Raw genomic sequence first — 120,945 nt, forward strand, 5'->3', positions numbered from 1 at the left:
ATTATTGAGGCTGGAGGGCCAAGTGGGACATCACCTGTCCATCAGGTAAAGAAAGGATCAAAGATGGAAATGTGCTAGAAGTTGTATTTAATTTTACTTTTTTCTGAATAAATTTATTTATATATGTTACATCAAAAGAGTAAATTATTTTATTAAAAATTTCATTTATTTTTACGTCAACTTAGAATGCATGTGATGTGTCACATATAATTAACTAATTTTTGCTAATCACGTAACTTTTAACAATACAAATGATAAGATTTTTAACAAAAAAAAATGTTTACTCTAATTTAATGTACATAGATTAATTGACTCATGTTTTGAATAAAAAAAAAACTATCTAGCGCCTAATACATGGATTAATTTATAATTCACATGGTTTCACTTTGTGGATTCGCTCACTTAGGCAAAGCAACACAGAGCAAAGAGGATTATTATCCTATCTCATATTAATGGAGTTTAAGTCTACAATGTTTTTATTTGGACTGTAATTTCTTTAAAAGACTTTATAGAGGAGGCAGCTTTCAGTTTCAGAGCACAGACCATGTGAGGAACAGCCAATGCTATGTTGGGTACAGTCCTGCCTGCTTCAAGGACTCAGGCAAAAATGTCTGTTTCAGAGCACAGCTGTTGTCCCTCTCAGTTTTTACCCTGCTCCCTATATGCACATTATTCAATTCCATTAAGGGAAAAAAATGAAATTTACTTTGCTCCCTTTGATCCAATTATAACCAAATTGATACCTTCACACTTCCTTGTTGCTAAACAAAATTTACAACTTTAAAAATATCACCTTTGGCAAGTTTCAGCCAGCTGGTAAATCTATGATGGCAATTGAGACAGCTTTATTTGTGTATGTTTCATTACAGGGGATTGGCTAGTCAGCAACTGCTGCAACAATAGAGGCTTCCATTTAATACAACTGAAAGGAGATCAAGTAAATGGTAATTAACGACATAAATTGGAAGATAGTACATCTATTGATAACAGAAGCACAAAGTGTCAGAGAAAAGGCATTACGGATCTCACCTTATATTGATATCAATTAGTTCTGATTGTCTAGATGATAGAAACCAAGGTCAAACAAATGAAGTCCCAGTCATGAAATCAAATTATGTACATAGCATACAACATATGTGATCACAAATAATTGCTTGGCATTGAACCCATTAAAATGGTATTTTCATTGTCCTTGTGCTCCATCTCTTCTTGCTTTGTCTTTGAAAATAGTCTAGATAAGAAACCCCCAGGCAACAACTCTGAGCTTGACCTCTTCCCTAACAAGTCCAATGCTCCATTTGCCCCAAAACTCAAACCACCGATTAGACTATTTGAACGTCTCATAGCCTCGTCTGCTCTAAGTACTGCCCCACAAGGACAGTTTGCAATCGCTTTAAAGCAATGCTTATGGAAAACTGATCCACAGGATATACACTTTTCAATCTCACCTTCCTGTTAAATATTTATTACTGTCAGATCGTAGCAACGAAAAAGGACCAACGATACACAATTTTCACCTTTCTCAAGCAATATATACATGTATAGCAAAATATGCTTATACATGTATAGCAAAATATGCTTACATTTTTTCTTTGCAAGAATTACCAGCGAGCTCGTATATAATAAGTAATGCTCGTTATCAAAATTTAAGGCATTATTAACAACCAAAAGAAACTATAAAGAGCATCATGTAGTAGGTGCTCATGAAATGATCAATGCCAAGGGTTATAAGAAAAAGGTTGAAGGAAAAATTCATCTAGGAGCAACTGATTAGCTAGACAGTAAACAGCAATAACCAATGACATGTATACTGACCTGAAAAGGAAATATGAGAGATGATGGGTCAATACAAGAGTGGCGAGCGCTACAGGGGACTCCCACATCACAACATATGAGGCATTGCTCTATGATATGCTCCTGGATTTTCTTTGATACAGTTTCCACCATAACAGGAAGAGCTGACATGAAATTGACACATTTACTTCAAAGTCAAATCAACATGGGAGGAGAAAGCTGAAAGAATGAAAGGGAATACTGGAAAAAGAATTAAATTCAAAACCTATGTTGCAATGTAACAATAAAATAAAACCGAATGCAAATATATTTAAAAAAAGGAACAAAAGATCCAAAGTGGAAGTCTTATCTTATTTCCCAGGTAATACAGAAAACATATTATCTAATGACCTTGCACTCATTCTCAGATAGACAGACATGGATTACTTTGAAAACCTTAACAATCAAAAATTTCGAATTTGTGTCATTTGTAGTCTGTGCATGTTTGATGGATTTGCAGGTCACAGTCTCCCGAAGAGTGGCATTCTGCCTGCCTTTCTAAAAAGGAGAGATTATTGGATGTATTAATTTTTTAGATGATCGTGACTTTTTCATGATTAGATTGTTAAAAAGTCCAGCCTAGCAAGGTTTTAAGCTTTATAAATTATTTCCAATAAGCACCAACTGGCTAACCCAACTACCATCACAATCATATGTCAGAGAGAGAGAGAGAGAGAGAAAGAACATTAATTTTAAAGGAAAATTAATAAAATGCTCATAAACAGCTCTGGCAGCAGTTTGCTTATCTTCCATTCTGAACCCAAGATTTATAATGCAAAATAACGACATAAGCAACAAAGCCCTTAGAAAACAACTTAACCACTAATATATTTAAAGCTGAAAATGTGATAAAGGATCTGCCACTAAATTCAAATGCCTGTGATCAGAAGCTAACCTGCAAAAGCTCCTTTGGAAAGATCAATGAGATCTCTAAGTGCAAAAAATCATTGCTTTCAAGAAGATATCTTCGAGACCCAAGTCCTTTGTTTATTGACATACGAAATGGACAGTGAACATACGGAAGCATCTTTCCTATTTTTTTCCTGATGCCCATAACATGGTTCAGAGCTGGAACCTTTGAAAATAGGAAAGGATTTACAGCACTGACACAAAGCATGGGCTGCAAAAGGGAAAAAGGCATTTAAAAAACATGGCTTAACCTTTAAGTAAACATCTGTGAGATTCAAATGTTACTTGAAGAAATTTTCATTAAGTGCATACATAAATCTTAATATATATATAAACATGCACTGTACAACAGATTTCTATTGGAATATAATGAACATCTAAGTTGCTCATTTGGTGATCCTTATCTTTAAATCTTGTGAAAGTATTAAGAGGGAGTAAGTCAATTGTTTCTGTAAGGAGGAGTAAAGTCATATACCAGAATACCACTAATTTCCATACTGTAAGGGCATACATAAAAAAATACCAAGTCCGGGTTACCTTTAACATACAATTCACCTATACCTCTATTCTAACATGTTCCAAGTCATTACCTGGTCATGTATAGAATCCAGATATGATTTAGCCAATTGAGAAACTGGATATCGAATAAAATCCCAATGATGCAACACTCTTGCTGGTAAGACTGCCATCTCATTTGTGTGACAGGAAGAACAAAACAACTGGCCAGTGTATTCACAAAGTCTAGGCTTTCCCCATCCAAAAGATTGGACAAAATCTCGCAGTAGAGTCATTCCTTCATCAAAATGTTTGTGGCATCCAGCACAAGTGTAATGTTGAGTTTCTAACAGCTGTTTCATTGATTTTGGTGCTCGAATTTCAACAATAAGCGATATAGTCTTCCCTAAAGGAGAAATATTTTCTGTGCCTTGCCCTCTTGAAAAATATGTACTCTGAGACAAATGGGTATTTGATGGAGGGATGCCACGAAATGCATCTTGAGGCGACAAAAACCAAATCAATGCACTGGGAGGGTTAGAAGAGAACCTAGAACATATAATAGAACGTAGGCATTCTTGAATAAGAACACTTCTTTCAGCAATAACATTGGGAGACACATTCCCAAATAACTTTCTAGATTCTGTTTCTACGGATGACCAGGGAGGAGGAAGATTCCAACCTTGTTCAGAAAATATTGATTTCAAGCGACGATAGAGAGTACAGAAATCACGGTATCTGCGTTCGACCTCCCACTGGTCATCGCCACACCACACTCTTATCTTATACACAGTGTATTCCTTTACCCCAACCAACCTTTCACTAAGTGAGACATTTCCTTTCTTCTGCTTTGCGCCCACCACTTCAACACCATCTATTCTCAGTATACGTGCAGAGCGCAGGTAAGCATCGTCTGCATCTGAAGTAGAAGGATTTGACTCTCCATCTTGTAGAGGAAGCGGTAACCGTGGTTGGATAATCCTATTACCCTGAGAAAACATGGCTCCAGGAGAGTCAACAGACTCAAGCAAAATTTCTTCCATGTCATGGACTACCTCGTCATAAAATTCATTAAGCTCAACATTCTTCATCTGCAAGATGAAGTGGATGAACAAAGAAAAATATGAGCAGCTTAAAGTGTAATTTAAGTGAGCTGGAGCTCCAAAGGTTCGTAACTGCTTAAATACATAAAACAGTTGATCATCACAAGACACAAACTCAAAAGGGTGATGTATTGATTTTGAAAATAAACCATCACATACAGGACTCACACAATGGCTAGGGATTAAAACTATGGAAGAAAAGATGGAGACACAATGGCTAGGCTTTGGTTGGAAGAAAAGATGGAAGTTTTATTGATCTAATGGTTAAGCTACAAAGTAGGAAAGCGGTTATGGATCCTAATCATTGGATTAACTTCCCACCCTTCCTACCAAGCAAAGCCTTAAGGAACTTATTTGTAACTCCACCACACAAATGACAACTCTGTAGTAAGTCAGTACACTTAATAAAGGTGAATATAACACAAAATATTAGACAATGGAAAACTGTGGTATAAATGAGAGTTAGTTACTGCTGCAGCTCATCTTTGAACCTTTCAGCAGTTCCTCGCAAATTACTCCCCCAACCAAGTTCAGGCATCATCTTGTTTCTTGACCAAAGTATCCAGCCAACCAGTAGTTCAATAAGATACAGAAAAGCAACAAGCTTCTCCAGCCAGACCAAAATGATTTTAGGCTAAGTTAGTATTTGTTCAGTTCACTAGCAATGTATAAACGCATGCAGCCAACAGTTGAAATCCATATGCATATAATAAATCGTAAATAATCCAAACTGATAAGGATACTAGAGGCTAAAGAAGAAAATTTACAAGTGACTGACCTCAACCACTCCAGGATGTTCTTCAAATTCATCTGGTGGCATAGGAAGACTCTTGAATGTAGTGCTCACTTTACTTTCACTTGTAGATGCGGGTGAATCTGGTTTGCAATCGTTGTAAAGCTCTGCATTTGTTTTTTGAGGATAGTAGACTGGATGGACACAATCATCAAGGGCATCCAATTCTGCTTCATACTTATCGATTTCCAGTCTTTCAGATAATTTACTCTCATCAACGACAATGAATTCCCTGCCTTCAGAAGATTGATGCTGCCTTACCTTGTCAGAATCTACAACATTCAATCCTACCTCGACGGGAGCTTTTTCTACAGGGGGATCCGGGTCCATTGCAAAGACATCAGTAACAGAACAAGTTTCTAGATACCCCATGTCATCATCAGCATCATGAAGTTGATTTTTAGCAACAGCAATATCTTTCACATATTTCTCTCCCTCACAAATCCTTGAAGAACTGACTGCATTGACCGAATAACATTTTGCCTCTTCTACTGTATCTTCAGCCACAGGAATGTCTTTTACTTCTACAAATTCGGATTCACCTGAACTCGGAAAACCAATAGGCATTGCACCGAAAGTATTAAACTTCTCTTGCAATTCATCCGAACCTTGAAAACTTTTCCCTGCGACGGAGGCATCTAGCATGAAAGCTGCCAGATCACCCATGCCCGCTTCTAGCTCAAAATCATCCCAATCATTAGCACCAAACGCCACAGACGAATTAATCCCCAAAGGATTCTCGATCATATTCTTATTCTCATCATCTTCTTTCTTCCTGTAATAAGGATTATTGCTAAACTCGTCTTCATTCGTCCCATAGTTAGACATCGAATCTTCCCCTTCTGAATGCTCATATCTTGATGAATTCCCATCTTCCTCCTTTAAATCCATATCCAAACATGAAGAGCTACCTTCTTCAACACTTTTAACATTAAGAAAGCTCCTTCCTTCTTCGGTTCTGTCCTTCCGAAACTCAATTCTCCGATTAGGTGGAACTTTTAGGTTCCCGTCCAAACTGAAATTCTCAAAATCATCACCTAATGCAAAACCACTAAAACACTTCGCTGACCCGAACTCAGAGTCTCCCAAACAGTCATTGAATGTAGCTATTGAACTGGGCGTTCCGAGGGCGGAGTTGGCGCTGCAATAACGATCGAGTTGGGATTCTCCACAAGATGAGTAGTGCGGCGACGAAGCCGTGGAGGCGCCGTCCGATCTCGAATGGGATAAATCAAGAGGATCGGAAGAGGCGACTTGGGCGAGGTTGTTCTCGCGAGTCCCCTCTCCATTAATCATTTGATGAATGGAAGTGGAGAAATTTAATCAAACGAATCCACAGATAGATTAATAATCAGCTGAAAATGAAACTGATAGAAGGGTGTTAGGGTTTGATAGTATTCAATTTACACTATGTTCGGAGAAAAAATGAAGGAAAGAGAGAACGAAGTTTATGAAAGGAAATGATGTATCTGTAATTTTTTTGGATAATTAAAATTTATAAATGAAGTATTTTTTGTAATTTTTGGATGATTAGATTGTGTAAAGTAGAAAAAAATAATTGTTTATAATAAATTTTCAAAATAAAAAATTGTTTTTTATATTTTCTAAAAAAACTGTAACAATGGAGTATTTCAAGAAAAATAAGAATATTCAATTCATTTTCTTATTTTTGCTTAAAAATGGTTTTGTTTTTGGATGAATTGCACTTAAGGTTACTCAATTATTAATAAGTTTATATTTTAGTTACAAACTTCAAAAAGTTATAAAATAGTTACAGAATTATTCGAAAGTTTTTATTTAAATTAATGAACAATTAAAATCATAGTTGTATGACTTTCTTTATTTGCTTCGCTTACGCTAATTGAAAGTTCCTCATGAAACAACTTTTGGGCGTCGCAAATTTATTAATCAAAATTCAAATAATTTTTTTTTCCAATCTTTAACATCGACTGTATTTTAATTTAAGGTATGTTATTCTAGCAATTTATTGGTTGGAGCTCACTATCTAAATTTAAAGAAAAATCATAACAATTTAGTGACTTAAATAAAAATTTTCAAATAATTTAATTATTTAAATAATTTTTTAAATAATTTAATAATTATTTTATAATTTTTTAAAGTTGAATAACAAAAATGAAGATGTTTTATGAGATAAAAGTTCAGGGAAATTTGGTGATGGTCTCATTATTCTGAAACCAAAAATGTGCATGCTGATTGTAGATGCTGATGGGTTATTTCACCGCATTGAATATTTATATATGGTTTGGTTATTCAGCTATATTAAAAGTAAATAAATAATTACTATTATATAATTAGTAAGAGTTGTCATTAAAACATCAACACAGCCGGGGAAACTTGAAGAACCCCCTTTCCCCCCAAATTAAATCATCCCACTCATTGTAGCCAGCCAAGCAATAAAAAGACCACTCTGGACAAACCTTTTACTTTTTTTACGCCTCAATGTTACTTGCTAAGCCCAACTATGATTTTGATGAACCTGAGCTTCTACAATATCACAACCTCTAAGCACTCCATACATTTTGCAATATATCCAAATGGCCAACACTCAACCCTCCTTCAGACTTGGGTAGTTCCCATTGCTGAACCCTCCTTTCCTTTCCATAAGAAGGAATTGCAAAGCCGAATTACGGATGGAATCAACACAACCCTATACTAAAAGTTTTGTAGACCCAATTTTACACATTGCAGCAGTTGCAATCTATCAATTTGAGCTCACCGATTTGACATTATAAGTACTAAATTGATATCATCTTCCCGTTACAAAGTTAACGGTGGTTAACGAAAATAGACCAAAAAAGACAAGTTCGATTAGTTTGATGGCCAATTTGTAATATTCTATACTTGGGTGACCAAAAATGAAAGATAAGCATAGTTGAGTTACTTGCTGTGTAGTTTTACCCTTTGTTATTTATGCCAATTTCAAAAATACTTAACAAAGCTCGGCTACTCTTCTTCTCGCCGCCAATAAAACCCTAAACCCTAACAAAACGAAGCTAACAGTATGATTCCTTCGGCAATGGCGAGTTCGACCGAAACAGCCCTGGAATCGCTACACCATATCAAGTCAACAGAGCCACCGGAATGGCTCGTGCCTAAACAGGAGCTCTCGCAAGCGGTTCGAGCGGCCTCGAAGCTTCTGTTTTCTAGCCTGAAACCGTATTGTCCAAAGTCTCCATTTGATCAGCTTCTGACCGAAGGGTTCGACGTGGAGCAGATATGGCAACAGATTGACCTCCAATCACAACCGCTACTGTCCTCCCTCCGCCGCGAGGTCAAGAAGTTTGAGAAACACCCGGAGGAGATTTCCAAGCTCAAGGATGGTGGTGTAGGAGGAGGAGAGAAGAAGAAGAAGGTTCTAGAACAAATCGAGACTGACAATGTTGTTAATGATGACGAAGACGATGATGATATGGATATGGACGAAGATGATGATGATGAGGAAGAGGAGGATGAAGAGGGGGAGGAAGAGGAGAAAGAGAGAGGAACGGAAGAAGAGAGTGAGAATGAAGGAGAAGAAAAGGGTGGCATAGAGGATAAATTTTTGAAAATCAAGGAATTGCAAGAGTATTTGGAGGAGGATGAAGCTAGGGAATTTGGCTTGAAGAAGAAGAAGACAAAGGCGGAATCTAAGAAGGAAGAAGAGGACACAGAAGAAGAAGGTGATGATGATGACGAAGAAGATGAAAATGAAGGAAGTGAGGATGACGATGATGAGGCAGAGGAGGAGGAAGATGAGGTAAAAGCAACTGTCCTTTCTCCATTTGGCTGTTGTTTGATATTTTTGTTTATTAGAATTTAATGCAGTTCATATTATGCAGCTCGGGCTATTTGATGGGAATGATGAAGAGGATGAAGATGACTTGGAAAATGCCAGGTTCTAATTTGTGAATTATATTTGCGTGTTTGTGTGTAATTTGACTGTTTGTTAACTTTACTTGTTCTCTTCTCCGTTCTTACTTATTATTGAAGTGAAAGTTTACAGCATCTAAGAACTAATCTAGTTATTTCTAAATTTTTCTAACAATAGGGATGCTTCACTCTTAATGCTTCACCATAAATGATTCTATTACAACCTATATAATGGTGTTGGTATTGCAGCATGAGAATATCTGTTGTAAGACAACACTGCTTAATTTATGACCTCTGCTATTATAGTTGACGGTGTTATTACTTGCAATTTCTTAGTTGCCCTTTAGTTTATGAGTATGTAATGTGTTTATTTTTTAAGTTATGCACCTCTCTTTATATTTGGGATTTCCTCATGGTAGGATGATGAACTCCATCTATCACCTCTCTTTTACCCTGATGGGATATGATTCTTCCTTAATAAAGTTTGGTTTTGGTTGCTTTCAAATTCTCTAGTGTTTCTTTTCCTTTGCAGTTATTGTATGCTAAGATCGTTTATATATTCTCACTAGCATCTTTCAAAATTTAGACCATCAGTAGACCTTTTATTTCTCCTTCTTAAACACTGTGCCCTTGTTATACTCAGATATGAAGATTTTTTCAGTAGAAAAAAGAACAAGAGTTCCAAGGAGAAAGCCAAATCTAGAGACATGTTGGAAGAAGATTCAGGATCAGATGATGAACAAGATGTGGATAAGGTAGTTGGAAACCTGGTTTTGTAGTCACTTGATGTCTCTAATTTGAAAATATATAATGGAATTTTATATATTGTATGGATAACTACAACTTGTCACAGCTGCTATGATGGTTTAAGAGAGAAATAGTTGAAGTGAAAATAGCTAGAGAGAAAAGCTGGTGAAAGGAAAAAGAAGTTACATAACAATAAGAATTTTTGCCCTCCATTATATATTTGCTGTTACTCTTTTTTTTTCCTTCCCTGTTTTGGATAATTTCACTAAATTGATGTTACTGGCTTGATTAGTCATGAAATCAAGCATATAATAGACATCTATAACTTCAATCAATAATATTGCATAGATTGGCTTTATGAGACTATGTTTCTGTTTTTCCCTCTTTTACAGAGAAAAGATGGCCCTTCTAAGCATGAAAAAGAACTTGACAAACTTAGATCTAAAATAGAGGAAATGGAGAAGGCCAACTTGGATCCAAAAGTTTGGACAATGCGTGGAGAGGTAAATTTTTCATATAAGCTGTCGTGGTATTATTTAGTACATGCCCTTTTGGACAAGAATAAGATTATTTATACAAAGATTTTTAATAACAGGTAACTGCAGCACAAAGGCAAAAGAATAGTGCATTAGAAGTTGATTTAGATTTTGAGCACAATGTCAGGCCTGCCCCTGTAATCACAGAGGAGGTTACTGCATCACTTGAAGATTTGATTAAGACTAGGATCAGTGAGGTAAGCTTCTTCCCCAACTGCTAGGATTTGAAACTTGTTCTTTACTAATTTCATCAACTTAATACAGATGTTTTCATCACAATGTTTCTTGTGAATTTTGAAATTTCTGTACTTTTCTCCAAAAACTGCAGCACTGCCTGCCTTTCTGTTTCCTTTATTTGTTCAACATTTATACTGCCTAGTTTGTTTAGTGCTTGAAGAGGTTCCAATTGGACTGGTTGAACTTGAAAACTTGGAAATAAGCAGCCTATTCAGTTATCAAGTCAAGATTGTAGATACTTGATTTTGATTCCTAATATATAATCTCTGAAAATAGATCAATATGTTGTTTTATAGGAAATTATGCTTCCATGTATATGTGAAGGTGATTTTAAATAGTTAGCGACAGTGTTTCTCTGAGGGTTGCTTTACTGAAAATTGCTTCATTGAAGCTCTTGTTAAAGAAATCTCCTTGATTGAACACCTCTCTTTTCTGAAAAGCTCTTTCATAAAAGAACTCTTTAGTAAAATCTTCATTAAGCTAAAAAAGTGAAAATTGCTCATTAGGGTATTTCTCTATTTGGTTATACCCAAGAGCTTGGCTTTGTGGATAAGATATGATGATAGTTAAGAGATCTCTTAACATTTCTATGAAGTGCTTCTCCTTTTCTTTTAGTTGAGTCCTACTCTATTATAGTACTCGTTGGTTATGGCTGACACATCGGTGTCATTGTGAAATGACATTGGGATTGACACTGATGTAATATGTGTTTAACACATGATAGGAAATGCGGACACAGCCTCGTGCCTAGCTAAGATAGCTGTGTCTGGAGAAGGGGGGGCATGATCCTGTGGCATTGGACAAACTAGAGCATTACTTTCTTTTAATTATGAGCCCAAATATTGATAAGTGAAGCTTTTTTAGTCTTATTGCTATCGAGATTGCGTGATAAATGTAGCATTACTTTCTTTTAATTATTAGCCCAAATTTTGATAGCTGTTCATATTTTTTAAAATTAGTAGTAAAAGATGAATTTGATAAATGAAGCATTTTTAGTCTTATTGCCATCGAGATTGTATTGTGCAGTCTTCGTTAGGTGTGACTTCCATGTAACCCTACATGTGATGCTTAGATTTTTCTTCTTGATTGTGTGATGCAGCCAAGGAACCTTATGTCTCAAGTGTTTTTCCCCTTTCTGTTTCCATATCTTTTTATCCTTTTTTTCCTTATTTTCTTTAAAAGTTCAATTAGTATTATAATCCTTAGTTTCCTAAGCAGTTCTGCATTAGTGTTAACAAAATTTAATATGATTTTATTCAGGGCCTGTTTGATGATGTTCAAAAGGCTCGAACTTCATCATCCAAAGCGCCAAGAGAAATCAAAGAGCTGGTAAGTTGTATTCGTCATTAATATGTTCTTTTGAAGGTTCTCATGGCTTTTCTCCTTTTTGATTAATGAAGGAAACTAATTATTTCAAGCTGTATGTTTGTATTATTGCAGGATGAGAGCAAGAGCAAGAAGGCTCTTGCTGAAGTTTATGAGGTTTGTATGCTACGTGATTTCATATTACCATTAAATGTTGTACTAGATTAAACATCCTCTCCAATCACCCTACTGCACTTGTGTATTTCTCATCCATGTACCAGCTTTTATAGATGCTCAGCTCAAGAATCATGAGTGACAATTCCAAGTTGGGATATTTTATTCTTTTTCTTCTTTTTAATTGCAAAAACTGTATACTCCTTTGCAGGAAGAATTTGTCCAGAAAACAGATCCAGCCTCTGCCCTGTTGACCTTTTCAGATGAACTAAAGAAAGAGGTAAATATTATGTGGATTTGTTTTTCTTTTGATACCCTAGTCCTACAGCATTCTAGTCAAGAATGCACCTTTATATTAGTTTTTGACATTCATACATCTATCATGTTTCATTTTTTTAATCTTCTTTTACCAGGCCAGTATGCTGTTCAAGAAACTTTGCTTGAAGTTGGATGCTCTTTCTCATTTTCATTTTACTCCAAAACCTGTATGCTTCTCATTTGGTTTCCCGATGACTAAATACAGTAAAAATCAGTTTGCTGTAGTGTTTATATGGTGTCTTGATTTCTGTAGGTTGTTGAGGACATGTCTATACAAACAAATGTCCCTGCCCTTGCCATGGAAGAGGTACAAACGTTTCCCAATTATTTTCTAAGAATCTTGGTCTTGTCATGGTTTGACAATTTCTGACATGCATGCGTTTTGATAATATTCCTTGGTCAGATTGCACCTATGGCTGTCTCAGATGCAGCTATGCTGGCTCCTGAGGAAGTTTTTTCTGGTAAAGGTGACATTAAAGAAGAAGCAGAACTGACAAAGGCAGAAAGAAAGAGGAGGAGGGCTAACAAGAAAAGGAAGTTTAAGGGTAAGGAAATTTAAATTTCTTGGAGAAGGAAAAATAATAAATGGAATTTAGGAATGTTTAGATTCCCATGCTTTGTAATTTAAAAAATCTATTGACAAATAATATAGGAAAGATGTTGGCGAGGAAGCCTTTCCTGCATATTATTTAATGCGCTACCTCACTAGCATATATTTTTTAATGAATAATCACTGCCATGCATTTATTTATTGAAAGTAAACCTGCGATGATTATGATGAGACTTAGATTTGGTAATGGAACAATGATTTGGTGCTAGCTTTCTAGCCATTGAGTTTTATTTGTTCATTTCATGCAAGTTTTATGGTTTATGATTTTGTCACCTTGATTACAGCTGAAGCAGCTAAAAGGATGGGTAAAAAGGCATGACAGATGACAACCGTAGGCAACAATGACGAAGGTTTGTATTGTATTCCTATTCTACCTGCTAGTTGGTGGTAGTTAAAAGTATCATGAGACTTTTATACTAGGAATCGGATTGCATTTTGCTCCCTCTAATAAGAAATGGGTGAACTAGTTCTTGTATATTAGATCAAAGAGCAAACTGATTTTATTTGTTAAAAATTGCATCCTTTTCTTCAATTAAAGTTGGTCCTTTTATGTTAGAATAAGGTACACGATGTAACGTATAGGGATTAATTTGTCTATTTTTTTAGTAAAGGGGGCAAAATGCAATATATTCTTCATATAGGGGCTTTCATGATACTTTTACTGCTGGTTAAGTAAATTGGTTAGTTTATTGTACGTGCAGGCAGGGAAGGATAGTTTGTGACCTAGTTTTGGTGAAGCGGGGGAAATGGCATATTCTAAAGAGGGAAAGACACAGCATGCATCTCTGTCTAGCTTTTGCAAGCTTAGAGCAAGCCAAACAATGAGACAGAGGTGGAATCAAATCTGGGAGTTTAGTTCCTAAGAATATAATTAATATTGGTTACAAGTTTTGGTACAGACAATAATAACATTTGCTATTGTATGAGCCAATTCAAGTGTTATTAATTGCTTTTTCACTACGTATTCGCTCACTCTGTACAAAAAGAAAAGATTGCAACGTGACGATATAAAGAGTTACTGTTAGAAAAGACTTGGAAACATTCAAATATGAAATATCATATCAATGTGGAACATGATTTCCAACTTCTTGATTTGGTTCATTGATATATTAATGATTGTCAAACGCATGGATAGGTTTAAAATATTAAAACTCAAATATGCTATTTTGATTTTATTCAATTTTTATAAGCTAAGATCAGTATTGATATTATATAATCTTATAATTATATAAATGTATATAATTAAATTAAAAATTGAATTAAAATTAAATTTTAATGTGTTTAATTACATAAAATTATAATTCATATATTTAATTACATATTGAAATAAAATTAATATATAGTTTTAATATTTACCCCTCTTACCTTAAATTCATAAATCAAATACTATTTTATTATATGTATATGTTATTAAAATTTAATAATGAACTTTCAATAAAATAATATGCGGATAGAAAGTGAGGAAAGGGCAGAAAGGCAAATCAAAATAGTGATGGAGCAATAATGCTTTTCTTGTTCATTGATGTACCGATAATGCTTGTATGCATTAATGAAAGTAACATCATAAAAACGTGGAGCGGTATGGTAAAACTGTCCACCTTAGTTTTAGGTGGCGAATAGATTCAGGTTTCTTCGGATCTATTTTAATTTTGCCGCGCTGTAAAAAAAACTAAAATTTACTGAACCCTCCACCAACCCCAAACCGAAGTCCCCTTCTCATTTCTAATTCTAATGCTCCATTTGTGGCAAAAAAAGTGTCTAATTTATGGTGCATATTTAATTATTAGCTTAATCCCCACTCATAATTTTCTCCCTATATATTTGCTCCATTGCCCATTTCAATTCCACTATATTTTTCTCAAATAATAAATAGTTAATCTTTGTGGTGGGTTTTGATTTGACTTAAAATTTTCTGGGTTCAAGAGCAATGGCGACAACAGTGTTTCTACAGCAGTCTTCTTTATTTTCTTTCTCTTCATTTACTCACAGCAGCCGCCCTTTAACTAAACTTTTCGATAGTAGTATAACAACAATTGTCCCTTTCTCTAACCGGCGTCGTTTCAGAGTTGTTTCTGACTCTGTTTCTGTATCTGCTCTGCCCACTGTTCGTGGAAACTCAAGTTCATCAGTTGGTTCAATTAAAGAGGTGAGAAGATTTTATGGTGCTCATTTTTGTTTGGGAAAATCAAATGTTGATATATATATTGGGTTTTCACCGTTTCAGTTGATTGAGAGTTTGATTAATCGAGTTGATTTAACGGAGTCCGAGGCTGAGTCGTCTCTTGAGTTTTTGTTAACCGAAGCTAATGAGGCTTTGATCAGTGCTTTTCTTGTTTTGTTGAGGGCTAAAGGCGAGACTTTTGAAGAAGTAAGTTCCTTTTTACCCCCTTTTTTTAAGTGAATTTTTTGGACAATTTTGTGTGATCAGTTAACTGTTCACATATTACTTGCCTGTGACATCTAAGGTTGTGGGATTGGCGAGGGCAATGTTAAAGCATGCTTGGAAGGTAGAAGGGTTAAATGATGCTGTTGACATCGTTGGAACGGGTGGTGATGGAGCGAACACCGTGAATATATCAACGGGTGCTTCAATATTGGCTGCTGCTTGTGGTGCAAAAGTTGCCAAGGTCACTGACAACTACTCAATTTAAATACATTTTCTCTCATTCTTTCTTTCTCCTTGTTGGATCTATTAATGCAACATTTATTGTCCTACTATCATTGTCATACTTATTGCTTTTGTCTGTGCTACAGCAAGGGAATAGATCAAGTTCCTCTGCCTGTGGAAGTGCTGATGTATTGGAAGCTTTGGGGATAAATCTTGATTTGGACCCTGAGGTTGGTGCCTTTATAACCATAGCATTATAGTTGCGTTAATGATATTGTCATACTAGGATTAGGTCCCGCAAGTTTTTTTAGCGTGCCTTTTTTTATCATTGGAGGCATACCTTGTTTTCTGTTTCTTTTGTCATTAGTTCAATGTAAAAGCATCTTGGTGAGAACTGTCAAAGCTCTTCCAGGGGGAGTACTAAGTTTTTCTATACAATGCTTGTCAGGTTATTGTGTAGAAAGTGTTTGATAAATTATTTAACTATTCTTGTTTCTTAATTAGTTTGAAATTTTTTTTTATAGGAATTCTACTCTTTAGGGTGTTGCAAACTTATACTTGGTTGCAGTAGTAACCGTTGCTCATAGTCAATTGATGGATAATCTGATAGAGAATTCTATTGGAATGCTCAATATCCCATAATGTTTCTTAAACTTGTACCTAATTACTGCTTCTACTTTTTTCCTTTTCAAAATTTTTAATAGAACAACCTGCATGTTTTAATATAATTGCAAAAAAGAGCCTATTCTGTATGACCTGTTAAGCTTTCAGTTTTAACGCTGTTTGTTCTTCTATGAAATGGAAATGTTTTTTTACAAATTAATGCTTACTTTCAATCTTTGCGTCCAATTAATGTACACTTTTTATGGCCTACTGTTGAGAATTTATGAAGATTCTTTGTTCCTATCGAGCAACACAACATACACATTAAAAACTTTTAAGGACTACCATCTACTATTACTTCTACCAGAATTCTGCGTGGGCGTCAATAGTTAATATCATGATTGGTTGGTTTTTATGTTGTCCATGCTGCAAATTTGTTTGGTTGGTTTTTACTTCTAGATGTAAGTGGAAAATAAAGGCATTAAGTAGCTGGCCCACTGAATTAAATGAATGTAACTGTACCAAATATCTTAAATATAACCCTTCACAGATGTTATTATGGCATTGAATTTTTCTTTTCTCATCTTTTTTGAAGGGAATAGTGAGCTGTGTGAATAAAGCAGGAATTGGTTTTATGATGGCACCAAAATATCACCCAGCAATGAAGATTGTGAGCGGTGTTAGAAAGAAGCTGAAAATTAAAACTGTGTTCAATGTACTGGGTCCTATGTTGAACCCTGCCAGAGTACCTTTTGCTGTTGTTGGTGTTTATCATGAAGATCTAGTAAGTGTTCTTAGCGCCTTATAGCATTCTTAAAAGTTCTCTCTTTTGCTCTCTCTCCTTGCAGCCTAAGAAAGTATAGATTTCTAGTGTATTGATTTTTTCTTTACCAAAAAAACCATTTTTATTTCCTTGTTGAATTAGTATCTATACTTCAAGTGACACAAACTCAGTGAAGAAAATTACATAGAAATCACATTCATATTATAATAAGAAATAAATTGGGGGGGGGGTATTTGGGTCTGTTTTTCTAATTTTAAGAAATAATTACTCACTTAGAAATCTGCTTTGTTACTTTTGTTTTTAATTTATTTTTGAATATATTAAGTTTTGGAAAAAAATTACAAAGTTTCTTGGATAGATTGGGTATAATAAATTATTGTTATTAACAGTTTCATTGATATTGTCCTTGGTTGTTTCCACTATGATCACTTTGATTCTGAATCTTCTACTTACGGTTAGAGTGATGCTATCAACCTGCAAGTGAGCCTAGTTTTCAAGAATTAGTTCCATTTGACCAAACTGAATCCATTTCCATTGCAAGCCTGCAAACTTGCATTCAGTTTCTATAAAACAGACTTTCTTTACTACACTTCCCTGACCTTTTAGCAATGGGCCTTTCCCTGCTTTTCCTGTCCCTGAATTGTGATACAATTGCTGGATTGGGAATTATTTCGTGGATAGATTAAAGGCTCAAGGAGTTAGCTGTGTCTCTGCTGGCTTAAACATCTTATTGGTTGAACCTTAGCTAAAATGTCTTTCCGTTGGAAAATCCTCAGTTCATGTCCTTATCGTTGCCTATTGTCCTTGGTTATGTTTAAAGGTTCTTTGGTAATATTAGAATATGTTATGAATTGTAATATTCTACTAAAATAATATACTGATAATGCTTGAGTTCATTTTAGGTTCTTAGATCAATGTAGTTTCCTGTCATGCAAACCCAACAAAATTATATCTTGATTTTGCAATTGGTACCATGTGATTTTCTCTGTCTGATCAATATTTGATTAAAGATACGTGTATAATTTAGGGTTCTGTCTCCAATGTTCCTCTTTTATTTTGAAAATGTACTCCAATATACGAACCTTTAGTTGCCACAGGTTTTGTGTTTCAACATCAATCTCTTTATTTTCAGGCTGAAGAAAGATATCCTGTACTATATATCGATTCTCTAATCTTTCAATAGCAAAACTTAACACTTGAGTAGTAGATATTGTAACCAAGATTGTGTCCATTAACCTTCCTGATAATAAAAGTAATTGCTGATATTACAAAGGAAAAATAGTAATACATGCATAGTTGCTTGAGCACATTAAAACTGGAGTGGTGCTATACATGTGATCTTCTGTTTTAACTATGTTGCACGAAGGAGTTAAAGACACATGTTAAAGTACTTGCAGTGTTATGTAATTTGATAGTTTGCTCCTTTGAATTCATCACTGAGATGAGTTGTGACTGTAGGTCTTCAAAATGGCCAAAGCACTACAACGGTTTGGCATGAAAAGAGCATTAGTTGTGCACTCAGAGGGTTTAGATGAAATGAGTCCCCTTGGTAAGCTTCATTTTATTACTCCTTTCACTCGGCTCAATCATCAGCTCATGTCGTCTTTGCTTGCTGTTCCTTATATCTAAATCATTACAATCTCACAACATATATCCATCCATACAGGGCCAGGGCGAGTCCTTGATGTCACTCCAGAAAAAATTGAGAAGTTCTCATTTGATCCATGTACGATCTTGTTTGTATTTCATGATGTTTTCATCCTTTATTGAGACCATAGATGTATTTTATTGAATGATACACAAGATTTTGAAACTGCTGTATTTATACACTGCTCAAGTTGTGCTAAGAAAATACAATGTTTGGACAGTGGAATTTGGCATTGCTCGTTGTACTCTAGATGACCTGCGAGGTGGTGGCAAGGACTACAATGCGGATGTTTTGAAGCGTACTCTTTCGGGGGAGAGTGGGCCCATTGCAGATGCACTTGTAAATAACTTCTTTTCCTTCTTTTGTCTATGTGCCTATTCGTGTACTTTTTTGCATGCCTATCATTATTTTTCTTTTACTGTAAAATAATGGCATTCCGTAAACGCTGAGACGATATTCTGATACAAAAGCAAAATCTTCATGTTTCAGATCCTTACTGCAGCAGCAGCTCTCCTAGTGAGTGGTCATGTGAAATCACTTTCTGAAGGGGTAGCATTGGCTCGTGAGACACAATTATCAGGAAAAGCTCTAAATACGCTTAATTCATGGATAGATATCTCCAATGTAAGTGAAACCACTTAACTTTCCTCCATAGTGCTTTACTTTTGGGGTTGTAACTACACCTCATCTTCTCTTCTTCTTCAATGCAGAAAGTGTATGGAAAAACTACAGAACAGTAAAAGCTTTGGAAACTTTGGGTCCACATTCATCACAAATCTCAGACTTTAAAAGTAACTTGATGGGATCACCATGTAACAGTGGAACATTTGAATATACCAGACTAAGAAATTTGGTTGCAAGGCTTTGGGCTTATATCCTGTTTTATTGCTTTGCTAGATTGTTCTCAAGTTTTCTTTTCATGAAATATACTTGAAACAATTTCTTTTCAAGTGTGGAATAATAATAAATTACCCAAATTAACAATCTGCAAGTACCAAATTGTTGCATATCATTATTGAAGCAGTTTTAAGTAGAAACATTATGTATTGAAAAGGGATATGAAGTCTAGTATGGTTCCACTGAAAAGAAATTGCTTTGTTATTTATAGCATGCAGAAAGGTTTGGTGTCAGGCATTGAGATCGACAGTAATGCCACCAGCATCTGACAGGAGGTTCAGAAGCTGACCTGCTTGATACTTGGCAATAACAGCTGCAACAAATAAAGGAGTAATATTAATCTTATAACCCAAAATAACAACAATTGCAATTTACTTTTTTCAGGATTATGAGTTAACTAGAAACCATGACATGAACCAACAAGCAAAGCAAGGCAAAGTTGAGCTTACAATCACAGCCACCAATGTGTGTTCCTGCAGTGAACACATTAGGTACTGTCGTTTGCCCAGTCCACTCTGCCAGAGCTGCTTGCATTTCACCACCATCACCTTCCAAAAAAAAATAGATTTTTACAACAACAGCAGTAGTTAAAAATATAATTGTTTTAGAGATAGTTGGCTTACTTTCTTGATCCAATTCAATGGCCTTGTAAGAAGCTTTTAACTGAGCAAACAGCTGCTTAACCCTATTACAATACCCACAATAGGTTTTACTGCAACAGAAGCAAAGTTATAGATTAGAAATCCCAAAATTTGAAGAAACTTAACCATATATAGCAGTATTCAATTCATGATTGAGGAAGTTTAAAGGAATCGGAACTTGGGTACCTGAAGACAACAACGGGGGTGGAGGAAACGATGTGCTTGACCTTGTCAAGTGCCATTTGGGTATCTTCCTGGCTTAACTTGTTGGAGCTTAGAAGGGAACCCATCGCTGTTTTATATTAGGATCAGCTTGGTGGGGTGTCTTAAACGGTGAGACTAGGTGTCCCAACTATCAAATGTGGAATTTGGTGGCAGCGATTGGAGTTTCCAGCTGGCCAGCTTTTGTCAGGCAAGACACAGAGTTGAGACGGTCGATGCAACAAACAAAACTCTCAACTTTCACTATTTATTTCATCATCACCACCATTATTATAGTTGACAAAAAAGCAGATGCGGTGGGCTTGGTTCCGATTAGAGGTATGTTGGGCCGGCCTCAATAACCTTCCACGCGGAGACTAATATTATATTACCAATTAAAAATCTTTTATCAATTGAACTTTTTTTTCTTTTCTTTTGGTTGTTTTAATTTTAAAAAAATTTAAATTTCACCATCAATTTTTTAAAAAGAGTTAGATTATTATTTTTATAAAAATATTAGTTAAAATATTAAAATTTTAAACATAACAGTTTACGTGTATTTCACATTTTTTATTAATTTTTATTATATATTTTTTAAAAAATTTAAAGTATTTGTTGACATGGTATATAATACAAATAATATCATATCACATGTAGTACATGTGGGTTGTCATGCGTATTGTTATGATAACATCTTTAAAAATTAATGTTTTAGCCAATATTTCTATTAAAAAGACAATTTGATTCTATTTTAGAATAATAATAATTAAATTAACTAAAAAAATCAAATTGATAAAAATGTAGATATTCATGAAGACTAAATTTATCATATGAGTGAGAAAAGGAAAACCAACAACGTCAATAAACTTAAAAAGACTAATCCTGCAATTTAGATAAAAATAAGGAGTATTCGTATATTTAACCGGACTATTTATACCTAAAAGAATTACTCAAATTAAAAAAAAACTAATTATAAAATTATAGCGGGATATTTAATGAAATTAAAATAAAAGATAAAGGTTTGCATACTTTTAAACCCAACTTGCTTCCATAGGATAAGTATAAAATTGATGTAATTATGTGGTTTTTCAATTATTAAATATATTCAAATTACTCGAAATTTGGAAATATCTAACACTTGATGCCCACGCAAATGGACTTGGTCCCCAAGAAACGCATATGTTTATTTGAGGAAGAATCGGTTTTGTTAATAAAAAAATTAATAGTGGAGAAATAAGAATATCTCAATGCATCACCATCCACTTCAAAGATACCTTTAGACGCCGTCTTCAAAGTACAGCTGTACGCAGACATCTTTGCCTAATTTATATGCTCCCTCCCCATATAAAATACCAAAATATCAAATATAAACCTCACTTAAACCCTACGAAGTTTTACTAATAATTAGTTGAAACAAAAAAGCTTACGTAGTACCAAGAAAAGATACCTTGTTTTATTGATCTTCAAGTCCTGAGGATGATGATGAGTCGTGGTTACAACAGGTTAGCCAGCTCCATGTTTACAATGGTCAGCCCTCGATTCTTTTCCACAGCAGCAACACGGGGGGTCCTCTCCAACGACATGGTGAAGGCTCCCGCCGTTGGACTTGGCGTGCGCTGCAGGAGCTCTATGGCGGCGATAGCTGGTGGTGACAAGGAGCAGGAGAAGAAACAAGCAGTAGGCGGCGGCGGCGGCTCCTCCAAGGATGACAAAGAGATCGTCAGTTATTGGGGCTTGGATCCAACTAAGGTGTCCAAAGAGGACGGCTCCCCATGGAAGTGGACCTGCTTTAGGGTACTATAAGTTTGTCTTTTTCGTGCAACAGTCTTTTTATATATAGTATATATAATTTTTTCTATGGGCCTTTTTTTCCAGCCATGGGATACGTACCAGGCAGACTTGTCAATAGATCTGAAGAAACATCACGCACCGGTGACTGTGCTTGACAAAATGGCTTATTGGACTGTCAAATCTCTTAGATGGCCTACAGATCTTTTCTTTCAAGTATATTTCTTGATATATATTGTTTTACGTACGTACGCATGAACATGATTACAATATTATATATGTTTTACGTACTGGTACAGCGGAGATATGGTTGCCGAGCAATGATGCTGGAGACAGTGGCAGCAGTGCCAGGGATGGTGGGAGGGATGCTATTACACTGCAAGTCATTAAGGAGATTTGAACACAGTGGAGGTTGGATCAAAGCACTGTTGGAAGAGGCTGAGAATGAACGTATGCACCTAATGACATTCATGGAGGTATCGGATCCTAGATGGTACGAACGTGCCCTTGTATTTGCTGTCCAAGGTGTATTCTTCAATGCTTACTTCTTGGGATATATTATATCACCTAAATTTGCCCATCGAGTGGTGGGATACCTTGAGGAAGAAGCAATCCACTCTTACACCGAGTTCCTCAAGGAGTTGGACAATGGTAACATTGAGAATGTGCCAGCTCCACCTATTGCTATTGATTACTGGCGCTTGCCCCCTAACTCCACTCTGCGAGATGTTGTTTTGGCTGTGAGGGCAGATGAGGCACATCACCGTGATGTTAACCATTTTGCATCGGTAATCAATTAACATCCTCACTAGCTCTAAATTTCACTCTTTTTTTCCCTCCATGCCTAGCTAGTTAATATATCGAAATAACAATTATTGTGGTGTATGTATGTATGTATGTATGTAGGATATACATTATCAGGGACGTCAGCTGAAGGAAGCTCCTGCTCCGCTCGGTTATCACTGAAAACTGCCTTGCCTGCAACTTCAATTCACACATGTATATACCTCTTCTTTTTTTTCTTGTAATCAATAATTATGGTTTATATACAGTCATATATGATATGAGTGCTGGTACCTTTATTAATTCAAGAGAGGTAAAATCAATAAGAAAACCATTTTGTAAATAAATAAGAAAAAGAGTTTGAAGTATAATCTTACGTTATACTTTTAGAAGTCTTTTGTTGGGATGCTTCTGTGGGGGTCTGATTTTTTTACCCTCTTCTGGTGTTGTTTTAAGAAGCTTCTTCTGTGTATGGTTTTTATTATTAATAACATCTTAATGGCTTAGGGAACGCGCCCCCCCCCCAAAAAAAAAAAATTGTAATAAAGTTAGGTTTTTGGTGTGTACAAATTGATTTGTAATTAGGACCTGAATAGAAAAAAAAAGAAATAAACTCTAAATGAAGCTAAAAATATTATTAATTCTCATATACTTTAAATTAAAATATATGAAAAAGCTTGAAGGAGCTAATATGGATTGACTCAATTAAAAGAACTCTCTTCCTATTATATATTTATGATCACTAACACAAACTTAGATAAATTTAAATTAAAATATATGAAAAAGCTTGAAGAAGCTAATATGGATTGGCCCAATTAAATGAACTCTCATCCTATTATGTATTTATGATCACTAACATTAAACTTAGATAAATTTGAGTTGCCTACCCGCGACCCTATTGGGCCCTACCAAATGGGTTCATGCAGGCCTTATAGTGGGAGCTCACAAGGAGAGTTCACGGTTATAATTCGTATATACCCCAAAAGTAATCATTTATATAAATATTCATTTGTTCCCTTCAATGAGACATATCGGAAAAAAATTCCCATTTAAGTTATCAAATAAACAGTAAAAGAGTTCGAAGAATGGGGTTGTCTCAGCTATAAAATATATATAAATATAAAAGGTCATGTGGTTACATTCTTGGGTTCGACGCAAAAATGGCTTCCAAGTCTTTGTACAACCCTTTTGATTTGGACTTTGACTTGTAATCTAAAGAGGAATCTAAAGAAGAGCTGCCACTCCTTTTTGTTCCCCACAACCCACTCCATTTGCTTTTGCTGCTTGAAGGATCTGTTGGAGCTTTGCTTCCATCTTTACTAAAGCTAGCCTTTGCCATTTCCCTTAGTTGTCTTGGCCATGCTCTCTCTGAACTGCTGCTGTTCCTATCACATGGTAAACCTGTTGTACTTGTATCCATGCATAATCCAAATACTGGGAATTTGCTCTCAAAGCTTTTCATCAGTTTCTGAGGGACGAAATATAGGAGAAACCCAACTGATGCTATTTTCAAACCTGTGAAGAACCTGTTCTCACTGGTGTCTAGTTGCTTTGTTTGTTCATACAAAGCATACCCTTCAGCACTCATTTGTGCTAAGAACCCAATCAGGAATAAAGTAAGCATGAAGATACCGATTGTTGTTGAAAGTTCCTTGTCCAACAGAACGAAACAAGTAGCAAACATGGCCACTTCGCATGAAAGAGAGATGATCTCAACTAACTGTACCTTTTTCTTTATGAAAGGCTTCTTCAGAACAAGGAAGAATAGCTGAAAAGAGGTAAGGCATAGCAAGATAATTATTGGAGTCTTAGATGAGGTGTTATTATTATTCAAGTAGGCACCTGCTAAAATTCCCAGTGTAGCTCTTCTTGCAGATTCTAACATGGTGTAGTATATTCTGAGTATTCCAAACAATTTCTGAATAAAAGGTGCTTCAGCATCTTCTGTTTCATCATCTGAAGCAATGATAGGACCACCTTGCCTGCTGAGATTGCTACCGGATATTTGTGAGACCATATATTTCGGAGGACCTCTTAAATCTTCGAATAGAGGGCCAAACATGGTTAGATAAACAGAGTTGGCTTCATTTTTCCAAGTCCACTGGCCTCTTTTCCCAGGACCAAGAGTCACTCGGATGAGTTCTTGATACCAGTGAAATTGCTGACCTTCTCGATGGACTTCCTTGTATTGAAGCAGCTTTCCAAATGTAATTCCAACCGACAGGAACAAGAATAATGACAGCAGTAGGAAAGCCACAACACCAAGTAACAAAATGCCAACTACAACTCCTGATGGTGTTCCTCCTTTAATCATAAAAGTTCACAAAATGAGCGACTAAGATAACCAATATGTAAATATGTCATGAATTCACTTTAGTTTTGATGCAAATCAGTACTGCTTCCTACAGGATTTGGTATTAGGAAACAAGGATGTATAGAAACAAGATTCAATGTAAAGGATAGCAAATATAAAGCTATGTAGCAGTGGAGGGGAAGTTTTTAATTAAGATACCTGCAACTAGAGCAGCAGCAGCGTGGCAGATACAAGGTAGTGCAACAATTACGAGAAATATCTCGAATCTAGGAAATATGAGTGCTCCATAACTCCCCTGCTTTTCGGAATCTCTCTTCTTGTATTTGAGAATGAAAAAGAGAAAAGCATGCAACAGTATCAAACTACCACCAATTACAGCTAACCAGAACATGCTTCTATCAAAGTTCCTCCACCTGCTCAGATGAGATAAACAGGATATATGATCAATATGTGATCAATCACAGATACAAGGCACGGATTGTTTAATTAAGCACATATATCCATAATCAGCAAAGTAGTTTTTGAGATGTTCTTTCAGCAAGATCCATTTAGAAAGTGAAGAATTTGTTCGATACACTACAGAAAAAATGCTAACCAACTTACCCATTTGAATGCAGTCCATCCGAAATATATTCTGCTTCTGGTATAATGCTTTGGCTCTGCTCAATTAAATGCACATCTGTTACTTGAAGGTGTTCTTGTAACCTATGATATTTTATAATGAGAAAAAACAGTGATTTCTGACCTCAAAAAATGATCTGTACTCTACTGGAGTAAGTGGTGAACCATATACTGCAGCTGCTATTTTGTTCAGTTGAAAACTACGGGAGATTATCCTATCATAAGTTCGGGAAAGGAAAGAATTTGAAGTTCCGGTGGGGCTTGAACCCATCATGACTGGCTGAACATGCCCAGTTTCCCATGGGAGACTAAAATAAGGAATGCTCCACTCTATACTCCTTGCAAATTCATAATATTCCACCGGCAATGTTACTGGTAACCACCTAGACAGTGCAAAAATCTGAATGTGGCATGCACTTCTCTGTAGAAAAGAAAAACATAAGAATAAAATTGTTGGTAACATTTTTTTACATATACTTTTGAACTTGCTAATTATGAGAGAGCATCAATATTCTACTCCACAATCCATACATGAAATTTTTTGTTGGTCTAGAACTCATGAAGCTTAATAAATTAATAAATGACTGATTAAAAACATGGGGAAATGTTTGTTGGCATGAAATCTTATGTATAGTTAAGGAAAATAGTAGGAAAAGTACCCATGTCTGTATGGTCCTTCTAGTATGGCACATAGAGTTATGCATCATGGTTTCATGGCGAGTTATGAGGCGTGGAGATGAATAAGAAAAAGCTGAGAAGTGTGAGGTATCTTACAAAGAGAATCCTTGTAGGGTTAGAAGACAAAGATGAAGATGGTCTTGAAAATGCCCCAACCGATTGAAGGCTTGCAGTTGACATGGTCAGAAGCCCCGCAGTGAAACAGGTGAGCAAAAATATGGCAGTTACAAATATGGACATCACAGAAGAAATTACGGGTATAGTATCTGCATAAAGTTTGTGTAACAGACATTAGATTAGAGAGACAAAAAATGGTCAGCAGCCACAACAACCTCACGAATGTAAAATTTTCAGACCGAATGAATTAGTAACAAGAAAAGATTAAGTGGAAAAAAATCCTTACAGTGCCTGACTCGAAGAACATTAGATGCCAAATTTTTATTTCCAGCAACATCCCCAGTTACATTCTCAGGGACACTGACAGAAACAACATCATCATCTGCTTGTATTGCTGCTGCATATATGCTTCTACTAATTTCATGGAAGCTGGAACGCGTTCAAAGCAAGGAAAATAAGTTAGTCCATTGCTGATAAATAATATATTTTCAATCTTATTTTCCTTCAATAACATGTAAGCTGAGAGCACAAGTACATATTTATTGAATTTAAGTTTCTTTCTAAGCTGTTCCTTATTTTCCTACATAAACCAGTGCATAAAGGTCTGTAATTTCTTGCCTCTGCAATCGACCTCCGGAGATGGATATCAATGATGAATTAAATCCAAAAACAGGCTTCATGAACTTTATCGAAATTGGTATGTTGTCTTCTCGTGTCCTCATACGACATGTTGTGCTTAATCTCACAGCAGTCCTCTGAGAATCTAGAGATTACATCTATATCCATATCAGTAGGCAGTTGTACATCTAATTAATAATATCATCCACAGTTAATGTTAATTAACTCCATGAAATATAGAAAAACTCTCCTTAATGAAGAGAAATGTGGAAACACTCAAAAGTAAAAGTTCATCCTCTATGAAATATGAAATCTCTTTATCATTTGCTTTAGAATTGTAACATGTACCATAAAGGAAAGTAACAGGTGCAACTGGAGAAACCGGAGTCCCTTGTCTGCTTATTGTAGAGTTTGCATCGAAGCTTATTGTTATTATAGCAATATTGGATATATTAGCAACCTGAACAGAAACAATGAAATTAAAAACAAAAAGGCAAAACATGAATCTACATTAATGAAGAGTCAAAAAGACAATTAGGTAAGTGAGGTAACTTTAGAACTGACTTACTAACCATAAAGCCGAATCTGCGATTCCCGTGGTTTTCTCCCGTAATAGGAAGAAGTGTACCCTTACTAATGCTCAGAGAACTTAGAATCTCTGTTGATGAATTGAGAATAGGAGCTGAGAAGTATAGGTAAACCTTAAGGTTATTATAATTATTAGTTGCCTGAATTGTTCTAGTTTCACTTCTTAGTTGAAGCAATTTCTCAGGAACATGAGCCCTCAGATCAACAAATACATTTCTTTGATCTGCGAAATATGACCAGCCATAAGCATGAAGTTGGAAGTTGGAAGTTAGAAGTTAGAAAATATAAACAATTTAGGAATAGTTTTGAAGGAAATTTAATATGAAATTTATAGACACTAAATGTGTAATAATAATAATAATCATAATAATAATAAAACAAGAGAAGAAAACTCACCATAATGCACATAGAAACTTGAATTTTGTGATCTAGCAAAAGGGTTCCCAGCAGCATCAGTGCAAAAATTCGTATCCATTACCAATACCAATCTTCCATACCGAGAAGCAGATGATATGCTCACAAGAAGCAAATACTTGAGGTTTGGCTCCACAACGGTGAGCGATGATGGTACAACTTGGCCAGCACCATAAACAAGCAACTGCCAGGAGATGTGTTAGTCTGTTAGATAAGAGGAAAAAAAACAACAACAAAATGAATGACCTTGTGAGCATACATTGCTGTTGATGAATTAGTAGATGGAAAACAAAGGGGGTTGTGCACTGAAAAACAACGATAACAAATGTACAAAGCACGAGAAGAAAAACAACAAAATTTAGAAATTTAAAAGGTTAAGGCCATCTACTTACGTTGCAATCATTTACAGATGAACATCTAAAACCTCCGCCACCAGAACAAGATTCAGTGAAAGAAATATTTACAGAAACATTTAGAGCATTTGTGAAAGGTGTTGATGAGGTTATATATGCAGTGGGAGGGACCGTGTCTGCAAAAAGTAAGGTCCAATTGAACTTAGTTAAGGACACTATAATTATTCAAGATTGGAATAACTGAACAATCTAAATATAAAAAAAACAAACAGAGATGATTTAAAATAAAATTTGAGGCTAACACATTTCATTTCTAGTCTGCTGAACCATGCTTTGAAGAGTTTCATGGTATGAGCAAAGTTGATTATATTACAGATTTATGGTAGATAAGAGAAAAGATTATTACAAATTATAAAGAATAAAGGAAGGTTTCTTAACCAACAGTCCAATTATAGCTAGTGCAGGCAGCTCCTTGAGAGCCATTAACGCAGACCCTAAATGAGTGGTTTCCATCTTGCAAGCCTGAGTACAATATCTTTCTACCTCCACAATCTGAAGCAGAACTGTCATCCAACTGCATGCATGGCATAATATGAAAGGAATTAGCTTTAGAAAAAGGGATTTCAGGGCCCCTTTACCACTAATCCAAAATAAAAAAAAGGCAATTCCTTTTATCTCATGCTCCATTGTAGCAGGCTACTCCTTGGATAAATAGAATACAATTACAAACTGCAAAAAAGTCATGAAGTGGAGTTAAGCAAAAGTAGAAATCATAAGAAGGCAACCTTGCAAGTGATGCTACAATCAGAGCAAGTGACATTGGCAGCTCCAAGAACTTGAAATACAAATTTGGCTGAGTTGAGGTGTGAAAATGGATGAGGAGCCTTTAAGAACTTTAAAGTGAACTGAGAATCATCACAGTTCCCTTTGAAACTCAAAACAGAAAATACCAAAGAAAGCAAAATCAGACATGACATGTTGAAGAAACCCATTGCAGAGGGGGACTCCAGAGTCTCCAGACTGAAGTCTCAAACACGTACAGTAGAGGTTAGATTTCATTAGAAAAAAAGAGGCATTGTGGTGGGGTCTGACTACAACGTTAAAACAAAGAAATGAATGCACTAATCATAGATAATAAGGGTGGGAAAAATGTGGTGGAGATACAAGGAAAAGAGAAGAAAGAGATTTTAGAAAGTGAGTGATTGTAGTGGTTAATAAATTTCCCAGATTAAGCACAATGCACATGAACCTGACACTCTAGGTCAGGTCGTGTTTCGTGAGATAAGAGAGATTCCCCTCCCCCCCCCCCCTCAAAGATTTGTTCTAAAGTAGGGCACACACCTCTACAGTAATTATTCACTGCTGTTTCCTTACTGTTACAAGTCTTGACGTCAGGAGGGGCCTAGTGAAAGATATTATAATTTTGTTGATGTATTTCTGGGTATGTAATAGACATTAAACTGTCATGAATATCCATGGTGAAATTCAGTAATGTATTTGCCATACAGCCTAATAATGGGGAGCTGACGTCGAAAAAAGGCTTTAACAGTGTGAATTAGTGTATTAAATTTTCAAGAAATTATATAGTAATAATCACTTGTAGAATTGAATTCAATGCTATATTGTTTTCCAGTTTGCATCCTTGAATTTATTTGTCAGTGTTGATAAGAATTTTGTACTCCACTTTGCCTCTTACATAGGGAACTTTGACTCAGTAGAAGCAATTTATTATTTTTCCTTCAATGGAAGTTGATCATTTGCCAATTCCTTTTCATAAAATACATTATTAATAATTAAATATATATACCAGGATACATGCAGCATATAATAACATTTGGGTTCATAATAGTTCAGCTAAGCGCAAAACGAGATTATTCTTTTGAAAATAGGCATATATCGCAGAAATCAAGATTTTAAAATAGGCAATTGCTTTTCGAAACTGATTCAGGGTACCATCACTTTCAGCAATGAATTTAAGAGAGGAAAAAAGGGGGGTTTAACGAACAACGAAGTGTAGGCGTCGTCTGGTCTGTTTTGGTGAGTCAGGCCCCACAATAGAGTAGGAAAAAGGGCAAGAAAACAAAAGTGAAATTGAGGGTATCCATCATGCAAAATTGACAAATGCAGCAGCAGTTTCAAATAAGATGAAGGGTTTATTTGAAGCTCAACCTCAAATACATTATCTCTTTTGGATTTGGCCTTTCCATTCTTCTCCCATCACTCTGTCACAAGTAGAACAGAGAGAATATGTATCACACATGCCAAAAAGATGAGAATAACTTTTACAATGAAGAAATGGGACTCGTATCAGATGGAAACAAAACAGGGCAAACCAGCAAGCTGGGTTCAACAATTGAAGTGTTAATAATAATAAAAACACCATAGGCTAGGTGTAACATTATTAATATCTTGAGAATGGGATAAAATACAATAACTAGCAGACAATATGATAGCTATCCAAGAGGACCAACACTTGAACAACTGGCAAACATACATGGCTTAGCCAACTATCCAATCAAATCATGTGCAAGAAGAGGCCTTAAGCCCTGATGCTCTCTAGTATAGGGCTGTATTGAAGTTTTCAACAGAAACCCAAAAGTACTTCAAGCTCAACCTACTACCACTAGGACAAAATCTCAGATCCTTTCAGCCCATATCTCTTGCGTATATCCCCTTTTTTTTTTTGACGGGACCCGGGGGGGGGGGATATTTCAAAAAATACTGAATGGAGTTATTGAATAATTCAGTATTTGATGGAGAAAAGTAGCAGCAGTACCTGACAATAGCTCAACTATATCAGCTGCAGCACAGGAATTGCTCATACCCAAAAGAAGAAAAAGGAACAAAGGGACAGTTTCAGGCCCACCACCAGCAGCTGCCACTTGCCCCTACTCTCACACGTGAATGCTTGCTGCTACCCTCTCAAATTGCAAACAACAACTAATTCCCTGATTCAAGTACAGAAAGTTAACTCTGCTACATACCTTATAACATCTTTAAGTGCTCTTTTTCTCGGAAAATTTATACTAATCACACTTGATGATCTCCTTAGTGAAATAAGTGATTGATAGGAGAGCATAGCATAGCTCTGGTTTTTAATGATTGATGTATGAGTCCCACTGGACACAAAAGTTCCATGTATAATTGCCATATATACTTTCCTGCCATCCTTAATTGGAAATAACAAAGATTGCATATGTATATACTGGCAATACATAACCAAAATAATAGGTTTGGTGTCAACTCAGATGTGGTCAAATGTAGCAAACCTCACTTTTTAGCATCCATAATTGCAACTTGGACCTTAGAATTCTGGAATACTATAGATCTCAACAACAGAATTTGAGCTTTTCAAATTCTCTTAATTTGATCCATTTTGAAAAGGGACAAATAAAGAAGAATATTGTGTATCACAAATATTATTAATTTCAGTTGGAATGAAGCCAGACTAGAGCACCAAATTAAATACACGTTGAAACGTTTTGATAAACATAAAAGTTGAGGATGAATAATATACAAAGTGCGAATCCCACCTTATACATTCATGGAAAACGGTCCATATAAATTGTCCATAATTGCGATTTGCATGTTCCCCGAAGGTTTCCAATGTCGTTTCCTTTGATTTATAAACCAGTTGTTTATCTGTTTCTGGTCCAGTCCTGTTGCTTCAGCTAGACCAACCTTGTCTGCTTCCTGTGTGATTGAATTTCTATCAATGATTTTTTTTTCTAATTGGATTTATTAAACACTAATCCATGAAATGAAATGAAGTTACAATGATTTACCGTTGGATATGGCCATTTATAGTGAAGATCCCACCAGTGAAGCAATATTTGCCTTGCATCTCTAGGTAGTTTGCCTTTCTTTTTGTGTTTTGAAAATTCATGCTTAAGTGTACTAATATAACCACTATATTTCTCCAAGAGTTTGTCTTTGAGTTGAGGGTCTCCATTTTTGTGATAATCATGGGGTACCATCTCACCTCCACTTAAGTCTTCTTCCGATGACCCTGTAGATCATCAAATCAGCACAAAGCTTACCCTCACAAGAGGCACCACTATATAACATGTTCTCATTTAAACAAAACATTCTAAGATACTACCAACAACAAAAGAAATAAACAGTCGTGCAGCTTAAATTCCCCTAGGAAACAAAACTAAACACATTCAAGCATTGTTATAAACCTTCCCCTAACTCGAACAAAATGTGAGCTAAGTTATCAAAAAAGGCTAAATGGCAAAAACCCAAAAAAGTGCAATCTCACAGCTCCCACACTAGGAGGCCCAAGTCCATCAAAAGCAAACCAAATAAATAAATAAATAAAAAGGTCCATTATTACTTTGTAGGTAAAAGACAAACCCAAATGAGGCTGAAGACAGAAACCACATGGAGGAGGGCAAGAATCCATGCCATGTCCTACTTTTTCATTTTCTAGATAAGAAAAACTGCAGAGGAGAGGGAAAATAAAAAGATGCAGGCTAAGTTAGGTCGTATCCAAGTCAGAGCTAAGACTGGAATTATTTTTACACAGCATCTGGGACAGTTAGGGTACAATAAAAAAGAAAAGAAAAGAGACAAGAGTCGGAGAGAGTGGTGCACCGTGCAGTGCAGTGCTGTAGTAACTAGTAACCCGCAAAGCACGCACTGCTTTTGGAGTTTTGGTATTTCAAACTTCAAAGCGTCTGTCAAACACTCTCTCAGTCATGGGTTTTCAGTTGAGAGAGAAAGTTCAACCCTATATTTAAGTTAAGTAGTGCTTTTATTAAGCAGCCAGCCAGCTTGACAATTCCCACATCATAGGGAAATGGGTAAACTTTTCTTCTTACGCCAGGAGATGCATGGCATGGGGCTACTATGTCGACGTTTTCCTCTGTGACCTAAGGAATTGGCTATTGCAATTTGCAGCAGTAACAGCGGGGGGATCATCTTCCACCTTTCGCCTCTTTTCAATTATTTACTTTGTTCTCCTCTAAAGCTTTAGTGGGTACCAGTAGTAGTTACAATCTCCCATCTTTCAGCTAAAAAGTTCAGTTTATAAAATGGGCATGCCATAAAAGAAAAAGAAAGGTTTAATATGCTGATGCAGGAGAGCAATGATCTAAAAGAAAAAACATTTCATACATGACTGTTCTCAGAAAAGAAAACAAATTGGTTGAGTGGATGAGTCAGAGAGAGATTCTTACGACCTCCAAACAATGACACGAGACATGACCTTATTTTCATTTCGTGCCTGACAGCTGAAATATATGAAGGCATGAAAAATTATCATACATATAAAACAAAGCTGTAGATAGCCCTGGTACTATTGTATACCACTCTTTAACTCATTTATAGCAATACTATTGCCTATTGGTACAATAACTCATGCTATGCCTTGCCAAGCAAAAGCAGCTACTCAGCTTTGGACAACAATCGTAAGAGTAGTTTATGACGTGCCTCAAAACTTATTTAAATAAAACAAGGGAACAAACCATTGCTTTCTTTTTTTATTATTATCCTCCTAAACTTATGCAAATAAACCATTGCTTTCACTAAAAAATCTCATGTACACTTGTTGCATAACAGACACAAATTTCCCTGCAACCCACGAAATCAATCAACCTATTTTATCTATGAAAATAAACAGTATAGTTGGTGTTACTGAGAAACACAAACGAGCTTAAATGGCATTTCTAGAACAAATATATATATACAGTCAGAGATGAAAAAAAAGGAAGTCGTCTTTCCTAACTTGCTGAAAAGGTTGCATAACATACAGCAAATAGGGTTATAAAAGAAACTACCGGAGGAGTGACAGTACTCAAAACCCCTATTAATCTCCTATACATTATGGTTGTGTAAGTGTGATAAGGAACCCCTGCTCAAAAAGTAGACAAGAATGCATAAAAGAACCTTAAGGAAAAAGGTTCAATTAATATTAAGAGAATTATGGTTTAAAAGCATAAGGCATGTTGAGATATGTCAATAATCATAAATGACCAAAATTGAGCGTATGCATAATGCATGTTGAGATTTGTACAAAACGATATAATACATCTACCAATTTGCAAAATAGGGAAATCCTTACACGTCATAATTTTGTAAATTATGTTGTTTTGGAAATATATATATGACTAATACTTAATCCCCTTTACCAAAAACATATTGAATGTTGTTAATACTCTACATATCGTAATTAAGGGTTATGTTACTTAAATTTAAATGTGAATATCAAATATGAGTATGTGATTAATATAATATTATCAATTATTTTTTCTAGTCATCAGGGAATCACATCGCATACCCATATGTGAAAAGGTGTTTCAAACATGGATATACTCCAAGAAAAACAAAAGTAGAAGGGTATTAAAAGGGTAACATTTGCACAGCTACAGCGTGGTATCTATCCACTAGAAAAGCATGTAGTGAAGGGATCCTAATGTCGCAAAAGAAAACCCAAAGAACCACTTAATCATGCAATTAGCAGGGAAGGTACATAAAGCCTGCCAATGAGCTTCAAGAGATTTAACCGATCATATGCTTCAACCAGAATGTGTTGTTTCAAAAATTGAACTTTATTAGGTTCACGCATGCCTGTTCCTAACATATATTTATTGCTAGTTCTCCCCATCATATCCTCGTACTCAAACCAAATCCATAAACTCCGAGCTGCACAACTAAAAGTAGCATGCAATAAAGTACCTTTCTCTTTAACTGATGCTAAAAATAGCTTCAGACAATACAATATGGGTGCCATTGTCGCCTTGACCACACAAAAAGTATTAGTAAACAAACACTTTGGAGACAAAGTCTATCTGTACCAAGTGCAAAAGACTGTCAACAGACTGTTTTTTAAATAACAAAAATAGCCTTAAAAGTAGTAAATCAGCATCAACTAGTTCAATTAAACGGAAATGAAGATTGGATCAATTCCCCCACAAAATAAAATACAATATTTTGGAAACCTAACACTTGGTACTTGATCTGTTGATATCTTGCGTTATCACAAGATTCTATTAGTCATCTATGATCTATCTGTATAGAATAGATGATGAGGATGCTCATAGAGAAAGGGCGGTTTCTTTTACGTCTGGTTTCATTTTATACCCCACAAAACTGCCTGAATCTATTCGTTTCAAGTACAAGGAAACATTTACCAGTTCCAGACCAATCTTTACAGTATTAGTGCAGCTCATGCACTGCACCATCAAACAAAACTGAGACATAATAATAGGACACTGCCATTACAATTATAAAGCAAAATGAAGCAAGTAATAGAACCTTATGCATGTGCCTACACAGCAAAAACAAATAATTGCTGAACTATCCCATAAAATAAAAAGGGGGACGGGGGTATTATTAGTGGTTTTATTTTAGGATGCTCCACGGCTCCACCAATACTGGAACTAAATAAGAAGAGGGAAATGTTTGTAATGGCTATTAATGTGTGATAATAATTTAAGAGTTGCATTCTCGGACAATATTTCATAATTACTTGAGGGTTGCATGTTTGTCCTAGTAAAAAAGATGCATTCCATGAGCCAACGGATGCCTCAGCTTATGCACTCTATATTTTGTTACCAAGAAAAACTTCAAAGTTGAATTTTTCACCTTTTGAATGCAGTTTAAAGCAAAATGCGGCTAGGTGTAACCATAAAATATAAAGAAGAAAACCCGTTTCCCTTCTCATACTAACTGATTATATTAAAAAATGAACAACCATTACCATACATATAGGACGATTAATCTTGTCTCTGTATTTGCTAGTAAGAGACTAATATCAAGGTTCCATAGAACTTAACATATGGAGGATTCTATATGCAACCTCTAAGTCTAAATACAATCACAACACCCTAACTAATAACATAAGCCCTTCATGTACACGAAAGTGGTTAACATCCTAATGGAACTTGTTATGATCATCTAGGAAAATTAGCAACTATCTTAATTAAACACATACGGTATGTCCCATAATCTATGGTAGCCTTCACGGTTTGAATTGGAGATAGACTTCGTTATTATTTTTTAACAATTAGGAGTGGAGAATGGAGTTACTTATATTAGATCCAAATATTCATGCCTACAACATAACATTCTTACTACTAAGTCAAGAGTTTGTTGACTAAACTACGCTATTATAAAACTCCATATATATATATATACGAGTAATTAGTTCCGAAGGTTAAATAATAGAAACAATATTGAACTTAGATATCAAATTAAAAAGAAATTTAAAACATTTCTTATTTATTTTTAAGCACTATTAGAAGCAAATCCGAGAAAAATGTGTTTCTAATTATCACTGGTAATGAACAGGCATATTTTGAAAATTAGAAACATTTATTTACTTGAACAAAATTAAAAGAAAAAAAAGTAGCCTTAGCTAAAGAAAAACAGCTCAATATTCCTTGAGTTCATTCAAGGCAGGCTGCTAAAATGCACTAGGTTTTTCTACTAACTTGCGCCTATATGACATCATGTAACTGGGAGGTCTCTTTACACATGGTAGAATAACAGGCACAACTTAGCAAGATGGATGCTTAAAATAAATAAAGAAAAAGAAATGAAGGAAGAGCACAAAAACCAACAAACTGGTATGGAAAAATCGAAAACTGAAACATAATGCAAAAGTGAATAAAATAAGAAAGAAACTGATCGTCATCATATATAATAATTAAGTTAATGCTACTTGAGAAAATAGTATAGTAGTTAATAATTACCATTGCAGAGATGAGAAAGCTGCATTTGAATACTGTTAAGAAACGTGGTGGCTTCATCAAATGGCTTTGACAGATCTGATTTGAACTTCACCAACATTTCGCAGTAAGTTTCCTTCAAAAAATTTCAAGTCACGGATTCAAACAAAGGCCTGAAAATAGATGGATGGTTTTTGAGAGTAAAGGAAGGAAAGGGAAGACCATGAAGTGATCAAGCTGGGGATCCGCATCCACGCTGCACGGAACTAAGTCTAAGCCTCTTTCATCGGCTCCGCCCATTTCATCTAAAATTGTCGCTATCGCCGGCGGTGTCCCCACCTACATCATGTGAAAATTAGTATAAGAAAAATTAATCTCTTGCTTGCAAACTGAACTATTGTGCAAGATGATTCAAGCTATAAAATGAAACTATAATCAACAAGTTCAAAAAAGAATAAGAGGAATAGAAATCCTAAAGACGGCGGGAAAGTTGATGCATGTTTAGAGCTAAGAAGTAGTGGTATTATTATATAATAAGAGAAAAAAATTTAGCAAGAAGAGGATCACATGCAAGTGTTAAAGCTCATATAATATAATTATTAAGAGTAAACTTATTAAACTGAAACCAAACCTGAATTCATAAGCTTAGCAGAATCTAAACTGCTAAAAGTAACTATAATTTTGTTGCAAACGAGGTAGATATATTAGGAGTTATAATTAGTTAGCCTTGTAAAATTCAAGGTAGATATACGAACGAGGGGTTTTCTTCCTCAGCATCCAAACAAATAGTATTATGTTGAATTAATTATCTACCTTGTGGCAATCTATATGGGCTTGAAGTAGTTTAGGGTAAAGAGGGTGAGAGGCAATTTTAGCCCTAATAGCAGTACTTGAAAGCCGGTCATCTTCAAAACCAGCTCTTGGAATCTCAGCAATCACTGAATCAGCATCGGATATCCCAGGTGACGACCCAGATAACCCAAACACGTGCTCCTCAAAGGCAGGTGGCTGAGTCGAGTAGTTTACAACAGGAAGATAACTGAGTACGTTCTCCGGTTGGGTTGTCTCCATGGGGTAAACAACCGATGAATGATAACCGTAGTGTTCTTCCATGGTTTTGTTGGATTAATTGCTTTTGTGAGGAAGACGATCGATGATGAAGAAACAAAAGGAAGAAATAGTAGAGATGTGGAAGTGGAAGTCTAAGGAACCGTTCGTTTTATGTAAGTGAAAGAGATGAAGAATCTGAGATAGTGCTACAGTGGCAAGCTTTTTTTTATTAAGGAAAAGGGAATAACATGAAACCAGCCAAAGGCAATATTAGACAAGAAAAGATGGGATAATTAAAGCAATATATAATTAATAAAGAGAGGGACATAATTATTCGAATTTCCTTCAGCATTTTATAAATTGATTTAAGAATTATTCATTATAATAGCCTAAAGACTAAATTAATATTTTTAATATCTTATAATAATAAAAGGATTATAATTGAAAATGCTTAACGTTAAAAATCAAACACAATAATATGGAAAATAAGAGTCCGTTATATTCTGTAATTAAATATGTTGTAATACGAAATTCTCTACTCCAATTATTTGAATATCTGTCGATTTTGATAAAAGATATGTTGTTTACTAATTATAATTATTTTAGTTCAGTTTAATATCAAAACACAATAAAATAGTATAATACAAAATGGGAACGCTGCAACGTCCAATCACAGTTCAGTTAGTGCAACATTAAACTACTTAACACCGTGGATCAAAATGTTGAATCCCACTTCACTGTCTGTTCCGTAAAAATATCATAAAAGAGAGATTATTTTTTAAAGTTGATCTATTTTTATTGTTAAAATCTTATATATAATTATTTTATTATTTTATCAATTACATTTTTCTAACAAGAAAAATAAATAAAATTTTAATTAAAATAATTAATTTATTCTTTCATTTAACTAAATTGATTTATACATTTTTTATTAAAAAAATTATAATTTAACTTTTAATATAAATATTTCAATGCATACTCTCATTCTATCCTAAATTACCTTTTGTTACCTAAAAGGAATATGAAGCATTGGTTTTTGAATCCCACTTGCTTACAGCAACATAATTTTTTAATTTATTTAAAAGATACAAAATTCATTTTAAATATTTATTTTAATTAAAGAATTAGAATTAGGAGGGGAGAAAATTTTTATTAAATACACTGATTGAGTTACTTTTAATACACTTGTCAAGGTGCATTCTTATATAAAAATAATTAATTTATGAGAATGCATTATCATGGGGTAAATCTATAAATCTATATATAAAAGGAGGGGCTTACATCATAAGTGTCCAAGTTATACTTTTTTATAAAAGAATGTTCCTCTATTTTTTAGATTATATAATAAATCCTAGTTTTATCTTTATATCATACTTTTATGATTTTACTTCTCTAAAAGAAATTTATAAATTACTATTAATCTCTTAAAAAAATAGAACTTCACCCCTTAAACTTTATATGAAACATAAATATTATATTAAAATTGACTATCATATAATATATTAAACATAATAATTTTTTTATGGATAAAAGTGATGACTTATATATCTTAGAAAAACTAATTTACATTAACAATAGAATCAGTCTATGGAATGGAGGTTTTATAAAATGTTATATTTAATGAACTTATTTCACCAATATATGCATTTACATGTTACTCCAAAGTAAGTCAATTTGTTTAGGCTTAGCATATAACAATCTTTTAATATATTATTATATATATGAAGGTTTATTTTCTGTAATTTTACATATCAACTTTTGATTTGATTAAAATTATTAACATAATTATTGATGTAGCATTATTTTGTGTTTATATATTGCATATAAAAATACTTATATTTTTCTAATATAAAAATAAATTAATGTATTTATTTATTTAAATGTATATAATAGAATCAAAATTAAAGTTTTATGTATAAATTTGAACCACAATCAAAGTTTCATATGTATAATTACACCAAATTAAAATTAATGTATTAAATTAAACATTAAATCAGAATTTATGTATTATTTTAAGGTGTACCCCTAAATTTTTAGGATATAATAAAATAAAAGCAAAAAATAAAACCATTTGATAACATTTTAGTTTCTTATTTTAATAATTTCCTTAAAAAAAGAAAACTACTACATTGTTAGGGTAAAATTAGAGGCGTGCATGGGCTGAGCCCAACTAAAAATTTAGGCCCATTTGCTAGGCCCAGACCCAGGCCCGATCCAAAAAATAAGCCTAAAATTTTGCCCAAGCCCGGCCCGAATAAAAATGTTAAAACTCGAGCCCGACCCGACCCGCCCATATTAATTTTTATATTATTTTTATATAATTTTAAAAAATATGTATACTTAAATAATACTAAAATAGATGCAATTTAACAAGCAAATGTCTCTAAAATAATAACAAAATTAGCAAATATCTTTAAAATAATAATAAAATTAACAATAAAATAAGTTTTATATAATATCCAAACAATAATAACAAAATAGTAGCAATATAATAGTAAAATATTAGCAAAATAGGGAGAAAATAATAAAAAAGTAATATTAAAAAAATAGATTTTTTTTTTCATGTAGTGAATTCGAGCCGGGCCGAGCCAGGGCAAAAAATGCCTTACCCAAGGCCCGACCTGTTTTTTAAACAGGCATTATTTTTTTACCCTAGCCCATTTTTCGGACCTATGTTTTTGCCGAAACTCTCCCACATTTCGGGCGGGCCTTCGGGCTAGACCGGGTGGCCCCGCCCATGCACACCTCTAGGAAAATATATCATTAATCACCTAATTATTATTTATTATTGTGTTTCTATTTTGGTAATAAAACTCTAAAAATTCCAATTTCATCACAAACATTTTAAATCATTTATGTTTTAATCACTCTCGTGAAATGGTTAACGAAAATGATAAATGTGACCTATAATAATGATAAATGTGATCAATCTCAATTCTAAATAATTCAGTAAATTTAATCATCCATATTTACAAATGTTATCCTCAACTGTATTTAATTAAATAATTTTCCCAACATCCTGATTCTATCATCTCTACCATGAAAAGTAACGGCATTAATGGAAGCCTGAATCAAGTCCAAAAAGGTTCCACTTCAAGGATAAGTGGTGGGTTGATGTTATTGCATCAACCCAACTTTTGTTATTTTCATTTGTAGGCATGATGTTTGGAGAATTGGATTTTGCGAATCAACAGAAACACAAATAAAATCCTTTTGCATTTTTTTTATTACCATACTAGATTTTAGGAATGAACATATAATAATATATAAATATTGAGGATCAAATATGTTATTATACCAGATAAAAAAAATCACATCGTCGTCTCTTAATTATATTTATATTTAAGGGAAACAATTGGGTGAGTAATGATATAGTTAATAGTTTTTTTTTATTTATTTCCGATGCGTATATAACTCCAATTCCAAAGGATAAAAAACCTTGGCCCAAGTTAAATAATCATAAAACTTCTGTGAAAAAAGAAAAAAAAAAGTAAAGGAAAAAAAAGGGTGTAAACCACCGCGCCACTAGCCGGCAGTAGTAGACTGAAACCGAGGCAAAAGCAAACACTGGAAGGCAAAGCAAAACCTTGTGAGAGAAGAGAGGTGATGGATGGTACGGAGATAGAGAGACCCACATTACGGCTCACCAACATACCCCAAACCGCCGTTGCCAAAGACCTCTTAGACTTCTTCGAGTCCAAGCTCGGCCCTGATTCCGTCTTCGCCATTGAAATCTCTACCGACCGCAACAACTGGAAGTCTCGTGGTTTCGGCAGAGTGCAGTTCGCTGCTCCCCAAGCTATGTCCGATGCCCTTCGTCTCTCCCGCCACGATCACCTCCTTTTCAAGTCCCATTCTCTTAAACTCTCTCGAACTTATGATGACATCATCCCCAGACCCATCAGGGCCGACCATAGGCTTGATGGTGGAGTCCTTCATGCGGGTTTTATGTCTAGTGATGATTGCTTGCGTGTCTTGGAGCGCTGGGAGGGTGTGAGAGGTTGGATCATGCCCGAGAGAAGGAGATTGGAATTTTGGGTATGGACCGATGGAGAGTGTTACAAGCTTGATTTTCTGTTTGATGATCTTTTTGAGACTGTTGGCTGCTGCTTCGATGGCTCTGCATGCAATGCTCTTCTCTTGAGGGTATGCTTTTTTCATCATCGCTACTAACCAATTACGTGTTTTCAGTCTATTACATGGTTGGCTATTTGCAATTTTGAGCAGTATTTCATGTTTACTGTCATTCTTTTAACGGGGATTTGTTATAAAGATTTCATAGCTAGAGAACTGAAACAACCGAGCTTATTCATGTTATGTGTACTTTCCAGTAAGCCTATGTTTGCAGTTTATTGAGCTTGTTAATATCATTTTGAACAAGAAAATTGCACTTATAGAAATATCATTAATGTTTCCACCATGGAGTTAATTGATTTCGTAATGCCATGGAAGAACTAGTATACAATTATTTTAGATGTAATATACTGCTGAGGTACATATGTTGAAAACTATTAATTGTGTTAATTGTGTGGAATGGTTTTTGGATAACTATTGTTTCCAGGTTAGGTATGCTCCAAGGACATATCGGAAAGTATCTGGGCCGAATGTGGCTTCCAAATTCAGTACGGATCGGTATCATATATGCAAGGAGAAGTTTGACTTCCTTTGGGTTCGAACAACAGATTTTTCAAGGATAAAATCGATTGGGCAATCGACTTCGTTTTATTGGGAATTTAATGCAGGATTTTCAATCTCGGATATGTCTACATATCTCCCGTGTTATAGAGAAGACATCCAATCTCCATCTTTAGAGGCCAGGGGAGAATTCTCATCTCCATCAGAAATTGTTCCGCTCGTAAAGTTCCCATCAGATTCCAAGTTAGCATATGAGATCCTTTTTCAGCTCAATGCCCTTGTTCATACTCAAAAAATTAGCATTGCTGCAGTGGACACTGATCTGATTGGTATCCTCAGTGTCTTGCCTGTCGAAACTGCTGTAATGATTCTGCAGAAGCTTCGCCTGCTGCAGTCCCCTTGCTATAATCCCGTTTCATTTGTGAAAGCAAAATTACCTACGGGAAAAAACTTCCGAATTCCTTTATCTGTTTCTGAAAGGTTAAAAAATCACAATGTCATGAGCTGTCATAGAGCCCTAATTACGCCTACAAAGATTTATTGCTTGGGTCCTGAGCTAGAAACAGCTAATTATGTGGTAAAGAACTTTGCAGAATATGCTTCAGATTTTATGAGAGTCACTTTTGTTGAAGAAGATTGGAGTAAGCTTTCTGCAAATGCCATTTCTACTGGTGTGCATCTGGGTGTTTTTTCTAGACCTTTCAAAACAAAAATATATGACAGGATATTGTCTATTCTTCAGAATGGAATTGTTATTGGAGATAAGAGATTTAAGTTTCTGGCATTTTCTGCTAGTCAGCTTCGATCGAATTCTGTCTGGATGTTTGCGTCCAATGATGAGGTTAAAGCAGAAGATATTAGAGAATGGATGGGATGCTTCAAGAAGATACGTAGCATATCTAAGTGTGCTTCAAGAATGGGTCAATTGTTTAGTTCCTCGATGCCGACTCTTGTGGTCCCTGTGCAGGATGTGGAGATTATTGATGATATTGAAGTTAAAACTGATGGCATTAATTATTGCTTCTCTGATGGTATAGGGAAAATTTCTCTGCCTTTTGCTAGACAAGTTGCTGAGAAGTGTGGATTGAATCACATTCCATCGGCATTTCAAATAAGATATGGTGGTTACAAAGGTGTCGTTGCTGTTGACCGTAACTCCTTTTGGAAGATGTCTCTGCGTGATAGCATGCTAAAGTTTGAATCTAAAGTCAGGATGCTTAATGTCACCAAATGGAGTGAGTCCATGCCTTGCTTTTTGAATCGAGAAATTGTTACTCTCTTCTCCACCTTGGGCATCAAGGATGAAGTTTTTGAGAGAATGCAAGAGGAACAACTGTGTCTGCTGGGCAAAATGCTAACAAATAGAGAAGCAGCTTTGGATACCTTACAAAGTTTAGGTGGAGTTAATTCCAAGAACATTCTGGTTGAAATGCTTCAGTTTGATGAGCCAAATGTCCAACCTTACCTCTCAATGATGCTTCAAGCACATTATGAGAATCTACTGTCTGATCTAAAAAGCAGGTGCCGTATATTTGTTCCAAAGGGCCGGATCTTAATTGGTTGTTTGGACGAAACTGGTACACTGAATTATGGTCAAGTTTATCTCTGCATAAAAATGAAAAAAGCAGAACTAGAATGTGCAGACCAAAGTTACTTTCGCAAGGTGGATGAGGAAACAGCTATAGTGATAGGAAAGGTGGTTGTCACAAAAAATCCTTGCCTTCATCCCGGGGATGTCAGAGTCCTTGAGGCTGTTTATGAACCCCAACTAGAAGAGAAGGGTTTGGTGGATTGCCTTGTTTTCCCCGAGAAAGGTGAAAGGTATTTTGGTTCACGGTTTAACTTAACTCTTGTTTTCGTATTCTTCATGGAAAACTCAATATACTCTGCTCCCCTATATGAAATAGTTGCTACCACGTGTTTGTTCCTATCATTTTCTGATCTTGAGGTCACTTACAAGATTTTGTGTTTGTCTTACTATTCCTGGAGAACAATGTGTCTGATGCCATTTATGGCAACAAGAGGTGGTTACTCTTGGTTATTTTTGGATCTTAAATAGATTGGTGTGGCTAACGCCTACAATTTGATCTTGTAGACCGCATCCAAATGAATGCTCGGGTGGTGATCTTGATGGGGACCAGTTTTTCATAAGCTGGGACAAAGATCTCATCCCATGTCAAACTGAGCCGCCAATGGACTACACTGGACGAAGACCTCGGATAATGGATCATGAGGTGACCTTGGAGGTAGTTTGAAACTGAGCTGGAATTTCTGATGTGATGAAACTTGGGAAGATTTGTATTTAGTTATTTTTTTTTCATCCTTATCCTTTGCTGAAATTTTTGCAGGAAATTCAGAAGTTTTTTGTTGACTACATGATCAACGATACTTTGGGTGCCATTTCTACTGCACATCTAGTGCATGCTGATCGTGAACCATACAAAGCGCGCAGTGAAAACTGTCTAGCATTGGCTACTCTTCACTCTATGGCTGTTGATTTTGCCAAGACAGGAGCGCCGGCTGAGATGCCTCGTGCTCTGAAACCAAGGGAGTTTCCGGACTTCATGCAAAGGGGAAACAAACCCATGTATACTTCCTCTGGTGTACTAGGAAAACTGTACCGTGCTACAATCAACTCCACAGTGCAAATAAGGTCAAAGTTTGTTTGGACAAAAGAGATGGCCGAGTTAGCTTATGATCATGACCTGGAAGTAAATGGCTTTGAGTCGCTGATATCAGTTGCGGAGACCCATAAAGAGATGTATGAAGAGAGAATGAGCTTGTTGATGAGTTATTATGATGTAGAGTACGAGGATGAGATTCTGACAGGTAACATGTACAATAAAGCACAGTTTTTGCTCCGAGACAACCGGAGATATGGAGAAATGAAGGAACGAATCGTGTTATCTGTCAAGGACCTACAGAGAGAAGCTAAAGAATGGTTTAAGAGTAGCTGCAGCAAGGCTGATGAGCATCAAAAACTTGCCTCAGCATGGTATTATGTGACATACCACCCGAATTACTTCGAGGAAAGGATGAATTCCTTGAGCTTTCCATGGATTGTTGGAGACATTTTACTGAGGATTAAATCTCGGAATAAGTTTCTGAATAGCCGAGAAATTCAGAGAAACCGACCGAAATTCGATAATGTCTACATTAAGTCCCCAAGAAGGCATACTTCAGGTGATGAATCATCCATGGAATGACCAAATTTAATAATATTCTCCTGTGAATGTAAACTGCTGTCTCGCTAATTTGAAATGATTTGAAAGGATTTGGGTAGGGAAAATCAAGGCATTTAAAATTTAAGAACTGCAATTTTATTTTTATTTTTATTTAATATATAATTAAAATAAATCTAAAAATTTAAAATAAAAAATTAATATGAAAAAATTATAATGAATGGTCCAAGATTGTGGTAATATTTTCATCTTGGCTTCTTGTTTTGATACTCTGGATGATAATTTTTTTGAGAAGATACAAGTTAACATTTAAATTAAAAAAATGTAGTATTGTATTCAGATATATTAAATTAAAAATGATAAATTAAGTAGGCATAGAAGAAGATTCATTTTGTATTTATTGTCACCACAAAGTAAAAGTTGTGTAGACGTTAGGCGGGATCATTTGGATATAATATTAAATCTCTGCGTCACGTCCGTCATGAATCTCCTTGAATGCTAGAAATGAAAACTGACAAATCAATATCCTAATATGTATTCTGTATTCTCTGGAATCAGCTCTTGCTTGGTATTGGGGCCTCAAAACCAAGGAAAATGCTTGAGTTGAGATGATAAATTGTCCAAAAACAACGACAAACAAAGAGAGCTACATATTTGAATACCAACAACAACCCCACCTCTACATCAACTAGAACCCGACCATAAAGAGCTGAGCCTAGATGCAAGCTTCGCACTCTTGTAGTCTTCTCTAAGCTGAATAAACCTGAATTTCAAGCCAAACCCAATGTCATAACACATAAAAGTCTCAAAGTAATTTGCAAAGATGAATATCAATAGCATGAGCTATACCTTTGTGCATCTTTCCGGATACTAGGTGTGCCCTCAAACAAACTGGACAGACTTTCAGGAGCAACGATAAAAACATTGGCCAAGCTGAGACAAAACAGTTACCAATGAAATACAGGTTTAAATGTCAAAAACAGTGGTCCAAACTTTTTTGAATTCAAAATTACTTACATTCCAAGGAGTTCAAATTTCTCATCAACAGAAGGAGCATTAAAACTACGCACAAATTCTCCATACTCTGTTATGTCACGCTTCAGTCTTAGTCCTCCACTGCAAATTAGTAGGTATATAAATGATTCAAAAGTCACATGCAAACGAAGCACACAAGAGGTCCTCACTGTTAAACAAAGTAGAAACATTAGAGCAAGGTCAAATACCTCGGATTAAAAGTAAACTTCTGCCAATGATTAAGTAGTCCTTTGTACAAGCGATTTCCCTGAAAGATATAGGATTCACAGTTTAACTTTTCAAAATGTAGTATATTCATTAGTAAAAACAGAAACAGGAAAAATGATAATAGACAAGAAAAAGAAACTTAATACCACATACCACAAAACAAAATTACAGAAAATAATCAAGGGAAATTTTACAAGTGCATGCATATCTTTGCCTATAGCATGCAAACTAATCTTGCTTGTACACAAAAATTCAGCACACTCTAAGTCATGAAATTATGCACAATATAATCAAGGGAATATTAAATGAAAGCATCATACCAGTTCAGTCAGGAATGCTTGTTTGTTAAGACCCTCTAGTGCAGTGAACGCAGCCTCCAGAACCCGAGAAAGATAAGCAACAACTCTAAACATGGAAAAGAAGACAAGAAAATGAAATAAACCAATTTGTTTTTCATAGCTGCAGAACTAAAGAAGATAGCTACTGTAAACTGGAAAAATGGAGTTTCAATTAACAAGCAGACAACAAAAAAGTAAAAGATAACCAAGCAAAAAATACTATAGGAAATGGAGTTTGATAATTCTAATGTTTCCAAATCGAACCCACAAAAGTTGACTAAAAGGACAAACCTTGTGCAGGCATTTGTAGGACGATGATCCGGAGCCATTCCATCATCAGGTGAGCGGTACTCCGTTGCCTTTTGCTCAGCTGATAATAATCGTTCAACCTACAAAGGATTTTCAACAAGATAATAGCTGATAATTAAGAAAACTGAAGAGAGCAAAATACTAGGAAAAATCTATAAGCTTGGTGAGAAATAAGAGTTAAAAAATAGGCACCATGTAGGGGGTGAAAAGAAGATTCAATGAAAACAAGTAGCTGACACATCAATCAGACACTGCTATGGAAGTCCCACCCTCCAAATATAAGGAAAACTTAAAAAAATTGAGCACACCCGACATTACCGAATCTGACAACCTCCCCAATAGAGTTGTCCAGAAAAATCTAAATGGAAGACTGGATGTTAGTAACTGACCTCAGCCATCACAGTTTCAATGCATTGCTGAAGCCCTTTATAAGCAGCACCCTCTGCACTAGACATTGCTGCAGCCATTTCTTCACAAGAAGCAGCATGAGCACCATCAACAGGCAATAAGAGCCGAGATATAGAATTTGCAAAGTACTACAAATAAAAGGTAAGATAGGTTCAAATATTCATAATACTATAATATTCTTTCATAGTTAACTTCAGAAACAACCAAGAAATGCAACATACTTGCTGAACTATGGCCACGCTACTGCCACAACGCTGTACAGCAACCATGAAAGATCTGAAACTGCTCTCACCAGCAGCTGCTGCAGCTTCTGCCTGCACATCAGGTCATTAATCTTATTTCCATTTTTTTGGTTTAAATTGAACTCAAAATTCATGAACAATGTCATAATCAGGTATTTACCGCAGAAGCAGCTGCAGCAGCCACCCTTCTACTAAGATTTGTACCTAGCACAAACCTTTCCCTCATGGCTGCAGCCTCAGTCAAGCTATCTCTAGCCCGTTCCAGTCCATCAGTAATATATTGGCTGACCTAAAAAATGAGTTAAATTAAGTACCTAGACAAAAATCCAGACAACCAACATGTTTAAAACCAACTTACTTGGTCAAGTAGGCAAGTGAACACTGCTTTTACATTGGCTGCAAGTGTTGCAGGCTGTCAAAGACATTGCAATTCAGTTAATAATTGATCTCATTTATGTCATAATATCTGGTTCTTTTGGTCTCCCACCCTTTTCTCTTTTTACCACACTAGCATTCTGTTGCATAATGCATGCTTAATTTTAATATATCCTATCATGTCACATTAGCTATATTTTATTTATCACAGTCATGGTGGCGGATAAGGCCTCTGAATTGCAAGATTTAAGAGTTTTTAAATCAACGCATTACATCAGCAAGCACATTAAGAAACCCACTGGAAGGTTAAGATTTAGACAAAACTTTAAGAACAACAACAATTAATAGTTAATACATAATAGAAACATTCGAAAGCATCTCTTTTTTTCCTTAAAACCCTTTTTTTTGGGTGCTAACTGCTAAGCCAATTCTTATATGCAGTGTCTCTCTTGAGCTGCAAATACTACACAATTAACAGAGCATACCTCTGATTGGTGGATAAATTATTACCTGAGACGAAAATAAAGTGCATCTGGTTAATGCTTCTTCATTCCACCGTACAAACTCTGTCACAACTGCAACAGATATTTGCTGATGCGAAGAAGCCACTGAAGTCCCTTTAGAGCGCCCTATAGTTCCAGTTGAATCAGAAACATTCTGGTTTTCAGCACGCAGTTCATCCAACTGCACCAGATCACAGATGTTACAAGCTGCAAGAATGAAGCAAATCAAGCACTTGAACTTTAGGGAACAAGCATGGCAAATTCACAAACCTTTGCTTGATACAGTTGTCCAAGAGATGCTTGTTCATGTTCAGGATATTCATCCACGTGAGATGAAAATAGAGACTCTGTGAGACCTGTAACAACAAGCAATTTCGTCATTACGGTGATAAAACATGAAAAAATTATGTAAGAGCAATTGACTTTCTACTAAAATCTTATTGTTAAATTAATACATGTCAATGGTCATAACTTTTGATAAGGTTAGTAAAACAATTATCTATTCAGATAAAAGAATTACATATGAAAGAATCAAATCCAAAACAACCTTTGTGAATTTGGACAACCTCACAAAATATCAAGAATATAATGTTACATCATATCGCTAGATTGAAACCCCATATTGTACATTTGATTAAATTTTCTAATTCATCCGACACAACCATCATCCATCACTTTAGTTTATTTTTTATTTAATCCCATCAACATTTCTAAATGACCATGTTCAACCATATAGTAGTTAACCAATAATTGTATTTGATTCCAATAGGTATTTAAAATTATAAAAGGAATATGTACTACAAGGAGATTTGCAAAGAAGCTACTGTCATATGGTTACCTTCAACATCCAAATCACCACATCCAACGGCTCGTAGCTCTCTAGCAAGTTCCTGGGTCTTCTCATATGCCACAGCTAGCATTCTCAAATACTGAAAGCCTCAAGTGGAATGTGTAAAGTTAAAGTTTGTTACTTTTAATTATGGATGCATTTTCTGTAGGTTTACTCACCAATAAAAGTCCGCCTTCCTCCATGGGAGGAGGATTCACAAGAGATGGCTTCAGTAATAATTTGTCTAAAAGAGCAGTAACTCTCTGCTCCAAAACTCGCTGCATATGCATAAGAAACCAAATATAACTAGAAAACAGGTAGATATAATGGGATTGCATATAAATTGATTAAATTCAATAAAAAGGGAACATGAAGGACTGATTCTTCAAGGAACCTGAACTAAAATTGACATAACATCATTAGGAGACGGGAATACTGCCATAATTGTTGCTGCTTCTTTGCGCACAGTATCTGCAAGATAAACAGCAAACACATGACATGTTTATTGGTGAACTAAAACTCTTGACTTAAGGATCGATCAATACACAACAACTCTCTCAACCTGTGATTTCTTTGTATAATGAAGAAAGCCCACGAGCGACATTGCTAGGACTAGCTTGAGAACCCTGGTCGCCAAGAACTAATCTGGTGTCTGAATTCATGATTTCTACATCAATGAACATTGGACGGGTTGCCACATAATGTTGCATGGCACTGCTGCCCCTGTTAAACTGCATTTATGGAAGAGAAATATTCAAAATTGGTTAACAAGATTCCTGCTCTAATAGAGGAAATTAATACTTGAATTCAATTTTATAGAGGATAAACAACTACATATACAATCAATTATTACCTGAGATAAAATTTTAGCACATTCAGACATGGTAGACAACTCCCTTCTCTGTGATGCAGCATCAAACCGAGATAACAATCTGTTCTCCAATTCTACAGAGAGTTCGGAGAAGATAAAGTCAGAGAGACCATTTATAACACGGAATTTTGTGGATTCCCCCCGGCCCCCCTTCACGATTTAATTCTAAAGCTTCTACAAATTCTCGAGATAACAAAATCAACTTACAAAATTTACATCATAATCCACTAAAACTCACTCATTTATCATTCTCATTTATTGAACAGGTTTCATGTTAGGCAAGTATAACAAAATAGTTAACATACCATTGCAGTACTCCTGAAGATTAGCAACAGCAACTTCCAATCCTCTGCTGGCAGTTGCACTTCCCACAACTGACGGTACAGCTCTGGCAATATCCTCCTCAGCAAATGATCCTAAAATTAACAAAATGACATGAAAGGTAAAAACTATTCATAAAGCATAAATAGATATTTAAGTTTTCCAGTTACGGAAATAAGTTCCTATAGTCAAATATGTTACATTTTGCCAGTTACAGTTTAGAATGGTCATATCAGATACATTGTATCACATTCAGTCAGTCAGTTTTCATGTACAGATTTGGTAACTCAAAGAGCTCAAGAATAATGCGCAGTAACTAAAGCTTTTGAAAAAGTGATGTCATCTTACGCAATTTCTGTGCAATTGAAGCAGCCTCAGCAACACGGCTGTCATCAGAAAATAGAGGTGAGAGTTCCATTAGATCGCCCGGACTGCTGTTAAACTCCATCAAGTACTGCAAGGTATTAAATTGTCAAAGCGTTAAAGCAACTTAAGCAACAGATAGCAGATAAAACACACTAACTCAAAGTACCTTTACAAGCTCTATGGTCTGACTAGCAGTTTCACGCTGAGCATCTGCACTCTGACAAGAAAGTACCAAATAATGCATTCAGGGAATGCCATAAAAAACTTCAATTTTTAGCAATAAGATCCATCACATGATGACAACCAACTAGGATCAGACAATACTGGTTAATGCAGCCAATACAAATAGAGCTTTGAAGGCTCTGGTTACCATAAAGAAAACTGTGAATAAGGTAAAATGAAGCATGCTTTTCATTGATTGAATTTAGAGTATTTATAGAGCAATATTCAGCAAACAAGAATTCAAAATAAGAGTTTAAAATGAATCAAAACACAATAAAAGATAATAATCTAATCACAAAATATCCTAACAAAGGAATTTAAAAAATTTTACTAAGTCATTTACTGTTAATTCTTACCTGCAAATGATCTCCTATTTTCGCAGCAGTCTGCCCAACACTTGAAATACGTGAATCCAGTCTCGCAAAGCTGTCGAACAATCCATCTACTCCTTTTTCCAGCTGGAGAAAAATAAGAAATAAAACTAATCAGTTTATAACCCAATGGTAACTCATATTTTTTGAAATTCACTTTCACCAAAAAACTTGAAATTTGAAAAATCCAAAACTTTTGAGCAGATTTTTGACATAATGGCATAGTTCCATGTTGTTGCTGTTCAAGTCAAGGCAGGGTGCTCCTTTTTTTTTCTTTTTTTTTTTTAAAAAGACCTTTTTATCTCAATATTCACTATTTTGTTTTCTTAAAGTCCTTACAAGCAAAAATCAGTGAAACTATAGGACTTCATCTTTCTTTTTTTAGTTTTATTATATAGAAATATCCAAAAGACAAATACTTTCTCTAAAGTAATGTTAGGCATGAAAGAAATAATTACTTCTTTCTTGTAATAACATTTCCACATGAATGCTTCAAAAGAAAAGGTGTGAAGGAATTCTGCTGACACACCTCAGTTAGTGTCTTCCGGTGCTTAGCATCTTGAGTAGAAACCTCTTTCTTGAGATTGTGGAGTCTTCCATCAACCTTCATCCCATATCAAGAAAATAAAAACATCAATATGAATCCTACAGCTTTTGCCAAACCCAACACCAACTATTATAGAATAGACCTGCTTTCGAAGATCAATCAACTCTTTACAAGAATCCTTGAACAGTGATAGCAAAGCATCTACTTCTGGAAATAGAGGGATAGAGTCTCCTTGTGCAAATTTTGCTGCATCGGAAGAGGCACGGGCATGTCCATTTGGTAGAGCCTCAGTCCCACCAAGGCCATGTCCACCTGCTGTATCTGCTTCTTCTTCTTGGAAAGATGGCAGGAGCTCGTTAACCAGGTTCCCAAATAATGCATCAAATGAAAAATCACCCTGCCAGTTGACATTCAACCATAAAGTTATCCAAAGGCATCCAATGAGAACACTAAAAGAGGCTCTGACAGTCTTCTTTTTGGCCAATCACAATCTTTAACTAATGGAAAGCTTAAATCGGTGGTTAGAATCATTACCTTAAAGTCATCAATGTCCAGGATGAGTGGAAGATTACTTACAGAAGAAGATTTTGACCTCTCTGGCATCTATTTGACACAGATTAAATCAAACAAAAGTAACATTAGACCATAATCAAAGTTCTTGATAGGCAGAAAAGAAAAACCCTAGCAACAGCTTAATTTTAAGATAAGAAACATTAAAAAAAAAATAACGCAAGGCAAACTAAATATCCCATTGTGTCCTAACTTGATCCAGTACATTAATTGCCTTAGAAATAAAAAATAAAACACTTCATTTGGTATATTTCTGTATGGCCCTCCATTTTCTCTGCTACCAAATAGAAACAAATGGGAACAAAAAACTTACCTTCAATACACAGCTTAGTTACAATTCAGTGAATGCTCATCTAACTGTGATCGACCAACTCATAAGGATTCAACTAGAATGCCAAGTGCTAAATTTCTTTTAGTGACAACCCAACAGAAGCATTGCAAAATTACATGAATTACCCATCCAATAGAGATAACTCGGATTTACCTTACTTTCCAAATGAATAACAACAAATCTAGGACCAAAACTAACATGTCTAACTATTTGAAAGAGACCCAATCCCATAAACCACCTAGACCTTTCAGTCATTTGTTGGGGAAACTAACATCATAATTCTTTAACCAGTTGTTACCTAATATACATTTCTTGAGATAAGAATAATTTGTCCTAAAACCTAGTCTTTTTTCATTCGTTCTACAACTTGTACACAATCAGTCCTAAACCTTTTCAGTGTTAAATCTAGCCCTTTCAGCAGCTCTTCAAACGGGAATACTAACCGGAAGCTTACATGGAATCTAAATGTCCAATGTAGATCTTGCGTGGCACCCACTGGTTGAGCAAGAATTTTACCAACCTTTCCTTCCCCATTTTCCCATGAACACCATCAAAATTCCTTATAATATAATAAGTTTTATCCTCTTAAGCTTCAAAGACGGGAAGACTAACCAAAATTGATATCAGCTAGTACTACACGTATATAAAAGACTACCTAGAACTTTATTAAAAAAGATATAACTTTAAAACATATTGCAATTTCATATGAAAAAGTCTTCAATAAATAAAAAGAAGTAAAATGGGATTTTAGCTAGAAGTCAGGCTCTAGGTGAGATTGCTTTCATCAAAATCTCAACATGCAAAAATATATAATCGTGCGGAGCTCATAAAAGAATATAGCTTAAAAGGCGATAAGTAAAGAAATTTGCTGAGATATCAAGAAATTTAGTTGATCTAACCTTGATCCACAAAAATTAAAAAGCTAAATCAGGAGTTGTATTTTAGAAAGAGAGCTGAGCTGGGGACGGAATGGGGAACCAGATTTCAGGGATGGATTGAAGGCACCCCAAAACCAGCGGTGATCTTTGGCGATGAGACTTGATCAATGGGCTTTCTTTTTCTTTTAATCAAATAATGGAAGAGGATTAGCTTTAAGCTTTAGCTACTCGGGTTGAAACGGCTTCCCGTCTTCGTTTTAGAAATTGACTTGACGGATTTAGCGAGAAATGTTTTTCTTTTTTCCTTTTCTTTACCCTTTTTGGATAGGAATAAAAGGTAAATAAATTGTGCACATAAAATTAAAATAATTTTGACGTTAGATGATAATAATAAAAATTCTTCTATGATATTCCAACAAAATTTTATCATCATGATTGCGGGAAAAAATAAAGATAAATTTTAAAATTATACAGAATTTTAATTTAATATATAATTGAAATTTTATTTTTGTATAATTTTATACATAAAATTTTAATTTACTCAATTTTTTATAAATTATTAACACAATTATTTATGTAGTATCATTTTATATCTATATATTGCATATAGAAATAATTGCACTTTTTCAATATAAAAATAAATTAAAGTATTTATTTATAATTGAATCAAAACTAAAATTGCATGCAAATATATAATTGTACCAAATTAAAATTCATCTATACAATTACACATTAAACTAAATTTTATATATAATTTTAAGATAAAATTGATTTTAAATTTAAACAAATATGATAAATTAATTGGATCAAGCTAATTACTGTTTAGATAATATTATTTAGATTAAAATGATTGTGATAAAAGTTAAAGATAATTACTGATTTTTTGAGTGATTAACTAGAATAAATACTGTTTGATGATAGGATAAAATCTGATTAGTCGCCTTCCCGATTTGGTAGATAAACGGACCGTGTCAAGCGAATTAGATTAGAAGGCATAGATTTATTTATTTGACGTGAGAGATATTGTTTTTTTTTTCGGCTTTAGCTTTTATTTCACAGAATTGCGTAACTCAAATTATTTAATATAAAATTTTAATTATTTTTTTCGAAAACCAAAATTAAATTTCGCTGCCCCCTGAGCAGCTGGTTCTTTGTCCCTATCCTTTGGGCCTTAAACAAATACATATTCAACATTACATATACATATGTACTAAACAATAATATCTTAGAATAAGACATGCATAGAGCATATTTAATTTATTCCCAAACTATATCAATCTGAGGGCATTTGCTTTCTTGGTATGATGCTTTTGTTCAACATTTATAGCTATAAAAAGAAATTGCATATCAAAATAAAAACAATATAATGGTTGCAACCAAGAAACTGAGTGTTCTAACTCGATTTCCAGGGATTATCCCCATAGTAGTATGCAGTGCCAACCATAAGAGCAACTGTAGCTCCCTGAACTACCACCCTAGCTCGCATCAGCATCTGACCCAACTGAGAATTTCCTTGTCTAAAACTGATCAACCCCGCAGTGAGCACTCCAGCGGTAATAAGTGCACCTGTATATGCCCAAATCTATTAGAGGCTACGAATTTCGACGACTATTTGTTTCCACTAGCATCACACAGCAAAGAAGATTGTATTGGTTTTACATAAACCCGGGTTCCAGTTGGAAATAACATCTTACTTGGACTCCAAACCTTGACAACATATTAAGATGCTAAACCCTGATATAATGTAAAATACCAAATATAATTCTAGTACTATGAAATATCACAATTAAGCCTGGTAAATGCAACAAGAGCACCAATCAAAAGTCTTAGTAAGCTAATCCCTCAATTAGTTAAGTACGGTTCAGCATTGATTAGATTATGCATTTAAGGTAGCTAACAACATCCTAACGTGCAGCAAATGCCTAAAGCACTACAAGCTATCGAGCTGAAGATGAAAACAAAACAAAGGAAAACAGCAAACAACCTAAACATTAAATGAAGTTCAAAATAGCAATAAATAAAACCGAATTGAACCAAGTTGTAAGCACTATATAAATCTCTTTGCTATTTAATAATCCATCCCAGTGTGAACTCTGCAAGATGATTAGGTAGCCAATAAATTAAATCAAATCCTTGGAAAAAGACATGGAGTTCATAGTATAGAACATGCAAGGAAGGTCATTGATTAGGTTTTGGACACAAGCTTCCAGGGTTCCCAACTCCTACACAGACACTCTTCATGTCTAGGTTTGATAAGAGTGACAGCATCTCACTAACTGATAGTCACACAAGCATCTTAGGATTCAATTCATCAATGGAACTGGTAATGGTATTCACAGTGAAGCATGATCCTTCTAATTGTCATATTATAAATGAAAAGTTGCCAATAACAATTATAATACTTTGGTAAAGACAAATTTGTAAAAATAAAGAAATGCAAAACAGGCAACAATAAAATACCAAAATACAGGATGCTCATTGCTTCATGTTGAACATACAAACTTGGCCAAAAAAACCAATGAAGAGAATTTTCAAAAAGTCCTCTAGAAAATTTAAAAAATAAAAAACTTTTATTTCAAATATTGATATACTATGGATATGCTCACAGGTACAATCTAGTTTCATTCAGTACTAGTTCTATTAACATGAAATAAAAAACAAAGGTGAGACAAAGCAGCTCACTAGTCCAAGAGGCTAGAAACATAAGACCAAGCAAATTCTCAAGCATCAACAGACAATAAAAAGGAGTAAAGCAATACACTCAAATTGATTACAAAGAGTTGGCATCCGATCATCCACGAAAGGTCCTATTACATACTTTGAGGTGTAACTCTAAGAAATTTACGTTAATTTACAGCTCCCATTTGGATAGTAACCACATGAAGCAATGCTTAGTTAAGCAAAAACTCAACATAATCGAGGAAGTGAAGTGTTTTTGCAGCCAAATAAAAGGGCAACTCCAAGAATATGCTACATACACATAACAAATCAAAGCACTTAGCTACACAATTTTCACACTTGAGATTTCATTTAAAGGAATAAAGCATTAGCAATGGGGTTGTTAATTAGGTAGCTTAAACTGGCTATCAGAAACATCAATTTATTAATGAAAGCTTAAAATTAGAAAAACTTTATCAGAAACATCCTTCCAACTATGGATCTGCAAGACAAACTGAAGCAAACAAAAGTTTAATTTCTATAAAATTCGAACCACAAATCTTTCATACAAAAAATAGATAAAAAGCAAGCATAAAATCGGAGAATTTGAAGAGGGGAAATGGAAAATTACCGACAGGGACAAGAGGGTTCCTGACACGCTTCTTCTCCTCCAACAATTCTTCGAAACTAGGTTCCCCCGAACTCATCTTCTACCTTTCTGTATATTCTTCTGCTGGGATCTTGCCGCAATAGCTTTCAGCTTCGGGAAAATTAACAAAATTTCTATGTAGAAATTGCTTAGTGAGCTCAAACAATGGGTTTTGAGGTCCAATGAACTTGACCCAACTGTAATGGAGTCAGGGCCTGTTCAATTTAATGGAGATTGGCCCATGGTTGTTGAGGCTTTGTGGATGGAGACCCAGAGATAGATTGCAGATTTTATTAATTTTTTTAATTGAATCGGTTGGACTGATAAATTGTTTATTTGATTATCAATTTAGTTTTAAAAATATTGATTTACTCTTTAAATTAACATATATGAATTAATTTATTAATGAAAAATAAACAATATAATTCAATTTTTAATAAAAAAAAACTTCCGTGGGAGGAAAGAGTAAAGGCGAAAGCATTAAAGCTTTTAAGCAAAATAAAAATAAAAAAGAAATTAAGATGATGAGTGCAACTTTAGCTAAACACTTGTTTAACTTTTGTGGGCAATCCTTGCTTTTGCTTTTATTATGTTTACTTAATCTTTACTTATACCTTCCACCACCACTTTATCAATGCTTTGCAATTATTGGACTTCACCCCTAAACTTTTGCTAATTTTGGGGAAGACCAACTAACCTAGATTCCCTGCTTTTTCATTTTCATAATTCCCATGTACCATTTTCTTTTGTTAAACAATCAACACATTATTTTATATTTTTATTTCACTTAAAATTAGATTTATCTAAAAATGAAGTTTCAATTCAATTATAAATATGATTTGAAAATTGAATGAGTCCAAATAGAGCGGTCCAATCGGAATATGACACTAAAAGAATTAAAATCTCCTTCTCTAATAATAATAATAATAAATGCGGTGTGGTCCTAAATATAAAACCCAAAGGGTCTTCTCACCCAGATAATATCATCTATATATTTAATGTAGTAGGTGTATCACTTCAATGGGATTTTAGTGGCACGCCAATTCTTAATTTTTCTTTTTGGAAATTATAAATTCGATTAAAATGTTAATGTTTTTCTTAAAATATATATGTATCAAGTCTATTCATTTCACTATCCATAATTATTTTTAAATATATATTTTGATTTAATTCAATTAATATAAATTATTTCATATTTATATATATTACATATATAAATAATTATATTTATCTAATATAAAAATAAATTAAATATTTAATTTTTAAATACGCATAGTTAAATTTTATAATTAAAATTTCAAGATATTTAATTACACATTAACGAAATTTGATCCTAATTAGATAATATTAAATAATAATTATCTCGTGAAGGTGAATTTTTAATTTTAATTATAAGCAAGGCACCTCAAAAACATCTTAGAAAACTAGTTTTTATCATTATGTGGGATATAACTATCGACCGATTCAATCTTTCATTTTAAAAAAATAATTATACATTTATTAATTATTAAATGTGTTTAATTTCATCATTTAAATAATATTCATCACGTCAAATTGTTGAAAAGCCTAGAGTTTTTTCTTTTCTCCTTAAACAACTTGCCAAAAAAGAAAAAAAAATTGATGGTGTCTGTGTCTTTATGTGTTGCTTTCCTCAAAATAGAACCCAATTTTCTTTTTTGAATTTCTTTGTGTGATAAAATTATATTAGGTGATGGAAATCACTTAATAATATTAATAACATAATGAAAATCACTAATCTATAATAAAAAGGGTAAATTGTACCCAATGTCACTAAACTATTAGTATGTCTATGGTTTAGTCACTCAATTTCACTTAAACGAAAACTTTCGAATAGTTTAATGACTATTTTGTAACCTCTGAAGTTAAGTGACTAAAATATAAATTTACTAATAATCTAATAACCTAGAGTGCAATTTACCCAATAGAAAATTAGAAACCAAAAAATACTTTGAGCTTATTATTATATTATCTTTTAAAAGCTCTTAACCCCTATATTACTCAACTTCAAAAATGAAAAGTGGAGAAGGAAGAAAGAAGTAAATTATGCATAATTCAAAGAAGAAATATTAACACTAAAACAAAATCTGGAGTTGTGCAATAAATTCACAATCTCCATTGTCAAGAAAGAAAGAAAAAAGTAGTAAGAGTAGTAATAGAATTGATAGAGAAGAAGTGAAATGAGTGAGAATCATGTGATCCACCCCACTCTTCTCTCTCACACTCTTTGTCTCTAAATCCAAAATCCAACTAAAAAAGATCATAAATTTATCCATCCATCAAAACTACCCAAGCTTTTTTCTTTTTCTTTTTTTTTTCTGTATTTGCTTTATTGTTTTGTGTTTCAATGGCTTCAAGCGCTTCAAGATTTATCAAATGTGTAACAGTTGGAGATGGAGCTGTTGGCAAGACTTGCATGCTTATTTGCTATACAAGTAACAAGTTCCCGACAGTATGTTCTTATTTTTTCCTCTTTTCTTATCTCTCTGGGTATATATCTTGTTTTTTAGATTTTTGCTGCTAAAGTTTCCATTTATTCTTTTTTTTTTCATGTAAAGACTCTAGCTTTATAGTTCTGAACATGCTTCTAGCTTACTTATTCATGATCATCAAAAGTATGTCCTTTTGGGGTTCTTACAACTTAGCTGAATTTTCTCATCTGGGTTTCACTTGTTCTTTTAGTGTTTGAATCTGGGGTTTTACTGTGCTTTGTTATCAGGATTACATACCAACAGTTTTTGATAACTTCAGTGCCAACGTTGTAGTTGAAGGCACAACTGTGAACTTAGGTCTTTGGGACACGGCTGGTATCAATTCTACTTTGACGTTTTATGCTTTAAGTTTTATGTTTGAAGCTCCAATTTACAGTCAGTATGGCATTGAATTTTCTCATCAAAGTTGTTTGTTTCTTTTTAAAGTGAAATTTGATAAACATTTTCTTAAAATTTAAACTTGTTTTCAAGTATTGATTGATAACATTTTTATAGGACAAGAGGATTACAACAGACTAAGGCCATTGAGCTACAGAGGTGCAGATGTCTTTGTCCTAGCTTTCTCATTAGTTAGTCGAGCAAGCTATGAGAACATACTAAAAAAGGTGAATTATCTTGGATATTCAACTTCTTTCAACATTTGTGATATCTTTTGTTAATATTCTGCAATTCTTTGATGACAGTGGATTCCTGAACTTCAGCATTATGCCCCAGGCGTCCCTGTGGTTCTGGTTGGCACCAAATTGGGTAATTCTGCAATTACATCACTAGCATTTTTAGTGAAACTAGATCTTAATTTAGTTTTTCACATTCTAGACTTTGTAGTAGAGTTGCATCACCAGATAGTTTAAAAAATACTTAAATGATATCTGCATGAAATTGGAGATTGGAGTAATATTTAGAATGGGGCTCATAGACTAATAGTTAGGGGATGTCTGGTGCAATTAACTCATGCAATAAATTAAGAGGTAGTGGAAGTGGCACTGATTGATGTGTGTAGTGCAAAAATTTTGTTTGGAAACTACTTGATGTACTAGAGATTTGGTCTAACTGAAGTCATGCATCTCGTAGAGATGGAAGAAAGGTAGGATATAGACTACTAAGACTTGAGAGAACAAATGAACAGAAAAATATTCCCTTGAGTGAAATTTGTTTTTCAAACCTTGGTAGGTGGAAATCCAATGCTATTTTATTATAATCATAGGCCTGAACTCTAGCTTGCTCGAATATCATGAGGTAGTTTTGTGTTGTTTTGATCTAAAAGTGGTCATGCTCATCGAAAAATTAAATGCAATGTTGAAGGCAAATAGAGTTTAGAGAATAGTTGTCAATTGCTTCTGCACAAGTCCTTGATTACTTCAATATCAAGTCCACAATTTAGTGACACTTCCAGTTAAATCTTAGTATCTTCTTTTCTCCATTGTTTTCACCTTATGTTGATGTTGCATATTTTAATTTCTACTGGACAGACTACTTCTCCAGCTAATTGACCAAATGGACTGTTTAGTGCTCTCGTATAGAAATAGAAATTGCGAGTTCTTGCATCTTCTGAACTGAAATTTTTTAACCTGAAACTTTTAATGCGCCCTTTTGAATTGGTATTTGAATGATCCATGTTTTTTATAAAGGAGCCTTTAAAAGTTAATTTAGTACTATAGGCAACATTGCAATTTTTACGTGATCATTTGCTAGATAATGTACTAATTTCTTTTTTTTTTAAATGGACAAATAGATCTTCGTGAGGATAAACATTATCTGGCTGATCATCCTGGCTTGCTGCCGGTTAGCACTGCACAGGTGTGATACCTCTTACCGGTAGAATTTGTAATATAGATGTTATTAGCGTTTTTGTACTTTAACCATCTTATGAAAAACAGGGTGAGGAGCTCTGCAAACAGATAGGTGCTGCTTATTACATTGAGTGCAGCTCAAAAACTCAGCAGGTATGAAAAAAGTTTGGTAACTACTCTTTATTAATGACCTAGGGAGACTTGAGTCTCTTAAGGAGGAGTTCTTGGTGGAAATTGGTTTATAGACATGAACTCTTCGATCTTGGTCACTTGTTAACTCTTTATCTGTTGACATGCATCACGTCATGTCACTAACATAAAGATCCTATCTCAAACTTGTCTTTGGAGCTTCCATACTTTAGGCTCAGATCCTGGTGTTATGCCAGTCTAAAAAAGATTGATGCGTTGTTTTACATGTAGCATGGAGCTTTTCAGTTATGATTTTGCTTGTGCAGAACGTGAAAGCAGTTTTTGATGCTGCAATCAAAGTTGTGATCAAGCCACCCCAAAAACAGAAGGAGAAGAAGAAAAAGCCAAGTCGAGGATGTCTAATGTCAGTATTCTCTCTTATTAAAGTTTTGGGTGCTTGTCATTATCTGATAGTCTTAACATATGAAATTTAAAGCTTTTGAATTAGTATGCATACTTGATACTGAGTAGCTTAGATATGACATGGCACATTTGGTCTTTGTGTTATCAACAAGCGAAACTAAGAATCCCCTAATAATTGAATCATTTCTGTGTTCTGCATTCTCATGCTTCGAAGCTCACTAAATTATTAGCTATTGAAGTGATTTGTTGTATTCAATTAAATCAAATGCAAGTAACAAAACTTTCAAACTTGAGTGTGAGACTTAACCAGTTGCATCTTGACATATCGTGTACGGATGTGTAAGAACTGTGCGATTACTGTGTATTTGTTTAATCCGGAAGCAACAATATCCAGGACATGATCTCCTTTCCATTCATTCAAATTGCAGAAATGTCTTCTGCGGGAGGAACTTTGTGCCTGCTAAATGAGACAGATTGGCTTCAGTCAAAAATCAAATGCTTGTGTTCCTCTTGCTACCTAGAGATTCTTTTTAGACAATCAGGATCAAGTCGGCTTGTTTATCATGCAACGCTTTTAGCATACAGATTTATTTTTAATCTTACGCTTTAATTCGGATGCTAATTTACTATAGTGATTTCTTGTATAGAGTTAAAGCTTAATGGACTTGTGGTTTTATGCATGAAAAAGAAAAACACAAGTGTGCTTTGACTTATGTCATCTTACAATTGAAGTTTTTATATTATATATTCATAAACATTCCCAATACGGAGGAAATGGATGATGAGAACAGTTTTTGCTGTAATTGAAGTCAGGGAATGATTATCGATATCGGAATTGCACGTCTTTACGTTCAAGAGAAGACCCAATTATTATTTTCTGGTGCGTAAATTTAATAACCAATTCGGCGTGCGTCATGATTTTGCTCGATGCTGTTAAGACTGACGTGGGTCAAGCACAAACAAGGACACTAATACTCGTACAGAACAGAACAGTTGCATTGTCTTCAGAATATTCTGTTTTCCAAATGGATATGGGACATGTAGAAATCGAAACATGGAAATTTGATGTGAATATGTCAATGGCTCACCGCAAGCTCCAGATTCCAGAAAGGGCTTGGCTTTGCCTACTACTGAAATCAACACCAAATATATGAACGCAATGGAAAAGGATGAATGATCAAATATTACTTGCCCACTCTAGTGTATGCACTCAGTCTTACTGCCTCCATTACATTCTAATAATATTTCATAGCAAGCAAAGCTGACACCAATTAAAACTGTAGCATATCAACTACAATTAGAGTTTATCAATTAAATAAAATATATGAATACATCATCAACCACAGCAACCAAGTCATGCCACATCAGAAAAAAGGCTTCAGTATCAAAATTCGGTGACCACTTTAATTGGAAAAGAAAATGAAAAAGAAAATTAAAAAGTGAAAGAAAAAAAAAAGTCAAGAAAGATATGCACTACAAAGCAGTATGGGCACCAATTTCTAATGTCTGGGCAACATATGGGCATGATTTCCAACAGTTATAATATCTACAAAGGGAAAATGATCTGTGTCCAGAACAAATTCAAGAAACAAAGCTTGAATACACCCCGAACAGATTCTTTTACGGTACAGTCGATACGCTGAAAAGGTGGGGGGTTGGAGACTATGAACAAACATCAAATGGCTCACTTACCACCCATCCTCTAAGCAAACACAGGACAGAAGACCTCTGGGGGTTAGCCAATGCCCATCCTTGAAGAACTGAAAAAGAATACATCAAATTGGTCAGTAAAAAATTCCCTAGTTCTAATATCAATTTTCTCCCTAGTAGGTATAGAAATAGTAAAATGGGGAGAAGAAAAATGGAGAATTTGTCAAAAGAAGCTGAGAAGAAACTAAATGACTCACAAGCTTTAATGGGCCACTAAACAGTGACATCTAAGGATGCTACTGCCATGAAGATTGCTTGTATCCATCCCATCCTCCCTCAGGTTCCTTCCTTTTCAAAACCCCACCTGGCACCTGATACATTCTTGCTTGTTCCTCTGCCAGGGCCTGAGAACTGGCAACAGACAGATGCCGAGATGCAAGAGGTGCTGTCTCATCTCTTCCTTCAATGTCTGGACCTCCAGGCCCTGCATTTAAATCTAGACCTTGCCTTCCCCACTTCCTTCCACTCTCAGCACTACTATTATAACTACTGTCCGGAAGGTTAACAACATAGGGCCTTGTGTAATGGGATGGAACAGTGCCAGCAGGTCCTAACAATTGTGAATGGACTGGGGGAAAACAAAACCTCCCACCAGAAGATGAATCAGCATAAGTTGTTGAACTGCCAGAAAAGCTGGTTGAAGGAAGAGGAAAAGTTGTTCCAAAGGGAAACACAGGATATTGGAAAGGAGTTGATGGAAAGGGCACTGCTGGTGAAGATGACAACACAGGTGCCCTATAGACATCAGGATTAAAAGGGGTGGCACCAGTAGGGGGACCCAACACCCTTTGTGTTCCACCAGTTGCAACAATTGGAAAAGGTTGTTCCCTATCAGGCAAAATTGATGGAATAGTAACAGCTGAGTATGTATTCCCTGTAGGAAACCATGACGAGAAATTTGCCATCTCAGCATTGTTTATCTGCAGGCTGGGAACTGGTGCTTGAGATAGCACGTTGCTGTTTCTATTATGATGGCTAAATAGTGATGGTTCAGCACTCGCCTCATCAACAGCAGGTCCATTGTTCAAATCAAAGTCCCTGCGGAAACTTGCCTCACCATTAAGAATACCAACTGATGATTTTATTGGATGCATAGGGGCATCTATTCTGCGACTATTTCCAGTTGAGTGATTACCCAAATCAGCAGGTTCATCAACTCTGTTCAAATCAAGATCAAGTCCACCAGAAGAGCGAAAGGGTGCCGAACCAACCAACCCACATTTGAAATCACGATTATTTGAAAGGTCTAGTGCAGAATCTGTGCCCTGGCTAGAACTTTGAAAAGCAAGATCCTCAAGGACTCTCTCATCAGGTACATTCAAATCAATATCCAATGGAGGACGACACTGTTTTCCGGTAGTGGCATCAGGAATGGAAGCATTATTTGTACCCAGAGGCATATCTAGACTTTTTCTGGGTTCAGCTGGCCGAAACGCACTTGTAGCAGCTGATCCCTTCCAACCGAGTGCCCCTTTAGTCCTCAGCAGGTCCTGTGGGGGAACAAAGGGGCCTTTAGCAGCAGCAGCAATAGTAATAGAAGCAGGAAGGCTGCTAGACACGGAAGAAACAGGGAAAGGCAATGAGCTAATTAATTGGACAGGAGCTGTCACATTATTTGATTCCACGAATTTCCCATCATCTGCATTGAAGTCCTCATTCAAGTCGAATTCTACTTTAGCATCTGTATCAGCAACACCTGTAGCAGGAGTATCTGTAGTGACCGATGTGCATTCTTCTGCTTCATCTGCTTCTACACCAGTCACTTTAGATGCCCTTGGCCTCTTAGTTTGTTCTGTTTCCGACAATGCCTTACAAGGAGATGGTCTACCATGTGCTTCATGACCCTCACTACATTCTAAGTTCTCCTGCACGTGCTCACCTTTCTGGGCAGTAACAACTGAACCAAAACATATTCAATTTAATTATCAGTTTAATAATGACAAAATAATAATAATAATAATAATAAAGGAACGCAAAACAAAAGCTTAAAATAATAAATAACAAGTGCTTCAAACTTAATAAGGACATCAATGATCAGAGAAGCATTACTTTCCAACTCAGGTTTTTGTTTCTCATTGTGACTGGCATAACTCGGTGCATAAGTCTCAACATCCTTCTCAGCCTTCACTTCATCAACATGTTCCAAAACTGTATCTCCGGAAGGACCAGGAGGCAGTGCTTCTTTATCTGTTCCTTTGATGGAATGCCCAAAAACATTTGCCTTCTGATGAGTCTGTGAACTTCTCTCTGAATCTTCAGTGACATTTTTCTTGTTATTATCCGCATCAACTTCAATAGAAGGTACAGATGATGAACCTTCAACCACTTCTTTCTCCACTTTTACACCTGGATCAATGACCTCTTCATTTACCGCAGAAGTGCTCCCCTTTTGTTTAGCATCCAAACAGCAATCATCGTCCACTTCATCAGACTTTTTATCCAAGCGCTCTTTGGAATCATCAATATCAGTAGTTTTCTCCACAGTGCATGCAGAAGGCAGATTGACTAAAGCAGCCATCACAATTTCCTTTAATTTACCATTTTCAGGACACGGATCTGCAATCTTCGGCAAAGATGAAGTTAAATGCTCATTCGGCTCTCCTCCTAATTTCTCTAGAGAGGAACCAGTCTTGCTTTCTGCATTTTTAGGCCATGAATTACCAGCAGCAACACCCTGCTTTAGATGCTCATCATCTGCACCCTCAACAGACTGATTCCGATTTTGAACAACCTCATCCCCTGAAGAAGGTTTTAATTTAGTTTCATTGCCTGTGGAAGAATGCTCAACAAGAGGGGTATTTCTTTGTGGAGAATCAATCGGTGAAGCCCCATCTGACTTAGAGAAGTCTCCAGTAGCCACACTAGCAAGCAAATTCATTCCAGCATCATCCCCAACTGGCAAGCACTCATTTGCTTCGGCATACTTAGCACAACTATCAATTAGAGCATTTATGGAACTAAAAGAAGCATCTTGCAGTTTCCCTGATTTAAGTTCATTTCCAGAAGATGAGGAAGCAGTTTTTGTAACTTCAGTTGTTTTCCTAGCATCTTCTCCAGTCCTACAGTTTTCCTCATCATGAACAGCTGCAGGTGAACCATCTCCCTCATCAGACCCAGTCAGCACATCTTTGAAGTCATTGCTCTGCCAAGATTCGGTATTCACATCAGTGGCAACATTTGCCCGATAACTCTCACTTTTCTCCTTCATGTTACGATCTAATTGCTCATGTTTCTCTGAAAGCACAGGAGAAGAAGCTCTGCTATTCATGACTGGATGATCTTCAAGAGATCCTCCACTGGCACTTTGTGCAGGACTTCTACCTCTATTTGGGATCTTAACAATGAACTTATGACTATTACCCTCAGCTGTAGGAGGATCAGTTAACTTTTCACATGTTAAACCAGACTGTGATACTTTTTCTGAAGCAGGATTTCTATGCAATGAAGAATTTTTGCTTGATCCAGCTTCCCTTTGAGCTCCTGATGGACCTGGGAAACCATTAATGGATTTCCGGTGCCGTGAAGAACTACCTGAGATCTTAGCCACTATTCCTGAACCAGCTGCAGAACTTCTTGCATCCTCCTTTCCAGAAACTCCCCCAGTCTTCCCATGATCACTAGAACAAGACTGACTATTGTTGTGGGACTGACTAGAACTGCTGCTTTTTTCATCCCGAGTGGTAGTTTGAGGGTCAGAGGTGCCAACAACAGCAGCATTTCGTGCCTGCCCATCTTTTAAGTTTGTACTGGCTGAGGCAGGTGATGTTGCTGCCTTCACAGGCCCTGGTGATGCAGAAGCAGACTTGGTCGTGATCTCTCCTTGAGCAAGCTTAACCGAACCAGTTTTAGAGGCAGAAAGTTGGGTTACTGAACTCTTCATGGCAACATCAGATGATCCAGAGTGCTTGCTTCCACTGTGAGAAACATCAGAGAGACGAGCTCTAGCAGACCACGGAACACCCTGATTTGAACCACACTTGGCATCCATCTCAGCCTCTACTCGTTTTTTCCATGTATCAACTAAACTCCTTGCTTTCTTCTGTATTTCTATATTCTTATGAGTACGCAAATGATTCACAGACTTGCCAATGTTACACATCTGCAGAGCTGTAAGATTTACAGGTAGCTTATCAAGAGCCCGGAGTAAGGTTAAAAGAAAATCATCAACTGATCTATCATCCTTGGAGCCGCTACCATCTCCAATCTTCCCTTTGTGGACTTCCTGGAGCCATTCATCAAAAACAGGCAACCCTCTGAGCTGAACAAAATGGCTAAGACAGTCAAACTTATCTGTAGCTGCTATGACACCAGCAAGCATTGACCGGCTCACCAAATCTATTTTCTTCTCATTTCTCTCAGACACCATGAGTTGAACCAATTTCTCAACTCCTGCATAATCTTCTAGTCCCCCCTTTTCAGTAATTTTAGCAATCTCAGATTTTAGATTAACTTCTGGTCTACCATGACCAGAATCCCCATCATCCATTTTACTAGTACGTTCCCTTTTGACAGGCTCAAAGCCTTGATCCCCACGCTCCCTCTTTTTCCCCTTACCCTGAGAAGGAAATGAGGAAGCACTGTTCTGTACGCTATCTGAACCAGGTTTTAACTGTGATGTTGACGTCGGACCATTTATTGGCTTTGGAGAACGGCCACCCTGCTGCACTGTTGCATGCATCTCTAAGCGCGTCTTATACAACAGCTGATCTACTTCTTCTTGTAGTTCCTGAAAATATAAGAAGAAAATATCAATAAAAAGGGTACAACATTAATAAGACATATGAAGGAGCAGCTAGAACTCACATTAATATAATCTTGATCGGTTAGCCACCATAAACACTTGTTTGTAATGTCATAAACTCGCCGGCACACAAATGAGCAAATCCCTGATGGAAGTTCAACGTCTTTAGGAAGGAATGCAACTTTACACGGATGGAGTAAAGATGCAGCAGGAATCTCATCCTTATGGAAGGAATAAAAGATTTCGTTTGGCGCAGCTTCCAACAGGAGGCCTTTGCCAAGCTTTACTTCAGCAGGTCGATAAAGCCAATTTACACACAACTTTAACTTGTTTTCTTTCCCAGCAGTTAGACAACGAATTATTCCAATGAAAGGTGGAGAATCTTCGGGCGGTTTGAAGAGAGCACAGTCACCAACACTGATCTTACGTCCATCCTATTGGTAGCAAAACAGGCTATGTCAGTAACTTAGTGAACATCCAACCGTGTATGTAATTTTTTATCAGAGAAAAAATAAAGCAATTTGTACTATGAAAAAAAATGCTTGATCAAAAACCCAGATTGTAACCCACTCAGTTGTTTCTAAAAGCCACCAACTCTTGGCTTCAAAGACTAAGCCACCCAAAGGAAGCAGTGCAGGTAATTTAACACAGACAGAAACAACTCCAAGAACAACCCTCTACTAGCAAATAGCAAGAAATTCAGCTATTCAGATCTGTTGTGATTCCAATAATCCAGTTTTATTAGATAAGGACTTTTTGAAAAGCATATGTATAGATAAAGATGCAAATAATAACACCATTTAGGGTATGATCAGTCAGTTTCTAAATAAATTCACAAAACAAACAAGTTTTTCTTCAGTAAATTTACAAAGCTTCTATAGATATTAAACCATAGTTTCACAATGTAAGAAATAAATCTACTAAAATTCAATTTAAGAGAAAATTGCAAATTAATTATCCCTAAGCCATCAAACTTCAACAATAGCAGGAAGGAATTATAGTAGTTCATATATATCTAAAGATATTTTACAGCAACAACCAAGGAGAAGTTGAATTAGCAAGTCATTCAACCACTCAGATCTAGTCTGAGTCCAGTAATCCAGCTTTATTAGACAAGAAAGACTTCTGAGATTCATATGTACAGAAAAGAGGCATATACACCATATAGAGCATGACTGGCCACTTTTAAACAAATTCATGAAACAAATACTTCTCTTCAGTAAATCTACATCAAATGGCAAAATACTTCTACAGATTTTAAACTTCTCAGTATCTATTATAATACAACTTAAGAGCAAATGATGAACCAGAAACTAATTCTTTATCAACAAATTTCATGATTCGACCTGTCCACACTTTGGAAACTTCCCAATATTCTGAACAACAATAACGCTGGTGATTTCTTCTCCTTAACACTCCTTGATGGTAGGGAAATTCCCATGATCAACATATATACATTGATCTATCTCGACCGAAATTTCTCTATCATTTCCCAACACTCCCCCTGTCCATAACTCCATCATATTGGGTGAAAGGAAAACATCCAAAGCATGCTAAGCGACTGCTACTAGAAGTCCACAATTATAAATTTCAGACAAGTCAATGGAAGGACCGTATCGTCTATAGAAAAACTTGTATATAAAAAGAAAAGGATGTTCTGGTATCATAATTTAGCACACAAAAGATATGTTAGAGAAAAACGTAAATTGGCCCCAAGGAAACAAACTCTTCTCAATCATTACCCAAATTACAATGTAGTACACCGCTTCCCACAACTGGAGCGCTGTATGAACAACGACAAAAATCAAGCCAAAAGTTCTTACACGAAAACCTCGGCCAAACAATCCAACCAAAAGATCAAAAGTTAAATGCCTTCCAACAGATCAATATTCCAGCTGATTCAAAACCAAGCCAAGAAAAATCCAAGAAAATTAGGAGTACTTCCACACAATCCGGCACCAATTAAGCCACCATACCAAAATCCCAAAAGCAAAAGTGAACCCCTCTCTTCATTTCCACCAAATCAATCCGACAAAACCTCTCTTATCAAATTGCAAGACGAAACAAAACAAGCAACTAAAAAGAAAAGAAAATTGAATAGAATCAAATCAAATAAAAGCAGAAGAAAAGGTATACCTTTGAAAAGAAATTAACGGTAGATGAAGAAGAAGAAGAAGAGAGAGAAGCACCACCATCACCACTCAGAACAGCCGTTGAACGTGTAGGGACTGTCCACATGTGCCGTGCCTTTTTCCTCTCCTCACCTCCTCCCCGCCCATGCATAGCCTTGCATTTTCCCCTTCGAGTACCATCAATTCCCCCTCCTTATTTCTATCTTCTTTTTCCCCTCTTCAATTTCCTCTCCTTTCTTTCAACAATTCCGAGCCCTAGATCCGCCCAAAACCCTACCTTTTACCATCTACAGAAAAATCCCCCCTAAACCAAACCCTAATTTCCCCAATCGCAAATCGGAAACCCTAATTCCCTTTGGATCGCGATTCCGCCTTTTACCCGACCTAATTCAATCTCAGATCCATCCACCGCGTCCGATTTTGTAAGCCGCCTTTCGATCTATTGAAGAACAAAAGAGATTATTGAAAATTAAAGAGAGAGAAAATCGAGAGAGATTAAAAAAAATTGTTTTTGATCGACTTTTAGAGAGAGAGAGAGAGAGAGAGAGAAGAAAAAAAAAGAGACAGACAGAGACAGAGACAGAGACAGAGACAGAGAGAGACGGCAAAAGGAAAGGTGTACTTGGGGTTACATGGTAGGGCAGAGCGGGCAATAGGTTGGGCAGTTCGGGCAAGTACTTAACGAGGGGCAAGATATAGTCACAGTGCTGTGACGGAAATGAAATGACGTGTGTGGGATTCCGGATACGGGACTGGACTTGTTCGATTTCGTTTCAGATCATTAACTTAAAAAGTGTTTGACTCATCAGTGTTTGTTTTGGCACCTTTGACTTTTTTTATTTTTTGGGAGGGGGTAATGAGGGCAAATGGGATTTTCAACGGCCGATAAAATTAAGGTTTTTGGGTTTTGATTTTTAGGGCGGGGGACGATAAAGCCACCCGTGTGGGGTATTGCGGGTGATGCTTCAAAGAGGGCAAACTCGTAATTTCTTACTTGAGGGAGAGTTAAGGTTGTCTCCCCTCCTGGATTCTTTCATCCAACATAAGAAAAATAAAAACAAGTTGATTTTTTTAAAAGAAGAATAAGAAGTGAATTTTTATTATTTTCTTTTATGGGTAAACAAAGCATAAACAATTCTCTATAGCCTTCAAAAAATCATGGAATTTTTGCATGATGATCACAGATATAAGTTGTTGAATATTTAAATCCAAATTAAATATCATCAATTTGAATCTAGAAACGGAAACAGGCCCCACTTAATACATTGTTTGGTTAGATGTATTAGCCTAATACGGGTCTATTACATTACTGATGTAATCCCAAAATTTATCGATTCCTAATCCCTTTCTTGAGCACAGTTTAGGTCCGGATTCAGTTTTGGTCCCTGTTTTACCCTCCGATTCACGCTTCTGTCTTACCCAAAATCCACTATCTTCTGATTCTTCCTTCTACCTTTCTTCTCCACTCTCCTCGCTGTCTTCTCATTCTCTTTTTTACCTCTCTTTGGCGTCACAACTGGACTTCGAACACCGATCAGAAAGCAGCCTCCATCTCACGTTTTTTGTTCCTCTCCATCGGTGAAACTGTGTTCTGTCCATTGGATCCGGTAAGGAAGATACAACCTTTATTATTATTATTTTTGTAGATTTGCTCTCTCTATCTATATTTTTTGTTGAGATTGGGTTAGTTTTTTAGATTGTTTTCTTCTTCTTCACCGTTTCTTATTCTCTCAAAATTCTCTTTTTTCTGCCCCAATTTCTGGCAAGCATAGTAACATAATTGGTGAGGGACTGAGGGCAAAACAAAGCAACGCACCTCAATCCTATAATACAACAATGCAGTGTGGGGAAAGAGGAAATGATTTCTGAGAGCTGGCTGCCATTTTGCATATCTAATTAGTGGGTAAGCTTTCTTTGGTTTTTTTTCAACAATGTCGAAAGGTTTTGTCCACGCAGAAAACCTGCGTATATTGTGGATTGGGTTCTGCATGTTATTAACTTTGACTTATAATTGCTCTTTGTTTGAAGTTGTGGAATTTTAATGGAGTAATAACTTTGGATTGTTTTCTAACCTTGCTGCTGTTGGCCAAACCTGCTTAAGTCCATTTATATTGTGTAAATTGCTCTCTGTTTGTTCTATGAAATTGTCTTGCTATTTGCAGAGATTGATTATCTATTTAATTTTACATTCTTTTATTGTTTTTTCTACTTCTTTTTGAATAATTTTATTTTCTATTTTTCGTGTTTGTTTTATTAGCATCTAACTCAGCCATCTGACCAGCTCTAAGGAAAACTTTGGTCTTACCTATCTGCCATGCAAGTTGTGTTAAACAAAGAGTAGTAAACTAATTACAAACCCACTGATAAATGAACATTGATTGTTGTGTATGAATGATCACACAAAATCTTTAATCATGGAGCATAAAAAATATGTTCTAATAACATACTGGCAAAGGTATTGTCCAATGCAGGACTTTCATTTGATTTTACGATAAAGCTGAGAGTAGATGATGTTCTAATATCTGATCTATGATTTGAATGTTGTTTTCATTCCTTCATGCTATTCGAGCAAGTATTGTTCTCAATTTGACGGCTTACTATCTTTAAATGCTTCTGACAGTATCATCAACTGATTAATCAAATTTCGCAAGATAACAACTGTATTTAGTTTCAGATTTTCTTACCTGAAAGCTTCAGTAGACCTTTCTCTCTAGGTTTGGCTATTTTTGTTTTGTTTGGGTTAATGGTGTAAACCATGATGGATGATATGACCTGTATATTTTCCTGTGTTATGGTGGAGATTATGTTTCTCAGACTAATGCCAAATATGCATTCTTGTTAAACTATCTCTTGGGAAAAAAATGATTTGTGTGATCCAATGCAGATAGAAGGGAATAATGCGAATGCCAATGATGCAATCATGCTCGACAAGGATGGTTATGTATCTGAAACCAATGCCACAAACATTGTAAGACTAGGATTTCCCCCCAATAGCTTAGATCTATATATGAATTGGGGGTTTGGGGAACATTAAGACTGAGTATGGTATCGATATGCATCAATAATCTTCATCTTTGTTCTTGGTTATTTTCCGTCGTTTTTACCAAAAATGGAAAACTGCAAAAATACCGTAGTTTGCCATTCATCTCGATAACTGATAACATTGACGGTGTGGAATGTTCAAATGCATTTAGTTGGTTATAGAAGGAAAAGCTTTTTTTCTAATGCATATGCTTTGAAAGTTGAAAATCTCTAACTGAAACATTCTTATGTTTTACGTTGTAGTTCTTGGTCAAGAAAGGCCGTGTTTTAACCCCTCATGCTGATTATTGTCTTCCTGGGATTACTCGAGCAACTGTAAGTTTCTTAAACATTCATTTCAGCTGTAATTTATATTTAGGCTCGTAAATATCAGAACTTCCTGGTCTCAAGCAGACAATTTTGTCATGAGAATTTCAACTATTTCATTTGTACTTTTATATTGTATCATTGGCACTGATATGCCTTTCATGCCGTTTGGATTGTAGATTATGGAGCTTGTTGTAAAGGAAAAATTTGAGCTAGTGGAACGAAGAATTAGCTTATCTGAGTTCCATGCAGCAGATGAGGTATCCTGTTGTTTTTCTATCGAAAGCATTTATATGGAATACTTCTGAGATTCTAAAGTAACTGCATATAATTGATGAAGTTCCTTTGAACCATATGAAAAGGCCTTATTTGCTTCTATCCTATGTTATATTTTAAAGTTCATTGTCACGAGACAAGTGTTAATTATGGTAGCTAGCCCAGTAACCTTCATATATATATATTTCTGAGTTAGTAACCTTCATATCAAATAGAAGATGTTTGGGTTGTTTCTATTAATCATATTGTTCAACTCAGGAACATGGCCACAATAAAAACAGGAACATGGCCTTAATAAAAACAGGAACATGGCCTTCATTTGTCCAACCAGCCTGAAGCTAAAAGAAAAAGGGTGTTTGATTTGTTGGTTTTTAGTGGCATGACAGAACATGGCCTTAATAGTGTTGAAAATGTGGAAATTTGAGTCAACATATTGCTGTGCCGCCCCCACTTAAGCAATAAGATTTTATTGCTGCTGTAGTAGTTTGTATTGATGATCTTTTTCTAGTTTCATGTTGTCCCTGAATTGTTCTCAAGTCATAGTAGCGTTGTCAATATATGCATTATTCTGAACACATCATTGAAATGTAAAACCATTACTTGTGTAATAGTTACATAAGTCATATATTATTATTCTGAACAGTCACTGTTGTTCCAGTAAATTGATGTTCTATGTGGAATTTTGCAGGTATTGGACTGTTAGTTACCGATTTGCTCCAGACATAAATCGTTGGCTAGGTGAAGTTGTAGTTGCAATTCAAGAGGTTTGGTAACTTATCCAACCTTCTAAACTAAAGAAAAATTGTAAGACTTCAAAATCAAATACAAAGAAACACAGTAAAACACATACATGCTGATTTTTTGCATATGGTTGTGGATGTGTTTGGTCTGTTGTAAATCATGCTTCCTGACCTTCATATTATCATGAATGCATACGTTAGATTGCTAATGTTCACATGCAAGTTATTTTACCCTTATTATCATGTATGAATCGGTTGTCCAAAAAATGAACTTGCGTCTGAGTGGTGATGTACGAGAATATATGTTCTGTTTTTTTTTTGGTTTACTCCATAGTAATGTTTAGAGAGTTATATTTTGCAAGTAGTGATGTAGTAAGTTGATTTTTATTGGTATTGAAAATTTTGAATTTAGGATCGAATTTCTTAAGTTGATGTAGTTCGAAAATTTTAATCGAATTTTTTTAAATTGGAACATTAGATATAATCAAGTAAAGAACTTGATTAAAAAACAAATATTCAATATATTAAAATTGGATCAGTAGATATAATACAATGAATAAATTGTAAGGTGGTTAAAATTGAATGAATAAATTAGAAAAATTTTATTAAAAATAAAACTAATTAAATGTGTATATTCATATACACCGCATTAATTAAAAATATTTTTAAATAATTAAAAAAATATTATTTTAATAATATTACATATATATCGACTTTTGAACCGGTGGCAACTACTTAAGTGACTATTCTCTTAATTAAAAATATTTTTAAATAATTAAAAAATATATTATTTAAGCATAGCCATGTTCAGTATTTACTACAACCATGTATATTTTAAGTGACTATTCTCTTAAACCGCAGTTGTAGCTAACACATTCCCATTTTCATCGTTCATGTTGGCTTTTATTGATTAAAAATACCAACACCATTGATCGTTCATTATTAAATTATATTTAATATTAATTATTTTAAATTATATAAATTCATATAAGAAAATTTATTATCAAGAATTTTATGATATTATATATCATTATTAAATTATATTTAATATTGATTATTTTAAATTATATAAATTCATATAAGAAAATTTATTATCAAGAATTTTATGAAATAATATATTATTAAATTATAATTAATAATAATTATTTTAAATTATACAAATTCATATAAGAAAATTTATTAGTTATAATTATTTTAAATTTTATTAAATCATATATTTTAATTAAAATATATTTAATAATTATTTCAAATTATATTTTATAGTATCATATATTATGATTTCAGTAAATTCATATAAGAATATTGATTATTAAGAATTTTATTAAATTATATATTTTAATTATAATATATTTAATAATAATTATGTTAATTTATATTTTACAGTATCATATATTATGATTTCAGTAAATTAATATAAGAATATTAATTATTAAGAATTTTATTAAATTATATAGTTTAATTAAAATATATTTAATAATAATTATGTTAATTTATATTTTACAGTATCATATATTATGATTTCAGTAAATTAATATAAGAATATTAATTATTAAGAATTTTATTAAATTATATAGTTTAATTAAAATATATTTAATAATAATTATGTTAATTTATATTTTACAGTATCATATATTATGATTTCAGTAAATTAATATAAGAATATTAATTATTAAGAATTTCATTAAATTATATATTTTAATTAAAATATATTTAATAATAATTATGTTAATTTATATTTTACAGTATCATATATTATGATTTCAGTAAATTAATATAAGAATATTAATTATTAAGAATTTCATTAAATTATATATTTTAATTAAAATATATTTAATAATATTTATGTTAATTTATATTTTACAGTATCATATATTATGATTTCAGTAAATTAATATAAGAATATTAATTATTAATAATCTTATTAAATTATATATTTTAATTAAAATATATTTAATAATAATTATGTTTAAATATGATTAAATTATTTATTATTGATAATAATAATCTTATTATAATTTAAATAACAATAACAATAATCATTTACAAAAACAAATTTATGCTAAGGGTATTCTAGTCATTTTAGTTTTTTCCATTATGCTATTACACCTCTATTCCATTCAACCAAACACAAGATTACTATTACGCCTCTATTCCATTACATTCAACCAAACAGTGGATTAGCTATTACACCTCTAATCCAATACACCTCTAATCCCAATACACCTCTAATTCAATACACCTCTAATTCAATACAGCGAACCAAACGCTACCTAATAGTAGTAGTATAATAGGGTAGGGTAGGGCAGCGCTTCCAGTGGTGTAGGTGGCAATAAACCGCTGCTCTTCGGTTTAAAGGCTACGGTTGCTCAAGTTTGGATGGATGGTCTTTACTTAAAATTTTTTTTTCTAAACCAGTTTTTGTCCTCACCTAAACAAATCAGTCGAGTACTAGCCTTGAATGAATGAAAGAAACAGAATTTTAGAATGGTGGAGACTATGGTTGGGATGGGATCCATCATCCTGAAAGTATGTGAGACCAGAAACAGAGTATTATTCATTAAACTAACAAAACCAATTCTTCAAATCGTTGCAATGGCAATTCTCCCTTTCGCTTTCCCTCAGGCATTTGGGACCACTCCGTGCTGTGTGTTAAGCAGCCTTGACAGGACACAACACAAACAATATTATTGCTCTCGAATCCCCACTTGTAAGAAGTAGCAGGGATTCGCAGTTGCCATTTTCCAACTCCCTTCATATTTTATTATCTATTTTTATTTATTTAAATTTCTGAAAATACAGTTGGAATAGATTCAAGCTTAGATTTGATTGTGACTGTGGACCGTCAGCATCGCCAGGGAAGATTAAAAATAAAGGCAAAAAGGCACAATTCTTCCATCGAGTTCGAGTCTGTCTGTGTGGGGGACAAAGCTTGAATCATTGCATTTGTGTATACTCAATATTTTTACTACAACTTCGGTGAGGAATCCGGCTAACATAGTTAGAAATTTTTCAAAATAGAAACCAAGTGTAAAAGGGAAATATGAAATAAACCGAGTTCCTTTAAGATCATCAGCAGCAGTTATTATGTGCCATCCAAAACAAACAAAAACACTAGTTATGTTCCTAAACACCTAAGATGTCTGATGCAATAATGGAATAGCAAGTTAGAATCGAATCTCCACCAACAAAAACAATAGAAAGCCTTCAGTGAACGGGATAAGCAGTTTAGTACAATATCACAGAGCATTTATCATCCTCTTCATCTCTGCTGATCTCCTCGGATCAGGGTCTTCAATTGCTCTTTCTGTAAGTACTTGCTTAATTCGGCACATCGACTTCCTTACCTGAATTTCATAATCAGTATAAAAAATCCAGTAAGCAAAAGGTACTTCCTAATGGTGGAGGAATATTAATAATCTGGTAAGCATGAATGATTCCAAACATAATTTCAGTATTAACAAACATGATTACCTATGCAGAGTAAATTTTATAAAATATTTAAAAATAAGTCTGATTGTTCGATAGTCGTAGTTACAAGGAATAACCATACACGACTGCTTCATTTTAATACATTTTAACCATTCATTCTGACTTATTACTAAGAACTACAAAAACGCTACTTTGTTCACAATAGTATAAACATTTAGAACTAGTGTCTAATCATCTAAACAATTTGCAGTGTGTTTGGATTGGGAATTTTGTAAATTCAAAGTTCTTTTAAATGAGGGCCTTTTAAAATTCATCCATTAAAAAATCAAGCATTTGTTGTTTCTATGAATATCATTTAGAAAGAAACTCTTGGACTTTCATGGAGTAAATATACATATAAAAAGAATAATTATATTAAAGATAAAATAAAATAAAATTTTCAAAAATGCAGTATGGGAATAATTATATTTGTAAAAGTTTATAGGTTACACTAATAATACAATGAAATAAAATTGTATATCATAGTTAAATAAAATGATATTTTAATTTTTGAATTTTGGATTTTACGGTGGACCATATGAAACGAAAGTGAGGACATATTTAAAAGAATTTTAAAAACCCACATCTTTATATGGGGGTTCCAGAGAGGGATTTCAGGTACTCAATTTCCTTCAGAAAATTCCTCCAAGTTTTGAAATTTCCACTGCTTTTACCAAACAAGACAATAGGATTTTAAGCATATAATATCCCGACTAAATGAATTTCCTTCCAGAAATACCTTATCCAAACAGACCCTCGAGGATATTCAAGCAACAATGGTCACAAAGCACATCAAATGACAAGCAGAAGAAACAGGGTTTTACCTTTGGGATGCGTTCTGGATTGGGAAAGCGGAGATTCTGAGCATGAAGCATCTGCCGTTGAGTCATCAGCATGTTTTTCTCTTTCAACAGAACATACCATAGTTTATGGAGATCATCCCAGGACTTTACACGCAGTTCAGAAGCTTTCCAACTTCGACCTGACAGCAACGAAATTTTAAGAAGAAATTGAACAAATCACAACAGCACTAGAATTAGCATGGTGACTACATGGGTTGGATTGGGTCTTGAATAGCAGCTCTACCCTTCTTAGGGTAGGGGCAGGGTCTTCGGGAAAGAAGAAATTCTTTTGAAAAATCCATTAGGTGTAATTATGCTGAAACTCAAAACAAGACAGAAAAGTAAAGATTCGGGTCTATAACCAAGTACTATGCAAATATATCCAGGAAACGGTATGAATTAAAATGTTATAAATGAAAACCAAATCTCTTGTTTAAGTTTAACAGGGAAAAAAAATGCCGCAATATCAGTGTTTCCTTCCTCTAGGAGTGCAACAGTTGTTAATGCTTTATTAGCTAAACAGACTCGGTGGAAAGAATAGCTTCAGGTTCAAGCCAATCATAGGAGTTAATTAAAAAAAAAGTTGTACTTCTTAAGGAAAATGTATTCCTGTAAATAAAGAGGGCTTCTGTAAGAATCTTGTTATGAGTAATTTATGGCCAGTCTATCATAACTACCACATAACACCAGATGATGAAATCCAATGAAACTATCACACTGATCCCAAAGTTGAAATCTATCCCACAACACCAGCCATCAAACTACACCAGCCATCAAACTACTTCAAATAGATAAACTTCGAATCCAAATTTAGTAAAACTATAGATGACTTATCAGTTTCAGAAAGAACCAAATAAAAATAGATCTTTCATCCAAGGTGGCAAGTAAAATTATATCCGTGGCTTGCATGCTGACTTGAAGATTTCTTCAATAACGACAACAAAAGCATTGGCACTAAATTCCCAGGTGCCTGACAGTTATTAATATAGAATTTAGCAGTCACTTAGGGGATGATGTACAAGAAAGTTGATTCTTTAACAGGTACCAAGTTTTCAACAGTTATCCTAGTTTATTCTAATACATGGCATCTAAAATTCAATTATGCCTTTACAATTGTAGTTTGTTTTAGAGTGTGAGCAATTAAAGCATTATCTTGGACTCTCAAGTCCTAACTCCGACTTGGGGAAACACTGGCCCTTAAAGTGAATTTGGCAAACTTTCAATTGCACGAACTCGATGAATAAACACCAGCAACCCACAGATTCGAATAAGTTCAAAGATTGTAACAGTTTCAAAGATATGGTGTTCAATAGTCCCATATTGCTTTTACTTTATTCTAGAAAATAAGAATTGGAAATTGGAAACAGAGAAGGAAAAGGAAACTCATGATTAAAAAAAAAAGAAGAAGAGAAAAGCATACGAAGAATGTACCGTAGACAGGTTTTTCATCTTCGGGATTTCTATCAGCCTCAAAAAATTGCTCAAGTGGGTTGAGATTAGTAGGAGCAGCTGCTGATGCGGCGGCGGCGGTGGTCGCAGCTGAACTTTCTGATTTAGCAGCAGCCAAGAGAGCTGTTCTCCCTACAAATCTAGACAGAAACATGGTTAATCTCTCACTAGAGTACTGTTTTGCCGAGACAGTGTAAATGTTTCGTGAGGAAGACTTGTGTTTGCGGAATGTGATAGGGTTTTAAGAGCCCAGTCCACGGCCCATTTAAATCTAATTGCCAGATTTGATGTGGGGGTCACGGGCTCATTTCTATTTTAATGGGGTTCTAAGAACCCAAGTCACGGCCCATTATAAGACTAATATGTGGGTTTTGGGCTTTTTTATATTTAAATATAAGAGCACGTTTGGGTGAAAATTTTGTAAAATGATTTCATTTGTATTTAAGGTTTTTAAAATTCTAAAAATGAATTTATTTATTTAGGTAAATATATCGGAGGATTTTAAAATTTATGAGTAATTTAAAGAGAATTCTAACAGTTTAAATTTCTTTTACAAATTCTACCTAAATAATTAGTTTTCCAAAATTGCTCATAAATAGTGATTTAATACACATGATCTCACTATAAAATAAAAATTTTAACTTAAAATTTATTTTTATTTAATTATAATAAATATTTTAAATTTTATTTTATTAAAACTATTTATAATTTTTATAAAATATAATGATATACATATTGAATATTTTTTTACATTATTTATTCTTAATATAATTATTCTTCTTTTATGATTATTTTTTAATTTATAAAAATTTCATTAGCCTACTTTTTTGTAAAATCAGTTATTTATCTAAACAAATCAATTACAAATCCTAACCTTTTTGAATTGATGAATTCTAAAATACTAACATTTTTAAAAACTCAAAAAATTTATAATTCTCCATCCAAAGACATTTTAATCTTTTATAATGTTGCAATTTTTTGGATAAACTATATTAGTACACCCAATTATGCTTTTTTATTCTTTTGTCGGTTACCGACTATGAAAAGTTACAAAATGGTAACAAAACAATTCAATTTTGTCATTTTTTGTCACTCAAATATTTTAGATTTTTTTGTATTTTTATTTTACGTTAGCCAACTGGTGACAAAAAAATACAAATTTTAATAGTTAAGTGATTATTTTGTAACTTTTCATAATTGGGTGATAAAAAAATAATAGTTGAACGATCTCTAACACTTGTTGTATTTTGTTTCTTCTATTTTTTGGGCCCTTAAATTTGGAGAAGGAAACAAAGCCGCCGACCGAGTAGCTGAAATAAAAGCAAAACACTTGCTTCTCCATCTCCACCGCTTTAATTTAAAAAAAACATTATTATGATAACAAAAATATATATTTGATAATTTTAAACTCAGTATAATTATGTTACAGAAACACGTCATAAGAAAATAACGTAAATAGATTCATATAAAGAAATGCAATAATTGCATGAAACAGGATGAGAACAAGAAATAATAAAAGATTACGTTAATTTGTGGGATCCTCGTTTTATGTTATAATAAGTATGTTGATTTTCAGCCCTTAAATCTTGGCTTTAGCGCTCCTCGACATGTGTCTGTGATTGCGTTGTGTGAAAGAGATTGTGCAACCAACCACTTTAATCAAATATGAATTTGTGAGAGAAATTAAACTCCCACTTCTCCAAGGAATAATCACATTACAATTCACAAATCATTCCTTTATAGTTGTTTATTAAATGAAAGTGAAACATAAAATGTGAAAGTGATAGTTTATTTGTTTATCATTTCACAAATTTATAAAATTAGTTTTTTTGAGATACATTCGACCATAATGATTTAGGAAAAAAGAAATGTTCCCCAGCCTAACCAATAAATCAATCAACAGAAGCATCAGTTTTAAAATTATTAACGAAAACACACCAAATATAGATGATAACGGAAAATCAATAAAAATGCATTATATTCAAATTCTACTCATTCATATTATAATGAGAAAGGACATATGTGCCTCCAATTCTCGAAAAAGGCCAAAAGAAAGCCAGAGAATTTCCCAATCAATGGGTCCCACCATTACCATCAGCAATAGCAATGGTTCGGTGGCTTTGGCTGTACCCTAAACTTTCAACAACTTGCATCTCTTTCCACGTTCTCCTTTTCATCCCTTGCCATTAATTTTATGATAGACTGGCGGTAATTTTTTTACAAAAAAACTATAATTTCCAGGTCAATTAAACCACTTTTTGTGTTCCATTATGCATTTTAATCCAATTTTAACAAAATTTGAAACCTTAATTATATGAAGCAGTAGCCTTGTCGTATTATTACAGCTGTATTTCACTAAATGACATCCATCCTCTTAAAAATATTTAACCAACATTAATTCCCCGCTACCTTTGCGGCTTCAAAAACCAAATTTATTTATAAATTATGTTTATAGCGATGAAAATTATAAAATTATCATTTCATTTTCTTTGGTTAATCGTTAAATGACGTAGCAACTTTAAAGAAAAGAGAAGAAGAGATAGAGCTTCATAACTAGATGCTGCAAATAGAGACTTGTTTGACTCTAGAGAGAACCCTAAAGGCTAATACCAGTGGCCTGGGCACTTCAATGGTGCTAATTAGTACAAGGAGGGGCGAAGAAGGTGGTGAAGGTCACGGATTGAAGATGGGTTTTGATTGGTGGACACAAAGGTTCGAGTCAGATTTAAAGAAAAATTGACCATAAATATATTTAAACCACCAATTAAATATTTTAGACTATGAATAATAAATTCACATGCAAATAAATGAAGTAGCTGCCTTTAAATACATCATTCAAAAACAAATATATAATGTTTTGCAAACTATAAATAGAAAATTTAAATGAAGACATCATTTAAAACTTTAAAACATTTCATTTAATTTTGTTTTCTAGTCATCCACATCGTAAAAACAAATAAATAAAATGGATATGTGCAGTGTAAATATGTGATTATAGGTATAAATTGTTTATTTTTTACAAGGATTTAAAAAAAAAAAGTAATATAGTTTCTTTATGATCGTCACCATATATCTCAATAAAATTGCCCATGTTTCTGTTATTGGCCTTTTTTCAGATACTAACAAAATCCTGAAATTACTTATCTAAATAATCATCATAGTTTCTTACTGCAGATCATCAATATAGTGAGTTGGGTCTCTGCTTTATACTGTAGTAATCATCAATTCCTCAGGTTCAGATTCTTTCTGCTTTGAGAATTTTTTTTTATTTTCTTTTTTTTAAAAGAATAAATATCAAACTTTGATAGATATATGTTAAACAATGAAAACAAACTCATTTGTTAATATATACAAAAATGAATGCTATAATCATCTACTTAACAAAAACTTTAAATTGTCTGTATTGATGTAGAGTGTTAGTAGGGCAAAAATATTAAATTCAATTTCAGCATCTTACCTAGTTTTGTTTTGACCTATTAATTAAACTATTGCGTGCTAACATAAGAATCGAAATTAAATCAAGCAAATTTGTTTAAAATCAACTGTTTCAAACTAATCTTAATATTGTAGACTTTGAAATATTTTTGAATTCCTGTTTTAAATTATTATTTTTCGTCATTTTAGAAAAACCTACAAAATTTTAAACCATATTTTCCTTATCGTACTTTTTAGAACAAGCTGTAAAGGGAAATGTATCGGCCTTTGCTTTGACCGTCTTATATGAACGTTTTCCCTTTTCTCGCTCCATTGGTTTTAGGGGCACCTCTTACCCACGTGATTATCTTTTCTCAGTTCCCCAAATTGTCCTCACCCTTCGATCATTCCAGAGCCACTGCAGTTCCCTAAAACATGCCACGTAGGCGCCAAACTTGCTGAGGTCAATCCCGTCATTTTCTTTACAAGAACATGTAGGTTTTTCAGCCTGAGAATTGATATGGCCACACGTCGTCGTTTAATTCCCTCCTTTAGCTTGTTTCAATGATATAATGAGATTCTTAGCTGTGTTTATCATTTATTTGTTCCAATGAGGACTTAATTGTATTAATGTTTGGTTTAAGTTACATGTTATTTAACCTCTGTGTGTGTGTTTTTTGGTCATGTAATAATTATAAAGGCTGTAGCTTCAGACCAGAAACAAAAAGAAAAATTTTCTTCGAAAAGGTGAAAAAAGCAAGTGAAAGACAACTTGGAGTAAAAAGTCAGTCGGCACTCCTTTTTAACATTCAATTCAATCTTCTCTTAAGCTTAAACATTTCTGATTTCTCATAAAAAATTTTCCTTTCTCATTTCTTTGCTTCCAAAAAGCCTGTGGGTTGTTTTTTTGCATTTCCTTTCACTGTGACAACTTTTTAGGTGGAGTGGGGTAACATGATTTATTTTTTACTTTAATGCTTTCCTTCACTTGATTTTGCCTTGTAACAACCTAAATCTGTTGGCTCATTATTTTTGCTATTGCAATTATTAACACTTCCTTGCTCTCCCCCACATTTCATTTCATCTTTTTTCTCTTATCTTTTAAGCTTAAATCTTTTGTGCAGATTTCCTTATCTTTAGTTCAACTTTGTCCCTTTTATATCAGTGTCTACACATGTAAGTGGCTCACTCTTTTGGCCTTTTGGGGTCCTTTTTCTTATTTTCCCTTACTTTCTCTAGTGTTTCATTCTTTTAATGTTTTAGTTACCTCCTTTAGGATTTGGGATCTGGGTAGTTCTCAGCTTTAGTAGTTTACATTTGCTGATTCTCAGAAGTTGTGTGTGTGTGTGTTTTTTTTTTGGGTATAGAGAAATAGATCATGGCAAAAGTAGATGAACCACAGCCACATCCACCAAAGGAGCAGCTGCCCAACATTTCTTACTGCATTACAAGTCCACCTCCATGGCGTGAGTTTCTTCAATGTCTATTTTTTGTTTTTTACCCTAGTTATGACTGTTTAGATCCTAAATTTCACATTCAGCAGCAGCTGATGTATTGTGTTAGATTTTTGGTTGGTTTAAAGTGTGATTCTTGTGAATCCTCCTGGGAATATTCTAGGTAAGGTTCAGGTAGTAGTCATTTAGTTTTTTGGATATGTATCTTCTGTAAAATGTATATTCTTCTTTTAGCTGAAGTCTGAAAGTAAGTAGCTTTTTTGGCTAAGATACTCCTTTTTGGAAAAGTGAAATGCCATTATTCTGCTAAAAAGAAATGAACTTTCTTTTTATATTCTGCAAGGATGAGAAAAGAGAAGGGGAAAAGAAACACATAACGACCTTTCAACAATGCATGTAGTAATGTTTGGGTCTATTTTATAACTTCACTTCGGTAACTACGGATGGTAATTTTAGTCATATGGTTATTGTTTTGGTGAGAGTTAACCTAAAGCCCTACTCTTTGCTAATTGACTTCATTTTGGTTGAATTTCCCCTCTTCTATTTGTCTTTCACTTTATAGTGTTCTGTTTCCACTTTAAACAAATTGAGGAAATTTTCATTTATTGTTTTGATGTGGGATCAAGATATTAAATAAATATTTTAGATATGCCTTCACTTGGCTATATTAAATGGCTGCTATTGCTGGTATTTGAATGCCGGTTGAAAAATGTTGCAACTAATCTCTTGACATTTTGGTCTGTATTTGATGCAGCCGAGGCCATCCTTCTTGGTTTCCAACATTATCTTGTGATGCTTGGAACGACAGTGATCATTCCAACTTCACTTGTTCCCCAGATGGGAGGTGGAAATGTAAGTCCCCATGAAAAACAATCAACAATTGTTACTTACTTTGAGTACCATGGTATTTTGCTTTATGCTTTTACTATGGCATTTTGCCTGGCTTAATAATTTCAACAATGTTTTATCAATGACCACTATAGGAGGAGAAAGCAAAGGTTATCCAGACTCTACTCTTTGTTGCTGGTTTGAACACATTATTGCAGTCACTGTTTGGGTCTAGATTGCCTGCTGTGATTGGAGGGTCTTATACCTTTGTCCCAACAACAATCTCAATTATTCTTGCTGGTCGGTTCAGTGACAGCTCAGATCCTATTGAGGTACCGTGATCTATACACCAACTTTACCATAATAAACAATGTATGTTTGGACTTTGTAATTACTAAAGTTGCGTATTGATTTGGAAAAGCAAGTATTTACCTAATCCAGTATGGGACATGATTACCATGCAGCTCGATCATTACTTATGTGATATAAAACGACTTCATTCTTCATCATTCCATTGAAAGGAACATTCCATTCTCATTATAATGTAGTTTTATTACTTGAAAATTTAAAATACAGAAAAGAGCGTAACTAAGTTGTCCAGTTCGAATATTAACTTCTACATATTGGTGTTTTCTTTGGTTTTTTGAAGTATTGTGTTTTACTGCTTTTTCAGAGAACTACATTTGGTTTATTTAAGTATTGTGTTTTAATGCCTTTCAGAGATTTAAAAGGATAATGCGGGCGACTCAAGGTGCCCTCATTGTAGCTTCCACTCTTCAGATTGTCCTTGGCTTCAGTGGCCTTTGGCGTAATGTTGCGAGGTTAGTTTACTTGTGTTCAATTTTTCAGGGAAAGTTTGAACAGCTTGGCTTTATACGTTTTTCCTTGTAAATAAATTGAAACTAGGTTGATTTTCTTATGGTCTCTGACTAATACATGCTTCATGCTGATTCACTTGAATGTACCAAATTCAAATATTTTAGTGAGACTTTCAATTAACTATTTTAATCATATGATTGCATTTTTCTTTTTTCCAGGTTTTTAAGTCCACTTTCAGTCGTTCCTTTGGTATCTCTAGTTGGTTTTGGGCTTTACGAGTTTGGCTTTCCTGGGGTGAGTCTCTGCTTTATATGATAGACTTAGTCTAACATGGTATTATATCATCATCACCATGGATTTTGACTATTGTGTCAATTATTAGGTTGCCAAATGTGTGGAGATTGGACTGCCTCAGCTGATTCTTATAGTATTTGTCTCACAGGTAATGTCTTATAACTTTCGGGACATTCAGATATCCATCTTCTAGTTATAGTCTTGGATGATCTAACTTGAGTTTAAAAACTATAAACTTTATCTAATTAATCATTGCTTATCTGTTTTTATTTTGCAGTACGTGCCTCATGTGATAAAGTCTGGAAGAAATGTCTTTGATCGATTTGCTGTCTTGTTTTCAGTGGTGATTGTCTGGATTTATGCTCATTTACTCACTGTGGGTGGAGCTTATAATGGTACAGCACCAAAAACACAAACAAGCTGTAGAACTGATCGTTCTGGTCTAATAGATGCTGCTCCATGGTGAGTTTGTGCAGCTCAATCACCTGTTTCTTGATTGGTATATCACTAAAAGTTAGGTTTTCTTTAAGATGAATTTTATTAAGTCTTAGGGTTTCAGTATCACTTAATAGGTGAGGCCATGCATTTTTAAGTTGGGCTTGTTGATTTGGCAAGAGTTGCTTGTATCACTAAATGTTTTATACGAGGACTTGTTGCCTTCTGTGAATTATAGTTAGTAGTTTATTTTGGAGGTGCTAACAGTGGTTTTCATTCAGAAGGCACTTTGGGCTTGTGTTTGATAACAATCCTAAGATTTATTTTACCATGATATAATAGCATTCGTCAAGAATGGTGTAGTTATAATTAGCTTACGAGAATTAGGGGTTTGCAGGATAAGAGTTCCTTATCCCTTTCAATGGGGAGCGCCATCATTTGATGCTGGTGAAGCCTTTGCTATGATGATGGCTTCTTTTGTTGCCCTTGTAGAGGTTTGTTTTCTTCTATTTTCTTAACTGCTAAAACATCCAAACAAATTCCTTCATACTCTTTGGAAGTTAATGGTTAATTGCAGTGTTATTCAAAATATACTAACTTTTTACCTGTACAATGGCCTGAACAGTCCACTGGGGCTTTTATTTCTGTGTCAAGATATGCAAGTGCGACTCCAATGCCACCATCTATTCTTAGCCGTGGTATTGGTTGGCAGGTAATTTTAAAAAGCTTGTTGATTCATGTCTAATTGTTTAGAAATTTTGCCTTCATCTGCATTTGCTGAACTTCAGTTAAATCTTGAATTTTTATTTATTTTTGTGAAGTAACTTTCTTTGACTTGCTTTAGGGAGTTGCAATTTTGGTGTCGGGATTGTTTGGAACTGCCAATGGTTCCTCAGTTTCTGTGTAAGGCTCTGACAAGCAATGAACACAATGTTGGACCTACTTTTACTGTGCTCAATTAATCTGAAAACAGAATTTGTGTACTAACTTTGTTCTCTCTACAGAGAGAATGCTGGCCTTTTAGCCTTAACACGAGTTGGCAGCCGAAGGGTTGTCCAAATCTCAGCAGGGTTTATGATTTTCTTCTCTATTCTTGGTAAAATTTTCTGATTTATGGGTTCTTTTTCTTCTTTCTAAATAGACGTTGAGCATTTTCTTTGTCATATCAGTTACTGATTTTTTTTTTATACTTAATGTGCAGGGAAATTTGGAGCAGTCTTTGCTTCAATTCCAGCACCTATTATTGCTGCATTGTACTGCCTATTCTTTGCATATGTTGGTAGGTAACTGATTGGAGCTATTCACAAGGAAACATGTGGATCTCCATTTTATTTGTACCAAGGTGTTTCAAGAAATTATATAATGAATCTATTTCCTTATGTTTCTGCAGGTGCTGGGGGTCTTAGTTTTCTTCAGTTTTGCAACCTCAACAGCTTCCGTACAAAATTTATATTAGGCTTCTCTGTTTTTATGGGCTTATCTGTGCCACAGTACTTCAATGAGTATACCGCAATTAATGGCTATGGTCCTGTTCACACAAGCGCAAGATGGGTTTGTATATCCATGCTAAATCTGTTTTCAACGGTTTTATTCTTAGACAACTTTTTTGTGTAGTGATTTTAGAGTGAAGTGAATGTGAGTGACAAGGATATCTACTCATTTGTTAACAGTTCAATGACATTGTAAATGTGCCATTCTCATCGGAAGCGTTCGTAGCGGGATGCTTGGCATATTTCCTCGATAACACATTGCACCGCAAGGACAGTGGGATTAGGAAGGACAGGGGTAAGCACTGGTGGGACAAGTTCCGATCCTTCAAGGGTGATTCGAGGAGTGAAGAATTTTATTCCCTCCCCTTCAACCTAAACAAATATTTCCCATCTGTGTGAGATATAATGGAGGTATTGTCATTTTAAGTTGTAAAATCTCAATTGCCCTTTGTGGACGACATCATTACTATTTAATTCCATGTTAATTGTATTACACGCTATAGCAGTTGGTGTTTCCCTTTATAAGAACACTTAAATGACTAATTCCAATGGAGACGTGGGTTTGAAGTAAGCAATGCAATGTAATGCCTCTGTTGAGGTTTATCTTATGTCTGATTTTTGCTTTCCAAGTTTTAGTCTACTGATTCCTGCGCTGGCTGCTAAGCAGGCATTGTCCACGTCCTTGTGATCGACAAGAGTGAAGCCATTGGCCCAATAGCCATTAAAATGCCTTCTCCCCTCGGCCTAGGACAACAAAAAGTCCTCGTCTTCCATACGGTCAAGGATGTCGCTTCATAACTAAAAAGATAATCAACTGCTTTACCAGTATCCTACCGTATCAAAGTATTGTCTAAGGATATTACGTTCATACAACATTGATCTGATAATTACAACTTAAACGTAATTTTTTTTACGAAGCATACTTACCTCTTGGACTTTATCGAGCAAGGAATATCAAATATGTTTACACAACTTTCCACAATTATATATATATGTTTACACAGCTTGTAGGTAAAAATGGCTTTCAAGTTAATAAAACCATTAGATATAAGTTATGACTTATTAGTTGAGTGCTCACCTTTCTAAAAATAGTCTAGGTTCGAATTATTATTATACAACAAAATATTGCATTCTATAAACCAATCCGATTATTCTTGGGACCATACACGAATCAACACCAATTTTGTACTCAAATGCATCAATTCAAAAAGATCACAAAGAAAAAAAAAATTATATCAATAAACTCAAACTCTTCAGCTGAATGTTTATCTCCGATGACGAATACATATAATAGGATTAACACAATAGTAGCACTTCGTATGCTTCACAAGTTGAAACCGATTCATGCTTGAAGACAGGATCCTTAGGCCACAGTGTTCTCAGTCACCCCTTTAGCTTCTTCGTGCTTGTCGAGTTGGCTGAAGTTACCCTTCTGTTTGAACAGTTGATTGTGGTGATGCCTACAGTATAGACGATGTTCATGCGCAACGTAGTTTGACGGGCTGATAACACAACCTCCATGCGTGCATCTGAAACAAGCCTTGTGATATGAAGTGCCATCAACCGCCACCTGAGGATTCGGGAAAACCGGTAAAACTCAAATACCATCAAAAAATTTACTTAAGGCAATGCGGTGTTGTACAAAAGGACTCTAGCTTTCGGTATCAATCAAGTAAATCCATATTACCTAGGGTGACTCTGCAAAATTGACTGGCTTTGTTTCATAAACGAGAACAACAGAACCAGCTTAGTTTGGCCAGTTATCATTCTTAATCATTGATGCAAAACTTGATGAGACAAAAAGATATGTTTTTCCTACAAGTTATGCAGTTAATAATTTAAAATTGGGACGAATACCTTTTCAATCGGGTACACAGTTTTCTTGCAAGCAACACATTTCTCTTGAGTTCCGGCAAACAATCCCGAAAATTTGCTGTTGGTGACCTGCAGAGTTCCACTCAGAATTATCAACTTATAACAGTCCTTGATGATCAAGTATGGTAGTTTGAGTTAAGGGCTAAACAAGATTTATGTGGCCTGGAAAGGGAAGACGGAGGTACCTGGTCAGCTGATCGGTCTACCCTAACAGTTTTAGGAGTTCCTGACAAAGCAAAACAATCAAAATAACCGGTGTTTTGAAGCAGAAATAACGGGAAAGTAAATAAGCCTGAAATCAACTCATTAACTAGTAAGCACCTTCAAAACTTTTATCCAAGCTGCCAGTCATCTTAAATAGTTGATCAAAGTGAGGCTTGCAATACAAGACACCCTCAAAGGAGCTATAATTACTTAGCTGCGAATTTGTCAGAAAAGATGAGTAAACAACACATAGGATAAAGAAGAAAGGGGTTCAAGGTGCAATACTGCCAAGCAGACATGATTCTTTGAATGAACAGCTCATAATAACAAGTCAATATGCGGACGTTTTCACTGTTGTGGAGTCCTGATTATTCGTATCCGACATGTTCACTAATACGAGTGTGCAGTTGAATACAGGAAAAAGGGTGAAAGTAGTCCAAATCATATCCGTTGTTTCCTAGACACTCAATGAAAAAGAAAAGCGTACCAGTAGACCATTTCATATCCCTACATTTAATACATACAAGTGATCACTTTTCAGCCATTTGTAGCTCAGGCTTCAATGTTTTGGGCACAATCTAATTGTGATTCCACCAAAAACAGTTGACTAGGTGATTGTGTTTTATGAATTCTCGGTAGCAAATTCTATACAACCTAAACTGATAAGTTTTTACTCAAACCAAGTTCAGGAAAAAAATGGATAAGCAATGAAGCCACATGGTACATGTAACTCGGGTTTAGGGTTTAGGATTTAGGGTTTAGGGTTTAATTCTATAGCAAGTGATGAGATCTCAAACACAAGTTGCAAAATGGCAGGCAGCTTTGATCATAAAAGCTGTCTGTCTGCAACCTATGATCAATCAACAGAAAGGACTGACTAAAAAAAGTAATACTATTTAAACCCCAGATACACACAAATCCAAGATAAACTAATTAACAAAAAGACAGGATTAAGATGAAAAAACAACACAAAATACATGTAAATGTGAGAGTGAATGAAACCTTAAGGGTACCCTTGCAATGGTGGCACCTGAAGCAAGCTTTATGATAAACTTTGTTGTCAGCAGTAAGCTGGTCAACCAAGTAAACAGTTTTTTCACAAGCCTTGCATTTCTGGGTAGTCCCTGCAAAAGTTGCCATTCTCTTTCAGATCTTTCCTTCGATAATTCTGTTTTTCTTTTTGTTGTTGATGTTAAAGGCGAGAACAAAGATAGAGAAGACTTTTTTTGTTTGTTCTCTCTCCTTTCTTAATTTTGTTTTTATTAATTCAAAATTCTCGTGTATGCGATTACAGCTCACAGATATTGAATTTGAAGTTTAAGTAATAATTGCATCTCAAAAATAATTAAAAGATATTATATAATATAAATTAATAATACAAGTGTGGCCGCCCATATAGAATTAGGACACAAACAGTGAGTAAATTACTGGAATTTATACCATCTTCAGGCTAAAGCAGTAAAATGTAGTACCCTCTGCCACGGCTCTCCAATAATTAAAATAAATTTAACAAAATCATTTTTAATATATCAATTTTACCATTCACATTTACATTTACTGGAATATTTCATAAGAAATATTCCTTGTATCCAATTTTTTTACTGTTTGTATCTTTAATATAAATTTTTATTTAAAAGTTTTTAAACAATAAAAACTTTGAACATTTAGTTAATAGTTTCCGATTTTGGGTTCCTTTTTTTTGTATTTTTCCTTAATCCTTTTCATTCCAATGGTGATAAGTAGGTCAAATAATCCTTGTAATTTAAACTGTATTACATCAAATTAAAAAATCTCAATTACAAAAAATGAAAAACATAATCTAATATGAAATGACTAATTTATCTCCATTTCCTCTAAATTGGAGTTGAAATGATATTATATTATATTATTTATAAAAAATTAATTAATTAATATACTCATCCCATTCCCACCTAAATCAGGACAACGATCTTTTTTGTAAAATGAATTTATTTCCCGGTTTCCAACTTGAGCAAAACTCCAGTAAGAAGAGGAGAACCTGTATAAAGCTGGTGGCATTAGGAGGAATCGGCAATTATTTTAAGCCTGACCAACAATCAGCACTTTCAAGCCCCTTTTTTACTAGTGAGATGGGCCAAAGCCGACCATTCAACAACCATCTTGTTGAAGCTCAATCAAAATATATTTAAATAATATAACAAACCTGCTCTACTAGAATCGAAGGAAACCATCTGTGGACTAAATCCCCAAGGCTCAGTTTGGTTCACTTCTTTCATCTTTAACCCACATCATCTACAATCTACAAACATGATTACTGCAGGAACAATTGACCGTACTCCCAAATCAATTATCAAAGTTAAATGCGACAAAGCTCTTGCTACAATGCAATCGGATCTTCTGGTTTGACATCATGTTGATGATGCCCCCCACCAATACCAGCAAGGATTTGGGAGTTTCCTTCATGTCACACTGCATACTCCAAACCCTATTAACGGGCTAGTTTCTAAAATTATTGGAATCATCATTTTTTTTATGACAGAATTCATATGATGAGAACATGATGGAAATTTGCAGACTAGGGTCTTCAACAATGTCATAACACGTCAGTTTTGCTTATTTATCACTAGACAAAATCTTTAAAATCTAAAACAGCATTGCCAAAAACAAGATGAAATGCTGACATCCACTTTTTCGTTTCCACACACAGGCCAAAGCTTGCACAGCCTCATTTACTTCCACCACCAGCCTTTGCCTTGTTCCTAGCTTCTTCTCGCATTACTGCCTTGACATAAATTTCATAGCAACAACCTGAAACAAATGAACAAAACACCATCATCATACAACAAGTTTAGTCATAGATGCTCATCCATTTAAGCAGAAACACTATATTTCTTTCTGATCTTATGCAGGGTCCAGTACAGCGAACTCTAGAAATCGTAGCACTTTCTAATCCATCGAATCTATTAAGATTGATTCAACATGCTTCCCTTGTTCGCGAATTGGTTCATAATTTCACAATCTCATTGAATGGGTAAGAGAGGGCATAAGAGAGTAGCCATTAACCAAACTAATTATTACAATCTAGTCATTGACAAGGTGAGGACTCATCACCAAACAGGTAGCATTCTTTCATTTCAAGTCTCTCCCTACCCCCCCCCCTCCGCCCGGCAGAGTAAGAAAAAAGGGGAAAGTGAAAACTAAAAAAGATTCAAAAGAAAGAAGATTTCCAGTTACAATCAAAGTATAATATCCAAATTTACCAAATATTAGAGATATTTAGAACATATCTAAAAAGGATAGTGGAGAATCAAATCCAACTTCTTGTGGAGTTATATTCAAGAGCCAATTCATTCAACTTTTAGCAAAAGTAGGCTCACCTGCTACAACAACAACTGTAAGAACATCCCCAATTCTCTTCAGTGTCGACACACTCTTCTTATAAGATTTAAAACGACTTAACGAAGGGTCCTTTGCCAAGAGCTGCAGGGTGTAATCCATATCAACACGATGTCAAGTATGCACAAAAGCATCACATGTAAGAACACACGCACGTGAATAAATATTAAAAAGATCTGATGACTTCTAATCCTCCCCAATCCATGTCATAAAATACGGAACTGATTAAAGGATTAGAATCATTAGATTATAAGTAATCACCAATAATCAAAACCCAATTTCCGTATCCAATGTAATTACTCAGTAGCTAAACATAAAAATCCCTTTTAAAAAAATTTCTTGAAAATCACGATCAAGAAGGTTTAAAACAGACCAACATTCTGAATCATTTCAAATAATATTCTTCCCCTCTGCAATTCCATCAATTAACATGGGCCAACTCAAAGAAGATGCAATGGCAACTATAAAACCCCAAAACACTACCTCATGGAATTATGAGCTGAACCAAATGCTCGAAGTTGAAATTATCAAAGCGGGTCAAAAGAGTAAAAATGAAAAGAATCAAAAGGGCGTATATATTTATTATCAAGAAAGTCGAACTCAGAAAGAAATACAGTAAAAGGGAAAACTCACAGCTTTCTCACGATCCCCAAGTTCAACATGAAATGCTCGTGTTGGCACAGCCATGGAAGCCTGTGTCTTCTGCTTTAATCAGAGGACAATTTTCATAGACCGAATTAGATAGAGCTATGAACAAATCAAGCAAAGACCCAACAAAGATCTATACACGTATAAAATGTTTATATTCTTTAATACCTGATAAGATCGGAAGTGGTTCACAAGGCTACTTTGTCCAAGGAAAAAGGCCATCTCTTCAATCTCTCACTGATTTTCAGACTGAAGAACAAAAATAAAAACAATAAGTTAGCTGCTGGGTGGGGATTGTCGATTGTCGACCAAAGGAAAACGCCAATAGGGCTTTAATTTTCTCACTAAAATTATTCAACTCCTACGTTTTTGTAGGTCGGGCCCGGCCTGGACTGAATTTGGATATCCTTAGGTTAACTTCCGATTAAAATTTTAATAGTAGAAATTAATATTTTTAATTTAAGTTTGTTTATAAAATATTATAATATTTAAAAACATTTATTATTTCTGGAATAATAAATAAGAAATTAGAGTCAATTCAAATTCAGTCTGAATAAAACTTTCCATTATGTTCAGTTAAATAATTATAAAGAAAGGTTAAGAAAAAAAATACATATTTGTTTAAATAATTAAAATTAGTAAAGGGAAGAAAAAATTTACTATAATGAATTTTTTATTTCACATTTTAATCCCAAAAATAGAGTTTTTCATACAGCAAAATGTATTTTCTCTTAAATAAAAAAATATTTATCCAAACAAAGAAAATATCATATTTTCTCTTACTTTCCATTTATTTCTCTCGTTTTAGGCTTAAATCATAAAATTATATTTAATATATTTTCTTTAATTTAGTACGTAAGTACCTAAATTATACGTAAGAGTACATGTGTTTTCAACCTTTTTTTTCCATTATCATTAATAAGTTAATTAATACATAAGATTGCCTATAGCAAACAAGAAAAGAGCTGAACGATGAGATACTAGGTGCCTATATACTTGTTTTTCCACAGATTTTATGGTCAAGACTCACTTGAACTCATTTTATTAAACCGGAAAAGAAAGCTGATATACAAAAAATGCAATAAATTTGCAGTTATCAAACAAAAGCATTTCATTCATGCATGGTCCATGCTTCCACTGAAGCAACAGTGATAATTTACAACTAAAAATCTACGAAATTCTGTGTTGCCCATCAATATAATATTTACAGTGTAATATGATACAGAGTACTGCATTTCTGACCTCCACCAAGGATTTGTAAACAAGCAGCTGTATGGCGTAAACCTAGGATACTTCAACCTCTTCAATTCTATAACCAACCAAAATTCAATACGGCAGCACTTGGCTCCCCCCTACTATTTCCCACTGCAGCTGCAAAAGTATTAAAGTCCAGTGCCATATCTCAGACCTAGAAATTTTTCTTTAACTTTTCTTTTGATAGAGAACCACTTCAGTACACTAAAAACCTTGGTCCATCTCGTCTTCGCTGGGTCAGCAACTGTACGTTGCACAAGGAATCCGTCAACAGCAGTTTGTAGATCCGCTTGTGATTCCAAACCAAGGCCCTGGGAATGAAGATCACCATCAAAATATCCAAGATGATCCTCGTCACCAAAAGTCTGAGAAATATCTGCGTCACACGTTAGGGAATTATTGACTTGGCCAGGATAACTCAATGTTTGGTCATATCTAAGATCCGGGTTTTCGATACCATGCAGGGCATAATCCTCCAATCCACCCATACCCCAAACTGAATAGATGGTTGAGATGATATCGGGAGAAGAAGCACTTGTTTGAGCATAATCATATCCATCCATCTTTTGAGAAGCCAAAACCTTGCTACCATTAGAATTCTCTGTCTTGGCTGAGTTTGTGCAAGGAATCTTAGCTAATTTTGAACAACTACTTATGAGAGAGGCTTCGTCGTCAAACGAGATAACTTCTGCCCAATGTTCAAATGCAGAAATTACCAAGTTCTGAGCTTCAATCTAATGGGCAAGCAGATAATCAGAAGCCATTAATGAAAGGAGTGAAGAAATGCAAAGAAATAATAATAAGATTAGATAAGGGAAGTTTTACCTTCTCAGTTTCTGATAGCTTATCAGTTGTAAGGTACTGGCATTCTGAAAGTAGTCCTGTCAATTGTCCCACGACGTTGAAGATCACACCAGATTTCTGTTGAGAACCAGGAGGGCAATACACGTGCCTCCTCTTATCAAGCACACATGTTCGAGCATGCTCCACAGTGATTTCCCACATCTTAGCAGACATACCGGTGCCAAGGATCTGCATATATCTCATGAAACAAATATTGCTTTCTTTTAGCATTTTGGCATCATCAAAATACTACCTTTAAGCATCAAAGCTGCTTAAATTGGTGTCAAATAGTCAACATGTAACCTGGTGAAGCTTCGGCAAAGCATGGATATCTTAGAGATGCTAAGTTACATTTAATTTCCAAATTTATATCATTGTTCAATTATTTGCTGATAAAAGAATATCCTTGGTGCAGTAGCAAAACTAAACTTTAATCAATGCAGGCATAGGGTCCCGTAAGTAAACTGAATAAAGTTGGAAGTAATATGAAACAAATGTCCAAGGAACCTTTTACGTTATATTTTTCATAAATGAATTTGTGTGATCTAATCCTGTAACATTCACAGCACAGTTCCTTCTCAAAAGCTAACCAAACATGCTTAAGTTCAATGAGTACTTAAAACTGATTAAACTCCAAGTTTCACAAAAAGAGATATAAAGCAGAAGAATCTCACATGTCGAAGCCTTGGAGGATTTATACAGAGCATGGTCAAGAAATCCTTAACAGTGTTGATATTTTCCCGACTCAAGCGCTTATGGAAAGCCCCATCTTTGCCAATTTTCTCTAATCTCCATACTTCATCAGAAAGAGACGGAGGATGATGCTTCTTGTATACTGCAACCAGAATCCAAAGTTCAAAACATGTTTCTTTAACAACTTCTGAAGAAAACAAGTTCTAAGAAAACAGAAAAAAATAAAAAGAAAAAGAAAGGGCTAACTTTCCAGCACTCCAAATATCAACCTCCCCATTTTTTTTCTAGTTGTTCTTGGAACCCAGAGACTAATATTGCTCTTCACAGTCTAAGACCATACTAAAAGTGAAGAAAGTTAGAAGTGACCAATAAATTATAGTTAATTCAACATCTTGGTAACATCAACATTGTGGAGTGATTGTCTATATGTATCAAATATGAATTATAGCAATATAGAACTTGTATTTCAAGTTTTGAACACTATAGAACTAGTATTTCAAGTTTTGAACACTGTACTAACCAACACTGCTCAAAGGTACAAGCATCCATTTAGCCTGAAATTATTCTACATCTTATCAACATATTAATTTAAGCAGAAATTTGCTACACAATAAATAGATACATGTTCATCAAAAATGGATTTAATCAAGTTCTTACATTCTCCACGGTGATCCCTGACAATGAAGGATTCTGTCTTTGCTTCTCTTACTCTAGTTCCACCAGAGCCATCCACAACTCTAGCACCAAGTCTGAAACGACGGCATCTAGTCCAGCTTGAATTATCTGTAAATGAAATCTCACCCACTAAACCTATGCCCTCGGTGAGAGTTAGAAATGAATCTCCGGTAAGAAGAGGTTTCTTTCCTTCTCTCTCTTTTACAATGTTATTGTTAAACTCTTCAACCGCCCAGTTGTCCTCCTCATCGCCATCAAAATCTCCCTCAAGGACTACAACTTCTACTTTGGCAGAAGACTCCGGACCAGAGGTAACTATTTGTCCAGTAAGAGCATCAACAATAGCCACTTTTATGGTGGAACAATCTTCTGCCTCGATTCGAGCTCCAGTGAACACAGGAAGGGAGAGATTATTTAAGAATTGGAGTTGTAAGCTTCTTGACTCAGAAGAATTTACCTCCTTCCCACCATTCCTTAAAACAAACAAGGAGTGTTACCATGTGGTTTAGTATAAACAAACAGGTTAACACAGCTCTGGAAGAAAATATTTCTAATTCATACTTTTTTTTCTTCCTTCTTTGAATTGAATTCATACCTTTTCATATTATTCAAATGCTTTCTAAGAGCCAATTCAACTTCTTCTTTGACCTACAAAACAGAGGATTGGTAATTTACATCCAATTCTTAATATATTTAATTACTTTTTAAAAAGTATTGTGCAGCAAAACACCAGTAAAAGAATGGGAGCTTGGTACAAATAGATATGAAATTCAAGTTTTTGCTCCATTTTCCTGAAAAAGCTTTGAAATTAGATGCCAGACACCATGACAAGGGTGTTTACGAAGAAATAACAAAAATATCAGAATAAATAAAAATACAACCCTACTTGACAGCATGTCCAGTTGTCCACCCACAGAAGCAAAAAAAGAAAAATTCATGCTCCAAACGATTACAAAGATGTATAAAACAATTGACTGAAGAAGCGGAAAGAATTTGTTGAATGAACTGAAAAGCATTTAAGACAGTCTATAAAACAGACTTAGAGTTGAATCAAGATTGAAACACAGGACGCTGATAAAAGTAATTGTCAGTAGGCAGTAAAGGACATGGGACATGGGACATGGTAGTTTTATGATTTCAATTATTGAGAGGCATCATCCCCTATTCTTACTAGGGGTGAAGCCAGGGATTTTATATTGGGCGGATGAGATAAAGAAAAGACCCAATTATAAGTTTTTAGAGGGCCGATTTCCTTTTACTATTTTTTCATTATAAAATATTAAAACTTCAAATATTTCAAAGCAATCTGAAGGAAGGGACTGAATAGAAAAGAACGGGCATATAGTATCAATGCATACTTTAAATTTCATGGTTGAATGAGAAAACCTGACAAGATTTTAATTGAAAAAAGGGCTGAAAAAAACAGAATACAGAAGTGAAGAAATAACATGATCAAAGGAAGAAACATACCACCCTACGAATCAATGGCTCCAAAACTGGCTCCAGCAAATGTTGGACAGACTGCAACTTCATCACCTCCTGAACCACACTGGCATAGTTTACAAATAGATTAGCAGCCTAAAGAAACAGAATAAATAATGCATAATTTTACATCGATTATTATTACCAATTATCACATACATCAAATAATCACAGGTAAGATTCATCTACATAAAGAATGAAAATGTATTCGAGGAATATTGCTCCATTACCAACACCAAAAGCACCAAAACTACTTCTAGGACCATGCAAACCATTTCTTTTCTCATATTTTTAGTTGTCAAATTTATGTAGCAACTTTGTTTTGAATAAAAGCTAATGGCAACTCAACACTCTATGGTAAAATAGCCAAATATGTTTGCCTCCTCATATGTATTGAAAAAGCATGTATATCCGCCATAACAGCTTTAGAACATCTCCCACTCTCCTAACATATCATTCAATAGAAAAAACCCCATAACCCTGACGAAAGCTCATGGATGTCCACTACAACAAATTGCAAGAAAATAAAGTCCAAGGAGCAATCGACTCAATTAAGTGAAAAATAAAAAGAGAAATTCAGTTCTCTAATTAGTTTCAAAATTTGCAGAGAATTTTAATCATTTTACAAATTGGGAAGACATATTTAATCAAGAACTTTGGTAAGCAAGTAATAAACCCAGTAAAAATATCACTCATCCATTCTGAACTTCAATCATATTAAACACATGAATTATACCAAACAAGGAAAATCCAATTTGTTTCAAAATATAAGCAAGAATAGGAAAACAGGAAAGGGAAGGGGAATACTTTCTCAAGGTTGGAACCCTTCTCCGTTTATCTTGATCAGGACTGTTCCCTTCAGACGGTCGAGCCTTACCATCCTCCTGGGGCCTTTTCTGTGACATTACTACTACTAACTCCAACAACAAAAACACCCCAAAAGCTAAGCTGTATCGATGGCGGGAAACGATTAGGTTCATTTAACAAACACCTAGGCGACAACAACAACAACAACAGCCAAAGAACCCACCATGCGCCACTTCAATAATAAAATGAAATTATGAAACAGCCCGGGGGAGTTAACATATACATATATAAGCTACTCATTCATAAACACTGCTAATCAAATGAGTAAAATCCAAAAGAATAAAAATAAAAAGTAAAGGCAAAAGCAACCTAGCACTTTAATCTCACTTTCCTATCCATTGCCTGAATTTGGCGGAATCTGGGATGCTTCTTCGCCGCAAAACTCTTTTCATTTTATTATTATCTTTTTTCTCTCTTTCCTTTCTTCGAGTTTAACTGCAATGCCAAAGGTTGCTGTATATGCTGTGTCTGCAAGCAAGGATTTTTGTCCGTAACATGGGACCCGACAAACCGCGTTTTGGACTAGATTTGAGGGGTGGGGTCCACATAATAATACGCATTTTCCTTCCATTTCGTTCCGATCCTATCTAAATCTAATCTAAGCGTGTAATGGAATTTGACTTTAATTTCAATTTTAATTTTACGATAAAATATTTCTTACATTTTATACATACAACACCCCGTACGTAAAAAAGTTTATATAATATATTTATTAATTTTGATATAATACTAATTAAATATGATTTTATTTTAAATGGTAAAATTAAGTTATTAAAAATTATAATATTTAGGTTTGAATCAAGTAAAAATATCAATATTAAAAGTTAGATTATATTTTATCTTTTTTATTAAAAAATAAATTAATTAATTTTTATATGTTAGAAAAAAGTGTAATTTAACTTTTTCGTTAAAAAATTATCCATATATGTTGTTAAGTGATGATTTAAATTTTTAAAATTTCTTATGTAAGTAATATTAAATTCAATGATGAGTAGCATTAGGTAAAAAAAGTATTAAGATTCATGTTGCATTTTTCTATTTCTACTCAAAATGGGTAAATTAGTGCAAATTAATCATCTATTAAAATTTACATTTATATTTACTCTTAAATTTTGATGTGGTTGATGTGATAATATTTTAAAAATTAAAGTAACCTAAAAATAAATATTTGTTATAGTTATAATTATAATTATTTAAAAAACTAAATTCAAGAAGAATTGGACAAATGATTTTTCTAATTCATCTTAGATATAATTTTTTTTAAAAATTATAAAAACATAAATAATTATTTAAAAATTATTAAAAGTTGCAAAAATTTGAAAAGTTTTAAATAATTTTTTATAGTGTTTTTATAATTATTTAATAATAATAATAATAATATTATTATTATTAAAAGTATGACTAAATTGATGTAATGTATTAATGAAGTTTTAATTCAATTGTGAAATTACCATAATCTCATCCCTTTTACAAAATAACAATTATTATTTTGAGCGTTTTTATTTTTTTATACTTTAATAAATCTAGGAAATTATATACACATTATAGGAATCACAAAATTTGTATCCAAAATATCATAGCCTTCACTATTTAACTTTATCATTTCCATTAAAGTCATTTTTTATTTCTATTTCTATTTTTTTATAAATGTATTTTTTAAGATCTAGTTTTATTTAATTTTGGCTTTATTTTTGCATAACCAAACAAATTTTTTATATTTTAATTTATATTTAAATTCAAATCATGCGTAATCTTTAATTTAATTTACACTTAAAAGGTAAACATAAATTACTTAAAAATTTTAACATAAATTGCTTTTTATTTAAAATAAAAATGTACTCATCTACAAATAAAAAGATTGTTGACACCATTTTTTTGATTGAAAAACGGAGTCGACTTGGATTTTGACAATAGAATGAAAACGGAAGTCGACACCAATCTTTTTTGATAAGGTGTGATCGGGTCACCTCGAAAAGTGGTTGTTTTTAATAAACGACTTAATTTTTATTAAAACAAAGATTTTGGTCTATGAAATTCAAAAAAGAAAAACGGGTTCGGGAGTCGGTTACGCACGAGGAAAGATTAGCACCCTCGATACGCCCAAAATTGGTACCTAGTTGATTAATCAGTGTCTTAGTGTCGAAAATTGACAATTTGAAGAGTTTTAAAAATGTGATCCTTAAAAGAAACTCTGATAACGTGAATTGAAATATAAGATTCTCTTGTTCCGAAGGAATATCACATCCAGCACGTTAGGACACGATACTCTAAACCATCGAAACCAAGATCACCTTATAGTTTAATGAAACCATACTTTGAAGCTTTAAGAGGATATTTGGCTATTTAGTCGAACGAGGAATCAAAACCCAGCACGTTAGGGCACGTTTTCTCGATTTTCCAAACGCGAAATATTGCCTCATTTAGAAAAATTTTCCTTTTGATGTTTAGTGTCAATGCTTGACAAAACAACAACGAATACGACGAGGTGGGCAAAGTAAAGTGAGTAACAACAATACAATAGGCAAAATGAAATGACGAGGCGATTACATAAACAAAACATACAAATAAATAAATAGAACTAACCTTTTAGAAAAAGCACAAGTGTACATGAATAAATAAACAAACGCCAAATAACAATGATGACAATAAATACAATTATGTAAAAATGTATATGCATGTATAATTTTAAGCCATAAAATAAGAAATGCATATAAATTATAGAATATGAAAACATAGATAAATATATACATATATGTGTAAAAAATAATATTATAAAAAGGGTACGTATACATGTATAAAAAAAATAAATATATTAACAATGAATATAATAAGGGTAAGAAAACAAGTATATACACAATATATATGTAACGTGGTACTAAGGATATATATATACAATACAGTATTTAAAATAATATTTACGTAATACAAAATATAATATTAAAAGGTGTATGTACATACGTAATATATAAATACATATATAATATAATGTTAAAATATTTACATAATACTAAAATATTTAGGTAATATATGCGTATATTGAAAACTAGTAATAATATTACCGAGGTATATACAAATATATCAAGTATATATACGTATTATAAATATATAAATATATAACAAAGCATAAACTAATAAAAATAATAAGAATAATAATAATGATAACATTGGAATATAAAAGAAACAAACATAACATTAATAAAATATTAAAATAAAGTGAAATAAAAATATTAAATATGAGAATATATATATAGGTATACACGTACATAATAAAAATATATACTAATACATAATAATAATAATGGTAATACTAATAATACTAATAATATAAAAATAACAAGGATATTTAATAAAGATATAAAAATCAACAAAAAAAGGACTAAAATTGAATTAAAAACAAAGTTGTGGGGCCAATTTGAAATGAAAACAAAGAAAAGGGACTTAATTGTACGCGCGTGAAACGTTGGGGGACCGAAACAATAATTATTCCTTTCCATTAAAATGCAGCACATTGGCGGGGACTAAATTGAAAAGCGCGAGAAATTATAGGGCCAAATTGAAAACCATAAAAAACTTAATTGTGAAGCATCAGAAAAGCGGAAGGACTGCGCGCATAAATATCCCATTCAAACGAAAACACGCGGATCCTCTAGCGGGTCGGGTCGATGGGTCGGGCATGGCCAAAACGACGTCGTTTTGGGGCTTAAGTGTAGCCCCCAAAACGACGTCGTTTTGGAGGGCTATATAAGGCCTAAACTAACCAAAAAAATCATTTGGGGAGAGGGAAAGAAAAAAAAAAGAAGAGAGAGGGAAGAGAGAAGGGAGAGAGAAAGGAGGGGGAAGGGGAATCCGGTCCGGGGGGTCGGTCACCGGACGGCCACCGGAGGCTCGCCGGCGCCGGCGCCGGCCACCGCACGCGGTGGCCGAAAAAGGTAAAAAATTTATTTTTTTTGTTTTTTTATTTTTCGATTATATGTGTATATATATGCTAGAAATGAGGAAGAAAAAGGAAAAAAATGGATTTGAGAAGATAATAGAGAAAAACAAAATCACCTTCCGATTTATGTTTTCGTTCATTGTTTCCCTTTTTTTTGTATTTTCTCTGCTTTTTGTATTAAAATGCCGAAAAAAAAAGAAAAAAAAACCCCCTAAATACAGTGTTTAATTCGGCTTTTTATAGCCTGTTTTGTTACACACTTTGTTATTATTTTTCTATTCTTGCTTCTGCTTTGCTTGTCTGTTGTTCTTGCAGGGCATGGCCGGTGTTGGTGGTGGGAGTGTCAGACGGTATGGGCGTCGTGGGGGCGAGGCGCGCTTGCGATGCTGGGGGGCAGACGAGGCTGAGCGGCGCACATGGGCATAGGGCTGCTAGGGTTTCTATAATTTTTTGATTTGGGCTAGAGTTTATTTTTGTTGGCCCGTTGGGTTTGTTTAGTTAGGGTAGGTTAGTTGGGTTTTGGGGGTGGGCTAAAATTGGCCTGTACAGCTACCCCTCTTTGCTTGTTGTCGTGTAACGAGAACAGAGCAAAGACTAAGAAGGCCAATTTTGCCCGGTCTCACCGAGTCTTGATTTTATGGTGCTTATCTTCTTCAAGTAACCTCATTTCAGTCCACTGCGTCTTCTTACTTTGATCCACTTCACGGCAACTTCAGATACGCCTTGTAGCTTCAATCTACTTTGTTACGACTTCATGGGGATGAGATTTGTGTTTTTAGTCTGCTCCACTACTGCTTAGGGGAATAAGATTTGTCATCTTCACTCTATTCCACTATTGAATGCAGGGAGATAGAGTTATCGGCTTCAATGTACTCCACTGTAGTCAGGGAGGTAAAATCCGCCATCGTCGATCTGCTTCGCTGCCAAATACAGGAAGGCAAGATCTGCAATCCTCAATCTATTCCACTGTCAAATACAGGGACAAGATCTGCTTTCTTCGATCTACTTCACCACCAGTATGGGAAGACAAGATTTGTATCTTGGATCCACTTCCTATCAATATAGGAAGATAGGACCTGCTATCTTCGATCTACTTCACGCCAATACATGAAGACAAGATCTGCTTTCTGCGATCTACTTCGCCACCAATATGGGAAGACAAGATCTGCATCGTCGATCCACTTCCTACCAATATAGGAAGATAGGATCTGCTACCTTCGATCTACTTCACGCCAATACATGAAGACAAGATCTGCTTTCTGCAATCTACTTCGCCACCAATATGGGAAGACAAGATCTGCATCTTCGATCCACTTCCTACCAATATAGGAAGATAGGATCTGCTACCTTCGATCTACTTCACGCCAATACATGAAGACAAGATCTGCTTTCTTCGATCTACTTCGCCACCAATATGGGAAGACAATATCTGCATCTTTGATCCACTTCTTACCAATATAGGAAGATAGGACCTATTTACGCCTAGTGTTTAGGATGACATGATCAGAATGAATCAAATGCTCCTAACTAGATGTGTATGTATTATATTTGTAGAATGTCATGAGAATGATCCATTTTTAATGCTTAGGTTGTCATTCCTCATTGTTCATCAAGGTTCTATCACTGATGCCTTCTTGTTCAGCCAGTGCCTTTGACAGAAAACCTAAAGAAATAGACACTATTTAGACTATCATTTCTCAAATGTTTCCAACCCTTAGGTTTGGTTAGTTCTAAACAATAGTCCTGTTTCAGGTCCTCGTATTATTTAGAAACTTTCAGAGTAATATGCAGAACTCCTTCTGCATATGTATTGTCAGTCCATTAATCGTTATTTCAATGAAAAATGCTTGAAAAAGATTATCAAAATGGACAAAATGAAATTTTGTTGAGAGCAAAGCTCTAAACAAACAAATCAAGATAGCAAATTTTGCTGAGATACGAGATGAATAAGATGAAAAAGATTATCACAACGGATAAGATGAAAATTTGCTGAAACAAAGCTCTAAATGAACAAATTAATCAAGATAGCAAATGTTGCTAGAATACAAAACGAGAATAAATTAATCAAGATGATGTATTTTGTCAAAAATACAAAAAATGAATAAAATGGAAATAGGTGCCCCAGATATCGTAGCATGAGCTTCTCTGCCCCAAACTTTTTAAGGACCCTTTTGAACTTGATATGTGTTTAGAAGTCCTAGAAGGCTTTGTTGATGCCCCAAGATGTAGCATCTTTCCTTCTTGTTAATTCGGAGAAGACAAAACTACTCTATGCCTCATCTTTAATCGAAAATTTGAATCGTCTATTCCTGGGTTTTCAATTCAAAACCCATTTGGTCTCAAGGTGCCATTTGCGGGTTTTCGCCTTGGCCTCTCCTCTTTTTTTCTTTTTTTTTTAAGCAAAGTACCTCTTCACTGAATCCGAATTCACAGGATTGGGCAAGCTTTTGCCATCCATCCCAGTTAAAATTAATGCCCCTCCTGAAAAGGCATTTTTTACTACATAAGGTCCCTCCCAGTTTGGCATCCACTTTCCTCTGAAGTCTTTTTGTATGGGAAGGATCTTCTTCAGTACCAAGTCCCCCTCATGGAAGTTTCTAGGACGAACTTTCTTATTGTAAGCTCGCATCATTCGTTTCTAGTACATTTGACCATGACGGATAGCTCTTAACCTCCTTTCTTCAATCAAGTTCAGCTGATCATATCGGGATTGGACCCATTCTGCTTCGTCTAACTTTAGTTCTGAAAAAACTCGGAGAGAGGGAATTTCAACCTCAATTGGTAGCACTGCCTCCATTCCATAAACCAAAGAGAATGGTGTTGCCCCGGTAGAAGTCCTGACGGACGTTCGATAAGCATAGAGGGCGAATGGCAACTTCTCGTGCCAATCTCTATAGGTCTCAGTCATTTTCCCCACAATCTTTTCGATATTTTTATTGGCTGCCTCCACCGCACCATTCATCTTTGGACGATATGGCGATGAGTTGTGGTGCTTGATCTTGAATTGACTACAAACCTCTGCTATCGTGCTATTATTCAAATTTAATGCGTTGTCAGATATAATCCTTTCGGGCATTCCATACCGACATATGATTTCCTTCTTTAAAAACTTGCTGACAGCTGTCTTTGTGACGTTGGCGTAAGAAGTAGCCTCTACCCACTTAGTAAAGTAGTCAATCACTACAAAAATGAAACGATGTCCGTTTGAAGCCTTTGGCGATATCGGCCCAATGACGTCCATGCCCCACATGGAGAAAGGCCATGGGGAAGTCATGACGTGAAGAGGTGATGGAGGCACATGAATTTTGTCTCTGTAAATCTGGCATTTATGGCACTTCTTAGCATATTTGATGCAGTCTCCTTCCATGGTAGACCAATAATATCCAAATCTCATGATCTGTCTGACCATTGTGAAACCGTTAGCGTGTGTTCCACAAATACCATCATGGACTTCTTCCAAGATCTGCTTGGCTTCCACAGCGTCCACACATCTTAACAGCACTTGATCTTTTCCTCTTTTGTACAAGATCTCTCCATCTAAGACATAACCACTGGCCATCCTCCTCAACATTCTCTTGTCATTCTCAGTTGCTTGGTTTGGGTATTCACGATTTTTCACGTATCGCAATATATCCTGATACCAAGGGTTGTCGTCCTTTTCTTCTTCCTCGTCAATGTTACAACAGTGGGCTGGAGCATCATAAACGCTTATTTGGATAGGCTTCACATCCTCTGGTCTATTTACTTTGATCATGGAAGCCAATGTAGCTAAAGCGTCGGCCATCTGATTCTCGTCTCGTGGGAGATAACAAAAAGTGATGTCGTCAAACTCCTCAATCAATTCTAGGACTATCCTTCGGTAACTAATCAACTTAGGGTCTCTTGTTTCCCATTCGCCTTTGAACTGATAAATTACCAATGCCGAATCCTCATATACCTCAAGTACCTTGATTTTGTGTTCCCTAGCCGCGCGGATTCCCATGATACATGCTTCATATTCCGCCATTTTATTTGTACAATCAAAATCTAGTTTACTGGTGAAAGGATAATGATCATCGTTTGGAGATACCAAGACTGCCCCAATCCCGTTGCCCATGGCATTTGAGGCTCCGTCAAAATTTAATTTCCAAGTATTGCCTTCTTGTGTGCTTGCTTCAGTAGTTGCCACATACATCAGATCCTCATTTGGGAAATCAAAGTTCAAAGGCTCATAATCGTCCAGGGCTCTACTTGCTAGAAAATCTGCTATCGCGCTCCCTTTTACAGCCTTTTGATTCACATAGGTTATGTCAAATTCAGATAGTAGAATTTGCCATCGGGCCATCCTTCCGTTTAGAGCAGTTGACTCCATCATGTATTTCAGAGGGTCTAACTTTGAGATTAACCAAGTCGTATGGTACAACATGTATTGTCTCAATCTCCGAGTAGTCCAAACCAATGCGCAACATAATTTTTCAATTGGCGAATATCTCGTTTCGCATTCAGTGAACTTCTTACTGAGATAGTAGATCGCTCTTTCCTTTCGTCCTGACTCATCATGTTGGCCGAGCACGCACCCCATGGAATTCTCAAATACTGCCAAGTATAGTATCAGTGGTTTGTCAGGGCAAGGTGGCATCAGTACTGGGGCGTTGGATAAGTAATGTTTAACTTTTTCGAAAGTTTTCTGGCACTCCTCATCCCATACACCTGGATTGTGTTTCCTAAGAAGATGGAATATGGGGTCACATTTCTTAGTTAATTGTGAAATGAATCGAGCGATGTAATTTAGTCTTCCTAGGAAACCCCGAACTTCTTTTTGAGTACTTGGCGGAGGTAATTCTTGTATGGCGTTAACTTTGTCTGGGTCAATTTCAATTCCCTTTTCGCTGACTAAGAATCCTAGCAATTTTCCTGATCTAGCCCCGAAAGTACACTTGGCTGGGTTAAGTTTTAGCTGGAACTTCCTTAACCTCAGAAACAGTTTTCTCAGAACTTGCACGTGTTCCCTTTCTGTTCTGGATTTTGCGATCATGTCATCAACATAAACTTCTATCTCTTTATGCATCATATCATGGAATAATGCTACCATGGCTCTCTGATACGTTGCTCCCGCATTTTTTAATCCAAAAGGCATCACTTTATAACAAAACGTCCCCCACATCGTTATGAATGTGGTCTTCTCCCTGTCTTCAGAAAGTATCTTAATTTGGTTGTACCCGGAGAAACCATCCATGAAAGAGAACAGTGAGTATCCGACCGTGTTGTCTACCAAGGTATCGATATGAGGCAGTGGGAAATTATCTTTTGGGCTGGCTTTGTTCAAATCCCTGTAGTCCACACACATTCGCACCTTCCCATCTTTCTTAGGAACAGGGACTATATTGGCTACCCATTCTGAGTACTTGACCACCTGTAAGAAACCAGCATCAAATTGCTTCTTAACTTCTTCCTTTATTTTTAGCAAGACATCAGGCCTCATCCTTCGAAGCTTTTGTTGGACTGGTTTGTATTCTTCCTTTATAGGCAATCGGTGTACCACGATATTAGTACTTAAACCTGGCATATCTTGGTAGGACCATGCGAAGACATCTTTAAACTCTTGAAGCAACTCAACAAGGTCTCGCCTTGTTTCCTTGGCCATGCAAGCGCCAACTTTTACCTCTCTGCCCTCTTCTAAGATCACAACTTCTACTGATTCCTTATAGGGTAGAATTTGTTTTTCTTCTTCTTCTATTATTCTTAACAAATCCGGAGATAAAACGCTGTCTTGGTCACCTTCAAAATCTTGAGGATCATCTATACTCATGTCTTGTTCGAATAGAGACTCTGAATTAGTAACAGCGTCGCTCATCTTGTTGATATCTGAAGACCTGTTATAGGAACAAATGGAGTACCAAATAAAAGAATCTAAGAATACTTGTATGCATAGTATGATTATGAAAAGAATGAAAGAATATTTGCTCAAGATGAAACTGAATGATAAGTTTTCACTGAAATTAGATTTTGGACATGTGCCTTTTACAAAAGATTCTTATCACCCCCAGGCTTAGGGCAACAAGTGTTCTGAATATTACTCTGAATTAGTTCTAAATGTTACAGGGATCTCTTCTGCAGTCCAGTTATTCAGAACACTTCCAGGTTCGTAAGGACGAATGCCCGATAAATTCCTTTCCACCCTTTCTTCCGCAGATATGGCATTGATGTCCAACCTCTCAATCCTTCCTTCTGTAACCTCATCATTCTCTTCAGGGTGGACAATTCCCCTGAAACAAAAGTCTTAGATATATGGGGAAAGGTTATCGGTCCCCACTTGACTTCTATCCCGCCCAAATGTGCTCTTCTCTTTTCTTATTTTTCCTCCATCTCTTTCCTCCTTTCCCTCGCATTAGCTTATATCCCAAACCATAACGGTCCTGTTTGTTAACTAGGATCGGTACTCCGACCCTTCCCTGGAGGTATTTTCCCAATCCTCTTCCAGGCAATGCTCCCTTTCCCATCGTTAGCTGTAAGCTCATTGACGTAGCTTTTGATATCTTAGGCTCTGGGATTTTGCTCATCTCGATGACAAATGTGGCATTTACGAATTCCAATGATCGGAATGAACATTCTATCGCTTCACTATCAGCCTCTATGTATGGCATATCATCGGTGACTGATGCAATGATGTCTTCTTCTGCACCTATAGTCACCAATCGACCCTCTATCACCAATTTTAACTTTTGGTGAAGTGGCGATGGTACAGCTCTTGCAGAATAGATCCAAGGCCTCCCCAATAGGCAATTGTAAGATGGTTTAATATCCATTACCAAAAAGTCCACCTCGTATGTATTTGGACCAATCAATAGAGGTATCTAGATTCTTCCCATCACTTTTCTCTCAGTGCCATCAAATGCTCTCACTATATTTTGGCATGATTTCATGTGAGAACTATCCACAGGTAGCCTGTTTAATGTGGACAGGGGTAAAACATTCAGGGCCGATCCATTGTCAACGAGTATCGCCGGTAGTATACACCCCTTGCAACGGGCAGTGATGTGCAAGGCCTTGGTAGATCCCATACCACCTGGCGGGATCTCATCATCGTTGAAGAAGATGAAGTTATCGGCATTTATATTGTTAACCAGGCGATCCAATTTGTTCACTGAGATATCTTTAGCGACATAAGTCTCATTTAGCACTTTTATCAACGCATTACGATGTATCTCTGAACTTAGAAGTAACTCGAGCACTGAGATGCGAGCTGGTTGCTTATGCAGTTGTTCCACCACGCTATACTCGCTATGCTTCAAGAATTTTAGAAATTCTCTAGCCTCATTTTCAGTCACCGGTGTGTTAATATGCGGTTCAAATTCGGTCGTCTTCGTTTTATCTTGTTCAACCGCCAAGGCTTTTCCTTTTATAGGCTCCCTTTTTGTATTTCCCGGGTCGTAACGTTTTCCACTACGCGTATAGAAGCCTGCGTCATTACCCTCTTCTGAAGCATTTATCGGGTTTTCCTCTCCCGTGATCATTTGCAGTCGTAATTCCAAGGAACCCTTTTGCTATTCTTGTAAGGAAAGGCTACAGGTTTTTGGATTATGACCCTTGGCGCCAGTTGTATTCCAGATCCTGTGCTTGTTGGCCTTGAAATAATCACCACCGGGTGATTTTGGGCCTTTCCCGTAGGCCCCTCCTCCGAGGCATAACTTCTCATTTTTCCAGTCCTTTGATCTCTTCATAAAATTCTAGCTCTTTGTTGTTCATCAGATTTTGTACCATGGCCTTGAATTCAGTGCAGTTTTGAATGTCATGATCTTCTTCAGCATGAAACTCGCAGTACGCCTTCGTTCCTTCGGGCCTTTCTTTTGAATCTTGTTTGATGAGACCTCCTTCTATCATTTGTCTCCAAACCCAACTCAATGGGGTTTTTATCTCTGCAATGTCGGTTTTGATTCTCTTTCTCCCACCTTCGATTATTGCGTTTACCCCCTTATCAATATGATCGGGTAACGGATTCGCTGCTACGTTGGGTCCTAATGAGTTGTCAAACTTCACAATCCCCATCTTAATGAACCTTTCCACCGCCTTTTTAAACCCAGTGCAGTTCTCAATTGAGTGCCCTGGTATCCCTGCATGGTATTCACATTGGGCATTCGCGTCATACCATTTGGGATATGGAGGTTGCATGGGCTCTAGATAAAATGGAGATACTATGTGTGCATCAAATAACTTCTGATACAATTCCCCGTATGTTATTGGAATGGGCGTGAATTGAAGTCTCTCCGTGTTAGTCCTTGTGTTAGGCCTCGTGTTGGGTTCCTGCCTTGAGGGGGCTTGGTGACTAGTGGTTATCATTTTTGGAGGGCCAACAGTAATCGGTTTTGAATGGCTCTTGCTATATGTGCTTACGTTGTTTACTTCGCCCTTTTTTTCCTTGGGCCTAGTCTTTTGAAGTTTTCCCCCGTGTCAATTTTACCGCTCCTTACCGCGTTCTCAATCATTTCACCGGACATTACCATATCCGAGAAGCTCTTGGTAGCACTCCCCAATATGTGGTTGATGAACGGGGCTTTCAAAGTGTTGATAAACAACATGGTGACCTCTTTTTCCAAAAGGGGTGGCTGGACTTGTGTTGCCACTTCTCTCCATCGTTGGGTGTATTGCCTGAAATTCTCGCTAGGATTTTTTCCATGTTTTGTAACGTAATTCGATCGGGTGTTATATCCGTTACATGACTGTATTGCTTCATAAAAGCTTGCGCCAAGTCTCTCCATGAACTAACTTTAGCACGACTCAGTTGGTTGTACCATTTGGCTACAGATCCGATCAAATTGTCCTGGAAGCAGTGGATTAACAGCTTATCATTGTTGACGTATCCTGTCATTCTTCGACAGAACATAGTTATATGAGCTTCAGGACAACTAGTCCCATTATATTTTTCGAATTCCGGCATTTTGAACTTAGGTGGGAGTACTAAATCAGGAACCAAACTCAGATCCTTGGCGTCAACCCCACGATGATAGTCGATGTTCTCCATGACTCTAAATTTTTCCTCTAACCATTTACATCGGTCCTCCAGTTGTTTTGGCAGGTTCATTCTTGTTTTTTCTGTTTCTGCCACGTCATCGAGGTTTGGGACCACCGGATTAGTGGGATTATCCCCGGGATTAAAATTCGAGCCCATTTGAAAATGTACTGGTACCGAGGTACCAGCCAGATACTGAGGTCCAATAGTAACTGGTACCCTCTGTGGGTACACCTCTGGTTGTGCTTGGATGTTAGTTGGGGTGAAACCTGGAGGATAAACAGGGTCATCGTGATCCTCCCCAGCATCAACTACGGGGTCTTTTCCTTTGTTATCCCCTCCAGCCAATAACTGCTTTAATTGGTTCATCACAGTGTTCTGGGATTCTAACATGTCCTGCTGGATTTTTTCCAGTCGTTCATGCATTTGATCTTGCATCTCTCGTTGCAACTGTTCCAATCTTTCCAACCTTTGATCCATTACTTTTGTTTGGCGACGAGTACCGTAGTGATATTTGATTAGATTTTTGTTGGTTTCCAGGGTAACTGTCATAATTTAATTTTATTAAGGTCATTTTATGAAACTTACTGCATATGATGTAATGCAAATGTATGAGATGAATGCAGAAAGAGGCATTGATTCGAATTCAATTTCATTAGAAAACTCAACTAGAAAGCAAATTTCTTTACATAAAATAAATTACATATACTGCTTCGCCTTTATACCCAAAGCCTTAACCTTCCTAAGAAGCCAAGCTAAATCTCGACATCGGCTTGATTCTGACTCATATTTTAAACTCAATACATCAGCCTGAACTGCTAATGTTTGCAGGTGATCAGCCACTTCCCGCACTTGAGTCACAGCATTGCCCATAACGTAATCTCTATTTCTAATCTGACTTTGAGAATGATGGAATTGCTCTTGCCATTGATCATTACTCCTCTCAAGAAGCTCCATTCGGAGCTCAGAATTGTGTAATGCGTCCTCAAGCTCCCCTATCTTTCCTTTCAGTTCTTCGATCTTATTTAAGCTCGCTCTTAATTCGATCATGGAGTTGCGACTACGGTACGAGTGAAGTGACTTTCTAGCTCTGCCACCTTAGCCTTTAATCTTGCCTTCTCATTTCGGCACTCTAACAAACTCCTTTCCAAAGCGTTTTCTCGAGCTCGAGCATCTTGAAATTTTTTTCCCACTGATCGGCCCTATTCTTTTCCTCATTGATCTCTTGTCGCCACTGCTCTGACGTTTTACCCAAACCGACAGTTCTCATTGACAATTGCAGCTTCTTGTAATCTGTTTTAGACTATCCAAATCCTCTTCAGCCTTGTTCTTTCCCTTCCTTAATTTCTCGGCTTCTAGCTTGTGGATATCGATGTCTAATCCCAAATGCATTCTTTCTTCTTCTAGCTGTTCTATCCTCTTTTCCAACTCAGAATTTCTTTTCTCAAAGTCTCGTTTGATGATATCTAATTCTGACGGAACTACTTGTAGATGCTCCTCTATAGACTGAACACAATCTTCCCTCGGCTTAGGGATGTTGTCATTGACTCTTTTACTCCACCACCCATAATATTCGGGAGTTGTCATCGCTCCTACGGTAAATCTTTTCATTCGGTGAACCTGTTTCCAAGCGTTAGATATTTCTCGAATTTTTCTCTTGTAGTTTTCATCCTTATAAGAAAACTCACATTGAGCCAGCCCTTGTGTTGCTGGTATGAACTGTCTCGATCTATATTATCTTAATACGAGTAAAGGGGCATAACCGACAGCTCCCCAAATTCTGAGTAAAGGGACCCAGTCGAAATCACCACATCGATACAGGATCTCGTCGGGTACCATCCAAGGAGCTTTCCATTCAACGTCATCCTCCTGAAGATTTTGGAGAATCGTCATCCACTTCTCTTCCGTGATGTCGTCTCGTCTTGGTGTAGCAACTTGTTCCTTCAAAGGGGAATAGCCTTCTGAGAAGACTCGATAAGAGACATTTTCCACCTTCCAAAATGACTATGGAACCACACCAATAGTAGCTGTGCGCATCCGATGAACCTTCCCTCCCCTACTCTTCGACATGCGCTTAGAGATCTAAAGGTTTCTGCTAAGATTGCCGGGATGGGCGTGACTCCTTTACTAAGCCGATCGAACAAATCAGAGACGGCCTCATCTATGTGCCCTAAAGCTCTAGGGAAAATTACCAATCCATAGATACCTAGAGTGAAGACATCCACTCTTTTCTTCACGTCAGGGTGTGCTAATACTAAATCTCGCAAGCTTTTCCAAGGAACGCATTTACTGCCTCCTTTCTGTTGGATTCGGGCAGCGACCCACTGTTCGCTCATCCCTGTAATACTCATCAATTTTTTTAATAATGTCGGAACACTAGCAGCTCTAGAATAGGCCTTGTCAATTTGAATCTTTGGACACCGAAGCAAGGTCGTATATTCTTCCACGGTGGGCACCAAGTCCACTTTTCCAAAAGTGAAACAACTGTAAGCAGGATTCCAAAACTGGGCTAGGGCTCGGAATAAATGCTTGTCCACTCTGACACCAAGTAGGTAAGGCAAGTCCCCGTAGTCACAGTAAAACATCTGCTTGGTCCCATCGTCCCATTGATCCCATATTTCCTTCATTTCTCGAAGATCATTTTGGATTACGCTGATACGGGTGAAGTCCCATAACTCTGATACGTACCCTTCTGCAAGACTATCGCCTTTCTCTCTCCACATCGTCTCAGCCCACACTCGTACAGCTGCATTGTCTTCTACTTTATCAAGAAACCTCTTTTCCATGATAAGCTTTCTATCTATACTGAACGTGAATCGACACCTCTTTTGAAATAAAAATGCCATGCAATCACAAACAAAGCAAATCAGAGCTAGGATTTAAAGTAAACAATAATAAATAAAGCATCTATTCGGTAAGCACTAGGGTTTGGAATAGCTCTATCTCGGTGGGTTCTTACAGCTCGCTATATGTGGTTTGGTTCTAAAGTAAGGGTACCTGAACCAGCAGATTCCTCGATCCTCACCCATTATAGGCTCATATGGACTGAGTTCAGTTCAGGGGAATACATTTCCCTATGGCCATGCGGAGATGAAAATCTCACGAAGACATAGGTACGGATGTATCCCGGAAGCGATTCACTATCCCATGCGGAGGTGAAAACCTCACGAAGGCGTAGTTCTCACTCCCACTTAAAAGGTATGACCAGCATCATGCAATCAATGTGCAGAGATAAAAAAAATACAAACACGAAAAAAATAAACTAAACAAAGAGATCAATAAAGGATCGTAAATTTAAATCAAATTTCCACTTTCAACAAAAAGACAAGAAAAATAAACACGTGGCTTGACTCTCTATTATCCCCAGCGGAGTCGCCAAGCTGTTGACACCATTTTTTGATGAAAAACGGGGTCGACTTGGATTTGACAATAGAATGAAAACGGAAGTCGCCACCAATCTTTTTGATAATGTGTGATCGGGTCACCTCGAAAAGTGGTTTTTTAATAAACGACTTAATTTATTAAAACAAAGATTTGGTCTATGAAATTCAAAAAAGAAAAACGGGTTCGGGAGTCGGTTATGCACGAGGAAGATTAGCACCCTCGATACGCCCAAAATTGGTACCAAGTTGATTAATCAGTGTCTTAGTGTCGAAAATTGACAATTTGAAGAGTTTAAAAATGCGATCCTTAAAAGAAACTCTGATAACGTGAATTGAAATATAAGATTCTCTTGTTCCGAAGGAATATCACATCCAGCACGTTAGGACACGATACTCCAAACCATCGAAACCAAGATCACCTTATAGTTAATGAAACCATACTTTGAAGCTTTAAGAGGATATTGGCTATTTAGTCGAACGAGGAATCGAACCCAGCACGTTAGGGCACGTTTTCTCGATTTTCCAAACGTGAAATATTGCCTCATTTAGAAAAATTTCCTTTGATGTTAGTGTCAATGCTTGACAAAACAACAACGAATACGACGAGTGGGCAAAGTAAAGTGAGTAACAACAATACAATAGGCAAAATGAAATGACGAGGCGATTACATAAACAAAGCATACAAATAAATAAATAGAACTAACCTTTTAGAAAAAGCACAAGTGTACATGAATAAATAAACAAACGCCAAATAACAATGATGACAATAAATACAATATGTAAAAATGTATATGCAGTATAATTTAAGCCATAAATAAGAAATGCATTAAATTATAGAATATGAAAACATAGATAAATATATACATATATGTGTAAAAATAATATTATAAAAAGGGTACGTATACATGTATAAAAAATAAATGTATTAACAATGAATATAATAAGGGTAAGAAAACAAGTAATACACAATATATATGTAACGTGGTACTAAGGATATATATATACAATACAGTATTAAAATAATAGTTACGTAATACAAAATATAATATAAAAGGTGTATGTACATACGTAATATATAAATACATATATAATATAATGTAAAATATTTACATAATACTAAAATATTTAGGTAATATATGCGATATGAAACAGTAATAATATACCGAGGTAATACAAATATATCAAGTATAATACGTATATAAATATATAAATATATAACAAAGCATAAACTAAAAAAAAAAAAAAAATAATGATAAATGAAATAAAAAACAAACATAGCATAAAAATAAAAATAAGTAAAAAAATATTAAATAGAAAAATATATAGTAATAATAATAAATATAACTAATACATAATAATAATAATAATGGTAATACTAATAATACTAAAATAAAAATAACAAGGATATTTAATAAAGATATAAAAATCAACAAAAAAGGACTAAAATTGAATAAAAACAAAGTTGTGGGGCCATTTGAAATGAAAACAAAGGAAAAGGGACTTAATTGTACGCGCGTGAAACGTTGGGGGACCGAAAACAACAATTATTCCTTCCATTAAAACGCAGCACATTGGCGGGGACTAAATCGAAAGCGCGAAAATTATAGGGCCAAATTGAAAACCATAAAAAACTTAATTGTGAAGCATCAGAAAAGCGGAAGGACTGCGTGCATAAATCCCATTCAAACGAAAACACGCGGATCCCTCTAGCGGGTCGGGTCGAGGTCGGCATGCCAAAACGGTCGTTTGGCATAAGGACCAAAACGACGTCGATTTAGGGAGAGAGGAGAGGGGAGCCCGGAGATTTCCGGCCAGGGGAGGGGTCACCGGACGGCCACCGGAGGCTCGCCGGCGTCAGCGCGGCCACCGCACGCGGTGGCCGGAAAGGTAAATTTTTATATTTTTTTATATTTTTTTGTTATTTATTCTTGGTCTTAGAATGTATAGATTTTAGGTTTATATTAATAAAAAGGTATAGATATGTATATAGAAATCGAAAGAAAATGGATGAAAAAAAAGGTAACCTTTTCCGTTTGCCTTTCCTTTTTCCCGAATGCTTGCTATCTCAGTACTGAGATCTATGTATTTTTTTTAAATTCTAGCTTCTGTTTTTTTTGTATTAAAATGCCAAAAAACAAACAAAAAAAAAAAAAAAAAAAAAACCCCTGATACAATTTTTTATTCGGGTTTTATAACCCATTTTCATCTAATTTTCTATTGTTTCTGTTGTCTCTCTTGCATGGGATGGGCACGATGAGGTGACAGAGGCATGGTGG

At 35.2% G+C, this 120,945-nt stretch overlaps 17 protein-coding genes and 1 non-coding gene across 34 annotated transcripts; 7 read left to right on the forward strand and 11 right to left on the reverse strand.

Moving 5' to 3' along the window:
* Positions 1 to 417: 417 nt before the first annotated feature.
* Positions 418 to 6,611, reverse strand: LOC107939282 (uncharacterized). The gene is made up of 6 exons (XR_005906565.1): positions 5,119 to 6,611; positions 3,333 to 4,328; positions 2,729 to 2,953; positions 1,816 to 1,958; positions 1,030 to 1,452; positions 418 to 922 (listed from the first exon to the last, which is right to left on the reverse strand). It is a non-coding gene; the product is annotated as an uncharacterized protein (transcript).
* A 1,438-nt stretch (positions 6,612 to 8,049) lies between these two features.
* Positions 8,050 to 14,017, forward strand: LOC107939305 (U3 small nucleolar ribonucleoprotein protein MPP10). The gene is made up of 13 exons (XM_016872624.2): positions 8,050 to 8,890; positions 8,973 to 9,028; positions 9,647 to 9,758; positions 10,143 to 10,253; positions 10,346 to 10,483; positions 11,784 to 11,852; positions 11,964 to 12,005; positions 12,214 to 12,282; positions 12,416 to 12,487; positions 12,574 to 12,627; positions 12,724 to 12,865; positions 13,215 to 13,280; positions 13,632 to 14,017. The coding sequence occupies exons 1-12, from the start codon at positions 8,156 to 8,158 to the stop codon at positions 13,247 to 13,249; spliced, it is 1,635 nt and encodes a 544-aa protein (XP_016728113.1). The 5' UTR covers positions 8,050 to 8,155; the 3' UTR covers positions 13,250 to 13,280; positions 13,632 to 14,017.
* A 491-nt stretch (positions 14,018 to 14,508) lies between these two features.
* LOC107939302 (anthranilate phosphoribosyltransferase, chloroplastic) lies at positions 14,509 to 19,557 on the forward strand. Its single transcript, XM_016872621.2, has 10 exons — positions 14,509 to 15,076; positions 15,155 to 15,298; positions 15,396 to 15,557; positions 15,685 to 15,768; positions 16,737 to 16,925; positions 18,384 to 18,474; positions 18,592 to 18,651; positions 18,794 to 18,912; positions 19,063 to 19,197; positions 19,284 to 19,557. Exons 1-10 carry the CDS (start codon positions 14,858 to 14,860, stop codon positions 19,311 to 19,313), a joined length of 1,233 nt encoding a protein of 410 aa, XP_016728110.1. The 5' UTR covers positions 14,509 to 14,857; the 3' UTR covers positions 19,314 to 19,557.
* Positions 19,558 to 19,565: 8 nt separating this feature from the next.
* On the reverse strand, positions 19,566 to 20,585 carry LOC107939303 (glutaredoxin). The gene is made up of 4 exons (XM_016872622.2): positions 20,298 to 20,585; positions 20,094 to 20,182; positions 19,920 to 20,018; positions 19,566 to 19,783 (listed from the first exon to the last, which is right to left on the reverse strand). The coding sequence occupies exons 1-4, from the start codon at positions 20,399 to 20,401 to the stop codon at positions 19,701 to 19,703; spliced, it is 375 nt and encodes a 124-aa protein (XP_016728111.1). The 5' UTR covers positions 20,402 to 20,585; the 3' UTR covers positions 19,566 to 19,700.
* Positions 20,586 to 21,688: 1,103 nt separating this feature from the next.
* On the forward strand, positions 21,689 to 23,251 carry LOC107939301 (ubiquinol oxidase 2, mitochondrial-like). Its single transcript, NM_001327426.1, is given in 4 exon segments — positions 21,689 to 22,106; positions 22,188 to 22,316; positions 22,400 to 22,888; positions 23,007 to 23,251. Coding segments are annotated over 4 exon segments (993 nt in total). The 5' UTR covers positions 21,689 to 21,791; the 3' UTR covers positions 23,067 to 23,251.
* A 661-nt stretch (positions 23,252 to 23,912) lies between these two features.
* On the reverse strand, positions 23,913 to 29,891 carry LOC107939300 (uncharacterized). Of its 3 annotated transcripts, XM_016872615.2 has the most exons (13): positions 29,372 to 29,891; positions 29,025 to 29,160; positions 28,626 to 28,762; positions 28,216 to 28,417; positions 27,804 to 28,042; positions 27,580 to 27,691; positions 27,232 to 27,376; positions 26,900 to 27,042; positions 26,593 to 26,762; positions 25,943 to 26,239; positions 25,801 to 25,856; positions 25,396 to 25,610; positions 23,913 to 25,187 (listed from the first exon to the last, which is right to left on the reverse strand). In XM_016872615.2, the coding sequence occupies exons 1-13, from the start codon at positions 29,576 to 29,578 to the stop codon at positions 24,019 to 24,021; spliced, it is 3,228 nt and encodes a 1,075-aa protein (XP_016728104.1). In that variant the 5' UTR covers positions 29,579 to 29,891; the 3' UTR covers positions 23,913 to 24,018. The 3 variants fall into 3 exon arrangements, with proteins under 3 accessions (XP_016728104.1, XP_016728105.1, XP_016728106.1); XM_016872616.2 differs by lacking the exon at positions 29,372 to 29,891 and having other exon boundaries at positions 28,993 to 29,160; XM_016872617.2 differs by lacking the exon at positions 29,372 to 29,891 and having other exon boundaries at positions 28,216 to 28,437; positions 28,993 to 29,160.
* A 2,086-nt stretch (positions 29,892 to 31,977) lies between these two features.
* On the reverse strand, positions 31,978 to 38,563 carry LOC107939280 (homeobox protein knotted-1-like 6). 2 transcript variants are annotated; one of them, XM_016872586.2, is made up of 5 exons: positions 38,075 to 38,563; positions 37,484 to 37,600; positions 37,286 to 37,397; positions 32,372 to 32,595; positions 31,978 to 32,279 (listed from the first exon to the last, which is right to left on the reverse strand). In XM_016872586.2, the coding sequence occupies exons 1-5, from the start codon at positions 38,372 to 38,374 to the stop codon at positions 32,121 to 32,123; spliced, it is 912 nt and encodes a 303-aa protein (XP_016728075.1). In that variant the 5' UTR covers positions 38,375 to 38,563; the 3' UTR covers positions 31,978 to 32,120. The 2 variants fall into 2 exon arrangements, with proteins under 2 accessions (XP_016728075.1, XP_040939809.1); XM_041083875.1 differs by having other exon boundaries at positions 31,978 to 32,295.
* Positions 38,564 to 41,746: 3,183 nt separating this feature from the next.
* Positions 41,747 to 46,258, forward strand: LOC107939293 (RNA-dependent RNA polymerase 2). Its single transcript, XM_016872603.2, has 4 exons — positions 41,747 to 42,457; positions 42,873 to 44,767; positions 45,042 to 45,192; positions 45,295 to 46,258. Exons 1-4 carry the CDS (start codon positions 41,918 to 41,920, stop codon positions 46,150 to 46,152), a joined length of 3,444 nt encoding a protein of 1,147 aa, XP_016728092.1. The 5' UTR covers positions 41,747 to 41,917; the 3' UTR covers positions 46,153 to 46,258.
* Positions 46,259 to 46,505: 247 nt separating this feature from the next.
* On the reverse strand, positions 46,506 to 55,127 carry LOC107939294 (exocyst complex component SEC10b). Its single transcript, XM_041083876.1, has 25 exons — positions 54,873 to 55,127; positions 53,607 to 53,675; positions 53,215 to 53,469; positions 53,055 to 53,129; positions 52,511 to 52,612; positions 52,099 to 52,149; positions 51,915 to 52,020; positions 51,551 to 51,661; positions 51,228 to 51,319; positions 50,937 to 51,105; positions 50,769 to 50,845; positions 50,554 to 50,652; positions 50,384 to 50,474; positions 49,816 to 49,901; positions 49,553 to 49,726; positions 49,026 to 49,079; positions 48,828 to 48,956; positions 48,647 to 48,739; positions 48,407 to 48,553; positions 48,000 to 48,097; positions 47,691 to 47,775; positions 47,352 to 47,410; positions 47,146 to 47,244; positions 46,978 to 47,061; positions 46,506 to 46,891 (listed from the first exon to the last, which is right to left on the reverse strand). Exons 2-25 carry the CDS (start codon positions 53,673 to 53,675, stop codon positions 46,813 to 46,815), a joined length of 2,484 nt encoding a protein of 827 aa, XP_040939810.1. The 5' UTR covers positions 54,873 to 55,127; the 3' UTR covers positions 46,506 to 46,812.
* Positions 55,128 to 56,076: 949 nt separating this feature from the next.
* LOC107939274 (RING-H2 finger protein ATL48) lies at positions 56,077 to 58,417 on the reverse strand. Its single transcript, XM_016872577.2, has 2 exons — positions 58,141 to 58,417; positions 56,077 to 56,417 (listed from the first exon to the last, which is right to left on the reverse strand). Exons 1-2 carry the CDS (start codon positions 58,214 to 58,216, stop codon positions 56,245 to 56,247), a joined length of 249 nt encoding a protein of 82 aa, XP_016728066.1. The 5' UTR covers positions 58,217 to 58,417; the 3' UTR covers positions 56,077 to 56,244.
* Positions 58,418 to 60,174: 1,757 nt separating this feature from the next.
* LOC107939284 (rac-like GTP-binding protein ARAC8) lies at positions 60,175 to 64,466 on the forward strand. 2 transcript variants are annotated; one of them, XM_016872591.2, is made up of 8 exons: positions 60,175 to 60,628; positions 60,896 to 60,983; positions 61,164 to 61,273; positions 61,352 to 61,415; positions 62,401 to 62,465; positions 62,546 to 62,611; positions 62,914 to 63,011; positions 63,439 to 64,466. In XM_016872591.2, exons 1-8 carry the CDS (start codon positions 60,524 to 60,526, stop codon positions 63,476 to 63,478), a joined length of 636 nt encoding a protein of 211 aa, XP_016728080.1. In that variant the 5' UTR covers positions 60,175 to 60,523; the 3' UTR covers positions 63,479 to 64,466. The 2 variants fall into 2 exon arrangements, with proteins under 2 accessions (XP_016728080.1, XP_016728079.1); XM_016872590.2 differs by lacking the exon at positions 63,439 to 64,466 and having other exon boundaries at positions 62,914 to 63,208.
* On the reverse strand, positions 64,298 to 72,348 carry LOC107939281 (mucin-19). Of its 2 annotated transcripts, XM_041083878.1 has the most exons (6): positions 71,598 to 72,348; positions 69,524 to 69,895; positions 66,770 to 69,446; positions 66,331 to 66,617; positions 64,918 to 66,210; positions 64,298 to 64,770 (listed from the first exon to the last, which is right to left on the reverse strand). In XM_041083878.1, the coding sequence occupies exons 1-5, from the start codon at positions 71,742 to 71,744 to the stop codon at positions 64,957 to 64,959; spliced, it is 4,737 nt and encodes a 1,578-aa protein (XP_040939812.1). In that variant the 5' UTR covers positions 71,745 to 72,348; the 3' UTR covers positions 64,298 to 64,770; positions 64,918 to 64,956. The 2 variants fall into 2 exon arrangements, with proteins under 2 accessions (XP_040939812.1, XP_040939811.1); XM_041083877.1 differs by having other exon boundaries at positions 64,918 to 66,617.
* Positions 72,349 to 72,720: 372 nt separating this feature from the next.
* LOC107939278 (branched-chain-amino-acid aminotransferase-like protein 2) lies at positions 72,721 to 76,270 on the forward strand. Of its 4 annotated transcripts, none has more exons than XM_016872582.2 (6): positions 72,721 to 73,200; positions 73,361 to 73,496; positions 74,478 to 74,561; positions 74,879 to 74,950; positions 75,121 to 75,201; positions 75,499 to 75,859. In XM_016872582.2, exons 3-6 carry the CDS (start codon positions 74,514 to 74,516, stop codon positions 75,598 to 75,600), a joined length of 303 nt encoding a protein of 100 aa, XP_016728071.1. In that variant the 5' UTR covers positions 72,721 to 73,200; positions 73,361 to 73,496; positions 74,478 to 74,513; the 3' UTR covers positions 75,601 to 75,859. The 4 variants fall into 4 exon arrangements, 3 of the variants coding, with proteins under 3 accessions (XP_016728071.1, XP_016728070.1, XP_016728073.1); XM_016872581.2 differs by having other exon boundaries at positions 73,366 to 73,496; XR_001695094.2 differs by lacking the exon at positions 75,499 to 75,859 and adding an exon at positions 75,906 to 76,270 and having other exon boundaries at positions 72,736 to 73,200; positions 73,366 to 73,496.
* A 2,728-nt stretch (positions 76,271 to 78,998) lies between these two features.
* On the reverse strand, positions 78,999 to 81,947 carry LOC107939277 (39S ribosomal protein L47, mitochondrial). The gene is made up of 3 exons (XM_016872580.2): positions 81,699 to 81,947; positions 80,250 to 80,407; positions 78,999 to 79,301 (listed from the first exon to the last, which is right to left on the reverse strand). Exons 1-3 carry the CDS (start codon positions 81,868 to 81,870, stop codon positions 79,194 to 79,196), a joined length of 438 nt encoding a protein of 145 aa, XP_016728069.1. The 5' UTR covers positions 81,871 to 81,947; the 3' UTR covers positions 78,999 to 79,193.
* A 4,107-nt stretch (positions 81,948 to 86,054) lies between these two features.
* On the forward strand, positions 86,055 to 91,058 carry LOC107939296 (nucleobase-ascorbate transporter 6). 3 transcript variants are annotated; one of them, XM_041083879.1, is made up of 16 exons: positions 86,055 to 86,069; positions 86,255 to 86,306; positions 86,498 to 86,596; positions 87,339 to 87,436; positions 87,568 to 87,744; positions 88,133 to 88,233; positions 88,450 to 88,525; positions 88,614 to 88,673; positions 88,803 to 88,987; positions 89,358 to 89,454; positions 89,586 to 89,672; positions 89,805 to 89,863; positions 89,965 to 90,056; positions 90,162 to 90,239; positions 90,351 to 90,511; positions 90,631 to 91,058. In XM_041083879.1, the coding sequence occupies exons 3-16, from the start codon at positions 86,509 to 86,511 to the stop codon at positions 90,847 to 90,849; spliced, it is 1,578 nt and encodes a 525-aa protein (XP_040939813.1). In that variant the 5' UTR covers positions 86,055 to 86,069; positions 86,255 to 86,306; positions 86,498 to 86,508; the 3' UTR covers positions 90,850 to 91,058. The 3 variants fall into 3 exon arrangements, with proteins under 3 accessions (XP_040939813.1, XP_016728099.1, XP_040939814.1); XM_016872610.2 differs by lacking the exon at positions 86,055 to 86,069 and having other exon boundaries at positions 86,138 to 86,306; XM_041083880.1 differs by lacking the exons at positions 86,055 to 86,069; positions 86,498 to 86,596 and having other exon boundaries at positions 86,138 to 86,306.
* Positions 91,059 to 91,604: 546 nt separating this feature from the next.
* On the reverse strand, positions 91,605 to 93,839 carry LOC107939297 (LIM domain-containing protein WLIM1). The gene is made up of 5 exons (XM_016872612.2): positions 93,532 to 93,839; positions 92,647 to 92,743; positions 92,511 to 92,551; positions 92,308 to 92,394; positions 91,605 to 92,020 (listed from the first exon to the last, which is right to left on the reverse strand). Exons 1-5 carry the CDS (start codon positions 93,667 to 93,669, stop codon positions 91,814 to 91,816), a joined length of 570 nt encoding a protein of 189 aa, XP_016728101.1. The 5' UTR covers positions 93,670 to 93,839; the 3' UTR covers positions 91,605 to 91,813.
* Positions 93,840 to 95,055: 1,216 nt separating this feature from the next.
* On the reverse strand, positions 95,056 to 96,951 carry LOC107939275 (succinate dehydrogenase subunit 7A, mitochondrial). Of its 2 annotated transcripts, none has more exons than XM_016872579.2 (4): positions 96,721 to 96,951; positions 96,538 to 96,606; positions 95,886 to 95,988; positions 95,056 to 95,316 (listed from the first exon to the last, which is right to left on the reverse strand). In XM_016872579.2, exons 1-4 carry the CDS (start codon positions 96,772 to 96,774, stop codon positions 95,234 to 95,236), a joined length of 309 nt encoding a protein of 102 aa, XP_016728068.1. In that variant the 5' UTR covers positions 96,775 to 96,951; the 3' UTR covers positions 95,056 to 95,233. The 2 variants fall into 2 exon arrangements, with proteins under 2 accessions (XP_016728068.1, XP_016728067.1); XM_016872578.2 differs by having other exon boundaries at positions 96,538 to 96,609; positions 96,721 to 96,931.
* Positions 96,952 to 97,645: 694 nt separating this feature from the next.
* LOC107939295 (calmodulin-binding protein 60 A) lies at positions 97,646 to 102,838 on the reverse strand. Of its 6 annotated transcripts, none has more exons than XM_016872606.2 (8): positions 102,694 to 102,835; positions 102,307 to 102,447; positions 101,488 to 101,566; positions 100,613 to 100,665; positions 100,000 to 100,490; positions 99,324 to 99,484; positions 98,632 to 98,838; positions 97,646 to 98,540 (listed from the first exon to the last, which is right to left on the reverse strand). In XM_016872606.2, exons 1-8 carry the CDS (start codon positions 102,756 to 102,758, stop codon positions 97,935 to 97,937), a joined length of 1,803 nt encoding a protein of 600 aa, XP_016728095.1. In that variant the 5' UTR covers positions 102,759 to 102,835; the 3' UTR covers positions 97,646 to 97,934. The 6 variants fall into 6 exon arrangements, with proteins under 6 accessions (XP_016728095.1, XP_016728097.1, XP_016728096.1 ...); XM_016872608.2 differs by having other exon boundaries at positions 102,676 to 102,822; XM_016872607.2 differs by having other exon boundaries at positions 102,307 to 102,538; positions 102,676 to 102,808.
* Between the last annotated feature and the right edge of the window lie 18,107 nt (positions 102,839 to 120,945).

This window comes from Gossypium hirsutum, chromosome A12, assembly GCF_007990345.1.
Source record: "Gossypium hirsutum isolate 1008001.06 chromosome A12, Gossypium_hirsutum_v2.1, whole genome shotgun sequence".
NCBI lineage: Eukaryota > Viridiplantae > Streptophyta > Magnoliopsida > Malvales > Malvaceae > Gossypium > Gossypium hirsutum.

What these genes read in the sequence shown, in the direction of transcription:
- LOC107939297 (XM_016872612.2), bottom strand. Translation starts at nt 93,669, where the DNA reads ATGGCAACTTTTGCAGGGACTACCCAGAAATGCAAGGCTTGTGAAAAA. An exon ending in ATTGCAAGGGTACCCTTAAG is followed by an intron (nt 92,744 to 93,531) that starts GTTTCATTCACT and finishes ACAAATTCGCAG; the next exon opens with CTAAGTAATTATAGCTCCTT. An exon ending in CTTGGATAAAAGTTTTGAAG is followed by an intron (nt 92,552 to 92,646) that starts GTGCTTACTAGT and finishes TTGCTTTGTCAG; the next exon opens with GAACTCCTAAAACTGTTAGG.
- LOC107939303 (XM_016872622.2), bottom strand. Translation starts at nt 20,401, where the DNA reads ATGGGTTCCCTTCTAAGCTCCAACAAGTTAAGCCAGGAAGATACCCAA. An exon ending in ACCCCCGTTGTTGTCTTCAG is followed by an intron (nt 20,183 to 20,297) that starts GTACCCAAGTTC and finishes CTTCTGTTGCAG; the next exon opens with TAAAACCTATTGTGGGTATT. An exon ending in ACACATTGGTGGCTGTGATT is followed by an intron (nt 19,784 to 19,919) that starts GTAAGCTCAACT and finishes TATTTGTTGCAG; the next exon opens with CTGTTATTGCCAAGTATCAA.
- LOC107939295 (XM_016872606.2), bottom strand. Translation starts at nt 102,758, where the DNA reads ATGAAAAGAGTTTTGCGGCGAAGAAGCATCCCAGATTCCGCCAAATTC. An exon ending in AGCCATTGATTCGTAGGGTG is followed by an intron (nt 100,666 to 101,487) that starts GTATGTTTCTTC and finishes TCTGTTTTGTAG; the next exon opens with GTCAAAGAAGAAGTTGAATT. An exon ending in ATCCTCCAAGGCTTCGACAT is followed by an intron (nt 98,839 to 99,323) that starts GTGAGATTCTTC and finishes AGATATATGCAG; the next exon opens with ATCCTTGGCACCGGTATGTC.
- LOC107939284 (XM_016872590.2), top strand. Translation starts at nt 60,524, where the DNA reads ATGGCTTCAAGCGCTTCAAGATTTATCAAATGTGTAACAGTTGGAGAT. An exon ending in AGGTCTTTGGGACACGGCTG is followed by an intron (nt 60,984 to 61,163) that starts GTATCAATTCTA and finishes ACATTTTTATAG; the next exon opens with GACAAGAGGATTACAACAGA. An exon ending in TGCCGGTTAGCACTGCACAG is followed by an intron (nt 62,466 to 62,545) that starts GTGTGATACCTC and finishes TATGAAAAACAG; the next exon opens with GGTGAGGAGCTCTGCAAACA.
- LOC107939280 (XM_016872586.2), bottom strand. Translation starts at nt 38,374, where the DNA reads ATGGAAGAACACTACGGTTATCATTCATCGGTTGTTTACCCCATGGAG. An exon ending in CCCATATAGATTGCCACAAG is followed by an intron (nt 37,601 to 38,074) that starts GTAGATAATTAA and finishes CACATGATGTAG; the next exon opens with GTGGGGACACCGCCGGCGAT. An exon ending in CCCAGCTTGATCACTTCATG is followed by an intron (nt 37,398 to 37,483) that starts GTCTTCCCTTTC and finishes AATTTTTTGAAG; the next exon opens with GAAACTTACTGCGAAATGTT.
- LOC107939302 (XM_016872621.2), top strand. Translation starts at nt 14,858, where the DNA reads ATGGCGACAACAGTGTTTCTACAGCAGTCTTCTTTATTTTCTTTCTCT. An exon ending in AAGGCGAGACTTTTGAAGAA is followed by an intron (nt 15,299 to 15,395) that starts GTAAGTTCCTTT and finishes GTGACATCTAAG; the next exon opens with GTTGTGGGATTGGCGAGGGC. An exon ending in GTGTTTATCATGAAGATCTA is followed by an intron (nt 16,926 to 18,383) that starts GTAAGTGTTCTT and finishes TTGTGACTGTAG; the next exon opens with GTCTTCAAAATGGCCAAAGC.
- LOC107939278 (XM_016872582.2), top strand. Translation starts at nt 74,514, where the DNA reads ATGCTCGACAAGGATGGTTATGTATCTGAAACCAATGCCACAAACATT. An exon ending in AAACCAATGCCACAAACATT is followed by an intron (nt 74,562 to 74,878) that starts GTAAGACTAGGA and finishes TTTACGTTGTAG; the next exon opens with TTCTTGGTCAAGAAAGGCCG. An exon ending in AGTTCCATGCAGCAGATGAG is followed by an intron (nt 75,202 to 75,498) that starts GTATCCTGTTGT and finishes CAATAAAAACAG; the next exon opens with GAACATGGCCTTAATAAAAA.
- LOC107939293 (XM_016872603.2), top strand. Translation starts at nt 41,918, where the DNA reads ATGGATGGTACGGAGATAGAGAGACCCACATTACGGCTCACCAACATA. An exon ending in TTCCCCGAGAAAGGTGAAAG is followed by an intron (nt 44,768 to 45,041) that starts GTATTTTGGTTC and finishes TTGATCTTGTAG; the next exon opens with ACCGCATCCAAATGAATGCT. An exon ending in ATCATGAGGTGACCTTGGAG is followed by an intron (nt 45,193 to 45,294) that starts GTAGTTTGAAAC and finishes AAATTTTTGCAG; the next exon opens with GAAATTCAGAAGTTTTTTGT.
- LOC107939294 (XM_041083876.1), bottom strand. Translation starts at nt 53,675, where the DNA reads ATGCCAGAGAGGTCAAAATCTTCTTCTGTAAGTAATCTTCCACTCATC. An exon ending in TCACTTGCCTACTTGACCAA is followed by an intron (nt 48,957 to 49,025) that starts GTAAGTTGGTTT and finishes CTCATTTTTTAG; the next exon opens with GTCAGCCAATATATTACTGA. An exon ending in AAGTTTACTTTTAATCCGAG is followed by an intron (nt 47,245 to 47,351) that starts GTATTTGACCTT and finishes ACTAATTTGCAG; the next exon opens with TGGAGGACTAAGACTGAAGC.
- LOC107939277 (XM_016872580.2), bottom strand. Translation starts at nt 81,870, where the DNA reads ATGTTTCTGTCTAGATTTGTAGGGAGAACAGCTCTCTTGGCTGCTGCT. An exon ending in AGATGAAAAACCTGTCTACG is followed by an intron (nt 80,408 to 81,698) that starts GTACATTCTTCG and finishes CGTTGCTGTCAG; the next exon opens with GTCGAAGTTGGAAAGCTTCT. An exon ending in ATCCAGAACGCATCCCAAAG is followed by an intron (nt 79,302 to 80,249) that starts GTAAAACCCTGT and finishes TATGAAATTCAG; the next exon opens with GTAAGGAAGTCGATGTGCCG.
- LOC107939275 (XM_016872578.2), bottom strand. Translation starts at nt 96,774, where the DNA reads ATGGCCTTTTTCCTTGGACAAAGTAGCCTTGTGAACCACTTCCGATCT. An exon ending in TTGGGGATCGTGAGAAAGCT is followed by an intron (nt 95,989 to 96,537) that starts GTGAGTTTTCCC and finishes TACACCCTGCAG; the next exon opens with CTCTTGGCAAAGGACCCTTC. An exon ending in TACAGTTGTTGTTGTAGCAG is followed by an intron (nt 95,317 to 95,885) that starts GTGAGCCTACTT and finishes CATTTGTTTCAG; the next exon opens with GTTGTTGCTATGAAATTTAT.
- LOC107939281 (XM_041083877.1), bottom strand. Translation starts at nt 71,744, where the DNA reads ATGCATGGGCGGGGAGGAGGTGAGGAGAGGAAAAAGGCACGGCACATG. An exon ending in CCGATCAAGATTATATTAAT is followed by an intron (nt 69,447 to 69,523) that starts GTGAGTTCTAGC and finishes TTATATTTTCAG; the next exon opens with GAACTACAAGAAGAAGTAGA. An exon ending in ACAAAAACCTGAGTTGGAAA is followed by an intron (nt 66,618 to 66,769) that starts GTAATGCTTCTC and finishes GTTTTGGTTCAG; the next exon opens with TTGTTACTGCCCAGAAAGGT.
- LOC107939274 (XM_016872577.2), bottom strand. Translation starts at nt 58,216, where the DNA reads ATGAGTTCGGGGGAACCTAGTTTCGAAGAATTGTTGGAGGAGAAGAAG. An exon ending in GAACCCTCTTGTCCCTGTCG is followed by an intron (nt 56,418 to 58,140) that starts GTAATTTTCCAT and finishes GGGCATATACAG; the next exon opens with GTGCACTTATTACCGCTGGA.
- LOC107939300 (XM_016872615.2), bottom strand. Translation starts at nt 29,578, where the DNA reads ATGGGTTTCTTCAACATGTCATGTCTGATTTTGCTTTCTTTGGTATTT. An exon ending in ATTGTAGCATCACTTGCAAG is followed by an intron (nt 29,161 to 29,371) that starts GTTGCCTTCTTA and finishes CCATGCATGCAG; the next exon opens with TTGGATGACAGTTCTGCTTC. An exon ending in GATGGACTGCATTCAAATGG is followed by an intron (nt 25,611 to 25,800) that starts GTAAGTTGGTTA and finishes TCATCTGAGCAG; the next exon opens with GTGGAGGAACTTTGATAGAA.
- LOC107939305 (XM_016872624.2), top strand. Translation starts at nt 8,156, where the DNA reads ATGATTCCTTCGGCAATGGCGAGTTCGACCGAAACAGCCCTGGAATCG. An exon ending in CTCTTGCTGAAGTTTATGAG is followed by an intron (nt 12,006 to 12,213) that starts GTTTGTATGCTA and finishes ACTCCTTTGCAG; the next exon opens with GAAGAATTTGTCCAGAAAAC. An exon ending in CTGCCCTTGCCATGGAAGAG is followed by an intron (nt 12,628 to 12,723) that starts GTACAAACGTTT and finishes TTCCTTGGTCAG; the next exon opens with ATTGCACCTATGGCTGTCTC.
- LOC107939296 (XM_041083879.1), top strand. Translation starts at nt 86,509, where the DNA reads ATGGCAAAAGTAGATGAACCACAGCCACATCCACCAAAGGAGCAGCTG. An exon ending in CTTTGGCGTAATGTTGCGAG is followed by an intron (nt 88,234 to 88,449) that starts GTTAGTTTACTT and finishes TCTTTTTTCCAG; the next exon opens with GTTTTTAAGTCCACTTTCAG. An exon ending in TTCACACAAGCGCAAGATGG is followed by an intron (nt 90,512 to 90,630) that starts GTTTGTATATCC and finishes ATTTGTTAACAG; the next exon opens with TTCAATGACATTGTAAATGT.